This window comes from Mchenga conophoros, linkage group LG23, assembly GCF_057382185.1.
Source record: "Mchenga conophoros isolate Kocher_MC1m ecotype Shallow Benthic linkage group LG23, M_conophoros_male_GT1.1, whole genome shotgun sequence".
Classification (NCBI taxonomy): Eukaryota; Metazoa; Chordata; class Actinopteri; order Cichliformes; family Cichlidae; genus Mchenga; species Mchenga conophoros.
This window is the reverse complement of record NC_140547.1, coordinates 52,546,328-52,684,730: the sequence shown is the minus strand read 5'-3', so window position 1 is coordinate 52,684,730 and position 138,403 is coordinate 52,546,328. Positions and strand designations below refer to the sequence as shown.

Genomic DNA, 138,403 nt, shown 5'->3' with positions numbered 1-138,403 from the left:
AAACATGAATGCAAAACAAAGGCAAAAGGAAGCTATCGCTGACAATAAACTAAACTGGGTACAACTAAACACCAAGAACATGAAACCTGAAACCTAAGGTCATGAACATGGATGAGAAACTAGGAGGGAGAACAGATGTTCCGGCAAGGAACAACGGAGAACTCACATAACACATACACACGAGGGTGATTATCACAAGGGGAGATCTGGCCTGGGTCAGAGCTGATCTACGATGACCCTTTCCACAGTCTTCACTTAGGGCGATCGTGGCTCAAGAGTTGGCAGTTCGCCTTGTAATCGGAAGGTTGCCGGTTCGAGCCCAGCTCCGACAGTCTCGGTCGTTGTGTCCTTGGGCAAGACACTTCACCCGTTGCCTACTGGTGGTGGTCAGAGGGCCCGGTGGTGTCCGGCAGCCTCGCCTCTGTCAGTGCGCCCCAGGGCAGCTGTGGATACAATCACCAGTGTGTGAATGGGTGGATGACTGAATGTAGTGTAGAGCGCTTTGGGGTCCTTAGGGACTAAGTAAAAGTGCTATACAGTTACAGGCCATCTACGATGTAGGAAGTCAGTGCAATAGGTCTGTAATCGTGGAAGCCACTGGAACAAAGCACCTTTGGTACAGGAATGAGGCATGACGTCTTCCACGGCATTGGGACAGTTTATGATCAGACCTACCAGGTGTGGGGTTAACAGAGCGAGGAACATAGACAGTCACCAAGACCACATGGGTAAATTCATTGGGCAAATAATACAGTTCAATATCTTTGATAGAGATGTGAGCAGGTTTACACCACTGGCTGTTAACAAGAACGGCAAGCTGCACTCCTTTCACTCGTTGAGCTCTCTTTCATCAAGTTTTCTGAGCAGGTTTGTTTATACCTCGTCATTTCAACTGCTGTAGCAAAATAATTTTTTTACAGCAGTTGAACAATGGTGGGGTCGCTGTAGCTCAGGTGGTATAGCAGGTCACCTACTAATCAGAAGGTTGATGGTTCTGCTCAGAGTCTGCGTGCAAAATATCCTTGGACAAGATATTAATCCCAAGCTGCTCTCCGATGCATCCATCAAAGTATGAATGTGTGTGAATATCAGATAGAAAGAACATAGAAAAGAGTGCTTGTGCCAGTTGGTGAATGTAAAGTACTTTTAGTGCTCAGAGTAAAAAAGCACCATAAAGGCACCAGTCCATTTATCATTGACCAAATATGAGATAAACCATTTCTAATATCAGCATGGAACAGTGAACGGGATATACCTCTGTGTTATGGTGCAGTAGCATACACTCCACCTCCTAATTCAATTCAGTTTTATTTACAAAGCACCAAATCACAACACGTGCCTAAAGGGCCTCAGTGGATCTTACCGCCTGGATCACCTCAGATGTCTGGGGCTCAGACTAGGATAGCAAAGAAACCTATTTGAAAATTGTTGACTTACTTCCTTGTGTTCTTACACACACACACACACACACACACACACACACACACACACACACACACACACACACACTGCACCTGCTAAGTGAACTTGTACACAACCTATTGAACTTTTATTCTGCCTGGCATTCTTGAGTCTGTTCTGCAAAACCTTAACAAAGAGTTTAATAGTGTAATTAGAGGCTTGTGAAGAGCAGAACACTGTGCAGTCAGCATAAAAATAAACATTTGCTCTGAAATCTCGACCAAGATTGTTAGTATGGAAAATAAACAGAAGTGGTCCTAGAAGTGGTTTCAAAGCCTAAAGTTCATTCTGCACAACAGATCATTTTGAAAGCACCCAACAGCTTTTGTTTTTTGACAACACTACTCAGACAAGTCTTTGTTTAAATATTGTGTGATCCAGCCTTTGGCCACTTACGTAGTGTTGCAGAGCATACATAAAACCGCTGATCGCTTACAAGCCTGCTGTGTCTATTTTTGTTGTTTTTATTTTTGGAGCCTCACTGAAGGTCACTACATGTTGTGAGTTGATAGGATATCTTAAAGTCCAAGGTTAGGGTGGCCGTCAGGAGCTAATCTATCCTAATAGTAGGCTACATAACTAACTTTGAAAAGTATAAAACAAATTGGATGGATGTCACCTCCTCATACTTTGTCAAGAAAATAAAATGCTTGCACAACAACTGGTTAAGGTCCAACAATAAGCTATTGTTATTATTATTATTCCTATTATTATTATGGGGCTACTTTCCTTTATAAATAAGTCTGTTGCCACTAATACCAAATAATGAAGTTCTCTTCTGAGAGTGATAATAGCAAAGATAAGGCGGGGCCAAGTGGAGCACAAGACTGTAGAGATGACAATCAGGGTGCCATGTTTTATTCGTACAGCACATTTTACACAGCCCTACATTACTACAGAAGGTAAATGATCAAATAATAGTTTAGAATTTCTGTGACAATATTAGGTAATGGCATCTATGACCATCTTATCTCATATCTCTGCTGTGACTTTATGACTTTTTTGTGCTATTCAGTACAGATGAATCTGATGGTGATAGGAGGGGGAAATAGTAAGGGACACAGACTGTGAGCAGTGAAACAAAAGCAGCCCAGCAGAAGATCCCTGAGCAACAGACAGATGTTAGTTATACTGAGGAGACTATGGAACTTGTCAACAATAGAAGTTACAGGGAAGTGAGAAGTGTTATTTCATTTATCTCACAAATAAAGTGGGCTTTATAAAACTCCCACACTGAAAGTTGGCTCACTGTAGCTCTGTTTTCACTTGCCACTTTCCAGGACATTAACCAGAACTAATAATCTGGTCATGGGGCTGTAAATTTTTGAAATAAGAGTCAATCCAAAATAATAATAATAATAATTAATTAAAAGGTTCAAATTAGGCAAGAAGAATCATGAAATAAAATAATTAGCTTTCAAAATAAAGATATTTAAAGATCAGGATATGCCAGATTAAAGTTAGCAGCTTTATGCACCTCTGACACTTTCACTGGATTAGAAATAAACTAATGATTTATCACAGAATGATCAGTAGGCAGCATGGATAATTCTTATGAATAGTATTAAAAGCTTTAAAGGAAACTGGTGCAATGTAACGCTTGTTAAAAAAACAACACTATCTGGTTCATGAGAAATTTCTTGATGCATTGGGTAAATTTTATGCCCGTTTTATGTTAAGCAAAGGATTTAATAGCCTACCAAAATAATTAAAAAAAGAGAATGATAATTTTCTTAACATTGTTTGACGTTTTGGTAAAGAAAATATCAGCTGACATGAGCCTTGCTCTCCTTTGGCCCATGCTGTATTATCTTCATTGCATCACTTGCATGCAGTCAGGAGTGAACTATGTCAAAGGTCAATCAAGGGTCTCTGTTAGTACATGACTTAATAATTGATCAACAAATTGATTTACTCTGCTTTACAGAAACCTGGTTGCAGCAGGATGATTATGTTAGTTTAAATGAATCAACACCCCCGAGTCATTCTAACTACCAGAAACCTCGAAGCACAGGCCGAGGGGGAGGTGTGGCAGCAATTTTTCACACCAGCCTATTAATCAACCAAAGACCCAGACAGACTTTTAATTCATTTGAAAGCCTGATGCTTCGCCTTGTCCACCCCAGCTGTAAAACTCAGAAACCAGTCTGAGTCACGTGGTGAGGTATTGGGAATGGCTGCGTCGTAGAAAAGCTCTGAACCCCAGCCGATATTATAATGAAAATTAAATTCTGAAACAACTCCTACTATGATACCACTCGACGTTGGGGAGCACTCTAACTAAACTGGAAAAGATTTAAAGTAAATTTGGGATGAAATATGGCATCCAGTCAAAAAAAGTGTATTGTGCAGTTGTGCCTACCAACTGTCGCCATTGGAGAAGCTAGCTCTGCCAGACCTGTTAACCAAGAAGAAGGTTGGAAGAAGCGATATAGAAGCCCTGTTTGCTGAGATTGCTAAGATCGGAGTGACGCTGAACGGGGTTGCAGCTGATGTGACGTTGATTAAAACTGACACTACAGAACTTAAAAATTCTGTAGCTGCTATCCAAACGAGGCGAACAGAAGCTGAAAGTCGTATCTCAGAGGAACAGGTGGCTGTCTTGGCTAAAGATAATGCCAAGCCAATTAACAAAGTTGATCAACTATGTGCCCAGATTGATGATCAAGAAAACAGGGCTCGTCGAAAGAACCTTAGACTGGTCGGATTAAAAGAAGGAAGAGAGGCCGGGCGCGATCTATCTGATTATGTACAGAAGATACTCTCAGATGGTTTGGGACTGACTGGAGGTGAATATGAGATCGAATGATGGGTGGAGGTGAAACTGAAACGCCTGACTGAGCTTGGGGTGATCACACCAGTGGAGCATAGTGACTGGGCTATGCCTGTGGTCCCTGTCAACAAGAAGGATGGCTCCGTGAGACTCTGTGGCGATTTCAAGGTCACTCTCAATTCACAGCTCTGTGCGGATAAGTACCCACTTCCACGCATCGAGGACCTGTTTGCTTCTCTAGCAGGGGGTCAGCATTCAGTAAGCTGGACTTAGCAAATGCCTATCTACAGATGGAGGTAGAAGAGCAGTCTAAGAAGCTGCTGACTGTTTCGACTCACCCTTACCCTTTTTACCCTTTTTAATTTTTCATATTTATTTCCTATCTTATTCATAGCCTTTTCCTTTTTTTTTCTTTAGGTCACGAGCAGTTGTCTAAGCATTTCACTGCATATCGTACTGTGTATGACTGTGTACGTGACAAATAAAATTTGAATTTGAATTTGACTCAAAAAGGGCTGTTCTGTTTCAATCATTTACCTTTTGGAGTGGCGTCGTCACCTGCGTTGTTTCAGAAGGCTATGGATCAAGCGCTTCTCAGCCTGCCATACACCCATTGTTATCTGGATGACATCCTCGTCAGTGGTCCTGACAAACAGACAACCCTTGAGGCAGTTTTGAGCAGGCTGGAGGAGTATGGCCTGCGTCTCAAACAGAAGTGCCTGTTTTTCCAAGAATCAGTGGAATACCTGGGCCACATAATTGATGCGGCAGGGTTACACAAATCACCAGAAAAGGTGCGTGCCGTTATGGAAGCTCCAGCACCAGCTGATGTCAGCCAGTTACGTTCTTTTCTGGGAATGCTCAACTATTTTGGACCTTTCATACCTGATTTAGCTACAGTCCTGAAGCCGCTGAATGAGCTGCTCAGTAAAGAGAAGAAATGGACATCAGCCTGTGAGTCAGCTTTCCAGAAAGCTAAAGAACATCTGGCCTCACCAGAAATACTCACCCACTACAATCCTGAACTGCCTCTCTGCTTGGCGTGTGATGCTTCACCATATGTAGTTGGAGCCGTGCTCTCACATGTCATGTCTGATGGCCAAGAACGGCTAATTGCTTATGCTTCACGGACTCTCAGCAAAGCAGAATGAAACTATGCTCAGATCGAGTGGGAGGGGTTTGCGATAATTTTTGGAGTGTGCAAGTTTCACCAGTATCTCCACTGTCACGGTCCTCAGTCTGTGGACTCAGTGTTTTTCTGTTTGTATTAGTTATCCTTGATTTCATGATGTGTTTTGATTCTCTTGGTTTTGATTTCTGTCTCTAGTAGTCCTAGCTCCTTAGTTCTGTTAGGACAAGGACAAGTGGATGCACGGTGTCGTACTGGAAAAGACTGGGCCAGTGTCATACAAGGTGAATGTGAGAGCACAAGGAGTGTGGAAACATCATGTGGATCAGATGCTGACACGACCTGAGCCAGTATCTCAGCAGGTTGCAGTGGATCCTCCGACAAGCTCTCAAATGTCACCAGCCCAGAGTGATAGTGACACCATGCTTCACCCTTGTACATCCCCGCAGGAAGAGACTGTTGAACAAGTTCTGGGGACCAGAATACCTCCAGAAACACCCCAGTCTGTTAAACCACCACCGTCTGACTGTACACAGGTTACAGAGGAGACCTTACCCAGTGAGAGTCACTAAGCCGCCCACTCGTTATCGTGATGGGTGAGTATATTGAAGTAGTTCTGTGAGAATGTTGGGTTCAGAGACATTATTCTCAATTTAATACAGGAAGCAACATTAGTTCCAGTTTTCATGAATGTTGTAAAAACCAAAAAAAGAAGAAGAAAGAATAAGAAAAATAAAGAAAAAAAAGTAACCCTTTAGTTAAGGGAAATGTTTCTGTGCGCGGTGCCACAGTCGCATAGCTTAGTGGGGAGGAGATGTTACCAAAATATATGGTGTGCTATACAAGCTATCACCAGTAGTGGGCACCACCCCCCGTTATATGTGTGTGTGTAATTTCTGTGTTATGTTAATAAAGAGATGAAGTCGAAATATAAACAAGCTACCGTGTGTATCAGTCTGACTATAAGCCCTAATTAGTGTGCCGACACCATAGGAGGGAATACAACAGAAACAGATTTAAATTACTCTTTGTAAGGATTTTTTGTTCTCTGAAGATTTTCTCGGGGTCTGCGATTACGTCAAATCGAAATGATAGATGACACTATTGTGCAACAACACTCAGTAAAATGTCCAAAAAATTAGATTGAGATGTCAGGTCAGCAGATTGGTGGCCGAAGGGAGCTTGTTGTGATCGATGAGTCACTTTGGTCCCAAACGAAAGGTAAATTTTTGTGACTGTAATTTTATATTACATCCATACATTTATCAACCTTTCATAGTATATTTTAGTCATTTGTGTTCTTTTTCTTTGTTTCTGCATCAGTAGGGGAGAGGAAGAAAATAACATCGAGGGAAAACAAGACCTATCTTGCAACTTTTGGAGAAAAGATCTTGAAGACATCTTGTTCCTGTGATTACCCTTCATGTCCGGATTGGTTCCTCAGTGATAAGTGATGAATGGCGGGCCTATCGTGTACTCCCAAATTTAGGGTATGAACACCATACTGTTAACCACAGCAGGTGGCATGTTGACCATCGTACAGGTGCCCACACCCAACATCTGGAGAGAGCCTAGAGGCCTTACAAAGAGCAAATCTGGAGACTCAGGGGTAACAGATAGACTACTGTCAGATCACCTCACAGTTATTGAGTGGAACGAGTGGCTCACAAAAAAGCACAATAATGGTACATTGGTGAGACTGACATTTCCAAAAAATACAGATAATTATAAAAGTTAATGTTGCTACTGCTATTTTTTTCACCTTTTTGAAAATGTTATTTGAACACTTCATGTAAAGAGCTACAGGTCATATAGTTTGCATTCAGCCATGTTCTGTATTACTTCAAATATTGGCTGATAGTTTATTACACTGTTTTCATTTTTGTATTTGTGTGTCCAATCTGTAAGCATTGTTCTGATGTTTTTGTGACTGGCATCTTTAAAATACAGTGTTTTCTGGATCCACCCTGTGTGTTGTCATTTATTTTTTTGTTACAATATATTTTAGAAACTTTCACATCTATAAATAGGCTGTAAGGTATATATGGTCCCCACTTTAGATGAGCTCACTCAAAATACTTTACTAACAAGTAGCCAATGGTTTGTAACTTCCTAAAGTTTATTAAGGTATTTATGAGTATTTATAGATAATCTATCGAAAAAGAAGTTGGTCGATAGTGAGTTACAGCTTTGGCAGCCTTTAAGTGACAGTTATAAATAAATTGTAAGACATCTGTTAAGATATAGCAACTGACTGATGTAACCCTGATATCCAGTATTTATAAAAAGTCTAGTATGAAACTAGTTTGTGTGGTACATGTAGAGTTTTTAGTGTTATATAGGGTGTGTTAACCATCTACTTACCTTTTACCAATGATTTTGTATACCACTGAACATCCTGAAATGACTGGTTTGTAACTGATGCAAAGTAGTATTTATAAATGATTAATCAATGATTTTTAGAACATGAAAACATGATTAATAAAAAGTGTTGTACATTAGCTTAATCATCATGAATAAAGTGTTAATAGCAGTGCTTGTAAACTATTAACTGATTATGAGAAATACTTTGTAGATACTGTAGAGATAATTAAGTAACCATTAACTACTGCTTAACAGATGATTAACTAATGCTTAACAGATGATTAACTAATGCTTAATAGTGTGCACTTATTATAAAGTGTTACCTGTTGGGGCTTTATAAGAAAGCCAGAACATCTTACTACTCATCACTGATTGACGGCTGACAAAAAGTCAGAGCTCTGTTGAGCCAACCATTCCTTCAACGTTAACTAGTAATGACTTCATGAAGTTCTTCACAAATAAAATTCTTATCATTAGAGAAAAAATTACTCAAAATCATCTCTTTTTCTCCAATTGATCTTTCTGAGTTAACTTCAATAATTACTTCCTCCAAACCATCAACGTGTCTTTTAGACCCCATTCCTACAAAACTGCTCAAAGAAGTCCTGCCATTAATTAATGCTTCGATCTTAAATATGATCAACCTATCTCTAATGATCGGCTATGTACCACAGGCCTTCAAGCTGGCTGTAGTTAAACCTTTACTCAAAAAGCATCTCTAGACCCAGCAGTCTTAGCTAATTATAGGCCAATCTCCAACCTTCCTTTCAGATCAAACATCCTTGAAAGAGGCAAACAGCTAACAGATCATCTGTCACAGATTATTAGGTAGAAGACTCACTCGCAGGACTCTGAAGTTTTAGAGAGAAGGTAAGGGTTTATTTACAATGTGGCACCAAGTGAGGATATATACATATATACAGTGAGACAGATAACACGGGGCTCCAGGGAGTGGAGGGGTGTCAGAAGTGGAGGGAAGGTCCAAGGCAGGTGCACACACGCTCCTCTTCAAATCAGAATCAGAATCGCGTTTGTTGGCCATGTATATGCACAGACACATACAAGGAATTTGGTTCCTTGGCACAGCAATGTAAATCTCAACAATGTAATCAACACAATTCACCCACACACACACACACACACACACACACACACACACACACACACACATGTGGATATATACAGTTACAAATGCATACACGTACATACACAAACATACACAAGCTGTGTAAACCAACCACAAATAACCAATCTAAATCTTATATACAGAAAATACAGGATGACAGAAATGAAATGAAGTGAAATGAATACCACAGAATGTACATAAGGTCAGTTTCAGTCTGGCAGTGGGAGCAGTGTGACAGTTCAGCAGTATAGGAGGGAGATGGCGAGGGTCCTGTGTCGGGTGGTCCTGGTCTGCAGGCTTCTATACCTCAACTTCCTGCCGGTATGCAGACTCATCACCATCCTGAATGAGTCCAATGACGGTGGTGTCGTCTGCAAACTTTAGGAGTTTAACAGCCGAGTTCTTGGAGGTGCAGTCGTTAGTGTAGAGTTAGTGTACCATGGTTTGTTGTTGTTGTATGTGCAAAAGGTCTTTGTTGGCACACACACGTCTTCACAAAAACTGATGTATGATGTCACAGTGTCCGTGAGCTCATCCAGGATCTCAGATGCAGCTTCAAAAACAGTCCAATCAGTGCAGTCAAAACAGTCCTGCAGTTCCTGCTTTGCTGCGTTGGTCCACTTCTTCACAGTTTTGACTTCAGTTCGCGTTGGCCTGAGGAGGGATGTAAACACCGACCAACTCAATCCACAACTCACTCAGATAGTCCACTCCAAAATGCTCATGCTCACTCACACATCCACAGGAATCCAGACAGCAGGGAAGACGGGCAGGGAATCTAGAAGGCCTGTACACAGGAAAACAACGTTAGGAGGAAACTCTAGGAAATCACAAGGAATGCTCAAAAGGCTAGGCTACACTGGACTAGGTAGTGTGACGATCCAGCGAGGAAGCAGCCTCTCTTACCATCTTAAGTAGTCTGCCAGCATCAGTGTGAATGAGCCATAGGTGTGTTTTCAAGGTCCAGTTCTGCCCAGGTGGGAGAGGCGAAGACCAAAACACACACCACGACCTCTCCAGGTCTTGAGAACCATGACAGTATCTTATTTGAAGAGTTTCTATGTGCAGAAATCTGTGCCATCAGAAACTGAATTTGAATAAGTTAAATTTGAATTTGAATTGCTCAGATTGAATCTGAATTGTAACTTGAATAAATGCTTTTACAAACTGAATATGAATTAGCCTAATTTGAAATTCAATTTATTGGTTTGAAAATGATCATCACTGAATTGAAATTGAATTTTATATTTTGAAAATGAATTCATTTACTTTGAAACCGTATTTTATCCTTTAAAAATTTAGCTCTCGAATAATTTCAGATTCACTTCTCACCGTTCAGTTTCAGTTCCAAAATTCAGTTTTTTGGGACTTACATCCGGTTCCGGTTCAAGTGTAATCAAGGGCAGATTAATAGAACTACATTTTACTGGCGGACTGACGGGAATCTACAGCGTCTTGAGCTGAATTAAGACTTCAGAAGTCATTCGTCATGTCGAATGACCAGCGGATGAACTCTCAGGTTGGTAATAAATGTATTACATGTATAAGAACAAGCGTCATGTTAACAAATGATAGCCGTACGGTAACTTTTATGCTTATTGTAGCTGTTAGCTAAAAACGCTAATTCAGCTTTGACAAACAAACATGATCGACTGTTTCTAGAATTCCAAAAAAAGAAAAAAGTTACGCTGAAACCAAGCACACCATTGTTTTTCTTGTGACATTACCAATAAGTTTGATGTGTCACATGGCCCTCTTCCTATTGAAAAAACAAAAGTTGTATCCAAGATGGCCGACTTCTAAATGGTCACCATGGTCACCACCCATCTTGAGGAGTTTGCCCCCTCACATATACTAATGTGCCACAAACAGGACTTTAATATCACCAACCATTCCCATGTTATTACGGTGTATCCATATAAATGGCCCACCCTGTAGAGCATTCAGATAATAAGGAGATTCATTTATGTTTTATAATTTAGAGATTTCTGTTAGTCATTATTATACCTCAGATTCATCGACCAACAAGTCTGAGGTAGAAATTCTTTTAAATGAAAAGTCCCTCTGTGGATGTTGACTTGGGTACTAAGTTGGAGTGGGACCGCTCAAACACAGAAATAACATCAGCGATCAGAGACATGCATAATGGAAAATTGCTGCTTTCAGGCAGAATTTTTCAAAATATTTCCAGGTCTACTCTCCTTTGTTGCTGTCTGTGTTTGTAAAATCCCTCACTGCAAAAATGATTCCCCCGTCTGTTATTTCTCCGTTGCCTAAAAAGGATACGGACCCTCTTGAATGCCCCGTTTCTCTTCTGACACAGATGTCAAAATCCTTGCAAAGGTGTTGGCACGTCATCTAGAAACGGTGGCTCCGGAAATGATCTTAAGTACGTATTTAAGTTTGAGCAATTGAGCCACTTGCAATAGACAGAGCAGAAGGAAGCATGCAGATCACATGTTGTTTTATATCAGACCCTTGTTTGAGCGCCCCTAAATTGTTGATTATTGTTTTGAAATTTGGAGAAATATTGGGTCATAAAGTTAATATTCAGAAAAGTGAGTGAATGCCCATCTCTGCATACGAGGCACATATTGTATCTAACCTTTTCAAGATTAGCCATGGAAAATGAAAATATGTAGGTACAAGGGTAGCTTTATAAGGCCAATTATCAGCATCTGCTGTCAAGGCTAAAGCAAGATTTGGACCACTGGAATAGAATTTAAGTCTGAGCTCATTTTATTGAGCTTTACTTATTACTGTTTAATGCCCAGCATCAAATTGTATAAGTCACATGTTTGTAGTGAATGTCCCCTGAACACTAATTGTTCATGAGCTGAGAAACACAGGCCTACATCTCGATTTTTCAAAAAGCATATTCAAATATTAATAACAATCATCTGAAATAAAAGGGTTGAGGTGTGTGTTGTGCAGACTCTTTATTGTAATTGCACAGTCATACCTAGTGAAATGAATGGAATCGTCCCCTGTCCATAGTCGTCACTGCTTTCCTTACTAATGCATTAAACGAGTTATTAACAGCTTTTTCAAACGTCGGTACATCACACATTTTGACCAAGGGTGGTTAGCAAGAGGAAACTCATGTGTTTCAATTGGTTTACTTGCTAATGCTATGACTGCTGTCTGGTATGACAGAGAGAGAGAGATCGCTTTTGTTTTGGTACGTTTTAATTAATGTCGGTTTTTGATGATGGAACACCACTTCCCTGATGTATATACACAACCAGAAAATACCATGGCACAGTTTTAACCTATAGCTACCCTTGAAATTGAGCTGAAGTGGAGCTGACCATGTGGTACCTAATGCACTCAATGGCAGTGCAAGTGTAGCAGTTCAGGGTTTTTGGCTAAAAAGGCTTTTTTCCTAGAGCTTTGTTTGTGGTTTTTCCCTGAATGGTGTACCCCTCCCTTCCCCCCTACTCAGGTGACACTCCTGTCTCCTTTGGTGTCAGTGCACAGCTGGCTCCACTCAGCAAAAAGGAAAAGCTGGGGAGAAGCACTGCCCAGCCCCAGTGAGTCTTCTCTGGCAGTTTTAAGTGTCTCTTTATGATGAAAAGTATTTATTTATATAGTTTTACATTTTGTAATTATGATGTTTTTCTACAGTTTTGCTTCTTTCCGCCTGAGGATTTACTGTCAACTTTCCTTTGGTGATGGCTTTGATGAACCTAATAGCTTAGCTGTCTCTGCTTCATAACGTTTTAATAAAATCTTCTTTCCCCTTTATTTTGTTTGCTTTTTCAATCCACAGCCCGGATTCATTTTTGATAAATCGTGGTTTAGATTGAAAAAACAAACAAACAAACAAAGCTTTTTCAGTATTGTTAAGATCTTTTGTTGGGGACGTTCTCCGCCAATATAAATGTTGTCATCAGTGGTTGAGTGACAGGCGTTTTTTGTTTTCTTTTGTTTTTTGTGACACTGCAATTATTCTGTGAGACACAACACTAATATACTAGATCACACCTGTCATCTTTCAAGGCATTGACATAAAAGAAAGAAAATACGAGTCGACTTTTCGTGACTGTCGTGACTTGTAGGGTCTACCTTACAATATAAAGTAACTTCAGGCGATTGTTGTTGTTATTTAGTGCTGCGGTGAAATAAAGTGAATGGTTTGGGCTGACTGCATTTACATACAACTAAAGCCTCAGGGAGCACGTTTTAAAATCAGCCATTAAGCAGTAGCAATAAGTCCAACAGTAAGATGATGTTCCACTGAATATATTGCTCTCATTTCTAGTGCAGACCAATGAGCACATCAGAAGCCCATGTGCATCAGTTTTCTCCTCAGTATTAGTGTCTGTGACCACTAAATAAAATCATCTTTGTTTTATACTTTTGTTGTCCATAAACACAAGAAGTAGCAGAAAAATAAAAGCCATACAGTTTCAGTGTGTCCCTGAATGTTTACATGCTTTATGATGATTTGTGAATGTTAAATGACTTTATGGGTAACAATCAACTTTATGTCCATTGGATTCACTGTTTTCCTTCTGTTAACAACCTGCTCCTCCCGATCTAGGTCAGCTCTCATGTTCTGATCTCTGTGCTCCATTTCATTGAAATCAGCACTGGAATAAATTATGTGTGCAGTTTTATATGTGTGTTGCCATGGCTACAGTTTGACGTTGGCATTTTAGTGCCAGTGGGAGGGGCTAGTGCTTGTCTCCATCCTAGATGCTTGCTTAAAATGGAGGAAAGAAAATTGCATTAAAATATCACAATGCCATTTACGCGTGTAAGAAAAATGACATGTTTGTAACATCTTTGTTTTCCTTTGTCTCTGATTTCTTTTTCGTCATTGCAGCTTATAAGTACCCCTGTTTTTCTCAGCTGAGTAATGCAGGATTTTGCAGGATTTTGCAGGATTTTGCAGGATTTTGCACAACTAGTTTGGATCAGTGGTTTTCCATTGTTCAATAAGAAATGACATTATGATTGCATCAGTGAAACAGGTTTTTAGTCAGACAACGTTTGCAAATGTTCTTTGACTAATGTTCTTCTCCCTGTGTGTGTGTGTGTGCCTGTTTAGACATCTTTGTGGGGACCACAAAAAATTGGAAGTTTACTATACCTATGGGGATCAAAATCCAGGTCCCCACAAGTCTGAAGGCATTTTTGAGACTCAAAATTTGGTTTTAGTGTCAGGCTGACAGTTGGGTTATGGTAAGGGTTACGCATACAGTTCTGATGGTTAGGGTAAAGGTAAGCGACTAGGAAAAGCATTATGTCAATGAGATGTCCCCACAAGGATATGAATACACACCTGTGTGTGTGTGTGTGTGTTTTGTAGTCTGGAGGAACACTTGAAAAAAACAAACACACCTCACACACAAACTGACGGATTCCACTTTTCTCTCTTTTTCCTTCTCATGACAAGCTTCACCTCAGACAGTACACATAATACAAGCTTTTCCACACCAAATGTTTATTTGCATTACAGTTCTGTATCAGCACAAATTCTTTTCCACATATATTACAGTACATTAAAAAAAAATAATGCCAACTGTGTTTTTTGCCAGATGTTACTCGACTGCTTTGAAAATGATATGGCTGTTTAAATAGAGTTGTACATGAAAAAGTAGTAAGAGAAATTACACACAGCCATAAAGCATTGTGCAGACAAAGGTTTTCCCATCACCACTAGAAACCAAGGTAACCAAAGTACTGTACATACATGTTCAGTGTGCCATTACATTATGAAGTGCTTTCATTTTCAGGACCACATACTTACCTGGTACCAGTTACAAAAGGAAATACATTTCTATAGGTTCAAAGGATTTCAAAAACCAAAAAGGCAAAAGTAGGTCACTGTAGCAGTGCAAGAACGCAAAACGTTTACACGTAAAAACATCCAGATTAACAGATGGAAGTAGCACGTAATAGAGAACATGATGAGACTAGCCAACCCTGGTGACAGTCTGTCCTTCAGTCTCTCTCCTTACTGTAAAAAGCTGGGTGCTTGATTGTCTCTTGAATCTCAGGCAAAGAGGTGAAGTGAAAAATCAGAGAGAATCAACTACCTGACGCAGCACGATCTTTAAAAAAGAAGATGTTTCTGTATCTGGTTTAAGCTTACTGGGAGAAAAACGTCATTACTGGAAACACAGCGTGACTCGTGGTCAGTTCCATCGTCCCTTTAAGAGTCATTATGTTAACAGTGTTTTTGGGAACACGGTTCTAGTTTAGCTGCAGACATAGAGAATATAAACGATGGACATGACGTCAACATCTCAGCTTCCTGGCTGTAAATACTTTTATGATGACATCATCATGGGTTCCAGGTGACAGTGAAAAACACAAGAAATTCAGCTGGTAAATTATGTTCAGAGACTCACAGGACTGTGAGCATCACAGTCAGATACACCCCTCACCCATCATGTCCAGTTTCATCACTCAGTTCAAGCTCTTCACAAACTGGTGACTAACATCAGTGTTTCCACATCCATCTTTTATACTGTTTGCAGATTGAAAGCATGTACAGTACATATACAGATGGTTACCAGCACAAAGGAAACATCATACTAAGAATTTGCACCTGCGTGTTTCCTTTGCTTTGGCGTCTATATTACATGCTCAGCTAAAAACGTAACACTGGCTGTCTTAATGAAGGTATGTATTTATTCATTTATCTATTTTTATTACATTAAAAAACAAATGTATTTGTTGATCTTCAAAATGATAGAATGTCTGCTGTCACTTAACTGATGCCACAGAGTAGAAGTTTTATAGCATTAATTTAACAAAGATAGGACAACAATTCACAATGCCTATATAGATTACATAGGTACATGCTCTGTACATTAGGAGCTAAATACAGTTAATATATTTTAACATTAAGATCATGTCTCTTTGGAATGATTCAGTATGTGAGTACGTTGTGTATTTACAGCAATGCACTGTTTTATTGTAGTCACCTTTTACTACGTTTATATTATATAGTACATTTATATGTTATTTGTATGTATATATGTAGATCTCTGAAATGTGTGAAATTAAACAAAGTATTACATTAAGTTGTTTAGCCTTCAGGTAGTTGTAGTTACATTGTACAGGATTCTTCGTGAAGTGTAAAACAGAGAATATGATCTTTAACTGTCATGGCACAATTTTTCTGTCTTGTTTGGAAAAAAAATGCTTTTGGTGAATTTTTCTAATTCAGAGGAAAGAAACAGTCACCACACAAAAACTCATTAGTCATGAAGTTAAACTTAAACATGAGACAGGCCACACGGGGCTACTACCTGAGTCTTTCTTTGGCTATTTATTGGCTAATGGCTGATAAACTAAAATCATTACAAAGCATTTGACTGCAGATCAGATAAGATGGAGAGCGAAGGTGAAAGTACAGACAGCACAAACTGTAAACACACACAAAGTTCCTTTTATCCTCACTGTGGTTGCTTGAAAAAGACTGTAATGTTGTTAAATTACAGACTTTGATATTACACATGTTGTTGTGCTTTTAGCCCATGAAGTATGAGAGAGAGGACCTCATTTCTTTATATGGGGTAAACTGCTTTCACAAATGCAACTCTGAACTGTCCTCAACACTAAATCAGAGAAGCTGATTGGTTCATATATATATATATATATATATATATATATATATATATATATATATATATATATATATATATATATATATATATATATATATATATATATATATATATATATATATATATATATATATATATATATATTGCAGTCACCTGGATGGAGAAATACCTGACAGGAGAGAATAGGAGATGGCATAAACAGGGTAAATATGATTAAAGACAAATGTCTGAGTTGTATTTATGGCCACAACAAAAGCATTTAACTAAATAAGGTCAATGTTTGGCACTATTATAGCCTAATTGTGTCATTTAGGTTGTCATAAAGGATGCTCAGTGAAGCAGTCAGGCTTTCAGTATAACTCCACTGTAGATATGTCAGATAACCACCCGCAGTCCTTTATGCCAGTACTTTCTGCAGGTGAGCTGTCCTTGCCAACTATTTGAATATTAATCTTTTCCCCTGTTCTCTCTCCCTACTCCGTTTCTGTGTCAGAACTCTTATGTTTTCATAACATATAAAATACAGACTCTATGCAGTCCAGTGAAAATCAAAGTACAAAGAGGGTAAGTAGCAGCCAGGTGCTGCTATTCAAATGGACGTGATAATCCGATCAACAGCAAGTGTGAGTACGTCTGTAAAAGCAAACATTTAGGCAGTTTGGAGGTCCGGATCATTCAGCTGTGTGTTAGCACAATGCCACACTGTTACCAGGAGAGCACGTACCAGCAAATTCACCCCCATCAGACCGTGCGATACTCTAAGAAACTGCAAAAAAACCCTATCTCTAAGGGAGAGGCCAGCCACCCTTCGGAGGAAGCTCATTTCCGCCACATGTATCCGCGACCTCGTTCTTTCGGTCACTACCCACAGCTCGTGGCCATAGGTGAGGGTAGGGACGTAGATGGACCGGTAAATTGAGAGCTTCGCTTTAAAACTCAGCTCCCTCTTCACCACGACGGACCGGTGCAGCGTCCGCATCACTGCGGCCGCAGCACCAATCCGTCTGTCGATCTCCGGCTCCCTTCTCCCATCACTCGTGAACAAGGCCCCGAGATACTTGAACTCCTCCACTTGGGGCAGGAACTCGTCCCCCACCCAGGGATGAGTAATGACAGAACAATTAGAAAAATACTGAACAAGTATGGTTTGTTTGCCAGTTTTTCCCAGGAGAAAGCCTCCCGTCTCACAGAAAGAACAGCACAGGTTTGCAAACCAGCAAACTTGGAACAATGCATAAATGTTTGGTCATAATGCACATGTCTACCACACTGGTGCTAAACGTAGCTCTACAAGCTATTGAATCATCGTGGGTGTACTTGGGTTTTCATACAGCTGCATAGATTTATGACTGCTCGTTGTATTGCCAATTTGCTGAAGAGTGGATTGAAAAGAAACACCCCCCACACCCCTCATGAAGCTCCAAACATGGCGATAGAGTTCTGCACGTGATCTACTAACAATATGATCATTCATAAACACAAAAGCAGCCGAGTCACTCACCATAAAGTGAAGCACAAACAACGAATAACAAACAAATAAAAAACGACACAGCTGATGAAGAAATGGGTAATACAACTGCCAATGAAATAATACTCTTCAAGAGCAGGTTTTCTGCTAGTGTTTCGCTACGGGAACAGCATGCCCGTTCAGAGAGGCACCTGAAGGAAATCATAAGGATATTTGATATAAGGGGGAGTCCTTTTGTTAGAAATTGCTGGGGATTGTGTGGCCTGTGTGTTATACCTAACCTGTACAATGCATAGAAAAACACAACGTATTTATTTACTGTCACATCCTGCCCCCCCCGTGCCTGGAGAAGGTGATGATAGACACAAAGCAAGTCTGAAGACAGTTTGTTAAAGATTTGATATGTTATATCTTTAAAATCATGTTCATGAACACAGAAAGTTGTGCTTTGATTTATGAAAGCAAAAACGTACACTCTGAAAAGCAGAAGACTGTGTAAAATAAACCCAATTCAATTTCTTATTCTTTCTTCATGCTTTTGTATAGTGCTAGTTAACAACAACAGTTGTCTCAAAGCGCTGTACAACAATAGTCCACCAATTAAAAAATCTGTCATGAGCATGCACGTGGCAAAAGTAGGAAGGAAAACCTCCATTTTAACAGGAAGAGGCCACTGGCAGAAACAAGGCCAGGGAGAAGGAACCATGTACTGGAGGATTGGAGAGGAGAGGAGAGAGACAAATGCATCAGAAGTGAGTGGAGAAGAAATGCCTAGTGTGTCATGGGAGGCCTGAAACTAAAGCCATTCTTGAGGGATGGTGGATGATCTCCGGAGCCAATCTTAGCTGGTTCCACAGGAAAGCGGCCTGAAAACTGAAGGCTCTGCCTCCCATTTTACTTTTAGAAACTTTAGAAGCTACAAGTTAATCATCAGTCTGAGAGCAAAGTGCTCTCTGGGGATAATATATCTGCTTCTTCTTGGTTCTGTACTGAGAAAGCACGGCATTGCTTTCCACTTTTAGGCTGATGACTGTCAGATCTATGTCCCTCTAAAGAAAAAACGCAGATACTTCAGACACATCTAAGCCCTGCAGAACACCGGCCCTTGAGGCCTGGAGTTTCCCACCCCTGCTGTACATGGACTCTACACCATAACACTTACCAGCATGTTTTACTGGCAGAACCTGATATCAACCATACACAGCAGAGATTTACTGGATACAAAAGATAATAAAAGTATCAACCACTTGTACAAGAAGGAGCAAAGCAAGGGCAACCGTTAACTTATAAAAGGCAAATGTACACTTTAGCTTCCTGTATGGTGGCAAAGCAAAATTGTTGTGACCTAACGTTTACATTCCAAAAGCTCCGCTGCACCTTGATTCAAAGTGATAGCACTTTTTACTGCATATCAAATGATCTCCAGTTTGCAAACACTAGCTTTCTGGTCTTTTATTTTCAGATAGTTGATAGAGGTCTTTGGGATATCATTATGTGTACTGTGGGTGCTCCTGTTGACTGATGTTCACTGAGTTTTCTCAACCAGAACTTACTGGTTGATGACTATATAGCAATTTTTGGTGCTATTGAATGCCTTCCGTGGTGACCATGCTGAGGCTACGATGGGCATTTGGCATGCAGACTGGAGCAGACTGGGATCAAACCTCTTTACTACGTGTGGAGTTTGATATAAGAAAGCAGAGTCCCTCTTTGTCCCTGGGTCGATTAATGCTTTGTCATGATTTTCTTTTTATATCCCCATATGAGCCATTTTTCTAGTTTCCCTTTATCACCACTAGGGGGTTGTATTTCATTTTATGTACTGGTTATGGTTATTTAAGGTGAAGGGCAGTGTTGGGAGGGTTACTTTTAAAATGTATCCCACTACAGATTACAGAATACATGGCCCAAAATGTATTTTGTAACATATTCCGATAAGTTACTCAATGAGAGTAACGTATTCTGAATACTTTGGATTACTTACAGTAATCTAATGTCAGTTGGTCTAATGTCTGACAGGTTCCTGAGCTATGCTAAGCTGGGACAGCCACATTATAAAAAGACACAAGTCCTTCTGAGCCAACAAGGATTTCATGCAGCTGCCTGAGCAGTCACTTGATTTCTCAGATGGGATAATGACATTTGAATTAGGCCGAGTCTTACAAAACCTAAACCTTGTGTGAAATTCTGACCCAAATTCCCTCTTCATTTTTGAAAACTCACTATCAAACACCTTTATGACTCACAAGTAAAACTCACTGTGAAATATCACAAACACATAAGTGTTACTACATTAAATAGAGTTAAAATGTATCCTAATAATATGGTGATAAATGACAGAGGTAACATCCTTACTTGTGATGAATTGTTGTGCTTCAGCCTGTGTTTCTTATTTTGTCTCCAGCATGAGAATTAGGGTTGGGAGACCAGGACTAAATCAGGGAATGAGTCCCTCTGTTCTCCTCCTATCATGCCCTACTTTTCTCCCACAAGCTCAGGATTGCTTTCTCTAATACTCTTTTCCCCATTTCTACCAGTCTCTCATTTTCATTTCCTCATATCCATGTCATATGTCTTTTCTCTCTCCTCTCTCAACCTGTACTCCTTTTTATCTCTCCTGTTATTTCAGCCATCTGCACATTGCACTGCCTTCTAAACATGGCTCTTGTTTTACCTCTGTGTGTGTGAATGTGTGAATGTGTGAATGACTGAATGTAGTGTAAAATGCCACACTACACTGAGTAAAGCGCTATACAAATGCAGGCCGTTTACCATTCACCTCTCAGTCGACCTGCTAACTGGCAAGATTTTTAGAAATTCACAAATAGTTCTGTGAAGTGTTAATTCTAAAGAAGCTGTATGTGATGACTCGTAGACACAAGACAAATCTGCAAAACTGCAGGTCAATGTGAAGCAAACAGGCGCAGTAACTGCTCGCTCTTGCTCCATAATATGGAAAATCATTAGGGGCTCTCACAGAACAAATCCTCAATCTGAGCAAACTAACTGAAATAAAGTGAATAAAATGGGGGGTAAACAGACTTAGGGATACAAAGTTGTGCAAAGTTGTTAGTGCAGTTTATTGCAAGGAGCACTTGATCATCTGTGCACTTTCTGTGTGGATTTTTTCCACCAAGTTTCTTGTCTAAGGACATGACCAGGTAAAGTGGTGATTCTAACCTGGCCATGGGTGTGGATACAAGTACATGTACACCGGAGAGGACTAATGTCAATTAGTCTTCTGACTCTGTCTTCTGACTGGCAGCCAAGGTGCAGCAGCGAGAGTACTGACAGGGACTAGAAAGAAAGAGTGAAGTTCTCTTTATTGGCTCCATGATAAATCCAGAGCACTTCGCTCTCAGACTGTTGACTAACTTGTTGTTCCTTGGATAAAGGAAGTATGGGAGGCAGAGCCTTCAGTTTTCAGGCCCCTCTTCTGTGGAACCAGCTTCCAGTTTGGATTCAGGAGACAGACACTATCTCTACTTTCAAGATTAGGCTTCAAACTTTCCTTTTTGCTAAAGCATATAGTTAGGGCTGGACCAGGTGACCCTGAATCCTCCCTTAGTTATGCTGCAATAGGTGTAGGCAGCTGGGGATTCCCATGATGCTCTGGGAGTTTCTACTTCACTCACCCGTATCATTCACTATGTGTTTACTCTGTCACTCTGTATTTAATCATCCGTTATTATTACTCTGTCTCTCTTTCACAGCACGCCACTTTCACATAGCCCCAGCTGGCAGATGGCCGTCCCTTCCTGAGCCTGAGGTTTATTCCTGTTTATTCCAGGAAGTTTTTCCTTCTCGCTGTTGCAAAGTGCTCGGTCATAGGGGGTCATGTGATTGTCTAGATTTCTCTGTATCATCATAGAGTTTACTTTACCTTCCAGTATAAAGCACCTTGAGGTGATTGTTGCTGTCATTTGGTGCTATATAAATAAAGCTGCATTGAATTGCATCATTGTTTAGTGTTAAATTATCAGTGTGAGTCTGGAAGCTATTTCTGGACTCCAGTAGTTTTACTGTATCTGAAAGACGTCTGGTGTTTTGGTGCATCTTAGTTTAAGCAGGTTGGGTATGTTAAGTAAAACTCTGTTTTATGCTATATGAACAAACTGTTGTTGCTAATCTCCTGTAGCCTCCATTTGAAAGGCACCGTCCAATGAATCTCTGGTATTCATTTGTTTAATCAGTCTTGGTTACTGGCAATAATAACAGTATTTCTTCTTACCTATTCTTCCTTCCCATTCTTCTTTTCTCCGTCCATCTGATATTTTGTGTTGTTGTGACTGTTGCTGTGTAACATCCCAGACTGATAGCAGAGTTAATAACACAGCCAGTAGCCAACTGCTCATGCCATGTCAGGGACTCAGAACTGACAGTAGGTTGAGCTCAAACTCTAGAGAATAGAGTCTAGTTTAACATTGCTTTCTTAGATATGTTAATGGTAAATGTATAGCGCTTTACTAGTCCCTAAGGACCCCAAAGCGCTTTACATATCCAGTCACACACTGGTGATGGCAGCTACATTGTAGCCACAGCCACCCTGGGGCGCACTGACAGAGGCGAGGCTGCCGGACACTGGCGCCACCGGGCCCTCTGACCACCACCAGTAGGCAACGGGTGAAGTGTCTTGCCCAAGGACACAACGACCGAGACTGTCCAAGCTGGGGCTCGAACCGGCAACCTTCCGATTACAAGGCGAACTGCCAACTCTTGAGCCACGATCGCCCCTTGTGTTAGTACATCAAGAGATCCACCAGTCTATTTATACATCTAGCTATACATACATACATACATACATACATACGTACATACATACATACATACATACATACATACATACGTACATACATACATACATACATACATACGTACATACATACATACATACATACATACATATGTACATACACACAGCACAGATCAGGCAAAGCCACTTTCTCGGCCACATTCTCACGCATCACCACGCAGATCCAATCACTGACCTCTCCTTTTATAGCATCTACATCTTCATTTGAAATTAATTTCTGTGTTAGTGAAACCAAATTTCTACTCACAGTGCAATTTTGGGTAGCTTGACAGGTAAAAGAATAAAAGAATCTCTGGTTTACACTCACGTGTTGCTTGGACTGTATGAATAGGGAGCACTCATTCATTTGTAGAATAAATACATTTACTAATCTGCTCCAAGTTTCTGGTCTCTTCAGAAGGCACCCATCACCCAGTTCTGCTATTCTTCATTCAGTTCCTTCATTTTTCTTTCGCACAACTTCTTGCAATGATTTACAGCTTTGCCTTCCATCCTATCTCAAATATTCTCCTTCTATCTTATCTTGTTCCTATATTTTTATATTGGCATAGCAACAGGTTCTTGAAAGTCTTTTTAAATGTGGCATTGCACAGTGCATAACAAGCTGGGTTGATAGTAGAGTTGACATAACACAGCCAGTAGCCAATTGCCCACACTGTATCAGGGACACAGGACTGGCAGAAGGTTGAGATCAACACCATCACATTATACGGTGTCCATGTTATGATGAAAGCCAGCAGGATGGCAAAGATAGTCTTGGTTACCTATGAAGAATGGAAGAAAGGAGAGATGAAGAATAAATAAGCCGGAACATGTAGACACAAAGTCCAAAGATAGATAATCTGTGAACTCTGTCAGCTCTTTGTTTCTCACACACTGCAGTGAGATGACAGTCACATAACTCACAGACGAGCTGACCATGTTAAGTATGCATAATGTGTATTATGTAAAAAACGACAGTGCCAAACCTTTTAGTATGAGCTACGTTAAAAACATGTCCAAACGTGCTAAATTGCCCTGCACCTCAATTAATATTTGCACACACAGGAAAACAGCCGCTCACTGTTAGCTTTAGATAAAACATATCTGCTCTCTGTGTCTCGGGTAATCTCAAGGGTGAGACAGCATTAAAGCGACTTAAAGCTGAGATCCCAAAAGGTTGATTCTGTTCATCTGGACGTAGCGTTTCCAGTGAAAACGCTACGTCCAGATGAACAGAATCAACCTTTTGGGATTTCCTTACCTGGATGATTGAGCGTGCACCAGGACATTAAAGCTGAGATAATAGTGACATCTGCTTAACAACTCTTCCTATGACTGTTAGAACCACTGACTTACATACGCTGGGTTTTAGCTTGAAACAAAGTGAGTGAGGGTCTTCCTGTCATATTTTATTTATTCTCCAAGACTTCTGTTCTTTGCTTGTGCAGAGGCTGAGTCCGATAATCAAATCTAAATAACGAGTTCCTCTATTATTTCCATTATATGTCTTAAACTTATGTCGTGTATTAACCTACTTTCTTTTCTCTGGCAGCCATCTGTCTTTTCCTTCTCACTTGGCTTCTAGCAATGCTTGCAAATTTTCTTGCCACAGTTCGAGGACGGCTGATTGGGATTGAATGCCTCTCAGCTCCATCTACAGGTGGAACGATCTCTAAAGCTGTGATGCATTCATCCCCAGACTGCTTTGTCACAATCTTTAACTTGGACCACCTTGAAGAGGGATTGATCTTGTGGATGGCAGAATTGGTTGTTGTCGGTACTGGAGTGGGGTTTGCTAGCACCTGTAACAAAACAGAGTACTGTTAGGACATTTCACAGCAAGTTTGACCTGTGACTTGCACAGTATCCTGTCTTCCTCCCCTTAACCCCAACCAGTTGAGGCAAATGGCTTCCCCTCCCTGAACCTGCCTTTGGTGGAGATTTCTTTCTGTTAAAAGGGAGTTATTCAATATTTAAATGTTGATTGTATTATGTAAGGTTCCCCGGCAGCTGCAGCCCAACAATGATAATAGTCCAGCGTCACCTGATAGATGCCAAAAAAAAAGCTACATCAAAAAGTAAAGTTTTAAGCCTAATTTAAAAATGAACTGTTTCACCCATATTCATAAGGAAAGCAATATAATAACAACCACAACTTGAAGCAAAAGTTCACAGTCCTGGCAAAATCTGAGGAAAAAAGAAATCCACGCAACAAAAAATACTCCACTCCGGGTTTTCCAATGAATCCTATGACTTTTCATGACATGGTGTCAGAAGTAGTCAGTAGGGATAGGAATCGGTAAGAATTTAGCGATTCCCATGCCATTATCAATATAACTTGATTTGATTCCTTGTCGATTCTTATTGGCTCCACTTTGAGAGTCACCACCATGTCTAAGCAGCATATCATGACATTACATTCATGCAAAGTAATTTCATGCGTGTGGTCTAATGCGTGTGCATTTTAGAGGTATTTCCCCCCTTTTTTGTGTTCAGTGTTGGGGTCATTATTTAAAAGTAAAGTAAAAACGTTATTACCCGTATTACACAGAACACTTTTCCTAAAAGTAACGCAGTATTTTATTGCATACTGTCTTTGAATGTCTTTGAACAAAGACATTCATTACTCATTATGTTACCTTCATGTTACTCTGCAAAATGATCTGAAAAGCACTGTCTCATAATGGCCATTTAACAATATAAAGCTACAGTCCCACACACCAACACAAATCCCTATCCCAGTGAGGACACATGTCATCTTTGTCTTAGTATTTAGGTATGAAAACAAAGCTGACAACACAAAGCAAAGATGAAAACCAGCACAAGCAATCATTGCCGTGATTCTACTGTAGAAACATGAACAGGTAGAAATAGAAGCTGCAGCCTGACTGATCATCAGTTTGTTACAGGCTGGCTTCACCACAAATGATGGCTCACTTTATCACTATATACAGTAAGAGCAATGTCAGCATTTACTGAGCTTTAACACCACTCTGGGGTTCTTGGCTACCTTAGCGTTAGCATGCAGTTTTGCAAAAGGCGAAGTTGTGTTAACATTATAACGCAGTTGTTTCTGTCCTGGAGCAGTCGTCACTTTGCCATCTCACTCTCCATCCCTTTGTGCATTAATGATAAAAGTAATGTCCATGTCTATGGTGAAGAATGCACCATTATTTTTACTTCCGACACACGAACTGAAATCAGCTGATCTTAGTGAGAGGGCAAGAACCGATAAGCGGGATCAGTAGACAGGCAGACTAACCATTCCAAGGAACTGGACTACTAGGAACCTATTCTTGATTCCATCCCTAGCAGTCGATCATCACGTCTCAGAAATGTAGCAGGAGAGGGAGGAAGTCTGTAGAGTTGCAGAATGTGGCATGGTGGAATAACTGAGAGAATCTCCCACTAAACATCGGGTTGGCGTTTTTGTCATTTTAATAATTGCATGCTTTGGTGTTTTTGTTTTGTGTGAGATGTGGGCCACACCCATGTAGGAGTGGTGATTCTACTTTAGAGCAGCTGCAAGCTATTTGGAGTTGAGTACAGGGAGCCGTTGAATGGTAATGATTTGAGACCTTCTCTATAAAGGAGAGAGAAAACAGGAAGGAGGAGTTGTTTTTTTGTAGGACACAGTTGCAGCAGGGAAGCCAGTTGACACTGAAGACTCCAGTATGAGAAGTGCACATTTTAAAGGAAAATAGTTTTAACCTTTTTAAATAGCAAATGGGGTGATATGATATAGTACCATATCACCCTATTAGAGCACTTCACTCTCACACTGCAGGCCTACTTGTTGATCCCAGAGTATTTAACCCTTTAAGTCCTACCATAGAACCAAGTCCGCCAGAGCTTACTTTATATTTTTACATGCTGTGGAGCCATTTTTGGGAGGATTTCAAGTTGCTATACATCAATACAACTGTTATAGCCCAAATTTTAACAATATGTATGCATTAAGTCCATAGTAATTACATAAATTGCAAAAAATTGCAATAAACTACAAAAAAAATTGAAAATCATTTTTGTTTTTTGTTTTTTACATATATTTCTACTTAGAGATATTTAAAAGGTTTGTCCCTCAAAACTTTAAATACAAAAAAGTTGCAAAAAATAGTTTCCAACCACAGGAAATTTATTTTGAGCTGGAGCCTATCCCAGCTGTCATAGGGCGAGAGGCGGGGTACACCCTGGACAGGTCGCCAGTCTGTCGCAGGGCCAACACACAGGGACAGACAACCATTCACACTCACACCTAGTGACAATTTGGATTATCCAATTAACCTATCCCCACAAGCTGCATGTCTTTGGACGGTGGGAGGAAGCCGGAGTACCCGGAGGGAACCCACGCAAACACGGAGAGAACATGCAAACTCCACACAGAAAGACCCCGGCCTGATGTTGGAATTGAACTCAGGACCTTCTTGCTATGCGGCAACAGTGCTAACCACCGTGCCACCGTGCTGCCTCCACTGTTCAAGCCATCATTCAGAAATGGAAGGAGTATGGCACAACTGTAAACCTACCAAGACAAGGCCGTCCACCTAAACTCACAGGCCGAACAAGGAGAGCGCTGATCAGAAATGCAGCCAAGAGGCCCATGGTGACTCTGGACGAGCTGCAGAGATCTACAGCTCAGGTGGGGGAATCTGTCCACAGGACAACTATTAGTCGTGCACTGCACAAAGTTGTCCTTTATGGAAGAGTGGCAAGAAGAAAGCCATTGTTAACAGAAAACCATAAGAAGTCCCGTTTGCAGTTTGCCACAAGCCATGTGGGGAACACAGCAAACATGTGGAAGAAGCTGCTCTGGTCAGATGAGACCAAAATGCAAAACGCTATGTGTGGAAAACTAACACTGCACATCACTCTGAACACACCATCCCCACTGTCAGATATGGTGGTGGCAGCATCATGCTCTGGGGGGGCTTCTCTTCAGCAGGGACAGGGAAGCTGGTCAGAGTTGATGGGAAGATGGATGGAACCAAATACAGGGCAATCTTGGAAGAAAACCTCTTGGAGTCTGCAAAAGACTTGAGACTGGGGCGGAGCTTCACCTTCCAGCAGGACAACGACCCTAAAATTGAGCTTAGACCTGATGCAGAACCCTACAGCATAACCACACCACGTTGTATTCCTTTTCCTATTCTACCACAAGTGGAGAAGGAAATTAAAAGGATGATGGCACTCGACATTATTGAGGAGGTAACCGAAGCCACAGACTGGTGTGCCCCAATGGTGCCAGTTATTGAGAAGAAAAGAAAGCCAAGGATATGTGTGGACCTCATGAAACTCAATAAAGAAGTAAAAAGAGAGAGATTCATTTTGCCCAATCTGGAGGATTTTGCACCAAATAAAACATACGGCACCACTATATTTTCAATCTAAGGAGCTTCGAAAGAAAAGCATCTGTAATTCTTGAAGACGTTTCACCTCTCATCCGAGAAGCTTCTTCAGTTCTAAGAGTAAATAATTAATAATTGAGTGCTCAAAGAAAGTCAGGGATCAGTGATCACTTTGTCTGTTCAAGAGATTCTCTGCGAATGTGGGAGGCCATCCAAACCATAAGAATTATAAGGCCCCACCACGTTTGTGTGTTACCGACACCGCTCTGCCAGACGCACCTAACACATTCAATGCCAAGTTTGAGACCCAAAACAACGAGCCGGCACTGAAAACCTCCACCTCACCAGACATATGTTTATATTTTAAATATAACGAGGGTTTTTATAGACAAAAACATGGATGCAAAACATGGGCTCCCCGGTGTCACCTTTTGTAGACCAAAAGGTGACACCGGGGAGCCAAATGTGGTGGCGTGTGGCTTGGGCGCAGCTGCAAGGGAGGCTGAGACACACCGGAGCTCCATCAGCTCATCACACCTCCCCTGTTTAAAAGAGTGTACCGGGACCTAAGGTGAGCTGATAGTGAGTCTGGTAGCTCGGGTTGGTTCCTGGCCGACACCGCCGTTGGGCCCACCCGTGTCCTTCGACTGCATGGGGGAGGGAGGCAACCCCCACGCCTCCCTTCCCATGAAGGTCAGCCTGGTCAGCACTAGGCCAGCCCGAGTTCGGGGGCAGCATAACGGAGGTGCCCTTCCTACCCGAGTTGGAGGTCGCCGTGCTGTCTGGTCCAGCGGTGTCCATGCCAGAGGCAGGTGCGCCATCTGGACCTGGCTTGTCTTCGCTGCAGGTCAGCGTGCTGGCTGGACCTGCCACGCCCATACTAGAGGTCGCAATGCAGCCTGGTGCAGTGGCATCTTCGCTGGAGGTCAGTGCGGCATCTGGTCCTGCACGCTGGCCACCTGTCAAGCCACCCGTGAGCCACGGGTCATGTCCACGCCTGCTGATGCGCTGCTGCGCCGCTGCTGCCTGCCATGCGGTTGGGCTCCAGATCAGCTCCGTCACCGCCGCTGGGCACGCAGTCAGCCACTGAACACGTGGTCAGCCGATCGACCCACCTCGGCACTGCGGCTGCTGGACACGCGGTAAGCCACTGGATCCAACTCACCCCTGCTGCTAATCCATAGGCCAGGGACGCTGATGGCCATCGCCGATTTCCTTCCCACTGTCGCCATATGATTGTTGGGTTTTTCTCTGCATCTACTGTACAATATAAAGCGCCTTGAGGTGACTTTTGTTGTGATTTGGCGCTATATAAATAAAAGTGAATTGAATTGAATTTCTGGACTTTTCTGAATGCATTGAAGAGAATGGAAATCTCTACATTGAAGTTTACCAGAAGCCCACACACCAGGACCAATACCTATTCTTTGCCTCCCACAAGATGCATGGAGAGAAGGTCAGACACCAACTAAGGAGGATCAGAAGGACAAATGAAACAATACTGTCATCCCCTATGTAGCAGGTTTGTTAGAGAAACTCAGGAGAGTCTTCTCCAAGCATGACATCCCAGTGAACTTCAGACCCAGCCACACACTGAGACAAAAACCTCTACACTGGAGAAGCCAAACAGCCACTTCATAAACGCAAGGCACAACACAGAAGAGCCACCTCGACGGGACAAGACTCAGCAGTCCATCTGCATCTAATGGTCAAAGGTCACTCTTTCGAGGATGCCAATGTTCACATTTTGGACAGAGAAGACAGATGGTTTGGAAGGGAGTGAAAGAAGCCATCTATCTTTTGGCTCTCAGCGAAGGCGGTCGCACTTTTCTCCTCTCCTGCCCTTAGCTTCCCTGCTTAGCTTCTTATGTCCTTGTCTTGTCTTGTGTTTTTACTTTTCCCTGGAACATTCTCTCACAGTCTGTTCTCTAAAACCTAAAAGTGGAATTATGGATTGGATCAACTGGTCCCTAAATGCAATTGACACCCCTTAACGAGAGGTTTGGGCTTGGGTGAGCCTGAGTGCTGAAGATATCTACCTATTCGGAACCATGGTAACAGGGTTCTGGCTGATCGGAGCTGGCTTGGCCCTGACTTATCAAAGAATTAAGGAAGCGGAACCGGCTGTTCAAACCCCCACAAGGCTGCCCGCTGGGATTGGAACGATGGGAGAGGCGTGAGTTTCTCAAAATGGGCTCATTGAGTGCAGCACGGATAAGATCTTGGAGAGGCTACGGCTGCTGTGAATACTCAGAATAAGATCTCTGACTGCAGACTGGATACATCTCGGAAGGGCTCGCTCGGAATAACATCTCTGGGCGCAAATTGGATGACATCTCGGGGAGGCACACTGCTGTGTGTTCTCAGAAATTGGCTCCTTGAGCACAAGAAATGACAACATCACAGAACGCAAGTATGGCGAAGCTCGCGGCTCTCCAACGGGAGATTGAGAGACCAGTGTTGGACTGTAGAACTGCTTTGAAATTCATATGAGTTGTTCGCACTAAAGTAAAAAAATACCATCACTTATGCAGATACCCCTTTGGCGCCATCAGCCTACCTTTCTGACATGTCTCCCCAATGTGATGTTTGTGTAAAGTTGGTCAGAAGGTTTCTTTGTAAGTGCGCATGCACCATTAGCGTGCTGCCTGCTGTAACCCTAATTTCCTTCGGGATTAATAAAGTATTCTGAAGGAAATTCTAATTCTGATTCTATTTCCACTGTAAACGACCATCTTTGAACAGAGGGAATAGCTTATGACACCAACTGTCTGCCATCTATAATCCAGTTTTGAGATCCCAGACGCCTTAATGCCCACTCACACCCTGGACTATTTGCCCTCGTTAAATCGCATGAAACCCCGAAACCCTGGCTGATTGTGACCTACACCTGTTTTCGCACCTTGTCTCGTGTGATTATGTAGAGGATCATTAAGGGGTCCATGTTCTCTTAGGGACCCTCCCAATAGGACTTCAATCTGGGACTCTCCAACAATTACTCTTAGAAATGAAGAAGCTTCTCAGGTGGGAGGTGAAACGTCTTCAAGGAAACTCAAAGAAGTCCAGACGCTTTTCTTTCCAAGCTCCTTAGACTACGATGACCTGGATGACTGAGAATCTTCGCAGACATATATTTTCAATCCTTGATGCCTCCAGTGGGTTTTGGCAAATACTGCTCAATGTTAAGAGCAGGAAGCTAACGCCATTCATCACGCTAGTGAGTCGCTTCTGCTTTTAAAGATTGCCCTTTGTGATAACGTCTCCTCCAGAAATATTCCAACGGCAGATTAGCACCCTTCTCAAGGGTTATGCCGGTACTGTGGTGGTAATGAATGACATCTTAGTGTTTGGAAAGGAAAAAGCAGAACATGATCACAACCGTAAGGCAGTGCTGCAGACCATCAGGCATTCTGGGCTGAAATTAATCCAAGATAACTCCAAGATTGGAAAATCTAAGATCAAATGTTAAAGACACGTCATTGTGAAAGATGGTATCAAAACTCATCCAGAAAAACTGTGTCACTGAAATGCCCAGCCCCTCAAATGTCTCTGAGCTTCGTCAGATGATATGAATGATAAACTGTCCGGGAAAATTCCTCCCAGACTTCTTCACCGCCATGCACCAAAGCTACAATTTGCTCAAATCTGTCGATGTGTGGACATGGGGGGAATTGCAGAAACAAGGATTCACAGACATGAAAGCCATGTCAACTACAACACTGGCATTAGCACATTATGACGCTAGCAGACCAACAACAGCAAGCACTGATGAGAGCAGCTCTGGTTTCACAACAAAAGGAAGTACTTCTTCAGATACACAAGGATCACTAAGGCTTCACTAAGTGCCACAGAAAAGCTAATATGACTGTGTGGTGGCCAGAGATTGGACGAGAGATCACAAAGATGGTGGAGCAATGTGAGTTCTGCCTGAGAAATAACCCCACTCAGAGAAAAGAACCACTAATCATTAATATTATTATAATCACTACACCAAATAGCTGCTGATATATGTCAACTGGACAGTAAACACAACCTTGTAGTTGTGGATTATTACTCGCGCGACATCTTGATTGTACACCTCCATTACAAGCCAGCAAGTGATTGCCTGCTTGAAAAGCCTGTGTGCCATTGTCTGTGATGAGCTCAAACGCTATCCCCCACCTCACATATTATCTCAGCAAAAACTGTTCAGTAAGACGTACAACACTGGTCACACAACTTCCAGTCCCCATTATATGCAAGCTAATGGTGCAACAGAGAGAGGCATTGCTATGGGGAGGAGGATTCTTCGGCAGCAGGACCCCAACTGGCTCTCATACGCTACCGTGCCACGCCCATCACAGCAATTGGCCTAAGTCCTGCATAACTAATGAGTGGCTGACACATAAGGACAACAGTTCTCGTTCTAGCTCAGCAGCTGCAACCTCATTATATTCATTACACTAAGGTACAACAAAAGGATCTACAGGCGAAATGAAATTATTGTATCTTCTACAACAGATGTCATTCTACACCTCACTTGTCAGAGCTGCGCCCTGGTCAACTTGTGAAACTGGATGGTTAGAAGGGTTAAAAGACACCTGCAAAAAACATTGCCAAAGCTCCATAGCCTGGATCATACTTTGTACCGAGGGTTTGCTCACTTGCAGAAACTGAAGACAGGAGGTTCCACTGTCTCTCTATCAGACTCCAGAGTTTCGGGCCTGTTTGGTGTTTCACCCGACACCCTGCCCGCAAGGATCCTGTATTGGAGGCCCTGCCAACCAGCTGTGAGAGAACCTTGGACAGAGAAATCAGCTTGCTATGGGGAAACAGCTTTACCCTTTAGGTGTGTGGAAGTATGCTTTATTTAGAGTTAATGGGGAAATTGTGGTCAATTTTGATTTGTTTGGTATTCATGCTTGGATAATTGGAAAAATATATGTGTACTGTTGATCACATTTTGACCACATGTTAATTTGTGGCCCCTGTTCCAGGCTTGGCACACAGTCTGGAAGACTGAGGAGACAAACTGAGTCCCACGACTGGACAAGATGTATTTAGGCAGGCACCAGCAAGTGAAGATTTCTCTCACTAGAATCTGGGAAATCACTTCAGGCATCTCAGGAAGTGGAAGTGCTGCTGGACCTTCTTGGTGATGGAGGTGGTGTTGGTGGTCCAGGTGAGGTCGTTTGAGATGTGAACTCCCAAGAACTTGATGCTGTTAACAGTATTTAACCACTTTTCTGAGAATACGCGCTTCTTTTGGGATACGGACTCCTTCTGACATTTCTTTGGAGGTGGAGGAACACCAAAGTAATTGCTTAAAGGAGCTTCTTCGACATCTTTAAGAGTTCTAAAAAAATGTCCTCCTCCAGAAAATCTTATGTACGCAAACGCGTGTTGCACCTTCTTATCGCGCGTCTTTTATTTTGAAAGCGCATGCGCACCTGCAGACCACTTATGTGCACCCCTGTGTATAGAGTTTGCAGGATGCAAAGCGACCTTCAATAACAACTACTTCCACTGCTAATAAGAAATGACATCATTCGACCTGTGGCTTTGAATAAAAAAATTAAATAACAAAATTGCCGCGCTGAGTAGAGAATTTCTTGCCTTCTTAATGAGGTTGGGACCATCAGTTGTGCAGAAGTCAGGTTGGCGCACGGCTGACAGACCTATTAGACAACTGTTAGAATTCATATTATGACAAGAACCAATCAGCTAAGTAAAGAGAAACAACAGCCCATCAATACTTTAAGAACTGAAGGTCAGTCAGTCCAGAAAATTGCAAAACTTTGAATGTGTCCCCGAGTGCAGGAGGAGGTGTGAGGGTGTGGGGGTGCTTTGGTGGTGACACTGTTGGGGAGTTATTTAAAACTGAAGACACACTGAACCAGCATGGCTTTCACAGCATCCTGCAGTGACATGCATCCCATCTGGTTTGCGTTTAGTTGGACCATCATTTATTTTTTCAAACAGCACAATGACCCCAAACACACCTCCAGGCTGTGTGAGGGCTATTTGACCAAGAAGGAGAGTGATGGAGTGCTGCACCAGATAGCCTGGCCTCCACAGTCACCTGACCTAAACCCAATGGAGATGGTTTGGGATGAGATGGACCGCAGAGTGATGGCAAAAGGGCCAACAAATGCTCAGCATCTCTGGGAACTCCTTCAAGACTGTTGGAAAAACATTTCAGCAAGAATGCCAAGAGTTAAGAAAGCAGTAATGAAAGCAGAGGGTGGATATTTTGAAGATTCTGAAATTTAAAAAACAAAACAAAACACGTTTTATTTCACAATGTTTGTTCACTACATAATTCTATATGTGTCCATTCATAATTTTGATGCCTTCAATGAGAATCTACAATGTAAACATTCATTAAAATAAAAATAAATGAGAAGGTGTGTACAAAACCTTTGACTGGTCTTGTACACAAAATATAATAATCAATAATCAAGTGTTATTGATGAACACATTTCCTAGTGTGTTTCAGATTGTCCATAAAAACACTTGATGTCCAAGAACAGAACAGATGTCAACATGTCCTATTTAAATAAATATAAATATAAAGTATCAAGAGTAATGTGTTCATAGTGTCATTTTCACTTAGCCTCCATCTCACCCTTCTGCTAGCATACTCTTGCCCATTTCCTTATGGTTGACTCCATGTACTTAACCTACATCACTACTTCTGCTCCACTGTTATACCCCCCGCTCCTTCACACACATGTATTCTGTCTTTCATTCCTCAATATACCTGCTGTGAATCCGTTCCAGTTCTTTCTAGCCAACCGCCTACACTGCATGACAACTGCCTAAATGCAATGCAGGCAACTGGCTTGAATGTGGCCCCAGAAAGTACCGGGTTTTTCTGAAAATTCACCATGAAATAACCCAGTAAAATGACTTACGCTGTACTTAAATTTACTTACAGTCGAATTATTTAATTGTTTCCTGTAAAAAAAGAAAAAACATGAAATTGCACATAGTTACAGAGTACATGTGCCTTAGTCACAGCTCTTACAGTGAAACATTTCACTGTTTTGCAGGTGCTGCAGGTGACTCCATAATATGACCGGCACCCCAGAAAGCACAGGGTACTTACAGTGGAATTGTTTCACTGTTTGCTGCAAAAACCTGACTTGTTGCTCACAATTACAGACATACTTGCGCCTTGTTGCCCTTACATTGCATGTAATTAAAGGGTACTTGCACCCTGGAAAATACAGGGTGTTTACAGTGTCATTGTTTCCTTGTTTCCTTCCTCATGGGACAATCTATGTATTTTTAAAAATTATTGAGTGACCTCCTAAGTTTACATTGATTAAAATTACCATGAAGAATTGGCGGCGCCTGGTGCGATGCATTAAAAACTTTGCATCGTCTCCAGTATGGTCCGAGTGGCAGCTTCCACATTGGTCCTTGGCCCTGGGCCATTTACACAACAGTAACAATGCACTGTGAAAATTCTCTTAGTAAGTGAAGCAAACGCAGGGAGACAGGTAAAACATCAGGAGAGAACAGGGATTTCTTCATCACTTTGTTACTCAACTAATTCTCATTACTATAAAGGCAGAGACCCCTGCCGAGGGCAGAGGTTCTCCAAAACCACTGATTTCCAAGTCAGAGTGTAAGTCCCGCTGCTGGAGCCAAGTCTCCTCAGAGGGATGAGGCAGGCATTTCTGTACTCAACAATGCCACCTTTATTATGTAAAGTCTCTGTTGCACTTCTCATCTGCCCCTCTGATTTAGTTCTCCAGCACTTGTTAACCATGGAAAAAGTATGTCAAAGGATTTTGCTGAGTAAGGGTCCCTGAGCTGCATGTTGCTGACATCAGGATCCTGAAGGAACAAAAGGGACTCTCGACTGTATCGAAGAATAGTCGAGAGTCCAGATGTCCAACACTGACAGATAAACATCAGGGTGAGGAAAATTAAAAACTAAAATGAGCCATAGTGACTCAACATCGACAGTCGTGAAACAAATGATTAACAAACATACACACTGCTGCTGCTGTATGTCTCCATTGTCCAGTGCCACGTAGTAACCCTCGGCTTGGCTCTAAACATTTAGAGTGAGCACTGAAGAGTCAGAGGACACAGCCAAAGTTTGGTACCATGAGCACAGCTTTTTGCAACCAACCTGCACCAACTGTGCACTTGTTTTGACATCTTCTTCTGGTTTTCCAAATAAATGAAGACTTATCCTGGCAACTATCAAGAAATTAATTACTTATAATATTAAAATGTATTAAAGACATTGCACCACTCATGTTCTCATTCTGTGTAAACTGCCCTTTAATGCAGCAGTCACAATGACTATGTTACTAAAATATTATCAGGATATCTTCCAACGGTTCTGACACATCGTTCAACTGCACAGACTTTTTCCACCATTAAAGGAGGACAATTGTCTGTCATAGTATAATACAATGACATAATATCATACAGTGGGTAAAGTAAGTATTGAAGTATTGAACACATAACCAATTAGTAAATACATTTCTAAAGGTGTTATTGGCATCAATTTCTCACCAGATGTTGGTAACAACCGATCCAATCTATACATGCAAAGAAATCAAACCATGTCCCAAAGTTAATTTATGTGTAATACTGAGAAATGACACACGGGGAAATGTATTGAGCACATGAAGAAAAGAAGGCACAAAAAGGATGAAAAGTCATTAAACCAGGTGGAATCTGTCAATAATTAGAAAGTAATCCTGCCACTTATTGCAAATTAAGATTAGCTGTCAGTGATGGCCTATAAAAATGTGTCTCATTACAAAGGTGTCAGAAAAGAAAAATTTCACGATGCTCACAAATTTCAGAAGCTCTTTCAAGACATTTGCAAGTTTATTAATAACATTTTAACCCCAAAGGGACCCGACATGACTCCGTGGGTGTTTTTGCCTTTTTTTATTTCGGCACAATCAGTTTTTACTGTAGCACAACGGTGCTCTCCTCTCTCTGGCCTGGCTGCTACTGAAATAGAGAAGGCTGTGACAAACCAGCCCCCTGATACCACACCCTGAACCTGCTGCTCCCTCCTCCACCAACCACACCCCACCACAAACATATTTATGGCATTGGTTACAGAAGAATTTCTAAAGTACCATTTCTAAGGTACTACTGAAGGTACCAGTGAGTACTACTGGGGCCATAATCCTGAAGTGTGAAGAACATTTCATCAAAAACTGGACACAGAGTTTTGGACAGAGGAGTAAAAAGAATTATCAGAAAACTTGTCCAAGAGCCAAGTACCACTTGTGGAGAGCTATGGAAAGACCTGGAATCAGCAGGTACAATTGTTTCAGAGAAAACAATAAGCAGCCATGGCCTTTATGCATGCCAAACACGCAACACTTCATTGCTGGAAAAATCTCTGGCTTCATCCAAGCCTCCATCTTCATCTCCAGTCCGCACCTGGGTCCATATGTCTCGATATACGGTCTGCCTACACAGACTGTGACAGACAGGACTTATACTAACTCATAATAAAATGGATAATCAAACACACGGTGAATGAAAAGGGGTGAGAGAGGGAGAAATGCTCAGTGCATCATGGGAAGTCTATTGCAGCATAACTGAGGGTCACCAGATCCAGCCCTAACTATATGCTTTATCAAAATGTTTTAAGCCTAATCTTAAAAGTAGAGAGGTTGTCTGTCTCCAGACTTCAAGCTGGTAGCTGCTTCCACAGAAGAACATCCTGTTGGAGCAGCAGGAATGGAGTCTAACAGACACACTGATGGTTTGGAGGAAGTAATTACTGAAGTTATCTCAAAAAGATCAATTGGAGAAAACGTCTCTAGATGAATATCAATGGTACTGAAAGTATTGGACATAATGGTCATGTCATGGTCCCCGTGTCTCTCCGGCTGGCTCACGTTGGGCTACGGTGTTGTTTTTGTGTTTCTCCGTCCCTCTCGCTCTCTCCCTCTCTTTCCCTCATTGTCCTCAGTCTGCCTGGACGGAGCTAATTACTGGGCTCCTGCTTTTGGCCTACGCACCTGCGTTGATGGTCCGCACCTGCCACTGATTAGTTCCTGTTTTCCCAGGCCAGCTATTTAAGGTTGTGTCTCAGAGCAGCTCATCGCTGGAACGTTGAACGCCCGGTGTTCATAAAGCCCCAGCTAGTCTACAAGTTGTCTTTGTAATTGCTTGCTTCTGTGTAGGTTCCCTGGACCTGTTCCCTGGACCTGTTCCTGTTTCCTGCCCTGGATCCCCGTGTGGCTGTATGACTAGAGTGTGAGAGCAGAAAGGCGTGAGTGGCAGAAGAGGAGTGAGTGCAGACTGAGGAGAGTGTCACGGAGGACAGAGTGGACGAGCTATCACTGAAGATTCGTGTGTTTGGATTTCCTTCCCCCCCTGGAACCCTGGACCCCCGCCTGTCACTTGTAAAATTATTATTCAAGAGACAGGCAAATTTATTATAATGTTGCAAGATTATAATAAATTTGTGAAGTAATTCATGAAGTCATTACTTCCTGTCATCAAGGTTAAAGTTCTTCTTCCATACGAGACTCACTCATCCATGTCTTTATAGGCCTTGCTTTGTGTTTTGGTGTGCAGTCATGTTGGAACAGGATGGGGTCATTACTAAACTGCTCCCACAAAATTGGTTAACAATTCCTTTCACTAGAACTAAGAGGCCGAGTCCAAGTACTTAGAAACGGTGCTTGCTGTCAGACAAGTTCTCCGGTCAACTGCCAAACCCAGACTCGTCCACTGGACAGAGAAGCATGATTCATCACTCCAGAGAACACGTCTCCACTGCTCTAGAGTCCAGTGGTGGCGTACTTTACACAGCTGCACTCAATGCTTTGCAGTGTGCCTGGTGACGTAAGGCTTAGATGCAACTGCTTGGTCATGAAAACCCATCCACGAAGCTCTGCGCACCAGGGGTCGACAACTTTCTGTTGATGAGTGCCATGTAAAATTTCCTCAGAAGTCAATGTGCCATATCAACCACTGCATTAACAATAAATGTGATAATGCTGAACAGTTTCACACTATAATGAACAACTTAACAGCAAAGGAACTGTACAACAGAAAATGCAAATGCTATTTAAGGTCTCATCACAACAATGTTAAGAAAAAATAAACTGGGGCAATGTGACCTGTTTGTTAATACAGAGACACATGTTAATGTGATCCTGGTCTCCCACTCAGAGACACAGGTCTCCCGCTCAGAGACACAGGTCTCCCGCTCAGAGACACAGGTCTCCCGCTCAGAGACACAGGTCTTCCAGTGTCCAGCATTCAGAGGCTGCCTGAGGACTCATGTGAGAGAAAACCTGCTCACACAGACATGTAGAGCCAAATACTGTCAATAAGGCCTCTGCAATGTTCTGAAGACAGTTAAACCTGTCAGGTAGTGATGTCCAGCAGGTGCAGCTCCATGAACACGCACAGCTGTGGATTCCAGCTGTGTTGGTAGTTCATTCGGATGTATCCGTGTATCTCCGTGGTGCTGATGCTGCGCTGAGCCGACAGCTCCTGAAGCTTTTGAAGAGTCGGGATGTGGAAATTTCAACATCGCTTGAAAAAACTGCCAGCCAGCAACGTCCCTCTCACTGGTAGGCTAAGTGATTTTTAGCCAGTTACAAGTTGAATCTGGTAGTTGGGGTTGTTGGCTAAGAGACCGTCATTATGCGAGCTAATTTGCGATGTGCACTGGTGGCTTGGCCTTAGATACTTGCTTTTTAATGCACCCTCTCAAATTAATTCACTGCGTGTTGTGCCATCAGTTAACCCTTCACGTGCCAGTTGTGTCATGAGTGCCCAGGGTTGCCGACCCCTACTCTACGCACTGTTCTTGAGATAATCTGAATCTGACTCTGCAGAAAACTGCCAACCTCTATGCACTATGCACCTGAGCATCCGCTCTCTGATTTTACATGGCCTACAACTTCTTCCCAACTTGCTGTTCTTCTCAGTGCCTTCAACTTTGTTATAATGGGGGTGGCTGTAGCTCAGGTAGTAGAGCAAGTCACCTACTAACTGGAAGGTGTCAGGATTTGTGTGCGGATGCGAAGAAGTGACCCAAACGCAGGACTCGTGGATAGTGATGAACAGAAGATGGTTTATTATAAAGAGTGGATGAACAGAAGATGAACGAACACTGACTGGCTGGATAACTGAGAGCACACACGGGAACGATGACATCAATGACACGAGGTGAACAGAAGGAAACTGAAGACTTAAATACTCTGAGTGATGACGATGACGATTGGAGACCGGTGAGTACACAGCTGAAAAAAGCGCTTGTGCGAATGGGTGTGAATGGGTGAATGAGGCGCTTTGAGTGCTCAGAGTAGAAAAGCGCTTTATAAGAACCAGTCCCTTTACCATAATACCACTAAAAGTCAACTGTGGAATATTTAGTAGTGAGGAAATTTCATGACCAAGCACAGGTGGCATCCCATAATGGTACCATGCTGGAATTCACCGAGCTCCTGAGGGCAACACTTTCTTTCACAAACGTTTATAAAAGCAGTTTGAGAGTAGGCTCTGATTGGAACAGCTGAATTCAATGATTTGGATAAGTCAGTGAATACTGTTGGCAATGTTAGCTATGTGCAAAGCTGTTCAGTCTTTTCACTTAAATTCTCTATGGAAATACGTATTTAAATAAAAGCAGTTGTATACATTTTAGACACAGACCTCAGATGTTATTTGGTTGTTGGAATTGTCCTTTGGTTCTCTGGGGGGAATAAAAGCTGTGGAGGAATCATTGGAGCTCTCTTTTTCTTCCTAGATAGATCAGACAGATAAACATAGTAGCCATGAAGTTTTCAACTGCTCACATGTTGTAGCCATAAGCACTCACTTCAAAGAATTAGTAGATGGTACCTGTGTGAGTCTTGGCTGTGCCAGAGGCTGAGGCTCAGCAGCTTTTGATTCATCCACTTTTCCATTCTTCACAGCATCCAGTGCAGTGGTGGTGGAGTCCAAACTGAGTTTTGGAGTTGAGTGGGGACTGGCATGAGGACTGGTCTCATTGTTGTTGTTCTGCTTCAACAGGTGACTATTCATTAGGCAGGGAGTTCTAGGAAAATGACACGTACAGTAACTGTTGTATTAAACAGAAATTTAAGAATGAATTGGTTCAAAATCTATATAAATGTGATAAACGTGTCTGGCTGGATACATAGATAAGTTTGACATAAATGTCTACCACTTTGTCTACATTATAAAATCCAGAATGCTTCATTATAGATTTATTTATTGTTAATACCCTCGGTTTATTTTCCATGTTCTAGATACCATCAAATTTTAGTTAAGAGCAGCTATATATATAAAAAATCCAACGATACTAGCAACCTGCAAAATTTACTTTAAAAAAACTTTCTCCATCTTGTGGCTTGCATTTTTGTTGCTCGTCTTAAAGTAATTTGCAAGATATGCGAATGAAATAATTGGATTCCTTTGATGTCTTACTTCATTCCCTTCTTTTCTTTCTTCTCCGGTTTGTGTTTGGAGACCCTGCTCCTTGAGGCCAGGGAGATATGGATGTATAACACTGTCATGATGATGACAGGGAGATAAAATGCTGCTATTGCTGTTCCAAATGTCACAGCAGGATTAGAAAGGAACTGCAGGAAGGAAAGAAAGGAAAAATGTTACATAAAGCAAGTATGGTCAATATTTTTACTACATTTACAGATACAATATACATCATGTACCAGAACTTTGATTATTGTTGTATTTGTAAACTCACAGAATTAGTTATAGCATTTCTCCATTAAAGTTAATCACAGGTAAACATTTAAGAGCTGAGGGAAAAACCACGTTACTGTAACAATAAGAATCCTAGCTGAGGTTGACTGGGGTAGACTGAAAACAGATAACACTGTTTATAAACTCCAGACCAACATCATTATACGTTATGGAAGCTACCTCTGCCAGCTGGGGGTATTTTTACTCCCTCTTGACTACTTCCAGGTATCTGAGCTTTTATTACTGATTCCCGATTACTGAAAGGGAACTTCATGAGCAGGCCTTTTGTGGTTTGCATTATTAATGACAAATAGATGAAAATCTGTGAGGCCTCACATTTTAAACTAACAATTAGTAAGGATTTTATTCAGAATAATGAAAGACCATTCAATAATAACCTTTACAAAACCTTGCAGTCATTCATTACACATGAAGTTACTGATGGTTACAGCTTCCAAAGACAAGTAGGAATCTGACTTTAAGGAACTGAATTTATCTTTCCAGGATCTTACTGGTTTCTCTAATTGCTGTAGTCAAAGGAGCTTGCAAAGAAAAGCGTCTGGACTTCTTTAAGTTGCTTGAAGACGTTTCACCTCTCATCCGAGACGCTTCTTCAGTTCTAAGGTCAAATGGTGGAGAGTCCCAGATATAAACCTAGTGGGAGTTTCCCCCCACAGAGGGACAAAAGGACCCCTGATGATCCTCTAATCGCCTGAGCCAAGGTGGGAAACTGGGTGTGGGTCCCAATCAGCCAGAGTTTCGGGTGAGCTCATTGTGAAACCTGGCCCCACCTTATCATGTGATGTCCTGAGGTCAGATGGCCCAGGATGTGAGTGGGCGTTAAGGCGTCTGGGAAGGATCTCAAAACTGGATTATAGATGGCAGAGACACCAACTCTCTGCTTTTCTTTGCAAGCTCCTTTGACTACAATGACCTGGATGACTGAGAACCTTCACAGACATTCTGAACAAATGCAAATTCCAAGATACATTCAAACAACATGTATACAACACTGGTCAAAAGGTTTAGAACCCCCCAGTGTTTCCAGTTATTTATTGCATTTCGAGTCACTCGAGTCCAGTGAATAGCTTGAAATGGTATAAAGATAACTGAAGTGCAAGAGGTTTTAAAAAAAAGGTAAGGTTACACAGAATTAGACAAAAAGGCCTTTTTAGGGAACTCAAAATGTATTTAAAGCTGTTCTGCAGCAATGGAGGTTGATCGAGTCTTGAAAGCTGGTGCTACTAATTCCAACTTTTCTGGATTGAGCAGCAGGATTTTTGTATTGTTTAGACATTTTTTTAAACAATACGATCAGGCTTTCAAACCAAAGAACTCATTACCAGCTGTTATACTATACAGATCTGTATTTTAGTGGGTTGTTAGCCACTTTCAGTTTGTTCAGTGAGATAATGTTATTGTTCTAGTTTATCAGTTTGCATCTTAACCTTTTTATTACCAAAAACTAGAAAAGCTATCAAGACTGCCGAAATCACTGACATCTCTGGCAGTCACAGCTGAATCAAGAGTAGGCTAACAGCACACAGTGGACAGCAGGACACTTCTACTAATAACAAAATTAAGTTAATTATAATGATTCAATGGAGCCTTTCTGTTCGAGTAAACTTAAACTTACTCGAACAGAAAGAGTGAAAAACAAAGTCGATTTCTCAGTAACTTTGTAGACTCTGTGTTTGTTTACATTGCACTTCCTCATTCCCTGCTGTATCTGATCAATAGGATTTTATACACAACACTGTACATAGATTTTGTTGTACCTGAATATAACACTCTCCAGGTGGAACCGTTCTCTGTCCAACGATGAACTGCCAGAACAAGATGGCAGGAGCCCATAAGATGAATGACAGGATCCAAGCCGCTGCAATCATTAATCCTGCCATCTTAGTTGTCCTTCTTGTGGGATACGTAAGGGGTTTGGTCACACAGAAATATCGATCGAAGCTGATAATTAACAGATTCATCACAGAGGCGTTTGACACAACATAATCTAAAGCTAGCCACAAGTCACAGACCACCGGCCCAAGTGGCCAGTAGCCAACAATAATGTAGACTGTATACAAATTCATACTGAAAACACCGATGATCAAGTCAGCGCATGCTAATGAAAACAGGAAATAGTTATTGACAGTTTGTAGGTGACGGTTCACTTTGATGGAGAGCATGACTAAAATATTTCCTGTAACAGTCACAAAGCTCAACGATCCTGTAACCATAGCAATAAAAAACATCTCCAAAGCTTTGTATGGACTTCCTGTTCCCACTCCACTCTCAACAGCAGAACAAGATGTTGAATCATTGGTGGATATGTTGCAGGATGTGTTGGAGAACAGGTCAGTCGTTTGGTTGAGCAATGAGCCTAAAAGAAGAGAAAAACAAGAGGATCGATTGAGAGAAATACGCACTGTGCTGCTGTAAGGTAACAACAACAAAAGTTGATTTTTTTAAATGTGGGAGACGGATTTAAACACCCACAGCAGCAGCTGGGTTTGTGACAGATCAAAATAGAGAAAGAAGGCTTTGCTTTCTAAACAGGGACAGTAAGAACATTTAGATGCAAAGAGGAAAAAGTAACAAGGTGATGACATCAGGGTAGACAGCTACATATAAAAACATTTACAGCTGTTTGAATTTAAAGAACTTAGTTGTAAACTTATTAGCTTCTCAATCTCATTATCCAGTATGTTCTGTCACACACACACACACACACACACACACACACACACACACACACACACACACACACATCTGTATCTTGTGTATTTTTTTAATGTTGACGACCCTTTGTGTTTTTGTTCTTATTGCATCGCTTTTATTTTTGCAGCCTTTGTTTTTTCTTTCCCCTGCTGGTCACCGTTGTCATTGCTGTGTTTCACATGTTTTGAGTAATTACTTGGACCGTTTCTCCCATTCTTCTTTACAAGCTCCATCAGGTTGGATGGGGAGTGTTGGTGAACAACCCTTTTCTAATCTCTCCAGAGATAATACATTGAGTTCACATCTGTGCTCTGGCTGGGCCACTGAATGTCCTTTGTTATCTTGGCTGTGTGATTAGGGTCGTTGTCCTGTTGGAACATGAACCTTCTCCCCAGTTCATGGTCCAGAATGCTCTTGAGTAGGTTATTATCAAGGATGTCTCTGTTCATCTTTCCCTCAACCCTGGCTAGTCATTCGCCACGTCATTGTAGGGATGGGCACCACTGTCAATAAGCACACCAGCCCACCCAACCAGCTTCATTGTCAAATATGCCTAACATCTCATCTCGCTCATGTCTGCACTTCCTCTGTGTCCTAAGCAAGAATAACCTGGACCAGAGGCTGCTGTCCTTCTATCGCTCCTCAGTGGAGAGCATGCTCTCCTACTGCCAGGGTGCTTGGTACGCATGGGTGACTACTGAGACAGGAAAGCTCCACAGAGGGTAATTAACACTGCCCAAAAAATCATTGTCTGCCCTCGGGTCAATCAGACTCACAAACAGCTTCTTTCCCTGGGCCATTCAGATTGTTAACAAACACTAACCTGCCACACACACCCCCCCCCCCCCCCCCCCCCCGCCTCCCCAATCTGACCCATGATCTGAGTAACCGCCGTTACTCGGGCCACACACACTGACTCTATTCGGACCAAGTCTTTTTTTCTTTGCACTACTTTCACACACTTTGCAACCTGTTCTCTAATGTGTGTCCGTTCATCATGTGCCTTTCTTTTATTTTCGTATACATTCCTCTTGTTTTGTATATATTTCTCTTGGCTGTTATTTATTCCTGTCTACTATTTATATTTTATTCCAGCACAGTTGGTGTGGAGCAACCTCAATGTCATTGAACATGTACAATGACAATAAAGGGCTATTCTATTCTATTCTATTTTGCTAAGTGGCATTTTATACCTGAAATTAGTTAAAGGTTTTCAGAATGACTTTTTTGTCTACTCTTTAGACATTAAACATTGTGTCCCACAGAAAGAAAGCAACACTGAAAGTTCTGCCCAGCTTTGTCCAGGAAGATAAAACACACAGTTATTCATGAAGGGTTTGATCCATCCAGCCACAATTCTTTAAAAGAAAAATCATTTATATGGGTTTGGGTTGCAGGGACAGCAGCAGTCTTAGGAACTTATCTGGGTGAACATCGAGATGTTCCCAAGCCCCCCCAGAGATATCATCTCTTCCCTAGTCTGCCCCTGGACCTCCTTCCATTTGGACACCTAGGAGGTGCATTATCCAGAGGTATCCGAGTCAGATCATGGAACCACCTCAACCGCCTCCTTTCAATGTGGAGGAACAGCAGTTCTACTCCAAGTCCTTCTCGAATGACCGAACTCCTCAACCTATCTCTAAGAAAGTGCCCAGCCACTCATATCATGCCTGCGACCCGATTCTACCCAGAGCTCATGAAGTAAGGGTAGGAATGTAGACTGACCAGTAAATCGACAGCTTCACTTTTATGCTCAGCTCTCTCTTCTGCAAGTTCCCACCTCATGAAGCCAACAGAACCACATCATCTGTAAAAAGCAAAGATGAAATCCTGGGAGACCCTCCACCACTTGGCTACCACAACAGATTGGCACAGCATATGCATCAGTGCAAGTGCCACCCCAATCCACCTGTCAATCTGTGTCTCCCTTGTGAACAAGACTCTTGAACACCTCCACTTAGGGCAGTACTTATACCTGACCCGGAGTGGGCACGCCACCCTTTACCGGCTGAGAGCCACCATTTTGCTACACCCAGCAATTCTGTCCTTAAAAATTATGAACTAAATTGGTGACAAAGGGCGGCCATAGTGGGTTCAAAACCACCGGAAACGATGGGTGCTGACTTAATGCCGACAATACCAACCAAGTTTCTGCTACCGTTGTGCAGGAACTGAATGGCCCGTATCAAAATACTTGACAACCTATACTCCCGAAGCACCACCCACAGGAATCCCCCAGGGACCCGGTTCTTCTCCACAAAACTACAAAAAACTGTTTGAGCAACCCCCACCCACCCTGAGCCAATCCCTCAACATGTTTGTACTCACTGCTGATATTGACGTCATATTAAATAATGTTTTGCTTTTTAAAGTAGTTTGAGAACAATTTGAGAGCCACTGCACCAATCCTGATTCTGAATGCACTGATGAGGTGGTCAGCTGTATCAGATGCTGCAGTCAGGTCTAAAAAGAGTACTAACAACAACACTACTACACTGCACTTATTAAAATGTCATTCATACCTCTCAGTAGAGCAGTTTCTGTACAGTGCTTCCCCCCTACAGTCAGAATGAAATTATAAAGTAAGTTGTTGCCTTTCGTGTTAATAGACTTTTTTTGTATATAGCACTTTTCTACTCAAGCATCTCACTTTTACACAAGTACCCAGTTTTCCTTCTGTGCCTAAGTGCTTTCTATCTAACATTCACACTGCGATTGGATGCAACTTAGGTTTCAGTATCTTGCTCAAGGATAATTTGGCATGACCAAGACACGCTGACTACACTGGATTAAGCATTTATGCAAAATTACGAACACTATAATAGTTTTATTTGATTTTGGCGAGAAATCAAGTCAAGCTGATCTAGAAAGTCTTACAAATCAGATAATCTCAGTACGACTTCAAATTTCCCAGTGTGAATCCTATTGGCAAATCTCATATAGGGTATGCGATTTAAGCTGTTTCAGCCTGCATACAGATGCTGCTCCCTCAGTAGGCTGTTTTTGCCAACCAACCTCCTTTCATGCTAATCATGCTGTTTCTGACTTAATTTTTTTCTGCTATCATGGATGCAGACTGTGTTCTGTGAGGGAGTCTGCTATCCTATCCCCGCATTAAGCTTTCCATGTATGCCTGCAGAAAGGGAGGGGGAAGGTCTCTGAGGCAAGCTGACAAAGGGAACACACAGCTCAGACGCTACAGTCAAATAATGTGTGTGGACAGAGCAGATTGTTGTTTGGTGAGTTCATGTTCAATTTGGCATTGTTGTTTAAAAGAAATAATATATTAACATGTGTATTAGTTGTATGTTAGTAATCTAGCTAACAAATTAACAGTACAGAGTGAAGCTAGATGACTAGAAATCTAAGAAGCCAACATGTGTGTGAGTTCTGAGGGACCACTTCAGCTCTGCGCTCCTCACGGGGAGAACATTGACAGCATGATCTCATCACAGACTACATTTCACTTCTGTGTGGACAACACTGTGCCCCTCTTGAAGGTAGAGTGTTTCTCCAATAACAAGCCCTGGATAAGCCCTGAAATTAATGCACTCCACAAGGAAAATAAGAGAGCTTTTAGATCAGGAAATAAGGAGGAGGAACTGAGAAGGAAGAAAACACCTACAGGAAGACGACGGAGGACCAACTGCTGCAGAATAACATCAGTGGGATTTGGAAGAGGCAGGAAATAATTTTAGGTCACAAAGCAGCCAAACGCAGTATGTGAGAACACAGGGCTGTGTCTCTGACGGGCTGGTCTGCTGTACTGGGGCCCTGCAGGAACGGTGCTGGGACCCTCTACACTGCAGACTTCTCCATCAGGCTGCTATCTACAAACGTTTTCCGATGACCCTGTCATAGTTGGCTTCATCACAGGTGAGGACGATCAGAGTACTGATGGTAGATTCAGGACTTTGTGAACTGGTGCCAGCTGAACCATCTCCTGATCATCACGGGGAACCCACCACATTGAGATAGTAGACTCTTAGAAGTACCCGGGTGTTCACCTGAGCAATAAAGTGACTGGAGTCACAACATGGATGCTCGTTACAAGAAGGGTCAGAGCAGACTCTACCTGCTGATGAGACATCTTTTGGAGAGTTGGGATGTGCTCCTAAAGACCTTTTTTGACTCTGTGGTGGCGTCAGCCATCGTTTATGGCATTGTCTGTTGGAACAGCAGATTATCTACAGCTGAGGGGAAGCGGTTGGATAAGCTCATCAAAAAGGCCAGCTTTGCTCTAGGATGCCCCCTCGACCCAGTGCAGGTGGTAGAAGACAGAAGAACTATATTTGAAGAAGAAAAATAATATCTCTCTTGGACAATGTCTCCCATGGGATTCATGAAGCTGCAGCAGACCTGCAGAGCTCCTCCAGTGACAGACTGCTGAACTAGATGCACAAAGAGGCATGATCATATAGCAGCTGTTAGACTTTATAACCATCACTGCTTCCAACACACACAAAAGGTTGTTTACATCCCACATTGTAAATATATGATCCTATTTATTTTGATATTTGTACATATAGTGCCGCAGAGCTGTGCACCTTTCTCCTCTTTTTTACACGTCTGCTCCTAATCTTATTGTACATGTGTATAGTGACAATAAAAGGCATTCTATTCTATTCTATTCTATTCTATCCCTGCTCTTATTTGCAGTTTTTCAATTTTCTTTAAATAGTCTGTCTTTGTTGTTTTTAAGCACAAATATACAACACTTTTTGTACATCTTTTTTTTAAAGTATCCTACTCAGATGCACATTTCTTTGAGTCTGAGCGTGGTATTTTTAATACTGTACAGTATCTTTCTTGCTTTTTTCCCTTATGTTGTAAGTTTGCCCTGTACAGTCTCTTATTTCTTGTTTTTTATTTTAAAATCTTCACTTTTGTGTGAACCTGCATGCTTGATAGGCCTGTCACTTTGCTGCTGGAACATGTGAATTTCACCAAAAAGGATATTTCTATTGTGTTCTATGCACACAAAAGAACAAAATAATCTTGAAATGTGCACAACAGGCTGATGAGAGGTATTACGACGGATTTCATCACTACCATCTCACACACTCATATATACATAAACAGCATTCCTGCAACGAGGCTCCAGACAGAAAGCTGCTGCGACTCTTGAACACAGGCGCACACATATGCATTCCACTAGTAGCAACTATCAGAATTCCTTTTGTATCAATGCTGAAATATTCATCTAAAGGAATTTATATTAAATTATACAAGCACAGCTGTTCACTGGTTTTATTCCTTATGTGCCTACAGCAGCTGCTGTATTTGACAGGAAATCTAAATATATATTCCATAACACTGCGTAACATTGTTTCAGGCTGACTTTTTAAAAATTGTTATGGACAGTCTATGTACAGCTGTACAGAGTACAAGCTTTGATCATTCAAACAAGGACAACACTGTCAAATAATATGGATAACTTTTCTTATTTTAATTGAACATGCAACTTAAAAGTTGCATCTTTCAATGGCAATGACGCCTACAGTGTGGTGACCTTCTGAATCCAAGTACTTCCATGGCTGGTATACCATTTAATGTCTTCTCTATGTTTCATGTAAATGTGCTTTCATGTGGTTCTACATATAACGACTTTTGCAGGCGTCTCACGTAAATGCTATTAGTATACATGAAACAAACAGGGGTAAAAGACAACCAGAATAGTGTCCCAACACCTTCAATTATTGGAGACAGTTTAAATTAATTTTGTGAGCAGGACCACACATCATACGTTCCCCTTCTAGTTCTTTGTCTGTAGATATTCTCTTGCATTTGAAACTGTTTGTTCTCCTATCGACAACTAATCCTAGAAGAATCCTACTTACCCTTTTAATATGCTCACTATTGTCCCTCAGACCATCTGGCGAAGAACTCCATAGCCTATTTTCATCTCTTTCATGCTGTACATGAAACCTAACAAAACCTCTGACCAACATGCCCAGGATGCAGCAGAGCGGCAGAACACCACTCCTGACACATTCTCACTGCCTGAGAACATCTTGTTGCATTGTTTGGCCTTGTTTCTCCTGATGCGACGCCACTGACATGTTATAACTTGTCATAAGACAAGGCTGCATAGTGGTTGGAGAGGCTATACCCTGGTGGAAAAGCAACACCATTCAAAGCACTCTTGAGCAAACTGGCAACCCTCTATCTCTCTCCTCGTTTTCTTCTTTACAAAATACATCAACAGACATTCCCAGCACCGGAAGGCCAATTTCTTTCTCTTCAGTCCCTTCTTTATAGAATTCCTCAACTAATATTCACCCCAGCTCAGGATACTTCACAACCCAAAAACTGCACATCCACTCTCACCTGCTTAGCTCCAGCTGCTCCTCCAAAACCCTAAACTACTGAGCCCACACTATCTCTAGTCAGGGTGCCTGTCGGGATGACTGTTGTTGTGATTTGGTGCTGTATAAATAAAATTGAATTGAATTCATTGACTTTGGATGTTGCTACTTTCAGTTCTGTTCTTTCTGTAGATGTGTCCATCCCCGCCAAATTGATCACACAATCCAACTCGCCCTCAGTAACTACCTATCCCGTTTCAGGCTTCAGTGCCCACGGGGAAACTCATTTGTGTAAATCTCCTCCTCCAAAATTTACTCTGCCTTTTTGCACCAAACAATAGCTGCTCCCTCTTTTTGGACACCTCTGCAGTGCTCTGCCCATAATTCCTCAAGGCTATTCTTTAATTTCTCACTGATTCCAACTGATTCCAAATAGCTTTTCCCAGTAAAAATCTGGCTTTGACAACATCTCCTTGAGGTAACTGTTGTTTGGATTTGGCAGAATATAAATAAAATTTAATTGAAATAAACTGAGAATCTCACCAGCTTGAATGACATCACCTTCCATGATGATCAGCTGTCAAAAGCTGATAGTCTGAGCCCTAATGCTGCACCTTCTGCTGGTTTTAAGTGTTATCAGGGTAAATGGCCTTTATTTATATAGCGCTTTACTAGTTCCTAAGGACCCCAAAGCGCTTTACATATCCAGTCATCCACCCATTCACGCACACATTCACACACTGGTGATGGCAGCTACATTGTAGCCACAGCCACCCTGGGGCGCACTGACAGAGGCGAGGCTGCCGGACACTGGCGCCACCGGGCCCTCTGACCACCACCAGTAGGCAACGGGTGAAGTGTCTTGCCCATGGACACAACGACCGAGACTGTCCAAGCCGGGGCTCGAACCGGCAACCTTCCGATTACAAGGCGAACTCCCAACTCTTGAGCCACAATCGCCCCTAATAGGCGATATACAGAAGCCTTTTCCTCTAATAGGCTTCTGTATATATTTTGTGCTCCATTTTCGCCTCCCAAGACAAAACTGTCTCCCATCACCTTTGTTCATTTACAAAATCTAACCAGCTGCCTCACCTCACAAAGAAGGTCAAACTAACCAGCCAGGCAGCTCCATTTCCATATTCTATTTTAAGATAAACTCGTCCCTATGTCCTTACAAGGCTCCGTCCATTATCCTCATCCTCAAAGATTCCAGCAAACAGATCCTTTGTTCATCACAAAGTCTGGGCACGTCACTGCCAGATTTTTGTTCTTCTCACTCTTTCATCAAGTTTTCTCGCTGCCTGGAAATTCTCATGATCTCTTCTGTGGCCCTTCCTTCTGCACTGATGCCACCCAGATCTCATGAAGGCATCCTGATCAAGGTCATGGGACATATGGGTCATCACAAGCCTATCAGTTATATATTTGCAACAATCTTCAAGACCTTTGTAACGCGCAATCATCACTGCTTCTAAGGAATGCCTTTTTTGATTTGGATTTTGTTTGAGGTTAGCGCTGTGCAGGGTATACCCCAACTCTCATCACATGACAGCTGGAACAGCCTCTACCCTTACCACAGAATTAGATAAGTAAGTGAAATGAATTTTAGATAGAAAGTTGGTGTTAGAAATATGTTCATTTGTGTACAAAGTCACAAAGCCTAGCCTATTTTTATCAGACTTGACTGAATCTTCTGTATATGTAGATTTTTATGTTCCCTTAAAATTTGAAATGAAAATACATAATGTTTTAAAATATTTGTACAAATAAGCTCATTTTAATATGGCTGCTATGGCTGTTGAGTAATGAGAATGTTTTATAGGAGGGTTCAGATTTCAAGCCAATAGCCCATCAAGTGAGGGATTTACCAAGGAGATGCTCTGTCCCCATAGGCCTGAACCCCCTCAGTGAAATCATTGACAAGACTGGCTATGGATACAGAGTATTGAATGGAGCAACCTTTAACCACCAATACAAGGATGACATCAAGGTGCATGCCAGGAGTGAACGTGACATTGGTTCACTGATCCACACCACAAGGATATACAGCAACGGCATCTGAACGTCATTCAGACTGAAGAAGTGTAGTCAGATAGTAACAAAGAGAGGGAGGGTAGTCAGAACTGAGGGCATCACACTACCGGAAGGCAACATTGCAGACATCAAAGACAACTACAAGTACCTGGGCAACAGGCAAATGGAAACCACAAAGAGGCCGCTTGGAAAACTGAAACCACCAAGTACCTGCAGAGGGTAGGCAAGTCCTGAGGAGTCCGCTGACTGGTAAGAACACCTGGACCACACGGTGATCAGACACCTTGATGATAATAAGCTGACTAAAGGAGGAGATAGAAGCCACTGACATCAAGACAAGGACGCTCCTTACCATGCATGGAGGGTTTCACCTCAAGTCCAGCAACCTGAGGCTGTACACTAAGTGAAAGGAAGGAGGACGGGGACTAATGAGTGTCAGAATCACTGTCCAGGATGAGACGATGAACATCCATGAGTACATCAGGAAGATGGCCACAACTAACCACGTGAAGAAAGAACCCCGAGAAAGAAGAGCAAGAGGAGGAGCCATCATGGAAGGACAGGCTCCTGCACAGTATGTACCACCAGTAGACAGGAAGTGGCTGACATACAGAAATCCTACCAGTGGCTGGACAAAGCTGGACCCAAACACAGCACAGAGGCACTAATCATGGCAGCACAGGAACAAGCTCAAGACTCATTGAGGCTGGGGTCTATCACACCAGGCAAGACCCCAGGTGCAGGCTGTGTAAACATGCCCCTGAGACAATCCAGCACATAACAGCAGGGTGCAAGATGCTAGCAGGCAGGGCATACATGGAACGCCATAACCAAGTGGACGGCATAGTGTACAGGAACATCTGTGCCAAATATAGCCTGGAAGTCCCGACGTCAAAATGGGAGGCGCCCCTTGATAATGACCGAGCTAAGATCCTGTGGGACTTCCAGATACAGACGGGTAAACAGGAACATCATCTAAGACAGGGACTCTAATCTCAGGTGTGATTTCTGAGGCTGGTGACTCGGATTAATTTATCCTCAGTAGCAAAGGTGACTCTTGGTCTTCTTTTTCGCCATGTCTCAGTGTCAAATTTGCATCTTTGTGAATGTCTCGTTTCCTGCTTTACTTTGGGGTGGGGTGGCTGTAGCTCAGGAGGTAGAGCAGGTCACCTACTGATTGGAAGGTTGGTGGTTCGATCCCTGTCTGCATGCCAATACCATTGGGCAACCCCAACTAACCCCAAGTTGCTCTCCGATACAGTGTGAGTGTGTATGAATGTTAGATTGGGTGAATGAATTAGTTGTAGTGCTCTGAGTGCTCAGATAGAGTAGAAAAGCTCTATATAAGAACCAGTCCAATTACTTTGACAGTCGTGTTTTCAGTTTTCCTTCTTTCCCGTCTTCTTATGTCAGATTAGTCCCAGTTGTGTTTCCTTCCTGTTTCCCATTTCCTCGTGTTGTTTTTCTTAGTCTGTTGTCATTATATATCCCATGTGCTATTATGTGCTCTGTGTTTCTTGTGTCCCTGGTAACGTCTAGATCCCTGTTTTCTAGTCTCTTATTTCTCAGTTTTCCGGTTTCCAGTCTAGGTTTAGTTTCCTGTTTTGGTTTTGTTTGTTTTCTGCTAATAAAGTTTTTGAGTTTACGTCTCTGTATACGAGTCCTGCATTTGGGTCCTTTATCCTGCCTGCCACAGCACTAAACATGACAATAATAAATAGCATCCCTTGGAAATGTTGCACTGTTTTTCTCTCCTATAAACTTTGTAATAAATTGCTTTACTCTCTCGTCCTCAGCAGTTGTACTGTCATCAGTTTCAAAAGAAACATGAGGCCGCCTTCATAATCCATCCGCCTTTCTGGGGGTCAGCAAACCCAAGCACTGGTGTAGATGTCAACTTCTCAATGAGGGTCTTGAAAGCTTCCTCACATGAGGGAGTCCATTTCTCATTAAAAGGGCGGTTCAGGTTGCTGTTTGATGGTGATTTGTGGTATTTCAGCTTCCTGGCAGGAACATAACCAGCTGTCAAATCATTCAATGGCCTTGCAATTTTAGAATAATCTTTGACAAACCTGCGATAATAACCGGTGAAGCCTAAAAATGACTTCAGTTCTGACAGGTTTGTGGGTCTGGGCCATGTAGTGAGTGCAGAGATTTTATCAGGATCTGTCTCCACTCCCTTTTCTGAGATAATGTGTCCTAAATACCTCACTGACCTTTCGAAAAAGTGACATTTTTCAGGTGAAAATGTGAGACCAAATTCTTTCAGTCTGTTTAGAACTCTCAGGGGCCTTTCTTCGTGTTCCTCCAAAGTATTGGAGAATACTATAAGATCATCAAGAAAGACCAGTACTTCCTTGAGGTTCATGGAGCCCATGCATTTCTCCATAACTCTTTGAAAAGTGCTTGGAGCATTTGTGACTCCTTGGGGCATCCTGTTGAATTCCCAAAACCCAGTGGGTGTGACGAAAGCTGTCTTGTGCTTATTCTCTTCTTCAACCTCGACCTGGTAATATCCAGACTTTAAATCCATAACAGAAAACCATTTGGATCCTGACAGATCTGTAAATGCCTCCTCTATATTGGGCAAGGCATAAGCATCTTTGATTGTCTGGTTGTTCAACTTTCTGTAATCCACACATTGGCGGATCTGCCCATTTTTCTTTTTCACAACTACAATTGGTGAAGCAAATGGGCTCTCGGACTCTGTAATAATGTTGCTGTCGCACAGCTGCTCCAAATGAAGGCGGACAGCTTCATAATCAAAGGGATGAATGGGCCGTGGCCTTTGTTTGAAGAGTGTTGGATCAGAGAGCCGATCCTGTCTTTCCACTCGTTTGACAGGGGTGAGTCACCAAAATCGAACTGAATTTTGTCATTTTGTGGGTGGTGTAACACTGAGCATGTTTCTGCTCTGAACTTCCAGTTCGATTCCTACATTCAGACCTTGCAGGAGAAACTGAGAGTGGGACAGATATCTCTGTCAAAGGTCAGTGAGCTGGCAGAATGATATTGTGAGTTGTCTCATTTTTTTAGGAGAATGGGAACTTTAAAGGATGTGGGCCGTGACTTTGACATTACATAGCTGGAAAATACCTGCCAGAGAAGCATGCATGCAGATTTCTAATGAGAGGGGCATAAGTACAGTGCTCAGGAATGGTCATTTGCTTATTGAAGTCCTCATACAAGATGTTGAGGGCATTTGTACCAGTGAGGACTGGAATCTCTGAATTTGCTCTAATATCTGGGACAATTAGGGCTAGAACAGTTACAACTTTATCCTCCCAGTGAAACTCTGTGGGAAAGTGATGTCAACTTCCCCAAGATAAGGGACAATTTGGCCTGCAGCACCTTAAACCTCTAACAGATCATCTAATGGCAAAAGAAGATGAGAAGGTAAGTGGGTCAACTGAAATGATTTAGAAATTGTGGTAACCTGAGACCCTGAGTCGATGAGGCAACTATGTGGTAGTTCCCCAATCTTAACCTCTGCAAGAGACCTTGATCTGACTAGTCCATTTGGAAGGTGATTCGGAATGGATTCAACATGTTGTCGTTTACTTTGACATCTCTGTTCTGACTTGGGACTCTTTTGAATGTTCTTGGTTCCCGTATATCCCATTACAGGAAACTGCTCCAGTTTAAAGCTTGACCTTGGGGTGGCTGTAGCTCAGGTGGCAGAGCAGGTCAGCCACTAATCAGGAGGTCGGTGGTTCGATCCTAGGCTGCCTCCTGGCTGCATGCCAAATATCATTGGGCAAGATACTAACCCCATGTTTGCCTACTGGTGGTGGTCAGAAGGCCCGGTGGCGCCAGTGTCCGGCAGCCTCGCCTCCGTCAGTACGCCCCAGGGTGGCTGTGGTTACAATGTAGCTGCCATCACCAGTGTGAATGTGTGGATGACTGAATGTAGTGTAAAGCGCTTTGCGGACTAAGTAAAGCGCTATACAAATGCAGGCCATTTGACCTTGCTGCTGGGCTTTCCATTCTTCCTGTCTGGCTTTTTAGTTCTTTGAACTTTTGATCAGCCACAGCCTTGTTTATAGCATTTTTGCAGTTCCTGGCTATGTGACCGTCTTCACCTAAAACAGAACCAAGCCATAGGCTCAGCTCTCACTGGGGTTTGTGGTAGAACTTGGAGTCTCAACCACAGGTGCGGGTGGCTCTTGTGTTTTTTCCATTGCTATAACTTGTCGCTTTCTTTGCTGTTTAGGTGGTTTTGTTGTCAGTTCCAGCTGCAGTTCTGCAACCTGCTTCTTTAGACTCTCAGTTTTAGAGATATAGGCCTGCAATACACTTGCACTTGAGTCAGTGTGATGTGGGAAGTCAGGAACAGAATGCATGTGCACAATAGGTTTTGTCTTACTAGACACAAAATGACGTTGCATCCTGTCCAGTTTAGAAGCCCTTCTGTCTTCCTCAGTCCTCAGCTCTAGCAGAATCTCTGCAAACTCAGGTGTGGTCTTTTTTTTTAGTTCCAGTTGCAGGACCAAGTTATGGCCCCAACAACCCCGTTTGAACTGCTTTAGCAAATGTCGACTTGCATCTGCTTGAATCACACCCTTCCTGCCTACAGCAGTGTTAAGGAGAGCTTGCAGCCTCTGTAGATAATCAGATGCTTTCTCGTCTGGATTTTGATTTGTGTTCAGGAACCTGGCAAATATCTCCTCACCATCCTCCATAAGACCACATGCAGAATCTAGCAGCTTGACATATTCTCGTGGATGTGCTAAATAACCAAGTTGCTTCACAACATCTGATGCTGGGGGAAGAAGACTCTCTAGTATTTTCCTCCGCTGAATGTCAACTGGAGTGCCATCACTGAACATTAGTTCAACATGCAAACACCATGTTTCGAAATCCACTTCTCCTGGGGGTTTTGGCACCCAGCCTGAGAATAAACGTAACCATTTGGATTGGCTATCTGTAGTGACAGAGTAATTTCTGATTACATGTTCCACTACTGTATGCTGTATCTCTGGTGGGTTAGTTACTTCATCTGTCACCACTGGAAGACTGGTTGGAGTAGTCTTTGGTTTAACAAATCTACAAGACTGAGATTTAGCTGAATGGGTGACTGGCTGGGATGTAAGGGGCCGTCTGTGGTCGTACTTCAGCTTTGCTGTCTTTATCAAGGGTGTAGTACTGTGGTCAGAATAACCGTCAACGTCAGTTTCATCACTTGAGTCAGTCAAAACAGGGTCTGACTCTGGAGTATGATGCAGTTCTGACCTTTCAATGCGACTAGCCTGCCAGTTTACATTCTTGTTGGTCACATTTTCAATCACAAGGGGAAATTCTGACTCGTTATCACCCATCGTAATATCTGACTCAAACTCAGCAATAACAGTTTCCCCACACTCTGTTTATGCATTTGGGACCCTCAGATTCCTTGTTACCACCCCATACTTCTCCAAGGAAGCAATAATATCAGTATCAGAATCTAGACTAGTAACTCCAGTAATACTGATGGACCGTTTAACATCCACCCCGTAGTTCTATACCAAATCCATCTTATTTCAATGTTGTCTTAATTGAAAGCTTATCACAATAATCACACAATCCCAAATTTAACTAAAGTGTGCAGAATCCTGTAATTTCAATATTAGCTGTACCTTTTCGTGGCTGGCTCACCACAAAAAGGTACTATGTAACACACGATACTTTACCACTACAGAATGTAGAGAAAGTTAGGATCTTAGGCTTATGTTCTCTAGGAATCGGCTAAGGAGCGAATGACACACAGCTAAAAGAACAGTCAACATTTATTCAAAACAAAACCATAAACAGTCATTCAACAGTTCACAACAGTTCCAGTAGTCCATATTTGTCAGTCCGTGTATTCAGTTTCATAGTCCAGACTTCAGAGTTCAGGATTCTTTTTAGTCTTTTCAGTTCAGGTGTGTGAAGTGTGTGTGTAGGGTGTTAATGTTAGTGGTACTACCCTGGTAGTGTATTGTTTTGAGATCTCATAAGCTTATCTGTCAAGAAGTAACACAATTGTCACTTCTTGGCAGGCTGGAAACCTTCCTGCATCACAGCTGGGGATCCTGAATCCTGGTTCGCAGCAGGTGAATTTACTGGCCTCGCTCTCACAATTTTAGACTCCAACAAAAAAACAACCGGAAATGAACAGAAACCACAAAAACAGAGGTACATCGGCATCAACAAAAAGTGTCCGCGTTTCCCAACAAGCGGAAAAGTAAAATCCAATTTCGTGTCTTCACTCATAACCTTTTTTAAACAAGGATTAAAGAAAAACTCTCGGTGAGTAGCTCCGACCAGCATACGTAGCCTTAGTGTTGTTCTCCTTCTCTACATCAACTCAAGTTCACAAGCACTAAACAATCTCATAGTGCCACCTACTGACATTCTTTGGGAACAGCAGTTCATTTTCATGAGGCAAATTTTAGGTGGGTTGCAAACACAAACTGTTAAAATCCTTGAAGTGCAGGCTGATGAGTAGAGGCAGCGATCAGTGGTTTAAATAATTTAAAATCCTTACTCTTATCCATCCTTCTTGAAAAAAAAATCAGAAAACAGTTTTATTAACGGCAGTTTAATGTCCACCTGGTCCTCACTCAGTTTTTAATGCAAATGTGCTATCGTTTTTTTCATCAGATTTTGGGCTTAGTTCAGATAAAATAATTACTGTAGCTGATAAATCCCACAACCGCTTCCGTCAACATGTTGATGTCATCAGAGCTGCGCCGAAACATGTCCCAGTCTGTGTCATCCAGTGTATCTTGCAGCGCGGCCACTGAGTGGTCCATCCAGCGTGCGACTTCCCTCCTGATTGGTGCTTGCTGCTTTAACCTTACTTTGTAAGCAGGCATAATCCACCCAACCAGAAGCTGTGGGTGGATAGAAACATCCACGACACTCTGAGATCGCACACCGCCGCCTACAATGAAGGGCTCCGGTAATATGGACCAATACAAGGCTGCATCTTACAACGTGCGCAGCGCGGTCAGAAAGGCAAAGTGGAGCTACGGGGAAAACTGGAGTCACAGCTACAACAATGCGACTCTAGGAGCCTGTGGAAGGGACTGTGGACAATAATGGACTACAAACCAGCTTCTTCAGTGATGAATGCAGACGCTTCACTGGCTGTTGAGCTTAACATGTTTTATGCTAGCTTAGACGCTGCAGCAATTAAAACAAGAAATGGCTCAGCGAAGACAACACCTTCATCCTCACAGAGCATGCCATGAGGAAAGCTTTCAGGAGGGTGAACACGAGGAAGGCACCAGGACCAGATGCAATCCTTGGTCGGGTCCTGAGAGCCTGTGCTGACCAGCTAGCACCGGTGTTCATGGAGATCTTCAACCTCTCCCTGGCCCAAGCTGTGGTTCCCACGTGCTTCAAAGAGTTCAACAACAGCCCGCTTGCCACAATGATTACCGCCCAGTAGCACTGACTTCAATTGTGATGAAGTGATTTGAAAGACTGTGAAGAGATCACATCATTTCTTCACTTCCTGCCACCATCGACTCACTTCAGTTTGGACTAATCGATCCACAGACGACGCCATAGCTCACCTGCTCCACACATCCCTGAGTCACCTGGACACTGGCAGAGGGAATTGTGTTAGGATGCTGTTCGTGGACTACAGTTCAGCATTCAACACAATAATTCCCTCTAAGCTTTTCACCAAGTTGAAGGATCTAGGACTCAGCTCATCACTGTGTCAGTGGATCCTCAACTTCCTCACAGACAGACTCCAATCAGTGAGGGTGAGGAAGTCTCCCCCTCCATCTCACTCAGCACTGGAGTGCCCCAGGGCTGTGTTTTAAGCCCCCTGCTGTACTCACTGTACACTAGAGCAGGGCGATATGACCAAAAATATTCATCACGATATACATTTGAAAATTTGCGATAACGATATAACTGACGATATAATTGACACGAGACAAAATACTTTACAACTCCACAACTTTATTAGTGCAAAAAAAAAACCCCATCAATGTATTTTCACTTAAACAAGCAGCTGTTTTTTATGTGCATTAAAGTTATATACAAAGTTATATAAAAATTTAACAGTGCAAATGCAAACTCCTCGCTGACAGTTTAACCACAAGGCGTTTCCAGTGGAAACTGGCCGACATATCCTCAGCATAACCATGTATAATATCCACTAAACTTAAAAAGAGGTTATACACACACAACACGGTAACATTATGTTGAAGCACAGTACGTATTATTGCATGAGGCTCCTGACTACGATAGCTGTAATGCTCCGACAATCCATCAAGCGGTGCGGCTTCGTAGCTTAGCAAAGTCGTACTGAAACATTTGACAGATTTTCGAGCGCCGTGTACATAAAATCGTTTCGAGGTCAGTAAACACAACCAGAGTTCATACATAAGGCACACGGGATTATAAGGGGCTCTGTCGACTTTCAGAGAAATCAAAGGATTGATTTTAAGTGCGCCGTATTTTCCAAACAACACGGTAATAACGACGGCCCGCTAGCATGCTCTGCCAAAAATAGTGCTTTGTTGTGTATCTAACGGACGAAAGCTAAACCAGTTCCACACCACTGAAGTTGCAGCATTTTTACAAACCAGTTCTGGTTCATCTGTTTCATTCAACGATCCACTTTCGCCTTTCTCATTCTCCGTCACCGCCATGCTTTTTCTGCCATGTGCATATGAAAACAAAGACACTGTGCGCGCGTTTTACCCATATTCTATTTTACCCATAACGTTGCCCAACATTATAGCGGTGTTACCATGAACGGTTTGATATGGCCCAGCCCTACTGGCAGTGTTGCCAACTCCTCAGTAAGGAAAATCGCTATTGGATGTCCCAAAAGTCGCTAAATGACGTCATTGCCTGATTTGCATAATTGATCATGCTAATCTAATTGTAACCTACGTTGTTGGAGAGAGAAATAACATCGTGGAAGAGACATAAAGTGAGTAAAAAAATGTCCTAAATGCATTTAGAGTTTATTTAGAACTACAAATTAAATTTATTTTAGCAATTATTGTTTTTTTAATGTCACAATTCCAACCCTGCTCCTTTACCCAGGCTCGGACCGGCAAAAGTGACCCGAAATAGGCACTCTGGTGGAGTTACTTTGTGTGTGTGTGTGTGTTTATAAGTAGTTTTAAACCTTGTGATCCACAAAACAGCATAAGAGTAAAAGAGTAAAAGAAGAACTGACTGCGTTGCAGCACCCGCTGCTTGTTGAGAGTAAAAGCGATACGCGCTTTCACGTCTTTTTCAGGGTCTGAAAACTCGCTAAATATAGCGACAAAGTCGCTAAGTTGGCAACACTGCCTACTGGACACTTATGACTGTGTAGCCACATCGGACACCGCCTCCATTGTCAAGTTTGCTGACGACACTGGGAAGGGCTTGCGCTCCCTTAAGGCCAAAACAGAGCAAATGAGGAGGAGCTTCTTCCCCCAGGCTATTGGGGCCCTGAACCAGGTGTAGGACTGGACTCTTTCACACACATCACATCACCACACGCACTCTGGTTTTTCTTTTTGCACACTTCTTATGATTTCTAATTTCTTTTTATTAATAATTTCTTACGTAAACTGTTATTTGAACATTTTTTACTGTAAATTTCTAAGTTAAAATCTGTAAATTTTTGTAGTAATCTGTAAATCTTTAAATCCTACCGTCAATTCTTACTGTCATTTAATGGTCGGGCATTGCACAGCAATCAGCATTTCACCTCATGTCACACTCTGTATGGTTGTGTGTGTGACAAATAAAATTTGAATTTGAATGTGATTTTGAAAAAGAGGTTTTTGATCTCAACGGGACATTCCTGGTTAAATAAAGGTTAAATAAATAAATAAAAAATTTAACATTCATCTAGAATAACGACTGAAATGCTGAAAACAATTAGACTCAACTGGCTTTTGTTAAAATGGAAAGGAGGCGACTCCTTGGATTAATCATACGCTAGGTCTTGTTTTGACATGTGGCATAAGACACTGAGCATTTAACAGTATTTCACAAAAACCTTCTTTTGTCTAATCATTTCTTAATAACATTTAGACTACACAGAACTGGATAATTGATGTCATTACAGTAGATGTCTTTCTGAAAGGGCGCTAAGTTTAAGGAAATAATTCATCTACTGTTGTCATGTGCCAAAACAATGCCGAGCAGCCACTTAAACTTTACGCACACAGAGGTGTACTATCTTGTTAATAATGTTGCATAGTCACTACAAACAAAGCTGGACGCTGTGGCTGTACTGTGGCAAATCACAGATGGTTGACTCCCTGGTATAATTCAAACACATGTGCCTTTAAAGCAGATATAGTCTCCAAAGTGCTAATTAAACAAACATGTAGGACAGCCTTTTTTCACATGTGTAATATTGGTAAAGTGACACTGAACGAATGCATTTATTACACCTTGGAGTACTCTAATTCATTGTTATCAGGATGCTCTCACATTTCCTTTAAAAGCCTTCAGTTGATCCAAATGCTGCAGCGAGAGTACTGACAGGGACAATAAAGAAAGATTTGTGTGTCATCATTAATAACTGCTAAACTCGGCCCCTCTCCCAGAGTGTGTTTTTGCTTTTAAAAGACATTTCAAAAAACAAAAAAATCGTTATACATGCTATATTTCTCAACAGTAGTTCCATCCAAATATGACCTAGTGTGTGGAGGCTGGGGGAAACACATGTAAAACCACCTATCTGCTACAGAGGTGTCATAGTGTCTGGGTCTTTGACTCGTGGTTTTGAGTTTTTGTTATGGACTCATGAGCCTTTCTTCTTGATATATGAAGTTATTTAAGTTATAGTTTCATATTGTTTAGTCTTGAGCTTAGTATTTCATAGTGCCTCTGAGTTATGTTATCTGCATTTCTAGTTTATGGTTTCTTGTGTGATTATGTTAGTTCTTTTTCATTGTGTTTTGTCATCAGCATCAGGTCCTTGCTTTGTTCTGTCAAGTTCATCCTGACCTGTTACGTCCCATTTTACTGTGATGGTCCCCCATCCCATCATCTGTGTTCCCTTGTGTTTCCAATCTCCAAACTTAACTCAATTATTGTCTCACACCAAAGAGCTGATTCTGTTCTAACACTTTATCATTGATCGATGGCACTGATTAATAGCCATTGATCAGTGCCATTCACAGAGTTGGGGAATGACTGCAATCACAATGTTGTGAAAATGCTACATGCAGATGAACCGAAACATTTTGTGGTTTACTTACCTGGATGATTGATCATGCATCAAGACAATTACTGTCTCAAATTTCCCTGCTTTTTGCTACTTTCTCCCACTTGCTGTATGTCTCATGTGTTTCTTGGGAGTTTTTGTGCATTCCTAGTTTTTGCCTGGTCAGAGTTATTTTGTATTATGTATTTTCTTTACTTCACTGTAACAATAGAGCTACTTTTTAGTTTATCCTTTGTTCCTGAGTCCTGCATTTGGGTCTTACTCTGCCTCCACTACTGTCCCTGAGAAGAAGAAAGCTTTAAGAAATCTAAATGGATCAGATTATTATGGACAAACCAATGAATTATTCATTTAATTTAATGCCTTAAAAATAACAATTTAATTGAGCTTCGCACTGAACTAATATTGTATAAATCAGCAATTTAAAAATAAAATAAGTTCACATTGAATTTAATTCTGTCTAGTGAATCTTTATTTGTTTAGTCATAAAAACTCATTTTGTTGTTTTGACATCAATCAAACATAAAACTAAAGTTCTTATCTTAACTTCTGTTTGTTTCCCAGAATCTGTTGTTGGACTGACTCCAGACTCCAGTACAAGAACCAACAAGGATTTCTGCAATCACATTCAACTCTCCATCACTTGACTGAAAGCATTCTACTGATGTAGTAAAACTCAAGTACAGAACTAAAGTACATTTACTTGAGTGATGTCATTATGTCAGATTTTGAGGTACGTGTATAATAATTTCCTGCTTTTTTAAAAATAGGCCACTACATAACGTACTAAACTAAACATAAATATAACCCACTAAACACTGGATGTTGGACAGATGCTCAGATTATGTCTATATTGGCTCCTTTGGTCCATGACCAATTCTGGACATCGATGTCCACACTAGGTCCACAATTTGAATGTCCAACATTGACCAAACTTGGACATCCATGTGATGTGCAACATTTGAACATTGAACTGGGTAATTTTGTGGATGTCATGTGGACGTCTATGACAGGTGTAGGAAATTTACATGAATTATAAATGTAATATTGTTTTATTTAAAAATATCAAACATTTTTATTTATTAAAATTTGTTGTATGTATGTATTTAGTAAGTTTAAAAGACCATTTGCATGATATATATAGTTTATTTTTACAATTATCCTGTTTAATTGTGAAGAGCTCATGATAAAAAAAAAAGAAAAAAAAACTGGAGATTTAATATATCACTACTTAAAGATGAAGACTTTATTAAATATTTTAAAAAAGAGTGGACTTCATATTTGGACTATAATGACACTCCCGAAACATCAGCTTCTGTTCTATGGGAAGCAGGGAAAGCTGTGATGAGAGGTAAAATAATTTCTTTCTCATCACATAAAAAGAAAAAAGAAAACAAAAATATTCAGGAATTAGAAAAAAACATCAAATCACTAGAAGAAGCCTACGCGTCCCACCAAGATCAGGAAACATTGAACAAAATACGCAAAACAAAACTAGAATTAAATGAGATAATTGATAAAAAAACAAAATTCTTAGTACAAAGACTACGCCTACAAAATTATGAACATGGTAATAAATCCGGTCAATTTCTAGCAAACCAGCTAAAAATAAATAAAGAAAAAACAACTATATGTGCTGTTCAAGATTCATCTGGGAACACATTATATGAACCGATACAAATAAACAACATTTTCAGGGATTTCTATAAAACGTTGTATTCACCACAAATAAACCATCTAAAAAAGAAATTGATCAGTTTTTGGACAACATAACTCTTCCAAAATTATTGGACACTCAAGCAATGGCACTGGATTCACCACTGACACCAGGTGAACTCCAGGAAGCCCTGATAAGTATGCACAATAATAAGGCTCCAGGTCCAGACGGCTTTTCTGCAGAATTCTACAAAGAATTCTGGTCGATTCTAGCACCAGTTTTCTACAGAACGTTGTTGGAAATTAAAGAAAAGGGCAGACTTCCATCAAATATGAATTCTGCAAACATTAATCTCCTGCTAAAACCAGGCAAAGACCCTGTATATCCCTCAAGCTATCGTCCAATATCCCTTATAAATGTAGACCTTAAAATAATCTGCAAAGCTCTCTCAAAGAGACTGGAGAAAATAACCCCCCTCTTAATTCATCCTGACCAAACTGGTTTCATAAAAGGCAGGCACTCATCAACAAATACACGTAGATTACTTAATTTGATAGACTACTCATACAGTAAAAACCTAGAAACTACAATATTCTCTTTAGACGCAGAAAAAGCATTTGACAGAGTTAACTGGAAATTTCTATTTGCAACTTTACACAAATTTGGTTTTGGATCCTCTTTCATAAACTGGTTAAAAATATTATATAATTCCCCAACAGCTTGTGTTAGAACAAATGACCAGACATCCTCCAGCTTCTGTCTCTTGAGGGGCACCAGGCAGGGATGCCCACTCTCCCCTTCACTGTTTGCAATTTTTATTGAACCACTAGCAGCAGCAATTAGACAGAATTCAGTAATTAAGGGCATAAAATGCAAGAACGTGGAACATAAAATCAGCCTTTATGCGGATGATGTGTTACTCTTTCTCCAAAATTCACAAACCAATATCTCTGGGGTGATTGAATTGATAAACTCTTTTGCAAGAATATCAGATTACTCAATTAACTGGTCAAAATCTACAGTCCTACCGATTAATTGCTCCTTCCATAATTCCTCTTCTACACCACTGCAATCGGGAAATATAAAATATTTAGGTATTAATGTTTCTCCCAAGCTTGCAGATCTAACTAAATTAAACCATATCCCACTTTTAAAGAAGGTAGAAGATGATCTGGCTAGATGGAAATGTCTACCCATATCACTCATGGGAAGGGTTGCCGCTATAAAAATGATGGTCTTACCAAAAATAAATTATTTATTCTCAATGATCCCAACTAAACCGCCACAAGATTGGTTCAGATCTCTAGATTCATGTATGTCCAAATTCCTTTGGAAAAATAAACCCCCACGTATAAGCTTAAAAACACTACAAAAGACCAAGGATAAAGGAGGACTAGAACTGCCTAACTTTCAGCACTACTTCTTAGCCAACAGGCTTCAGTTTATCTCAGGATGGCTAAAACACACCCTCTTAGATGAACCTTGGCTAGATGTAGAACAAGCACTTTGGAATAATCTAGAGATCTCAGACCTACCATTTATCAGCTCAAACATCCAACGACATGAATGCTTTAAAAGCATCAACATCAGCTCTTCTCTGACAGCATGGTGGGAGTTTCTAAAATTGACGGCGTCTTCATTAATCCCATGCAAACGTACACCTATCTGGAACAACCCTGACATATTACAAAACAATAATATGATAAACTTTTCAGATTGGAGTGGTAAAGGAATCAAATATTTAGAACATATACTAGAAGGAACAGAATTTATTTCATTTGACGGACTAGTTACACAATATGGGATCAACAAGAAAAGATTTTTAGAATATCAACAAATTAAATCCATAGTAAAAAAGAAATTTAAACCGGGTCAAGTTGAACTACAAACACCACCAAGTGTGGTTCAATTTCTTACTCTTAAACCCCCCAAATTACTATCCAAAATATACAGAATGCTTTCTAAAACAGATGAATCAATATCACTTCCTATTGCAAAATGGGAAGCGGATTTATCAGTTAACTTAGACCTAAACTTCTGGTCTCAGACTTGCTTAAAAACCTTTCATCTAATTAGAAATCCCAGTCTTCAATTAATTCAATACAAAATATTACATAGAGTGCACTATACAGGTCATCGGATGTTCAAGATGGGCTTTACGTCTACCAACAACTGCTCACACTGCCAAACCAATTCACCGGACAATTATATCCACGCTCTTTGGTTCTGTCCACCAGTTCAGAAGTTTTGGCGCGAGATATGTGAAGACTTATCGAAGTGTCTGAAATGTAACATTCCAACTTCCCCCTTAGTGTGTTTGTTGGGCAGCTTAGATAATGTCACTTCAGAAAAGAATATGGCCCATATGGTTTTCACTGCCCTATGCATAGCCAAGAAAACAGTCCTCATGAACTGGAAAAATAAAAATAATCTTAATTCTAACCAATATAGAAATTATCTATTAGATTACATTAGTCTTGATACAGCCTCTGCCACCACATCAGATCAATTGCTCTGGGCTCCTTTGATCAGCTCCATCACCTAGTGGGGGTGGGGGGTCATAGTTTGGTCCCGCCTTCACTGTTGTGATTGGTGTGGGGGTAGGGACAGGCTTAGGGCGTCGGGGGGTTCCCCGGAGGCATCTTCCTTGGGGGGCTCAACTCGGGGTAGCGGTCATGTCCGGTTAGGGGCTCTGTTGGCTCTCAGGTGACTGTTTCCTCGCGGCTGCGGGGAGGGTCTGTACTGACGGACGTGGGTTACTGACCTGGTAGCCTGGCTGCCCCTGGGTGGGTCCGGGATGGGCGTGAGGTTCTGGGGGCGCTCCGTCTCTGGGCTGGGGCCCGGGCCGGGCCTTGGGGGCTTGGCTCCTGGTTGGTGTGTTGCCGGGGTTGTGGGCGGGTGGGTGCATGGGGGCCCACCCCTGGAGCAGGGTGCCGCCGGTGCATCGAGCCACCTGGGGGGCTCTTCAACTGGTGGGGGAGATTGTCACATCTTACAGGAGCTTTCCTCTCCTCAGGAGCTCCCTCTGCAGGAGGAGGAGATATAGGAGAGGTGGAGGAAGATCTCAGCCTGGGTGTTTATTGTCTTATGTAGTCTGGAAGATGAGTGGATGGTGGGGTGGGTGCAGTTTTCTCTGTGGTGGGGTTGGGTGGACTGTCCCGGGCTCTGTGGGGCCGGGGGGCGCTGCTGCACTGGGCCCCGGTCTGGATGGGCCTGGGCCCCCTTTCCCTGGCGGGTCACGGAGTATGGGGGTGCCTACTGGGGTCAGCGGGGGAGCTGGCCCCAGGGAGGGGTCACCTGCCCCTCCCTTCCTTCCCTCCCCATCTCCAGCTGCCTCCCTCTTCCAGCTCCACCACAACCACCCACACATGCAGGGCCTTGGAGTAGGGGTATGTCACCAGGGTGCAGAGGAGGCTACCCCCCCCCTCTGTCCCCTTCTGGCTGCCTCTGCCTCAATTTTATCCCACAACTTAGACATTCACATTATTCACACTCTCATTACACATACATATAGGATCTTGGGGGTGGGCACGATACACGGAATCCAAAGTACCATCAGGGTGTACACCCCACCCCTGGCATCATAGCCCACCTCTCAATGTTAAATACACGTAGACATTGAGGGCTAGCAGGAGGGACCATGCGCTTACCTGCTGCTCTCTGGCAGGTAGCTCCAAGCCCTCCTGGGTTTTAAATGCACCTTAGAACACACATGCATCAACACTACAATGAGCGGGTGGAGGGAGGTTTGGAGTCTTCTCTCACCCCCATTCTCTGCGACCTGCTGGAGCGGGGGGGCTAGGAGGAGGAGTTGGCCGTCCGACTGCGGTCTGGAGTGTGGAGCCTTCCTGCTGCTGCGGAGTCGGGGCGGTCTGCCTCCCCCCACCGCAGGGAAAAGGGTAACACCACCTGGGTCTGGGTGCAGTTCCCCCTCCAGGTGAAAGGGTACCTAGACCCGGTTTGTAGAGTACGCTTGGGGAGTGTGATCGTGTGTACAGCGTCTCTTTATGTCTGTCTCCACGTTGGTTGAGTGTGGAGTAAGTGCATATGAGAGCATGAGGGTGGGAATGGATGTTTGTATCTGTGTGTGCCTGTATGTCTGTGTCTATATGTCAGGTTGGGTGTCAGGCGCCACCTCTCTGGGGACATCTCAGGCCCTCCAAGATATGGAGGCCTATCTCCCCCCACCACCACTTCCCCTGCCAGTGGCGGACTCCCTCAGACATCGGTGCGTTGGTGGTTCTTTGTGTCCGGGGGTGGGCGTCCAGGTACACACCGGCTCACTCCTTGGCGGCCGCTTATCGGGGCCTGGAGCCTGGGGCTCGCTCGGGCCACTTCGGAGGTGGGGTGCCCCCGGCCTCTCGGCCTGGGGCTCGGTCACTCAGGCACGGCTGGCTGCCGGCGGAGCTCACGGGCGCGTCACTGCAACCCCCCCTGGCTTCTGCTCCGCGGCTGCTGAGTGAGCCCTCATCTGGGACTCTCCTCAGCTCTTTCCGGGACAGTGGCGCAGCTGCCCCTCTGCTGGTCTTCCTTGGTCTCTTGTGTTCTGGGGGCCTCTGGATGTCTGGAGTTTTGATCTCCTCCATACCTGCTTCATGCCCTGGAGGACGGGGCTGTGGCCCCCCCACACCCTCTAGCAGATCATTACATGAAGGAACCATTTAAAAACAAGCGCGTCCATGCTCACAGGTGTACACACGGGTGATCACACCCACAAACTACACCCTTTTCGGCTCCTACCTCAAAGCACACTGTGTTCTGTTGATCTTATGTGCTGCACAATAATGTTTAATATTTAGTATTTACTGTCATATTCCCATATATCATTGTGATGCTGTTTATTCTATTACTCTTGTTCTCTTCTGCTTGCTTTCTTTTTTCTTTCTCAGCAGGTGATCCAGGTGATTGATAGATGCATTTTTTTTTCTCTGCCCGTTCTGTTGGTTTTTGTCTTTTGCCCTTCTCCCCCGTCCCTCTTCTCAGCTCTTTCTCTTTCCCTCTTTCTTTCTCCCCTTCTTTCCCCCAGTCAAGTCTGTCCCGTATTCAGTAAGTGAAAATAAAATAAACAATAAAAGGTGAATCAAATGGACCATTACGGCAAGGCTGGGATGGTCAATTTGGTAAAGTAAATCCGTTGGGCATCTTTCTTTGCCTTTAGACAACAATTCTGATGCAAAAGAGCCAAACGGGACAGGCCAAAAAAAAAAAAAAAAAGAAGAGCTCATGATTGTAAGACGAAGTGAATATGGCTATGATCAGTAGCTGGACTGAGAGAAGTTGCGACGGAGGGTACGCAATTATGGGCAAGCGTGTATGTATGAACTGCATTATATGCTTGCAAGTCTGTGCCGACACACACATTTGTAAACTGCCTGTGAGAAGCTGGGGACATGCTCAAAAATCCACCGTGCAGCTGTTCACTATTATTTTTGCATCAAGACATCTTGGAGATGTCCGCTGACTACTCTGCACTCCTTCACACATGGAGGACGTGCTATCGGCTCCAGATCATTTGATTTACCCAGTCTCAGATGATTACTGGAGAATCATACAGTTATAAAGGTGTAAACTACAGTAAGGCAAGGCAAGGCAAGTTTATTTGTATAGCACAATTCAACAACAAGGTGATTCAAAGTGCTTTACAGAGACATTAGAAACAAGAACAAATAAAAAGCATGATTTAAAATTGATTAAAACAAGCAAATAAACTAACTAATTAACTAACAAACAAACAAACAAACAACAGTATATAAAATCAAAACAGATAAAATCAGAACAGTAGATAAAATCAGTAGTTAAATGTAAGTTTTGAAATTTAAGCTTAAAAGTGTGGATTTGGTGCTTTATTCAAATGCAGCTGAGAACAGGTGAGTCTTCAACCTGGATTTAAATAAACTGAGTGTTTCAGCTGATCTGAGGCTTTCTGGGAGTTTGTTCCAGATATAAGGAGCATAAAAGCTGAATGCAGCTTCTCCGTGTCTGGTTCTGACTCTGGGAACTGATAAAAGACCGGATCCAGATGACCTGAGGGATCTGGATGGTTCATACTGGGTCAGGAGGTCATTGATGTATTTTGGTCCTAAACCATTCAGAGCTTTATAGGCCAGCATCAGAACTTTAAAGTCTATCCTCTGACGGACAGGCAGCCAGTGTAAGGACCTCAGAGCTGGACTGATGTGGTCCACTTTTTTGGTCTTAGTGAGGACTCGAGCAGCAGAGTTCTGAATGAGCTGTAGTTGTCTGACTGATTTTTTTAGGTAGACCTGTAAAGATGCTGTTACAGTAATCAAGCCTACTAAAGATGAATGCATGGACTAGTTTTTCCAGGTCCTGTTGAGACATCAGATCTTTTATCCTTGATATATTCTTGAGGTGATAGTAAGCTGACTTTGTTATTGTCTTAATGTGTTTTTCTAAGTTTAGGTCTGCATCCATCACTACACCCAAATTTCTCGCCTGGTTTGTGGTTTTTAGATGTATAGATTGAAGTTCTCTGGTGACCTGTAATCGTTTTTCTTTGGCGCCAAAGACTATTACCTCAGTTTTGTTTTTGTTTAGCTGGAGAAAATTGTGGCACAACCAGTCATTAATTTCCTCAATGCATTTACCAAGAGCCTGCACAGGGCCTCGGTCTCCTGGTGACATTGTGATATATATTTGTGTGTCATCTGCATAGCTGTGATAGTTTATTTTGTTGTTGTTTATAATCTGTGCCAGTGGGAGCATGTAGATGTTAAACAGAAGGGGTCCCAAGATGGAACCTTGGGGAACTCCACATGTGATACTTGTCTGCTCAGATGTGAAGTTACCTATTGATACAAAGTATTTCCTGTTTTCTACGTATGTTTTGAACCAGTTTAGTACAGTTCCTGAAAGACCTGCCCAGTTCTCCAGTCGTTTGAGTAATATGTTGTGGTCAACTGTATCAAATGCTGCACTGAGATCCAGTAAAACTAGGACTGACATTTTTCCACTGTCTGTATTCAGACATATGTCATTAAACACTTTGGTCAGAGCGGTTTCAGTGCTGTGGTTCTGTCTAAAACCTGACTGGAAGGCATCGTAGCAATTATTCTGTTTTAAGAAGTAATTGAGCTGTTGAGAAACTGCTTTTTCAATGATCTTACTTAAAAACGGGAGATTTGAGATCGGCCTGTAGTTGTTCATTTGTGTCTTGTCAAGATTGTCCTTTTTCAGTATAGGTTTGATTACAGCAGTTTTTAGTGATTCTGGAAACACACCTGATAATAAAGAAAAGTTGATGATCTGTAACAGGTCTGACTCTAAAGTCTTTGAGACCTTTTTGAAAAAACTTGTTGGCAGGACATCTAAACAGCAGGAGGAGGAGTTCAGTTGACCTAAGATGTCCTCCAGGTCTTTGCTGTTAATAGGTTGAAACTGTTTCATGGTGTTTAAACAGTTTTTTGGTGGACACAGTACATATCCTGGATCTGCTGTTGATGTACCAATTGCTTGTCCTGGATTGTTGATTACCTGACAGGAAGACCACAATATGTACGTCTCCCACAGTGTGTGTCTGACAAGGTGATCAGCAACACAGGGGCACCACAGGGGACTGTCCTCTCCCCCTTCCTCTTCACCCTCTACACCACAGACTTCAGCCACTGCACAGAGACCTGCCATCTTCAGAAGTTTTCTGATGACTCTGCGGTGGTTGGATGCATCAGCAGGGATGATGAGACAGAGTACCGGGCTGTGGTCGACTCCTTTGTCACGTGGTGTGAGCAGAATCATCTGCAGCTCAACGTGGCAAAGACCAAGGAACTGATCGTGGACTTCAGGAAGACCAGGAAACACTTGACCCCTGTTTCAATCCAGGGGGTCAGTGTTGACATTGTGGAGGACTATAAATACCTTGGAGTACACATTGACAATAAACTGGACTGGGCTAAAAACACCACAGCACTTTACAGGAAGGGCCAGAGTCGTCTCTATTTTTTGAGGCGACTGAGGTCCTTCAACATCTGCCAGAAAATGCTGAGGATTTTCTATGAGTCTGTTGTGGCCAGTGCGATCCTCTATGCTGTTGCATGCTGGGGGAGCAGGCTGAGGGTCGCAGATGCCAACAGACTTAATAAACTGATCCGTAAGGCCAGCAATGTTGTGGGGATGGAGCTGGACTCCCTCAAGGTGGTGTCGGAGAGGCGGATGCTGTCCAAGATAAAGACAATGTTGGATAACACCTCCCACCCACTCCATGACATGTTGGTCAGTCACAGGAGCTCGTTCAGTGAGAGACTGAGATTACCGAAAAGCACCACTGAACGACACAGGAAATCATTCCTGCCTGTGGCCATCTCCCTGTACAACGCATCCACTTAACACACTGTTTGCTGCTACAGCTACACATGTTTCTTTTCCAACTATTTATTTATAAGTGACTTATGTATGTATGTATGTATATATATATGTATATATTGTACTATTCTTAGTTAGCGTATTGTCTGTCTTGTCTTAATGTTGGTTTAAAATGGAGCACTGTAACAAAAAATAATTTCCCCCAGGGATCAATAAAGTATTCTGATTCTGATTCTGATTGTCTAATTTTTTGGATTTTTTCAGTGAAGAATTTGGCAAAGTCATTGCAGGCCATGGTCGAATGAAGTTCAGCTGCCACTGACACAGGGGGGTTTGTTAGCCTGTCAACTGTAGAAAATAAGACCCGAGCATTATGGCTGTTTTTAGTGATGATGTCAGAGAAGTAGGACCTCCTTGCATTCCTCAGTTGTAAATTATAATTGTGAAGTTTCTCTTTTTAAATGTCATAATGAACCTGGAGGTACAGAAAAATTAACTGGTAACCTATAGAAAACATGTCCACCCTCTGGAAACTTGGGACTACAGAGCCCATAGAAGCAGTATAAAAACGACGTCTAAAATACTAAAGACATTTGGACAAGTCAACACTAATCACTCAGTGGATGTTACAGAACAACCCCTTCAGTGGACCAAAACTGGACATCAGAAAATGACATATAAAAGACATCACTCTGACGTCACTTTACACAGCTGTTACTTTTAGGAATATTTGACACATGCTTTTAAAATCCCACATACACTATGGGTCAGAAGTTTTAGAACACCCCATTTTTTTCCAGTTTTTTATTGAAAATTATGCAGTTTAATATCTCGTCGCACTCTGAAATGAAAGCACAGTACAAATAAGCAATTGGAGTTAAAAAAGAAATCATGGAATCGATTTATAGACCAAAATGTATTCTAACCTTTGACTCATCAGTAGCCACCTTGGGCAGATATAACAGTTGAACACACACTATTCTACAATAGAAATCAAATATTCTCCCATGTCTGTTGCAGAAGTTCCCATAAATGTGGACCTTGTAGGTTGCCTTGCTCTTCTGACAGTTCATCCGATGGGATTTAAGTCTGGAGGCTGTGCTGGACTCCATGTTTTCAAGCTCACCATCTTGTTCTTTTTCCTGAGGTAGTTCTGGCACAGCTTGGACTGATGTTTTGGGTCATTATCTTGCTGTAGGTTCTGCATGGTGCTGCAGAATGCTGTGGTAGCCACTTTGGTTCAGGGTGCCTCTTACTCTGTACAAGGGTGGATCCAGGGTCGGTGACTATCACACAAGCTGTTAACTCTCAGAAACCTGTCCTCTGATTCAGTTGCAGCTTTGGGTCTGCCAGACCCAAAGTTATAAACCTTTGACTGGTAGTGTATCTTGAAGATGAAACCAGTCCTATCTATCCAAGTAAAAATTGTGCATAGTCAAGAATACATTTTAGATATGCATTGTTAACAGCTCTGCAAGACCGTATTTGTTTTTTCTCTCTCTCAACTTTTTTTAATTCAAGTTTATTTATTTAACATGCTTTTAACATGATTTTGGATTCAGAGAAATTGGACAGACTGCTCTGAAGCTTTATGTGATTCACAAACATGTAAAGCCTGATGATGAGAAAGTTCGATAATGAGGGTGTGGAACTGGTACCTCAGAAGGATTTCCCTTAGATGTGCCCATGCTTTTTGGACTGATTCACACTTAATCCACAGGAAATGCAAACTTCCATTCAAGCTCTTTTAGAAAGTGTCTATGTACCGTAATAGCAACAAAGGACTAAAAATGTAATAAAAATGCTTCATGATCTCACAAATACATGACTGAACAATTTAGCTAGCCATCTTTTGGGCTGTTGACAGTTGTCTTTTGATGACTTCATTAGAAGTCATCAAAATGGTGTATCTTAAAAAGGTAAACAAGCACTTGGACTGCTTTTGTCATTTGTTTATTATTGTGTTTATTTAGTTTGGGACATTTCATGCTGCTTGTCATCATTCTAATGTAATGAAAATACCTCTCTAACAACACGGTTCCTTGTGTCTAATTTGTTGTTCATCTAAATGAGAGAAAAAAAATATAATTCCAGTTTATTCTCAAACAGCTATTCAAAGTGCTGCAGAACTGTACTGGTTAATATGCCTGTCATCTCCTTACTAGAGACTGGCGGCGCGACCAAATGGTGCCAGTTTTCTGTTTTGATGCTCAGAATGATGTGTTAGTGATGAAGTCCACCCCCATTACAACGACCAGGTTCTATCATGAGTCGCTGTGTGGCAGGCAGGAGTTGGACCCAAAATGCAGGCACTCAGGCATGAGGTCTAAACACAAAGAACTCAGCTTTATTTGCTGTCAGGGGAAAGTCATAAAAAAGCAAACTAAACTAAACTAAACTAAACTAAACTGGAAACTCATAAACTAAATTCACAGTGAGACACAGGGAGATCCATACAGCATGAGGGACGACGCGACACTGACTCAGAGAAACACAGGGTTTAAATACACTGGGAAGTAACGAGGGGAATGAGACACAGAAGGAGAGCACAGCTGGGAGAAATCAGAACTGACGAGACAAGGAAGCGTAAACTGAACACACTGAGATAAGACAGAGACCTTCAAAGTAAAACAGGAAACACATAACACAGACTGAACAAAGACACAGACTCACAGGCAGGCACTACAACAGAGGGAACAGAGACGTGGGACCAGGGCAGACACAGACTGGACACGGGGATATAGCGGACAGGGGAGACAACAACTAAGGATTACACAGAGACAAACCATAAGACACAACTCTAACAAAGAAACCAAAGAATAGAAATGATAAATAATATATAAACTCAAAACCCTGGGTCAACAACCCAGGCATCCTAACAGGTTCTGCGTCTGACCTCTGCTGATGTGAGGAAAACTCTTTGCAGAGTTAACCCACGGAAAGCTGGTGGTCCAGATAACATCCCTGGAAGAGTGCTCAGAGAATCTGCAGACCAGCTGACAGATGTCCTCACTGACATCTTCAACCTCTCCCTGAGCACTGCTGTCGTCCCAACGTGCCTCAAGGCCACCACCATTGTTTCTGTGCCAAAGAAGTCCCCAGTGTCCTGCCTCAATGACTACCGTCCCGTTGCACTCACACCCATCATGATGAAGCTTCAAGAGGCTCATCATGAGGCACATTAAGACCCTGCTGCCACCCACACTGGACCCACTGCAGTTCGCCTATCACCCCAACCAGTCAACAGACGACGCCATCGCCACCACCTTACATCTCGCCCTTCAGTTCTTCAGACTTCAGTTCAGCATTCAACACAATCATTCCTCAGCACCCGATTGGAAAACTCAGCCCGCTGGGCCTGAACACTTCACTCTGCAGCTGGATCCTGGACTTTCTGACGGAGAGACCTCAGACAGTCCGGATCGGTAACAGCATCTCCAACACCACCACACTGAGCACTGGAGCCCCTCAGGGCTGTGTGCTCAGCCCACTGCTGTTCACTCTGCTGACTCACGACTGCGCACCAATGCACAATTTGATCCACATCATCAAGTTCGCCGATGACACAACTGTGGTTTGTCTCATCAGCAAGAATGATGAGTCAGCATACGGAGAGGAGGTGCAACAGCTAATGGCCAACAACCTGTCTCTGAACGTGGACAAAACAAAAGAGATGATTGTTGACTTCAGGAGAGCACAGAGAGATCATTGCCCACTTAACATCAATGGATCCTCTTTGGAGGTCGTCAAGAGCACCAAATTGCTTGGTGTCTACCTCTCCTGGTCCCTGAACACCAGCTCCATAACCAAGAAGGCTCAGCAGCATCTCTACTTCCTGCTGAAGCTGAGGAAAGCCCAGCTGCCATCATCTATTCTTACGACCTTCTACAGAGAGACTATCGAGAGCGTCTTCAGCAGCTGCATCACTGTCTGGTATGGTAACTGCACCCTATCAGATCGCAATACCCTACAAAGGATAGTGAGAAAAGCTGAGAAGACCGTTGAGGCTCCTCTCCCCTCCATCACGGACACTTACAGCATCGGCTCCATCCGCAAAGCCACCAGCATTGTTAAAGACCCCACACACCCCTCGTACACACTCTTCACCCTGCTGCCTTCTGGAGAGAGGTACCAGAGCATCCGGGCCTCACGGCCAGACTGTGGAACAGTTTCTTCCCCCAAGCTGTCAGGTTCCTGAACACTCAGTGACTGGACTGACACACACACACACACACACACACACACACACACACACACACACACACACACACACACACACGCACACCTTCATACACGTCACTACCAAGCACTTATCACAATCACAATACTCAGTATTTTGCACATTGCACTGTCTTGTGTCTGTATCATCCTGTTCTGTCTAGTGTTGCACTGTCTTGTCTTGTATATTTTTTCAATTTTTTGCACTTTACGTAGTCCTGTGTTTGTCCGTTATATGTCATATGTAGCGCCAGGGTCTCACAGCAACGCTGTCTCATTTCACTCTGTACTGCATCACTGTACAAGGTTAAAATGACAATAAAAGCCACTTGACTCGACTTGTTTATAGTTTCAATTAAACAGAATTGAGGGAGAGAGCTGGGGGCAGCTGTCTGTCAGGAGCAGAGATGGGCAGTAACGCGTTACTTGTAACACGTTACTGTAATCCGATTACTCGTTACCTGAAAAAAGTAAAGTAAGGGATTACTATTGCAAAAACGGTAATTAGATTACCGTTACTCTCCCGTAGGAACGCTGCATTACTGCGTTACTAAAACCGTGATTTTTTGCGAGAATGTCTCATGACAGTGACGTAAGCGAGTGCGCCGTTCGTGACAACAGCTGTGTGCAGATCAACAATGGATCATATATCGAGTGCAGAGAGAGTATGAGCGTGCAGCGTTTAAAGCGTGGAAGTACTGACCTTACTTTGAGTTTGATTCCATAAAAAGTGACAAAAACATTAGTGTCCGCTGTGCGTGGGAAGAAAACTTCTTTTTACAGCGAAAAACCCCTAAACTTCCAACAAGCACCGAGTAGCTACGACGTAATGGGAAACTCACAGAGAAACTCGCGGATTCTTCCACTGACTGCTGCAGCACACCTGCACCAGGGTAAACCTCCGCCTACCGCAGTCCTGCTTTACAGGTGAAAATAGAGCAACAGGACCGCTGAGTCTGACTTTATTTATTTTCTGCTGTGTTTTACTTGCATCTATTTGAAAGACTGAGTGTAAACACACACACAAAAAAATTATTTTATGAGCTGGAATGTGCAGAAAATAAGTTTAAATAGGTTTAAACAAATTTCTTCCAGTCAGAGAATGTTGCAGATAATTAAATTTTTGCTTGATGCATAAATAAAACTAATAAAACAAGTTTTAAAAAGAGACTTTTCCATTTGATTACATTTTGTATGATGGATTATGCAGAAAAAGTAGAATTGGGCTGAAAGATCTATCGCTTTAACACCTCTTCAGGTTGTAAATCGTGTTTTTAAAAAGTAACTAAGTAATTAATTACTTTTGAAAATAAGTAATCAGTAAAGTAACTGGATTACTTTTTTGGGGAAGTAATCAGTAATTAGTTACTGATTACTTTTTTCAAGTAACTTGACCAACACTGGTCAGGAGTGGCTAGTGTCATCATAATATCTTGAAAACTGTTTGTACATTAATTAAACTGCTGCTGTACATTAATGTTAGTTTATCAAACTAACATTAATGTCATGCAGCTCATGCAGTGTAGAAAAGCGGTATCTGAGAACCAGTCCACAGATGATCGTGGCTCATTTCCTTTCCCGTTCCCGTGGGCAGACTTGGCTGGGGAATGGAGGTTAGTGGTGGCGTGTGGTCAGCGACCCCCCAGAGGAGAGGTGGTGCAGTGGGTTCAGGGAGCGGTGCCAGGGAGGCTGGCAGGGCAGCTGGGAGCAATTTACTAATCACACCCTCCCTATTTTAATAGGACTGGAGAGGGGAGCTAACTGGAGACAAGGCAGCTGGAAAGCTGCGGGAGCTCACGAGTAGATGTCACCATTGTAAATAAATGACCACTGCATGTTATCTAATGCAGCATTTCTAAACAGCTATGATAACATTTCATAAGCCAAAACATGACTGTGTTTATTGGAAAATCAGCAGATCAAACATGATGCTCAGAGCATTGTCGTTTATTTCTCCTTCTTTTTTTCTTAATTACATTTAGTCACATCTGATGCTGTTTTTACTTTTTTAAAAACCACATTGACCAATACTCATGTCGTGGTTACAATATCTGACACTAGATGAATTTATTAGCATTACAAAGGTTTAGCTGGTTATGATGACTAGAAGAATGAAGAGAAACCTTCCTGTAAGTATTGTTCTTCCATTTAAACCATAATTTGCCACGGCAATCATACCAGAATAAAATTAATGCTTTTAAAATCTTTATTTTGTGATCAACATCAGTACTCTCAATCCCAAGTTGTAATGGAACATAATGGAATGAGTGTTGTTTGATTTTGTCAAATACAAAGGGCACAGACACACTCCTACTGAAACTGGTGTTATCTGCATCCCATCCAGGATGTAGATACGGTCTGATCCAGTTCTGGTTACTGAGAAAAAGGCTCTTTGTTCTGTCTCTATCAGTGCATTAATTGCCTCTCCTACATAATTATGTACTACACATTATTTTACACCAACTGATGTTCAGACGTCTCCAATCTGGAAAACATTTAATCTTATTAGAATGTGTTTGTCTTTGTAGAAGACATGTCAGGTAACAAAGAGGCTTAGTAAACAAAAAACAGTAAAAAAGATTCATGGCATTATCACTTCCTGCCATATCATTACTGTTTCAATGAGCTGCCATACTATGTGTAAAGTACTGTACATTACACAACATCAACACATATTACATATTAACAAATAGTTTTAAATTTAAACAGAAAAAGAAGGCAAGATTAAGCAGCTATTACATATTAGTAAATCTGAAGCACTGTTCTGGGCCCCTTGCACACATCCTCATCGGCTTGATGCCAAAACCCTGTCCTCTAATTCCACTATCACTCATTTTGATAGCAGCTTACTGGGAATGTACCAGTAATAATATCTGCAGTTAAAAAAACACTCATTCAGACACAAATGCACAGCCTGATGCAACATTGTATAATCAAAAGCCTGTAAAAAGTAGGCCATTACAAAACAGAAGTGGTGTAGCTGCTGTTCACAATCTGACAAAATAAATAAATAAATAAATAGTTCCAGTACTTATTTATCATAAATACTTGAAGTAATATCAGTAATGTCATGCAGTGACAGTAGGGTTAGTGTGGAAACTCTAAATTGCCCACAGGTGTGAATGTGAGTGCGAATGCGTGTCTGTGTCTGTGTGTTGGCCCTGTGACCGACTGGCGGCCTGTCCAGGGTGTACGCTGCCTCTCGCCCTACGACAGCTGTAATAGGCTCATGCCCCCCGCGACCCTGAGAAGGATAAGCGGAAGAGGATGGATGGAATTGTAAATTACTTCTTGGCCTATAATCTGTCAAACAGATCTTCTCGAGCTCCTCTCTCAGCCCTCGGTATTTCTCTGGCTTCTTGTGTTCATTTCCTTGATGTTGGTATAGCCACATCTATCACTACGGCCGTCTTCTTCTGCTTGTCCATCACCAGTTTGTCTCTTTGTATCTGGAAGTCCCCCAGGATCTTAGCTCAGGTCTGTCTCCAGGTTTGTCCAGTCACTGGTAGGATTCTTGATGTCAGCCATTTCTTCTATCTGATGGTGGTCCTGTGCAGGAGCCTGTTCCTCCCAATAGTTCCTCTCTTTGTTCCTCTTCTTTCTCGGGTTTCTGCTGCCAGATGTATTGACTAAGCACATGATCAGTTGTCCATCTGGCTCATGAATGCTTGTTGTCTTATCCTGGACAGTGGATCTGACACTCACTGGTCCTCGACCTCCTTCCTTTCACTTGGCGTACAATCTCAGGATGCTGGACTTACCCTCCATAAATGCTATATATATATCTCTATGTGACTTTTGTTTTTACACCGAGAAACATTGTAAATGACTTTTTGACAGGCAATGGCTTTTTGGCACACTAGCAGGAGGAGGAAAATAGCAGAGTGGTCTACAGCTTTTGAGAAGTGGAGATACGGAAATTACTTTTATTATATCACAAAAGGACAAGAGCATGATGGTAGGGTGGAAACTGTGTCCATGACAGAAACTTCAGCGTGCTACTTATACAGCTTCTGCACAGATAGCTTTGTGGTAGCAAAGCTAAGAACCCAGAGTGATATATGAAAGCTGAGTGCATGCCAACCCAAGCCCAGCAGCCATACTCAACAGGTATTAAGGCAGCAATGAGCAGTCAAGCTTGCAGTGTTGTAAGAATCACCGTGGTGTTGGTCTATTAGTCTATTTGGGCTGGTTTTCAGTTTTGGTTTGTGTTGCTGAGTTTGTGTTCATATGTAAAACCTAAAAGAAATATTGTCCTTGTGTAGGGATTTGTTTCAGTGTGCGCGACTGTAAACCAACGTTTATACTGTTAATTGGTAATTTTGTCATATTATGAAACAATGAAAAAGTAATTTAATAAATAGAGTAATAAATTCCTTTCTTTGGCAAGTAGTACATAATGAACTGCATCACTTTTAAGAAAAGTCACAAGTAATATGTACTTTTGAATTTTGTGAACATTTTCCTGAAAAGAAGCTCATTGGAAATCCTCCTCAAGTGACTGATTTAAGAATAACAACTGAGAACAGGGTATGGACTCATCAGATGGCTATTACTCCACCAGTAGTGTAGTTTAACAGTCTAATGCCAATGTGATCACAGGATATCACACTAATTTTGTTCCTCTTTACAGTACTGATGCTTTGTGGTCAGCAAGACCAAGAGCCAAAGGCTTTCAGGTTTACAAATGTGTCAACTTTCTAGAAACCCTTGAACATTTTGTCAAGAAAGAGGAAGAAAAAGAGAGAGAAATGTTCTACTGTTCTGTTACATTTTCAGTCTTAATTGGTTTAATCACATGCTCTAAATGGAGGCAAGATCCTGCTACACTTGGACACCACTCAGAACCACTCTAAATCTGTGAGAGGATGACTGATTTTTGATGTGTATGTACATTTTCTCCTCTTGGATTAGAGAAATTTAAGCAAAACTCAAGAGATAGTAACAGGAAAGCAAAGAGAAGGAACTGAATGCAGAGGACCCAGCCGTGCAGATTGCTACATTCTGTTTTTAAATGCAACTATAAGCATTTAGGTTGCTTGCTACACAAGCAGGAAAGGAATTTGAAATCTAGGGACCAAACAAAGGAAACACAGGTATGATTGTTGTATAATGCCGGGATAAAGTTTGTACCTGGGCCGTTTAATTTTGATGTCTATCTCAACATCAATGGGACTCAAAATGAGCAGGTAAGGAGGGTGTGTGCAGACAGGTGAATGGAAAACAATGGAAAACTGAGGACATCTGGTGGGTGGACAAGGTGAGACAAGATGTACGGGGCAAAATAAAAGACAAAAGCAGGTCTCATGACTGAGAGAGTAGAAATTCTGCAAGTATTTTCTACATGTAATTTGCTAAAATTTGCTAAAATATTTATACATTCACAAAAATACATCTTTTTTGACTGTGTCTTGATGCATGCTCAGTCATCCAGGTATGTAATTTCCAAAAATATTGATTCTGTTCATCTGGATGTAGCATTTTCAGTGGGAGAAAGTCCATTGTTCATTCAGTGGGCTGTTTGTCATTGTGCAAATGTACTGTTTGTAAAGTTGAGGAAACCTGCAGTCAGCTGAGACTGAAGAAGTCAGTTGGATGAGTGTTGATGTGCCATCTCCTCCAGGATGGCACATCAACACATGCCACTGGCCCAAGGTTGCTGTGTCTCCCAGTAACGTCTCAAGAGCATCGAAGAGATTGTAGGAGAGCTAGACAGCAATGGAAAATCATTAACCATCTAACATATTCAGTATGACTGGTTTGGTCAGTGATGGTCTGGGGAGGCACATCCATGGAGGGACGTACAAAACTATAGGCTAGGCAACGGCACCCTGACTAGGGGAACCCAGGACAAGCTGCACCAGCATGGGGTCTCACAGTATGTCCAAGATGCATAATAATACCTGGAGGATGAAGGAATTGATACCACTGACCGGCCCCCCACACTAGCCTCACCTAAATCCAATAGAACAGCTTTGGGACATGTTTCAGTCCATCTGACCCCCCCCCCCAGCTTACAACTCAGATGATCCAGGAGCTCAATGATGCCCTGGTCCAGATCTGGGAGACCCCCAGTACACAACTGCACAACTGATTGTCTCATTAGGAGAATGCCCCGACTGGGCATGCATACAAGTACGTTGCAAACTACTGAGTAGTTGGTATGAATGTCTAAATGTAGCATTTTGAATTGCTGCGAGGAAATTCAAAATGAATGAGCTTGCCTCATCATTCTTCACTTCATTATTTGGGGTGTCGTTGAATTCAGTCCTCTCTAGGCTGATAATTTTCATTTCTGTCAATCAATGTGGCCTCTTCTTACTTCTGTTTGTGTTGAATTCCCTCCTAAAGTATTTTATTATATTCATTAAACTGACTATGAGTTGCTGTAAGCTGTTTAGACTGGTTAAGTGGTATAATTCTGCATATTGCTGCATTTCATCATAAAAATAATAATATATCCTTTACATATAATTACATTTATTGTTATTCATGTGGTGCGTTATAATTCTATTCAGTGCCATATCCCCTACAGTAGGTTCATTTCCCCACACTCGCTTCCAGCTCTGGTAGATAACGCTGGTAAACTAATTTAATAGAAGTAGAGTGATTTCAGCTTTTATGAATGATAAATCTTCCCACATTCCAATTTTTAGAGAGCTTCTCACATAAACATTAGCAATGATCTAGTAGGCCTAGAAGCATCTTTTCTCAGTTAGTTTGTATTGTTTAGTCAAAGGATAAGTATCACTGCTCACCGACCAGTTTTAGGAGATGAGATCAATCTTTTATACCCAAGAATAAATTTGGAAGTACATGCTATGACATTTTAGACAATATGATCTTCATAAAAAAACCCAATATATTGAAATAAATACACAAATGAAAAGAACAACAAAACAAGGGATCGAGTTAAAGTAAAAATCACTGCTCGGGGTAATTAAATATCAAAATTGTGTAATATGTAAAGAAAGCTTTGATGCTGATTCACTACAGGAGGAGAAAAGTGCCTCGGACACATTTATTAAGATCGTGTACAGCATAAGCTTATCTAGCTTCTCATGTGGAATTACAGATCTTAGATTACTGGTATATTTCTTCCCATAAACTCGATTCTGTTCATCTGGACGTGGCGTCTTCAGCGGGAGAAACGTTTCATCATCCAGGTGACTTCTTCGGTCTCAGCTGACTGCAGCAATTGTCCTTCTTCTCTCCTGGATCACCTGGACCTTTCTTCCCAGCTTTGACAAACATTCAGCTTAGATAACCACATTTACTCAGGGCCTGTTTGATGGGATTTTCTGGCTGCTGTGTCTGTGGGGATGGTGTTCGCTCTGTGCTGTAGCGTCCTGATGACACCCATCAGCTGCTCCAGTCGAGGATGAGAGTCAAACCTTAATTACTGATCCATACGCGTCGGCTAACAGTACACATCAACTTTTAAATGCCCCCATCACTGATGGAAATCTCATGGAAATGTGGGGTTGCTGTTGTGGTTCTATTTCAAAGGCCTGTATTTTCAGATCATTTATTACATTACATTACTATAAAGGGTGTTTTCACACTAACGTTTAGTTCTTCAAAAGTACATTTTACTGCTTTCATTTATCACAAATTGTGTTTTCTTTTACCTGATTATACAGGATACTAAATCTGAGTTGTTTCTATTTCTTTAGCTTCTCACAGTTGCCTCAAGGCCTCAGCTTTATTTGCTAAAGAAATGTCATTTTAGCTTGATTACTAAGGCAGTTAGTAATCAGACTTCTTCTGTCACTGCTGTGTGTGGCTAAGAACCCCCAACGTCAGGCAGGGCATTGCCACAAAGCATGCTCATATTTCAGGTAATTTCCCAAAAGCACACATTACACTTATTGTCTCACATAAGTTTTGTTTGGGGGTTTTGGTTTTTTTTTTTTTATTTCAACATATTTTATTATGTAACATGTATTTACATAATACATGTTACATAATATATGTGAAAAGTGTTGCCCCTTCCTGATTTCCTAGTGTTTTCCATATTTATCAAATCTACATGTTTCAGATCATCAAACATGTTTTAATATTAGACAGAGATCATCTAAGTAAATACAAAATGCATTTTTAAGTTTAAGCATTTCAGTTTCACTAAACACACTCAGGCCTGACTACTGGCAGACCTGTTGAATCAAGAAATCCCTTAAATAGAACCAGTCTGACAAAATGAAGCAGTGAGAGCCCCACTGGCTCTCTCACTGAACCACGGTGAGAGCCATTATCCACAAATGGCGAAAACATGGAACAGTGGTGAACCTTCCCAGGAGCGACCAGCCAACCAAAAATAACTCTACGAGTAGGGCTGCTCAATTAATCGAATTTTAATCACGATTACGATCTGGGCTTTCAACGATCATTAAAAATGACTGAGCCGATTATTAGCCCCTCCCTCATTTATCAGTGACACCTTAAAGGCCGGTCTGTGAAAATATTGTCCATGGCGCAAAAAAGGTTGAGACCGCTGATTAAGAGGACCCGAGGGAAGCTCGGAAAGCTAAGCAGAAGTTATTTAGAGAGTGACTGCCGTTGGTTGAAAAGAGGTAAGAAAAAAAAAAAAAAAAACTTCAGTGGTGTTGCACACTATGTTATATTATTTTTTAAAGTCATTATTCAATACATTGTATCCCTTTAAAGCCGGTCAGAGCAGCACACTGTTTTGTGTAACTATTTTTAAATCCCTGTAGAACCTGAACCGTGTAAGCTAGCGCAATATTTTGTTTTGCATATGAAACTTACATCTGATGCCATCAGCTTCTCCTCGGTCACGGTTTCCTTCCACATAAATTGCATAAAAAGCTCTTGCAGGAACAAAAACATAATATTCCAGAAACACGCTTTGCCGATCCGATCAGCTGTTCGTAACACTTCGCACATTGAAACAGACTCACCGCTAACTATCACATGTCCGCCATTTCCTGCCCGAAACCGGAAGTGATGTCATTTTCGCGGAAAATGTCGGGGTTTTTTTTACTTGTAGGCCTTAAAAGCCTATACTGGTCATGTTTGACTTTTCTGAATAGTTGCTGGGATGCTTAGAACTCGAATTGCACTGCTGGAAATAGTTTATTTTGATGCACCTGCTGTTTTCTTTGCAAATTTGCATCATAGGATTGTTTTTGTTTTTCCTGCAGTATATAAAAATTGGTGTATCTCCAAAATAAAACTATGAAGACACTTAAAATAAATTTCCTGTTGTTGTAAACTATTTTTTGCAACTTTTTTGTATTTAAAGTTTTGAGGGATAAGCCTCTTAAATTTCTCCAAGTAGAAATATATGTTAAAAAACCAAAAACGATTTTCAATTTTTTTGTAGTTTATTGCACTTTTTTGCAATTAATGTAGTTACTATGGACTTAATGCATACATATTATTAAAATATGGGCTATAACAGTTGTATAGCAACTTGAAATGCTCCCACAAATGGCACTACAACATGTAAAAATATAATATAAGCTCTGGCGGACTTGGTTCTATGGTAGGTCTTAAAGGGTTAAATAAATATTGTCAAATAATCGAGATCTCAATTTCAGTGAAAATAATCGTGATAATCATTTTTGCCATAATCGAGCAGCCCTATCTACGAGCACAACGATGACTTATGGAGGTCACAAAAGAACCCAAGAACAACATTAAAGAACTGCAGGCTTCACATGTCTCAGTAAAGGTCAGAATTCACGATTCAACAATAAGAGAGAGACGGGGTAAAATGGCTACTATGGAACAGCTTAAAGAGAAAACCATTGCTGACCAAAAAGGACACAAAGGTCTCACATTTGCAAAAAAACCATCTCGATGATCCCCAAGACTTTTGAGGAAATATTCTATAGACTGGTGAGACAAAAGCTGAACTTTCTGGAAGGTTGAGTCCCATTACATCTGGCATAACTCTAACAGCATTTCAGCAACATTAAAAGATGGTGGTTGTAGTGTGATGGCCGGGGGCTGTTTTGCCACGTCAGGACCTGGAAGAGTTTTTGTGGTAAAGGGAAACATGAATTCTGCTGCCTCCCAAAACATCCTGAAGGAGGATGTTCAGCCATCAGTTGAAATGCATTTGGGTTCTGCAGCAGGACAATGATCTACACCAACACCACCACCTCTGAATGTCTTGATGCATGGTCGATCATCCAGGTGAGGAAATCACAAAAAGTAGCGTTTCAGTGGGAGAAACATTTTGTTACTCAGTGACTTGGTTGGGGAAACCTGCAGTCAGCTGAGACTGATGAAGAGACGAAATGTTTCTCCCACTGAAAACGCTACGTCCACATGAACAGAATCAACGTTTTGGGGTCCACCTGTTGGAGTTTCCTAGTCCTGACCTGAATCTGACTTATCCCTCCACCGTGTTGTAAAGAACTCATTGCCGGTTACATCACTGTGGCTGTTGCTGCTAAGGGTGGCCCAACTACTTATTAGGTTTAGGGGGCAATCACTTTTTCACACAGGGCCATGTGGGTTGTTTTCCCCCTGATCATAAACACCTTAGAAACTGCATTTTGTGTTTACTTGTGTCATCTTTGTCTAATATTTACATTTGTTTGTTGGTCTGAAATATATAAATATATTTCAAAATATACAAATAAATAGGAAATCAGGAAGGGTGCAAACAATAAACACAGTGGTGTGAAAAGACCACACTGTATTTATTTGTTCAGTTTTTGTTTTGCACGCATGCTTGTCAATATGTAGCAGTACTCAGCTTTACCTAAGGAGGTAAGACTTTGTGTTTTCTACGGTGTATCTGAAGATGTTGTGAATTGTAACACTGGTAACGTTTTCCCTCACTGCATAATAACCTATCAGAATAACAAAGGTCTTTTCACACTAATTCATATAACTACAAACGCATAAAAACAAAAGCTTTCTTTGTTAATTGCTTAAGCAGTAGACACATCAAAGCAATAAACATTCTGTACCACTGCTGAAAAACACAAAGATTTTTCTCCAGTTTACGCACACTGTCTCTGCTTACATAGAACCTTAAGTAGGTCATAAAAGCACTTTATTTTACACAAAATGTTTGCAGTCACCAGCAACCTGGGCTTTAGTATCTTGCTCAAGGGCAACTGGCACTAGGAGATGCCAGGAAGCAAACAGCCAACCCTGCAATTAACAGATAACCTGCTTCTGTTATATGAGCCACAGCCACCTTTGTGCATGGCTACATGTACACACACAGACATATTCTAGTTAGTTTTATCTACATGTCAAATACAATGTACATGCATATAAGCAGAACAAAGACTCCCCCCTCTGTACAGTGTAAATAGGACAGATCGGGAAAGAGAGAAGACATGAGAAGCAAAAAGAAGGAGAAGATCAGATAACTTACTGATGGGGGGGAAGTTGATGGGATAAACAGGAATAAATGGTGAGGAGAGGGGTTGTTACATCGACCCCCTGATGTTTTTATCAGGAACTAAAAGCTGTCAATTGTCTTATTATATTTATATTGGAACTCTTTTTGCATTTGAAATGCTGTTCTGTACATATAATATAATATATAGCAGCATAAGCACTCAGGAAAGAGTGCTTATGGATATGAACCTGATAACAGCATTTCATTAAATCTAACCTCCCCCCCCAAGGATGTTCATGTGAATATTAAATCACTTACCTGCTGATCAAAGCATATTTTATTAGTTGAGTGGGCATATTACTGATAATAGAAAAATATGAAAGCATAAATACAGCTCTTATTTATTTACTGCAGTTCAGTCGCACAGTGTGTCCATCCTTAACAGTGTGTGTATGTTAGTCGTGGAATTTTGCGATGTTATATTAATTATTAAAATGTTTTCATTTTTGTTCCTTCATAAATCAAAAAAACATACTTGTCATTGCACATTAATTCACTGACTTGTATTTCTGATACGTATTTTCTTTACATTTACCAAAGGACTGTGTTATTGTTATATGCCTTACCATATAAAGCGCCCTGTTGTCATTTGGCGCTGTATAAATAAAACTGAGAATAATTTAGCGGGTCTGGCTGTTCAAACAAGGCTGCTGTCGGCTTTTTCGTATCTGTATAAAATCCATTTAAATTACGCCCAAGACGTCCTTAAACTCACTTCACCCACCTTTTCAGGAAGGCATAAACCGCTGTGACAATATTTCTTTACAAGTCAATGGACTGCACAACTGATGACATTTATATGGAAGACCTGTATAGTTTTTGTCCTGTAAGTCATTTAACATCACACGCAAGTGAACATACTCAAAGCTTATTGGCAAAGCAGAAAAATATTCCCAAAAACCACTCACCATTGATGTTCCAGAGAGGCTGAAGCCCTCCAACTCCGTTACTGTCGTTACTCATGATTCATGGCGCTGAACCGACAACAGCCAAGACGAGACTTTTCTCTCCCTCCTTTTCTCTTTTTGCTCTCGTCCACGTTGTTTTTCTTTCTCCAAGTTTTCTACCCACTGTCACCCTTGCGTAGATGATGTTATCCTCCGCTCCGCTTTTCCGTCAAGCACACTCACAGTTCACATTATGTTCCTCCTGCTTGTGTGGTGTTTTCTCTTTAACCAGTTTTCATAGTGTAGTTTCCCTCCCTGGATGCGTTTTCTAATAATAATAATAATAATAATAATAATAATAATAATAATAATAATAACGGCGACAAAAATAAATTAACAGCTGTTATAGACTTAACACCTATCCATGTCCCAGGCTTCGCTCATTGATCGCAAATCCAAAACGTGCCCGCTCAGCTTCAGCCACAGGGTTCTCGTTCTCGCGCGCACCGCACGTTCGTTCTCTCACAGCCTGTAAAGAAGGAGCGCGAGAGAGGAAGAGAGACGAGGAAGGACTTGTGATGTCATGTCCTTCAGCCAATCCCGGTAAATAACTTGGCATTGAACGTTGACTCACAGTGCTGTTGTACCAAAATGTTAGTTTAGGGATGCTAATAAGTCACTCCTGAGAATTAGCAGGTTGATATTCTCTAGTCTATGTGAAATACTTTAATTTAAAAACATGAAGTTCAGCTCAATGCATCTTTTTTTTACTAAATTTGTGGTTAAGTTTGCAAAAGCTGGAGATGGGAAAGCAGAGAAAGGAGAGCTGTGATAAGAGCAGAGAGGAGTGGGGAAATGCATTTTCGTGCATTCAGCAAACTAAAGAGTTTAGAAATGAGGCTGTTTATAACCAGCAAGTAAAAACCAAATGCTATGTTATCAGTTTTCTTCCACAAGGAGTGAAAATCATTTGCAAGAAATACTGCTTCGAGCCATAAACTACCATAAACCCTTCACTATATCAACCAGCTGTCTTTGTTTCACTCATCTGAAATGAAATAGGTCCTACCCTTCAAAGGAGCCCAGCTGATGTTAAGCTGTCACTGTCAGCACAGTAAGTAGCTTTAAATGTGACAGAAAAAAGAAACACACATAACCTACTGGTGTTGAAATAAATGAATCACTAAAATATTAGACAACAAAAGAACATGTGCCCCAAAAGTGGCCTCTTTCTCTGCTCCATCACCTTTTTCTGAGCAGTTCTGAGCATCTCAGCTGAACGACTGAGGTGGGCTGCTAATCACAAGGAGAGTGGAAATAAGAGAAATAATGACGACCAAGCTTTACAGCTTGATGAACTAGCAACTCGTGGAAATGACAATGTTACAAGTGAAATACTTCAGCACTCTGGTAAGCCAAGTTAGCACATTAGAGCATATTCTATTAATAAAATGGTAATTTTAGATCCCTTCCAGCTACAGGATATTAATGTTTTAAAGACAGACACTGCAAATGATGACACACCTTCCACGAACCAGCAAATGCTGGAGAAAGCACTGAGATGATGTCGTTAAGAGGTTAGACTGAGAGGCTGATGTCTCAAAATGCAGAGGGCAGTTATGTGATAAAGGGAAAAATACAGAGAAACAAAAACAAAACAACACTGCTCATGCTGTGCAGCACCCACAGCCTAAAGTTAATTATTGCACGTTCCAAAATTACAGAGCAGCGTTTGAGTCTCTTTGCGGTGCTTATTTAAGTCTTATATATAAATATATACACTGCCAGTCAAAGGTTTGGACACACCTTCTCATTTAATGGTTTTTCTTTATTTTCATGACTGTTTACACAGCAGGCATCAAAGGCATCAAAACCATGAATGAACACATATAGAATTCTGTGGTAAACAAAAAAGTGTGAAGTTCCTCAAAACATGTTTTATATTTTACATTCTTCAAAATAGCCACCCTTTGGCATTCTCTCCATGAACTTCATCCCACATACCAGATCACACAATGTGCTTACACATGGCCCACATACCGGAAAGAATGATGGCCCTTTGGTAGCCCAGATCTGGTTTGCCAGAGATGGCCCACACATGGACCAGTTGCATTCACACTGGTGGTGCTGTGCTGGCCCAGAACAGTTTCAACACTGGCCACAGATGTCAGCCTAATGTGTACCTTAATCAAGCCATGTAATAACGAAATGTGCCGGAACATAATAGTGCAACAACAGCATGACAGAACCCTGTTCACACAGTGAATGGACTGCTTCTTATGTAGCACTTTTCTACTCTCCCAGGTTACTCAAAGTTCTCTATACAACATGCCACATAGACAAACTTTCTCTAAGCTGAGTGCTTCCTAACTACATTCATACTCTTGACATGCAGACTGGAGGAGCCAGGAATCGAACCACTAACCTTCCGATCATTTGGTGACCTGCTCTACCTCCTGAGCTACAGCCACCCACTGGCAAAGACGAGTAAACCCTTACTAGGGTTTGGATAAAATGTATGTTTCCATATTTAAGTCACAACTCAAAACACATCTGTTTAAACTGGTTTATTCGCTTTAGTGCTGATTTTATCTGTTGTCAAGCTCTGTTTCACAATTTTAACTTGTTTTATGTATTTTATGACTGTTGTTCCTTTTATTAATGTTGTTCTTTGTAAGGTGACCTTGGGTTTCTGAAAGGCGCCCTCAAATAAAATGCATTATTATTATTATCATTATTATTATCATTACACCCACAAACCTGTCAAACCTGCATTTGAAACGTTGGCTACCATAGCAGTATAGTATTGCAACATGTCATTTGGGTCTAACTAAAATAGGAAAATAGGAACTTAAATAGTGCCTCATTGCCAGACCTGGCCCACATCTGGTTGACATGCACCCTGCCATGACACCAGTCAGTCAGAAGTGCCAGCTTGACGTTGGATCCGGTTTAGACCTGTTTTCTATGAGCCTGGGCCACATACACCAAACCACAATCAGGCCAGATGTAGCATGCTATCACATAAGCAGTGCCATCTACGCCAGGCCTGGCCCATGTCTGGATGACAAACCACTTACCATGCCAGAAGTCAGCCAGCAGTGCCGGCGTGACACCAGATCCAGGCCAGACCCGTCAGCTATGTGGGATGAGGTCGTCACCTGAAATGTTTCTCCAACAGTCTTGAAGGAGTTCCCAAAGATGCTGAGCACTTGTTGGCCCTTTTGCCTGCACTAGTCCGTCTCATCCCAAACCATTGGGTCAGGTGACTGTGGAAGCTAGGCCATCTGGCGCAGCACTCCATCACTCTCCTGGTGTTGAAAATTAAATGATGATCCAACTACACACAAACCAGATGGGATGGCATGTTGCTGCAGGATGCTGTGGTAGCCGTGCTGGTTCAGTGTGCGTTCAAGTTTGAAATCACATCTCCTCCTCCATGCTTCATGGTGGGAACCATGCATGTAGAGACCATGCGTTGACCCTTTTCTGCGTCGCACGAAGACACTGCAGGTGGAACCAGAGATCTCAAATTTGGACTCACAGACCAAAGCACGGATTTCCATTGGTCTAATGGTCATTCCTTTGTTTCTTGGCCCAAAAAATCTCTTCTGCTGGTTGCTTTTCCTTTGTCCTGGTTTCTTAACAGCTCTTTGACCATAAAGGCCTGATTCACACAGTCTCATCTGTCTCCACTGAGCGAGCACACCTGTGATGTTAAAAGTATTTCATCATGATTCTCACTGAGCCAAGGGTTTGCTACATAATTCCATATATCTTGTTTCATATATCTTATTCTTTCATATATTAAATGTCTTCAGTTTGTATCTACAATGTGGAAGGTCGTAAAAAATGAAGAAGAACCATTAAATCAGAAGATGTGTCCAAACTTTTGACTGGTAGTGTAAATAATTATATGATCAACAATGAGATGAGAGACTTTTTGTCATGGCTGGGGCAGCAGACGTGTGGTGGAGTTAAATGAGGACCCAAGATGCAGGAAACGGCTAGATGCAGGTGAGTGTTTGTTTACAAAGGGTGAAATATAAACAGAAACAAGGGTGGCGAGGACTGCACAAAGACACGAACCTAACCTGGGAAAAACTAATGAACCTGGAACACGAGATGAGAACAGACAGACACGGAGTAATACCAACTAACACAGAGTAATGCAGACGACGCGACAAGGAACACAGGCAGACACACACTATAAATACACACGAGGTAATGAGGGGAATGACACACAGGAGGGGAGCACAGCTGAACCACAAGACGAGACACAAACCTTCAAAGTAAAACAGGAAACACACAGACTGTTTTACAATACAAACTTGGGGACACGAACAGAACAGAGGAAAGACACAGGTAGGGCTGGTAAAACACTAAACACCAGATTCAACCCTAAGAACTAATACAAAATCAGAATTAGCACAAAACACAAGATGAAACCAAAAGGAAACACAAAACGCTGCGACCATGACACTTTTAGATGACAATGAAACCATTTCTGCAGTAAGAGGCCTAAAAAAGGAGATAAGATCATGAAAATCCCTTCTAACTGTGGTCATTCAGTACAACATGTGTCTGCCCAGATCCCAGAAGTGGGAATTAATGAGGTATAGCATGACTCTGAATTTCATCCAGAAAAAACCCAAAACTCCATCTTTCATCAGCCCAAAGGGATGATCGAGATATAAGACTTGGAGATGACACTTCCCTTTCTGCCACATAAATCTGAAAAGCAAATCACCAATTTCAGTATGAGTCTAAAAATGCAGACTTTCCCCTGGTGGTAACATACACTGAACAGTTCAAGAGAGATATTCTCCTCCCTCTTGTGAACTCAGTACAGACATTAGGGAATGCTCAGTTTGATGGAGTAATTTCACACACTGTTGGGGATTAAATATGGAAGTGGGGACATGAAGCAGGCTCTCCGAAACCACTTAAAGATGGGCACAATATTTGGTGATGTGGATATTAAGGAGCATTTGACCAAAGTACAGTACTGTGTCTGTGAAGGAAACCACTGGTCTGTATGGTCTTAGTTTTTTCTACAGCAGCAATTTAGCTGAACTGTATCCCAACCTCAGCTCTGACGTGTGACTCAAAGCAAAAGCTCAGAAATGCATCTGAGGTCAGGAGCATCTATCACCTCTTGCCCAGATTTATTAGATATTCTTGATATTCAAACACACGAGGGTGCAGTAATGATAATATTAAGTTTAAGTTATTAGTAAAATATTTATTTTACTCAGCATGTGTAACCTGCCTAATTTCTTTCCCTCAGCATTTTGACATGTCCCATTCTTCTTTCGGGTAGTCAGTGAACTGTCCATGGTGCTGAAGTTTATAGGCAATGACTCTTTCACTTACTTTAAATTTCAAAACACGGACAAACCACCAGAACACAAAAGTAGGAAAATGACGAGGCGTCCCCTCATTCTATTCCAAAAACAGCATTGTTTTAGTCAAGGCAGTTGGTGTCATTTGTTTGTTATGCTTAAAGCTGTTACCAGCTTGAATCCTTTCCCTTTTTTATTGGGGTGGGGTGCATATTACCTCTTTAAACAGTCCCCCAAACGCTTAAGGTCAGTACTGGTTATGGCAGTAGTAGTCTCTAATGGTGCACCAACAGCCACGACCCAGATCACAGAGGAACCTCAGATTTGGGGAGTTTAGTCAGCAAGTGTCCTGTGAACAATAATGCAGCTCTCAGTTATAGCTGTATCCAGTCGTCTATATGGATATAGACATATTGGATACTGCTGTACACAGTTAGAAGATGTGTGCTTGCTGGTAGTAAGAATAGAATAGAATAGAATAGAATAATCCTTTAATTGTCCCACAAGGGGAAATTTGGTTGTAACAGCAGCCAGAAAGACACAAATACAAACAACCAGGACACAGAACAGAAACATACACAATTTTTCTTACATATTTACATCAAGGAGAATGGTTACTATAAACAGAGTACTGTACAGTTATTAAATTAAATTAAATTAACTACAGATAAGAGGCAAACTCAGGTTGTAGTGATTAAATTATTGCAGTTACAGCGCAGACGTAAACATGTATGTTTGCTGGGAGCAGTTCTGATTGTGCAGTCTGACAGCTGCAGGGAGGAAGGACCTGCAGAAACGCTCCTTCATGCATCGAGGATGCAGCAGTCTGTCACTGAAGCAGCTCTGCAGTTCAGCAGCATTTACATGCATGGGGTGGGAGACTCTGTCCATCAGAGATGTTATTTTGGCCACAGTCCTTCTGTCTCCCACCACCTGCACTGGGTCCAGGGTGCATCCCAGAACAGAGCTGGACTTCCTGATGAGTTTATCCAACCTCTTCGTCTCAGCTGCTGATAAACTGCTGCTCCAACATACCACACTGTAAAAAATGACAGATGCCACCACAGAGTCATAGAAGGTCTTTAAAAGCGCTCCCTGGACTCCAAATGACCTCAGCCGCCTCAGCAGGTGGAGTCTGCTCTGACCCTTCCTGTAAAGAGCATCAGTGTTGTGGCTCCAGTCCAGTTTATTATTCAGGTGAACACCCAGGTACCTATAAGAGTCCACTATCTCAATGTCCACTCCCTGGATGTTCACCGCTGTCAGTGTGGTGGGTCTGCATCTCCAGAAGTCCACCACCAACTCCTTGGTTTTCCCGGCGTTTATCAGCAGGTGGTTCTGCTGACACCAGTCTACAAAGTCCAGAGTCCACCGTCTGTACTCGGAGTCGTCCTCACCTGTGATGAGGCGACTATGGCAGAGTCGTCAGAGAACTTCTGTAGGTGGCAGCGTGGGGAGTTGATGGAGAAGTCTGCAGTGTAGAGGGTGAAGAGGAACGGTGCCAGCACAGTTCCCTGTGGGGAGGGAGAGGTGATGAGCTGTATGCCTCCTTGGTGTTGGCATACAATAAGTCCAATGTTTTATTGTCTCTGGTGTAGCAGGTAACATACTGGGTGAAGGTGGGGAGAGTGGAGGACAGGGAGATGTGATTAAATTATGTGTATAATGATGTTCTCATTTGGGCTGCAGGTACCTGTGATAACATTACACATCAACTATTTTTTTGATCAATGCATAACCAATATATATCAAAAAATAAACTGTTTTTTCACACATTTTCTGTATATGAATTTTACTTAAATCTTTCGTTTAAGAGGATGACGTGAATACATGAGAAAGAGATGGCATGTCATGAGAAATGTACCACTACACACCAAAGACAAGAAGGCAATCACTTAAACATCAACCAACATGCTCTGGTTGGACATATATGTATGCATTTGCATGTATGTATTTCTCTTTGTCAGTTTAACAGTTTCTGTTGTGCCCGTCACTGCTCCCTGTCTGTTTTCTTACCTGCTTCTTCCTGACCTTGTACTTTCTCCTCACGTTCCCTCTTTCCTCGCTCCCTTTGCACTGACAATCATACACAAATAGATTGTATGCAATGAGATGAAAAATTACATTAATATGAAAAAAATTCTGTTAAGATCACTAACAAAAAGTCCTCTCAGTGTACTTTCAACCAAAAGGCAAATAACCAAACCACATGAACATCTAATAAAAGATATAAACATTGATACACTGATCCAACATTATTCTTGATTGACGGATCATTTGATCTTACACTTTTACCTGATGTGGCTCCTTTTTTTGAAAAAACGTCCTTATATCCATTATGAACCTGGCTGTCTCTCTGTACACAAACACACACGCACACAACAGTTATAAGGTTAATGGGCATTCAGTCAGTTAGCATCCATTTCAAACAGGACAGTGGTAACAACAGCAGGCTGCGGACAATCTAAAGTTTTAGATTTTAAATAGGCTGTATACATTTCAATGGGAGCAACAGGACGGGTCAAATGTCGCTGAATTTACTACAGAGTAGGACGGATTGTAGGGCAGCAAACATCGTCGGAAAACACGTTTTCAACACTGCAGGTTACCTGGTGTAATGCTTTTCAGCTAAAAAGAAACATGGTCTGACTCCTACCTAACTGTAGAAAGAGTAACTGAAGGTTAAATGCAGCTAACATGCCCTGTTTTAAGCCAGGCACTTACACCTCTGCACCGCTGCGTCTCAGCCACCATCGCTCTGGCAGCCAGAGCGCTAGAGTCAGAGTAGGGGAGAGCTGGAACAAACCATTTTGGGAGGGGGGGTTATCTATACTTTTGTTGTTAAAATATTACGCCTCAAACAAGTACAGTACTGTATGCTTTTTATATTTTTAGTAGTGTGTCACACAAACAGCAAATATTCTCAAAAAAGTAAGAAATCTTTGGGGGTGCTTTGATTAATTTCGCACAATTACACTGTGCTATCAAGTTGCTTGACCATTACACAACTTAAATTTAGTCCCAACTTATCACATATGATTAGGTGGTGTATTTGTGAATCAATACAAGTTTGTGACATGTTCTTTTAAACGACTCAACCTAATAAATTAACAAGACACTGTGCTACATCGAGAAATATAGAAACCAGGTAACCAGGTACTGCTCAACAGTAGCCGGGGGTGGAGCTTAGCAAATGCGTCAGATGCGTTCTGTTCAAATGAATGTTGTCATAGCATTTATGGAAAAAACACATTTTGAAAAATGCTGGCAGAGCTGGTACATGCACTTTGGATTACAGAGGAGAAAAAGAGAGGAGAGGAAAGAAAAAGAGATTATTTTTTAAGGTAAGGACCGCTCGACAAGTGACATTTGCTAAAGTGGAATTATTAAGGGGACATGCAGTGTCCACGTTTATGTTAAACTTTTCTAAACACAGTGTGGAGGGACCTGTACATGTGTTGGTCTTCTAATGCTGGGCAGACACTGTGCGATTTTTTCAGCTCCTGCTCAAACTGTACGGTTGACTCGCAGGGGTCATAGGTCACGATGCAGGGTCTCACACTATACCGCCCGATGCTCTGATGCGACCTGAGTGCTCACACTGTGCGTCCATAAAATGAAGGTTATAACAGACAATCTGTCGCTCGCTCTCTCTGTCTTTCACTCACACAGACACACCACCACCATCAACTTTGCTAAATTGCTAATGAAAAACATTGATCAGCTGTGATTGAGCAGCAGTGTAGATCCAACTATTTTCACGGTTGTTGTGGTCGTGATCATTTTGTGAGGCCACATCGAAAAGGCTCGGATGAGCTTTCCAAAGTTCTACAAGTTGTTCCTCCATCGCTTGTGTCCAGATCACACGCTGCACTGCTGCTCCGTCTTTTTCGCTGACATTTGTGTTTGCGCGTGCGCAGTGTGACAAACTGCGGTGGGTCGCTCACGACCAAGCGATTGATGATCGGGAGCTGGTCGTGAGGGGTTAATCGCGTCTCGTTACCCCACGTATACTATACGATGCATGACGCACGATGAAGGCCAAAATCGGGCCGATCGCCAAAACGGTCGCACGACTCAAAAATCGGCTCAAAATGGGCCAAAAATCGCACAGTGTGAGCCCAGCATAAGGCAGCGGTCCCCAAACCACGGACCGGTTTATGCCCGACAATATTTTCACGGACTGGCTGTTCTAAGGCAGGGGTCCCCAACCCCCGGGCCTCGGACCGGTAGCGGTCCGTGAGTCGTTTGGTACCGGGCCGCGAGAGTTGAGGCTCAGGTGTGAAATGTCTGGTTTTCAGGGTTTTTATCGGTTTTAAGCGTTATTTTGTTATCGTTTTTATTGTTAACTCGGTTTTCCTGGGTCTTTTCACATGTGTTATGAATAAATCTTCTTTTTTTCGATACTGATACTAGTTTTATTTTGTTGTATTTATCTGAGACACTGGTCCGTGAAAATATAGTCGGGCATAAACCGGTCCGTGGTGCAAAAAAGGTTGGAGACCGCTGTTCAAAGGTACCTTCTTGCTGCATAAATGCTTTAAAGAGTAGAATTTGATATTCGCTGCATGCATGTACATGGGTGCTCACATTTTGTAATTTCTTTAGTGTGATATAACCAAGCAAGTACTATCTTACAGCCTGTTCTTAGACAAATCATGTTTGTGTTCATTTTCCTGCCTACCGCTAGACTCTGAGTAACTGCTAAAATCTAAGAGGAATGAAAATGTTTGTATCTTAGGATCTGTTATCTTTTGTTTGGCTACAGAAACTGTGTGTGTGTGTGTGTGTGTGTGTGTGTGTGTGTGTGTGTGTGTGTGTGTGTGTGTGTGTGCTTCTCTTTCCTAAAAAAAAAAGTGAGATTTGTGCCATAAATCAGGTCGATTATTTTAATTAGAATGTGTTTTGTTCAAATGAATGTTGTCATATTATTAATAGATTGAAACCTTTTGAAGAGTGCAGTAAGGACCGCTCAGCAGGTGACATTTGCTAAAGTGGAAATGTTAAGGGGACATGCAGTGTCCACGTTAATGTTGAACTTTTCTAAACTCAGTGTGGAGGGGACCGGAGTGTTTTTGTGGCGTGGGTGTGGTGTGATCCTGTGCGCGTGCAAGAGTAGCTCGGAGTGACATAATCTGGTGCGCGTGCGAGAGGTGGCCCGGATTGAGTGGTGGCTGGGTGTGGCCCCCTCTCGTGCGCGTGTAGGAGGGGCTTGGAAGGGTGTAATCTTGTTGCGAGTGCAAGAGGTTGTCCAGTGTGACACTCTCTTGCGCACGTGCAGGAGTGTGAGGTTCAACGCTGGAACGTTGAGCCTCCTCCCCCCCACTTCCGGACCAGGTTATGGATCGTTCCTCAGTGGGTTTGTGAGAGGTGGCCCAGATTGAGTGGTGGCTGGTTGTGGCGTAATCTTGTGCATGTGCAAGAGGTGTGTAGGAGTAGCTCAGAGTGTGAGGTTCATCTGTAGAACGTTGAACCTCCTGAATCCCTCCTCCCGGACCAGGTTATGGACCTTTCCTAAGTGCATGTGTGAGAGGTGGCCCGGATTGAGTGGTGGCTGGGTGTGGCCCCCTCTCGCACACGTGCAGGAGGAGCTCGGAGTGGTGTAATCTGGTGCGCATGCGAGAGGTGGCACGGATTGAGTGGTGGCTGGGTGTGGCCAACTCTTGTGTGCGTGCAGGAGGAGGTTGGAGTGTTCAATGTTCCAGCGTTGAACCTCCTGAATACCCCCTCCCGACCAGGTTATGGACCTTTCCTCAGTGCACGTGCGAGAGATGCCCCAGATTGAGTGGTGGCTGGGTGTGGCCAACTCTCGTGTGCGTGCAGGAGGAGCTCCGAGTGGTGTAATCTGGTGCGTGTTTGAGAGGTGGACTGGATTGCGTGGTGGCGTGGGCGTTGCGCACTCTTGCAGGAAGGGCACAGAGTGGGTAATCTTGTGCAGGAGTAGCTCAGAGTGACATAATCTGGTGCGCGTGCGAGAGGTGGCCCGGATTGAGTGGTGGCTGGGTGTGGCCCCCTCTCGTGCGCGTGTAGGAGGGGCTTGGAAGGGTGTAATCTTGTTGCGAGTGCAAGAGGTTGTCCAGTGTGACACTCTCTTGCGCACGTGCAGGAGTGTGAGGTTCAACGCTGGAACGTTGAGCCTCCTCCCCCCCACTTCCGTACCAGGTTATGGATCGTTCCTCAGTGGGTTTGTGAGATGAGCCCAGATTGAGTGGTGGCTGGTTGTGGCGCCATCTTGCAGGACGAGCTCCGAGTGGCGTAATCTTGTGCATGTGCAAGAGGTGTGCAGGAGTAGCTCAGAGTGTGAGGTTCATCTGTAGAACGTTGAACTCCTGAATCCCTCCTCCCGGACCAGGTTATGGACCTTTCCTAAGTGCATGTGTGAGAGGTGGCCCGGATTGAGTGGTGGCTGGGTGTGGCCCCCTCTCGCACACGTGCAGGAGGAGCTCGGAGTGGTGTAATCTGGTGCGCATGCGAGAGGTGGCACGGATTGAGTGGTGGCTGGGTGTGGCCAACTCTTGTGTGCGTGCAGGAGGAGGTTGGAGTGTTCAATGTTCCAGCGTTGAACCTCCTGAATACCCCCTCCCGACCAGGTTATGGACCTTTCCTCAGTGCACGTGCGAGAGATGCCCCAGATTGAGTGGTGGCTGGGTGTGGCCCCCTCTCGTGCGCGTGTAGGAGGGGCTTGGAAGGGTGTAATCTTGTTGCGAGTGCAAGAGGTTGTCCAGTGTGACACTCTCTTGCGCACGTGCAGGAGTGTGAGGTTCAACGCTGGAACGTTGAGCCTCCTCCCCCCCACTTCCGGACCAGGTTATGGATCGTTCCTCAGTGGGTTTGTGAGATGAGCCCAGATTGAGTGGTGGCTGGTTGTGGCGCCATCTTGCAGGACGAGCTCCGAGTGGCGTAATCTTGTGCATGTGCAAGAGGTGTGCAGGAGTAGCTCAGAGTGTGAGGTTCATCTGTAGAACGTTGAACCTCCTGAATCCCTCCTCCCGGACCAGGTTATGGACCTTTCCTAAGTGCATGTGTGAGAGGTGGCCCGGATTGAGTGGTGGCTGGGTGTGGCCCCCTCTCGCACACGTGCAGGAGGAGCTCGGAGTGGTGTAATCTGGTGCGCATGCGAGAGGTGGCACGGATTGAGTGGTGGCTGGGTGTGGCCAACTCTTGTGTGCGTGCAGGAGGAGGTTGGAGTGTTCAATGTTCCAGCGTTGAACCTCCTGAATACCCCCTCCCGACCAGGTTATGGACCTTTCCTCAGTGCACGTGCGAGAGATGCCCCAGATTGAGTGGTGGCTGGGTGTGGCCAACTCTCGTGTGCGTGCAGGAGGAGCTCCGAGTGGTGTAATCTGGTGCGTGTTTGAGAGGTGGACTGGATTGTGTGGTGGCGTGGGCGTTGCGCACTCTTGCAGGAAGGGCTCAGAGCGGGTAATCTTGTGCGCCCAGATTTTATGTGGGAGCAGCGCCCTTTCGCACATTAGCGAGAGGGCGCTGCTCCCACGCGTTTTTCCTGTCCCTGCAGGAGCAACAGGAACTGAAGGAGGAGCAGGAGCGGCTGGAGATGCGACAGGAGTAGCAGGACCTGCCGGACGAGCATGAGCAGCATTCTTCACCTGATGGAAGAGACAGGAGCAGCAGCCATCATTAATAAATGCAACATCATATCAAAATAATAAAATCAATCAGTGTCATTCATAAAGCTGAAGTTGTGTCACTTCAGTCTTCAGCACTTCCTCAAAACATGAAGAAATCCTTTCTCCTTACAAATATCTCTGCCTCACATGATTCTTTGATTAAAACTCATTGTTTAAGTTTATTGGTAAATATTGACACTGATACACACTGTGAATGTGTATGCCAGTGTTGGTGGTCATCTCAAGTTCACTGTACAGATAAATATATATATACGTATACATAAATATATGTAAATACGTATAAAGTATGCATTTTTAATGTGCCGTGCTCAGTTATGTTGCAGCGCTGACTCTACAATGTGGAAGGTCGTAAAAAATGAAGAAGAACCATTCAATCAGAAGATGTGTCCAAACTTTTGACTGGTAGTGTAAATAATTATATGATCAACAATGAGATGAGAGACTTTTTGTCATGGCTGGGGCAGCAGACGTGTGGTGGAGTTAAATGAGGACCCAAGATGCAGGAAACGGCTAGATGCAGGTGAGTGTTTGTTTACAAAGGGTGAAATATAAACAGAAACAAGGGTGGCGAGGACTGCACAAAGACACGAACCTAACCTGGGAAAAACTAATGAACCTGGAACACGAGATGAGAACAGACAGACACGGAGTAATACCAACTAACACAGAGTAATGCAGACGACGCGACAAGGAACACAGGCAGACACACACTATAAATACACACGAGGTAATGAGGGGAATGACACACAGGAGGGGAGCACAGCTGAACCACAAGACCTTCAAAGTAAAACAGGAAACACACAGACTGTTTTACAATACAAACTTGGGGACACGAACAGAACAGAGGAAAGACACAGGTAGGGCTGGTAAAACACTAAACACCAGATTCAACCCTAAGAACTAATACAAAATCAGAATTAGCACAAAACACAAGATGAAACCAAAAGGAAACACAAAACGCTGCGACCATGACACTTTTAGATGACAATGAAACCATTTCTGCAGTAAGAGGCCTAAAAAAGGAGATAAGATCATGAAAATCCCTTCTAACTGTGGTCATTCAGTACAACATGTGTCTGCCCAGATCCCAGAAGTGGGAATTAATGAGGTATAGCATGACTCTGAATTTCATCCAGAAAAAACCCAAAACTCCATCTTTCATCAGCCCAAAGGGATGATCGAGATATAAGACTTGGAGATGACACTTCCCTTTCTGCCACATAAATCTGAAAAGCAAATCACCAATTTCAGTATGAGTCTAAAAATGCAGACTTTCCCCTGGTGGTAACATACACTGAACAGTTCAAGAGAGATATTCTCCTCCCTCTTGTGAACTCAGTACAGACATTAGGGAATGCTCAGTTTGATGGAGTAATTTCACACACTGTTGGGGATTAAATATGGAAGTGGGGACATGAAGCAGGCTCTCCGAAACCACTTAAAGATGGGCACAATATTTGGTGATGTGGATATTAAGGAGCATTTGACCAAAGTACAGTACTGTGTCTGTGAAGGAAACCACTGGTCTGTATGGTCTTAGTTTTTTCTACAGCAGCAATTTAGCTGAACTGTATCCCAACCTCAGCTCTGACGTGTGACTCAAAGCAAAAGCTCAGAAATGCATCTGAGGTCAGGAGCATCTATCACCTCTTGCCCAGATTTATTAGATATTCTTGATATTCAAACACACGAGGGTGCAGTAATGATAATATTAAGTTTAAGTTATTAGTAAAATATTTATTTTACTCAGCATGTGTAACCTGCCTAATTTCTTTCCCTCAGCATTTTGACATGTCCCATTCTTCTTTCGGGTAGTCAGTGAACTGTCCATGGTGCTGAAGTTTATAGGCAATGACTCTTTCACTTACTTTAAATTTCAAAACACGGACAAACCACCAGAACACAAAAGTAGGAAAATGACGAGGCGTCCCCTCATTCTATTCCAAAAACAGCATTGTTTTAGTCAAGGCAGTTGGTGTCATTTGTTTGTTATGCTTAAAGCTGTTACCAGCTTGAATCCTTTCCCTTTTTTATTGGGGTGGGGTGCATATTACCTCTTTAAACAGTCCCCCAAACGCTTAAGGTCAGTACTGGTTATGGCAGTAGTAGTCTCTAATGGTGCACCAACAGCCACGACCCAGATCACAGAGGAACCTCAGATTTGGGGAGTTTAGTCAGCAAGTGTCCTGTGAACAATAATGCAGCTCTCAGTTATAGCTGTATCCAGTCGTCTATATGGATATAGACATATTGGATACTGCTGTACACAGTTAGAAGATGTGTGCTTGCTGGTAGTAGGAATAGAATAGAATAGAATAGAATAATCCTTTAATTGTCCCACAAGGGGAAATTTGGTTGTAACAGCAGCCAGAAAGACACAAATACAAACAACCAGGACACAGAACAGAAACATACACAATTTTTCTTACATATTTACATCAAGGAGAATGGTTACTATAAACAGAGTACTGTACAGTTATTAAATTAAATAAAATTAACTACAGATAAGAGGCAAACTCAGGTTGTAGTGATTAAATTATTGCAGTTACAGCGCAGACGTAAACATGTACAGTGGGGCAAAAAAGTATTTAGTCAGCCACCGATTGTGCAAGTTCCCCCACCTAAAATGATGACAGAGGTCAGTAATTTGCACCAGAGGTACACTTCAACTGTGAGAGACAGAATGTGAAAAAAAAATCCATGAATCCACATGGTAGGATTTGTAAAGAATTTATTGGTAAATCAGGGTGGAAAATAAGTATTTGGTCAATAACAAAAATACAACTCAATACTTTGTAACATAACCTTTGTTGGCAATAACAGAGGTCAAACGTTTACTATAGGTCTTTACCAGGTTTGCACACACAGTAGCTGCTATTTTGGCCCATTCCTCCATGCAGATCTTCTCGAGAGCAGTGATGTTTTGGGGCTGTCGCCGAGCAACACGGACTTTCAACTCCCGCCACAGATTTTCTATGGGGTTGAGGTCTGGAGACTGGCTAGGCCACTCCAGGACTTTCAAATGCTTCTTACGGAGCCACTCCTTTGTTGCCCGGGCGGTGTGTTTTGGATCATTGTCATGTTGGAAGACCCAGCCTCGTTTCATCTTCAAAGTTCTCACTGATGGAAGGAGGTTTTGGCTCAAAATCTCACGATACATGGCCCCATTTATTCTGTCCTTAACACGGATCAGTCGTCCTGTCCCCTTGGCAGAAAAACAGCCCCATAGCATGATGTTTCCACCCCCATGCTTCACAGTAGGTATGGTGTTCTTGGGATGCAACTCAGTATTCTTCTTCCTCCAAACACGACGAGTTGAGTTTATACCAAAAAGTTCTACTTTGGTTTCATCTGACCACATGACATTCTCCCAATCCTCTGCTGTATCATCCATGTGCTCTCTGGCAAACTTCAGACGGGCCTGGACATGCACTGGCTTCAGCAGCGGAACACGTCTGGCACTGCGGGATTTGATTCCCTGCCGTTGTAGTGTGTTACTGATGGTGACCTTTGTTACTTTGGTCCCAGCTCTCTGCAGGTCATTCACCAGGTCCCCCCGTGTGGTTCTGGGATCTTTGCTCACCGTTCTCACGATCATTTTGACCCCACGGGATGAGATCTTGCGTGGAGCCCCAGATCGAGGGAGATTATCAGTGGTCTTGTATGTCTTCCATTTTCTGATGATTGCTCCCACAGTTGATTTTTTCACACCAAGCTGCTTGCCTATTGTAGATTCACTCTTCCCAGTCTGGTGCAGGTCTACAATACTTTTCCTGGTGTCCTTCGAAAGCTCTTTGGTCTTGGCCATGGCGGAGTTTGGAGTCTGACTGTTTGAGGCTGTGGACAGGTGTCTTTTATACAGATGATGAGTTCAAACAGGTGCCATTCATACAGGTAACGAGTGGGGGACAGAAAAGCTTCTTACAGAAGACGTTACAGGTCTGTGAGAGCCAGAGATTTTCCTTGTTTGAGGTGACCAAATACTTATTTTCCACCCTGATTTACGAATACATTCTTTACAAATCCTACCATGTGAATTCATGGATTTTTCTTTCACATTCTGTCTCTCACAGTTGAAGTGTACCTCTGGTGCAAATTACTGACCTCTGTCATCATTTTAAGTGGGGGAACTTGCACAATCGCTGGCTGACTAAATACTTTTTTGCCCCACTGTATGTTTGCTGGGAGCAGTTCTGGTTGTACAGTCTGACAGCTGCAGGGAGGAAGGACCTGCAGAAACGCTCCTTCATGCATCGAGGATGCAGCAGTCTGTCACTGAAGCAGCTCTGCAGTTCAGCAGCATTTACATGCATGGGGTGGGAGACTCTGTCCATCAGAGATGTTATTTTGGCCACAGTCCTTCTGTCTCCCACCACCTGCACTGGGTCCAGGGTGCATCCCAGAACAGAGCTGGGCTTCCTGATGAGTTTATCCAACCTCTTCGTCTCAGCTGCTGATAAACTGCTGCTCCAACATACCACACTGTAAAAAATGACAGATGCCACCACAGAGTCATAGAAGGTCTTTAAAAGCGCTCCCTGGACTCCAAATGACCTCAGCCGCCTCAGCAGGTGGAGTCTGCTCTGACCCTTCCTGTAAAGAGCATCAGTGTTGTGGCTCCAGTCCAGTTTATTATTCAGGTGAACACCCAGGTACCTATAAGAGTCCACTATCTCAATGTCCACTCCCTGGATGTTCACCGCTGTCAGTGTGGTGGGTCTGCGTCTCCGGAAGTCCACCACCAACTCCTTGGTTTTCCCGGCGTTTATCAGCAGGTGGTTCTGCTGACACCAGTCCACAAAGTCCAGAGTCCACCGTCTGTACTCGGAGTCGTCCTCACCTGTGACGAGGCGACTATGGCAGAGTCGTCAGAGAACTTCTGTAGGTGGCAGCGTGGGGAGTTGATGGAGAAGTCTGCAGTGTAGAGGGTGAAGAGGAACGGTGCCAGCACAGTTCCCTGTGGGGAGGGAGAGGTGATGAGCTGTATGCCTCCTTGGTGTTGGCATACAATAAGTCCAATGTTTTATTGTCTCTGGTGTAGCAGGTAACATACTGGGTGAAGGTGGGGAGAGTGGAGGACAGGGAGATGTGATTAAATTATGTGTATAATGATGTTCTCATTTGGGCTGCAGGTACCTGTGATAACATTACACATCAACTATTTTTTTGATCAATGCATAACCAATATATATCAAAAAATAAACTGTTTTTTCACACATTTTCTGTATATGAATTTTACTTAAATCTTTAGTTTAAGAGGATGACGTGAATACATGAGAAAGAGATGGCATGTCATGAGAAATGTACCACTACACACCAAAGACAAGAAGGCAATCACTTAAACATCAACCAACATGCTCTGGTTGGACATATATGTATGCATTTGCATGTATGTATTTCTCTTTGTCAGTTTAACAGTTTCTGTTGTGCCCGTCACTGCTCCCTGTCTGTTTTCTTACCTGCTTCTTCCTGACCTTGTACTTTCTCCTCACGTTCCCTCTTTCCTCGCTCCCTTTGCACTGACAATCATACACAAATAGATTGTATGCAATGAGATGAAAAATTACATTAATATGAAAAAAATTCTGTTAAGATCACTAACAAAAAGTCCTCTCAGTGTACTTTCAACCAAAAGGCAAATAACCAAACCACATGAACATCTAATAAAAGATATAAACATTGATACACTGATCCAACATTATTCTTGATTGACGGATCATTTGATCTTACACTTTTACCTGATGTGGCTCCTTTTTTTGAAAAAACGTCCTTATATCCATTATGAACCTGGCTGTCTCTCTGTACACAAACACACACGCACACAACAGTTATAAGGTTAATGGGCATTCAGTCAGTTAGCATCCATTTCAAACAGGACAGTGGTAACAACAGCAGGCTGCGGACAATCTAAAGTTTTAGATTTTAAATAGGCTGTATACATTTCAATGGGAGCAACAGGACGGGTCAAATGTCGCTGAATTTACTACAGAGTAGGACGGATTGTAGGGCAGCAAACATCGTCGGAAAACACGTTTTCAACACTGCAGGTTACCTGGTGTAATGCTTTTCAGCTAAAAAGAAACATGGTCTGACTCCTACCTAACTGTAGAAAGAGTAACTGAAGGTTAAATGCAGCTAACATGCCCTGTTTTAAGCCAGGCACTTACACCTCTGCACCGCTGCGTCTCAGCCACCATCGCTCTGGCAGCCAGAGCGCTAGAGTCAGAGTAGGGGAGAGCTGGAACAAACCATTTTGGGAGGGGGGGTTATCTATGTTCCGTTATTTGAGGTTATGGATGTTATTTGACTGGAGGCATAACTCACAGACACACGAGACGCGCCATTACTCCATGAGTGTCCTTTATTATTTTCCATCCCCCCCTACAACAACAACCCAGCAGAAACGTTCCTACCACTTAACATTTACCTGATACTACATCCCCCCTACTAAATAGGATGTGATGCTGGAATATAACCAAGAAAACAGATTAGACCCGCACGCTTTAAAGTCTACTATTACTATGTCCTTGTGCTTTATCTGGTAACAGCTTGTTTACTGAACTCGCTTGGTTTCAAACCAGACTACTCAGAATGTCCAAAAATAAACTCTCAAAGTATACAACTCTGAACACTAAGCATAAGTGCACATTTCTGAACTATTCAGTGCAGCTACAAACAACATGTTTAAACAGTGCAACCATTTGCTTTATTTCTCATTGTCTCTATGAGGGATGGGGTAGACTACCCAGCCCTCAGCCTGAGTGTGGGGATTATTCTGCCCCAGTGCTCACTCAGTTCCAAGCCCTATGAGCAAACATAGTCTTTTAGGTATGCTGGAGGCCTCCTAGACCTGGGTTGGATTTGGCTCCCAGCTTCAGGAGTCTGCTGGCTAGCCTTCTGTGAGATAGTGTCTGGAACCGACACAATCTGTGCAGCTGGAACAGAGTTCTCAGGTGAAGCCTCTGGTGGATCGCCAGAAATCTCTGGTGCCCCAGGTGTCCATGTAAGATGGTAACGGTTTCTTCTCAGCGTGCCCTTTGCTGTCTCGATGATGTAGGACCTCGGTGAGCCTGCCATGGACACGACTGTCCCTCTAGTATCCATGTCTGAGACCCACACTTTGTCTCCAGGATTGAGCTGTAGCATATCATGTGCTCTGTGTCTGCGGTTGTAGTTTTGTCTTTGCTTTTGTCTGTACGATTGTTCTATAGCTTTGAGCTTGTCTGTGTCCGTACCTCTTGGATGTAGCTGTGATGGGATGACAGGAATAGTTGTCCTTATCCGTCTACCCATGAGAAGCTCCGTTGGGCTGTAGCCATTTGCCAATGGAGTGGCCCGGTATGCCATAAGGGCGAGATAGGGATCGCCAGACTTTTTAAGAAGACTTTTGATGGTCCTGACTGCCCTCTCGGCCTCCCCATTGCTCTGAGGGAAGTGGGGACTGGATGTCTCATGGCTAAAACCCCATTCTTGTGCAAATCTTTTGAAGGAATCAGACGAAAACTGAGGTCCATTATCAGAGCGAACCCGCTCTGGTATGCCATGACGTGCAAAGATTGATTTACAGTGCTCGATCACTGCCTCTGATGTTGTAGATGTCAGTTTGGCAACTTCGAAGAATCTGGAAAAGTAATCCACAATGACCAGGTACTGTTTATTCTCTATCTGGAACAGATCAGTTCCCACCATGGCCCACGGTCTTTGTGGGAACTCGGTAGGTAGCATGGTTTCTTTGTGGTTAGTCCGCTCACGGCAGCAAGTGTCACAGGTCCCAATCACTTTTATCAGCTCACTGCTCAGGCCTGGCCACCAAACAGATTGTTTAGCTCTCTCTCTGCATTTCGTTATTCCTAGGTGTCCCTCATGTAGTTTAGACAGAATGTCTGCTCTGAGCGATGTGGGAATCACTATTCTGCTCCCATAAAGAAGCAAACCATTGTGGACTGTGAGGTCACCTGAAAATGGCAGATAAGGCTGGAAAACCCTTCCGATGGAGTACTTATCTGGCCATCCTTCCACACAGAACTTCTTCAGCTGGCTTAGAATGCTGTCATTGTCCTGATGTGTCTGGATTTCTCTGAGTCGTGGCTCTGTGGCTGGCAGGCTTGCTATGACGGACTCCACATACAAGTTGATTTCTTCCTCCGGCAAACCCTCAGTTGTGTCACATACAGGAGCTCTGGACAGTACATCTGCTGTTGCAATGTCTCTACCAGGAACATGAGATATGGTATAAGAGAACCTCATCAATCGCATGTGTAGACGTTGTATACGAGGTGGAAGCTCGTCCAGGCCCTTGGAGCCAAGCAACGAGACCAGAGGTTTGTGGTCTGTTTCAATGTGGAATGTTTTCCCAATTAGGAACTCTGCAAACCTCTCACAGGCCCATGTTGAAGCGAGGGCCTCCTTCTCAATTTGAGCATATCGCTGCTCTGTCGCGCTGAGAGCTTTTGAAGCGTATGCTACTGGTTTCCACCCTAGATCGGCGTGCCGCTGGAGAAGCACTGCTCCCAAGCCATACGAAGATGAATCAGCTGATACGCACGTTTCAGCATTTGGATCATACAGAGCAAGCCCTGGGGGTGTTGTCAGTTCTTTTTTGATGCCGTCGAAAGCCTGCTGCTGCTGTGGCCCCCATGACCACAGGTTGGACTTCTTCAGTAGATCTCTTAGGGGGCGCGTTTTTTCCGCCAGGTGAGGAAGAAACTTTCCTAGGTGATTCACCATGCCCAGGAAGCGTCTCACCTCACTTATGTTGCTGGGCTCATCCATGGAACTCACGGCATGCGTCTTGTCAGGATCTGCGCTAACCCCCGATGCCTCAATGACCTGCCCCAGGAACTTTATCCTGTTCTTGGAGAACTCACACTTGTCGTTCAATGTTACTCCAGCCTCCTGCAGTCGAACCAGTGCTTTTCGAAGTCTCTCATCATGCTCTGCTTGTGACGTCCCCCAGATGAGCACATCATCCATCTGGCAGAGGACTCCTTCTAAACCCTCAAGAATGCGTGCCATCCGTTTCTGGAAGTGTTCTGGGGCTGATGAGATTCCAAAGCACAGACGATTGTAACAATACCGACCAAAAGGTGTAATAAAGGTCGTGAGCAAAGAAGAGTCCCTGGATAAGGGAATCTGCCAAAATCCTGCATTGGCATCCAGCTTTGAAAACACTTTTGCTCCTGCAAGCTGTCCTAGTGTGTGTTCTACTGAAGGGAGTGGATGCTTCTCTCTCATGACATATTTGTTTAGTTCAGTGAGATCGCTGCATATTCTCACTTTGCCTGTGCGCTTAGGAACCACCACCATAGGCGCGCACCAATCAGTGGGCTCCTCCACCTTGGAAATGACACCCTGCTGCTCCATCCTGTTCAGCTCTTCTTTAACCTTTGGTAAGAGTGGAAGAGAGATTCGCCTAGGGGTCGAGAGGGAAAACGGCTGTGCCTCTGGTTTCAGAACAATATTGTACTCCCCCTCCATTTTGCCTAAGCCGTTGAAAAGCTTGGGGAATTCTTGTTTGACAGCGTCAATAGAGTCTAAGCTAATATGATTAACTCTAGCAACCAGCTGTAGTGCCACTGCAGCATGCCCGCTCAGCAGCGGTGTGCATAAACCCTTTATGACATAAATGTCTTCTTTGGTTTTGTGGTTGTTCTTGCTGAGAGTGGCTGTGAACATGCCTTTTACCTTCAGACGTGTTCCTCCTGGGCCCTGCAGAACCCTTTTGGGCTTATCCAATCTCCCCAACTGATGCTGTGTGTAGAAAGTCTCTGGGACTGCTGTGACATCCGCTCCGGTGTCGATTTTAAAGAATGTGTTGCATTTGTCCACATGTATCTCTGTTACCCATGGACTCTCTTTGGTGTCCGCAGAGAGGGAACCCAAGAAAGCGACCTCATCATCTGTATCGCTGTTCTCTGAAACTGTTGCAGCATTGACTTCACACAGTTTTTTGTTTCTGCACATCCTGGCAAAATGTCCTTTTTTCTTACAGTAATTACATGCGGCTTCCCTCGCAGGGCATTGTTGAAGATTGTGACCTTTTATGTCTCCACATCTTCTGCATTGTGTCTTTTTTTCTTTCTGTGTTTTGGCGGTTTGTTTATGTAGCGGTGTCAGCTGCTTGGGACGTGCCCCTTCTTGCCGTTTAGCATGGACGCGGTTCAGTTGTGAGTTGGTAATATCCATTTTAAAGTTAGTGCTTAGCATCTCTTGTTGCTTCTTTACAAGCTCACTTTGTCGGGCTCTGTTAAGCGCTTTCTCTAGCGTTAGTTCTGGATCCATTTGTAGCTGTTCTGACAATCGTTTGTCTTTCAGACCCACGACAAATCTGTCTCGCACCATTTCGTCATGCAAAGTCCCGTATCCACAATGTTCTGCCAGACAATGCAGTGCAGTATGGAAGTTGTCAACTGACTCACCCGTCTCTTGTTGGCGCTGGTTAAACTTCGCTCGCTCAAATATGATGTTTCTTCGGGCTACGAAGTGAGCATCCAACCTCCTTTTAACGGTCTCATAATCGCTCGCCTCTTCGGGAGTCAGGTGCAGGGATACCAATATGTCCTCTGCCTCCTCGCCCATAGTGTAGATAAGGGCGTTCACTTGATTTTCGTCCGCTTGCGTCTCCAATCCAGACGCGATGCGAAATCTGTCAAAACGCTTTATCCATTTGGTCCAGTCGTCGGACCTAAAAGTGAACTTCTCCGGCGGGGTGACTTGAAACTGACTCATGACGCCACGTCTCTTTTCGCGCAGCTCCTCTATGGCCGACCTTTAACCTGGCACCGACGCCGAAACCTTTCACTTATGCCCAACTAACGTTTCCAATCCCACTTCTGACACCATGTTCCGTTATTTGAGGTTATGGATGTTATTTGACTGGAGGCATAACTCACAGACACACGAGACGCGCCATTACTCCATGAGTGTCCTTTATTATTTTCCATCCCCCCCTACAACAACAACCCAGCAGAAACGTTCCTACCACTTAACATTTACCTGATACTACAATCTATACTTTTGTTGTTAAAATATTACGCCTCAAACAAGTACAGTACTGTATGCTTTTTATATTTTTAGTAGTGTGTCACACAAACAGCAAATATTCTCAAAAAAGTAAGAAATCTTTGGGGGTGCTTTGATTAATTTCGCACAATTACACTGTGCTATCAAGTTGCTTGACCATTACACAACTTAAATTTAGTCCCAACTTATCACATATGATTAGGTGGTGTATTTGTGAATCAATACAAGTTTGTGACATGTTCTTTTAAACGACTCAACCTAATAAATTAACAAGACACTGTGCTACATCGAGAAATATAGAAACCAGGTAACCAGGTACTGCTCAACAGTAGCCGGGGGTGGAGCTTAGCAAATGCGTCAGATGCGTTCTGTTCAAATGAATGTTGTCATAGCATTTATGGAAAAAACACATTTTGAAAAATGCTGGCAGAGCTGGTACATGCACTTTGGATTACAGAGGAGAAAAAGAGAGGAGAGGAAAGAAAAAGAGATTATTTTTTAAGGTAAGGACCGCTCGACAAGTGACATTTGCTAAAGTGGAATTATTAAGGGGACATGCAGTGTCCACGTTTATGTTCAACTTTTCTAAACACAGTGTGGAGGGACCTGTACATGTGTTGGTCTTCTAATGCTGGGCAGACACTGTGCGATTTTTTCAGCTCCTGCTCAAACTGTACGGTTGACTCGCAGGGGTCATAGGTCACGATGCAGGTCTCACACTATACCGCCCGATGCTCTGATGCGACCTGAGTGCTCACACTGTGCCTCCATAACATGAAGGTTATAACAGACAATCTGTCGCTCGCTCTCTCTGTCTTTCACTCACACAGACACACCACCACCATCAACTTTGCTAAATTGCTAATGAAAAACATTGATCAGCTGTGATTGAGCAGCAGTGTAGATCCAACTATTTTCACGGTTGTTGTGGTCGTGATCATTTTGTGAGGCCACATCGAAAAGGCTCGGATGAGCTTTCCAAAGTTCTACAAGTTGTTCCTCCATCGCTTGTGTCCAGATCACACGCTGCACTGCTGTGCTGCTCCGTCTTTTTCGCTGACATTTGTGTTTGCGCGTGCGCAGTGTGACAAACTGCGGTGACACCCTCACGACGGTCGCGAGGGTCGCTCACGACCAAGCGATTGATGATCGGGAGCTGGTCGTGAGGGGTTAATCGCGTCTCGTTACCCCACGTATACTATACGATGCATGACGCACGATGAAGGCCAAAATCGGGCCGATCGCCAAAACGGTCGCACGACTCAAAAATCGGCTCAAAATGGGCCAAAAATCGCACAGTGTAAGCCCAGCATAAGGCAGCGGTCCCCAAACCACGGACCGGTTTATGCCCGACAATATTTTCACGGACTGGCTGTTCTAAGGCAGGGGTCCCCAACCCCCGGGCCTCGGACCGGTAGCGGTCCGTGAGTCGTTTGGTACCGGGCCGCGAGAGTTGAGGCTCAGGTGTGAAATGTCTGGTTTTCAGGGTTTTTATCGGTTTTAAGCGTTATTTTGTTATCGTTTTTATTGTTAACTCGGTTTTCCTGGGTCTTTTCACATGTGTTATGAATAAATCTTCTTTTTTTCGATACTGATACTAGTTTTATTTTGTTGTATTTATCTGAGACACTGGTCCGTGAAAATATTGTCGGGCATAAACCGGTCCGTGGTGCAAAAAAGGTTGGAGACCGCTGTTCAAAGGTACCTTCTTGCTGCATAAATGCTTTAAAGAGTAGAATTTGATATTCGCTGCATGCATGTACATGGGTGCTCACATTTTGTAATTTCTTTAGTGTGATATAACCAAGCAAGTACTATCTTACAGCCTGTTCTTAGACAAATCATGTTTGTGTTCATTTTCCTGCCTACCGCTAGACTCTGAGTAACTGCTAAAATCTAAGAGGAATGAAAATGTTTGTATCTTAGGATCTGTTATCTTTTGTTTGGCTACAGAAACTATGTGTGTGTGTGTGTGTGTGTGCTTCTCTTTCCTAAAAAAAAAAGTGAGATTTGTGCCATAAATCAGGTCGATTATTTTAATTAGAATGTGTTTTGTTCAAATGAATGTTGTCATATTATTAATAGATTGAAAACTTTTGAAGAGTGCAGTAAGGACCGCTCAGCAGGTGACATTTGCTAAAGTGGAAATGTTAAGGGGACATGCAGTGTCCACGTTAATGTTGAACTTTTCTAAACTCAGTGTGGAGGGGACCGGAGTGTTTTTGTGGCGTGGGTGTGGTGTGATCCTGTGCGCGTGCAGGAGTAGCTCGGAGTGACATAATCTGGTGCGCGTGCGAGAGGTGGCCCGGATTGAGTGGTGGCTGGGTGTGGCCCCCTCTCGTGCGCGTGTAGGAGGGGCTTGGAAGGGTGTAATCTTGTTGCGAGTGCAAGAGTTTGTCCAGTGTGACACTCTCTTGCGCACGTGCAGGAGTGTGAGGTTCAACGCTGGAACGTTGAGCCTCCTCCCCCCCACTTCCGGACCAGGTTATGGATCGTTCCTCAGTGGGTTTGTGAGAGGTGGCCCAGATTGAGTGGTGGCTGGTTGTGGCGTAATCTTGTGCATGTGCAAGAGGTGTGTAGGAGTAGCTCAGAGTGTGAGGTTCATCTGTAGAACGTTGAACCTCCTGAATCCCTCCTCCCGGACCAGGTTATGGACCTTTCCTAAGTGCATGTGTGAGAGGTGGCCCGGATTGAGTGGTGGCTGGGTGTGGCCCCCTCTCGCACACGTGCAGGAGGAGCTCGGAGTGGTGTAATCTGGTGCGCATGCGAGAGGTGGCACGGATTGAGTGGTGGCTGGGTGTGGCCAACTCTTGTGTGCGTGCAGGAGGAGGTTGGAGTGTTCAATGTTCCAGCGTTGAACCTCCTGAATACCCCCTCCCGACCAGGTTATGGACCTTTCCTCAGTGCACGTGCGAGAGATGCCCCAGATTGAGTGGTGGCTGGGTGTGGCCAACTCTCGTGTGCGTGCAGGAGGAGCTCCGAGTGGTGTAATCTGGTGCGTGTTTGAGAGGTGGACTGGATTGCGTGGTGGCGTGGGCGTTGCGCACTCTTGCAGGAAGGGCACAGAGTGGGTAATCTTGTGCAGGAGTAGCTCAGAGTGACATAATCTGGTGCGCGTGCGAGAGGTGGCCCGGATTGAGTGGTGGCTGGGTGTGGCCCCCTCTCGTGCGCGTGTAGGAGGGGCTTGGAAGGGTGTAATCTTGTTGCGAGTGCAAGAGGTTGTCCAGTGTGACACTCTCTTGCGCACGTGCAGGAGTGTGAGGTTCAACGCTGGAACGTTGAGCCTCCTCCCCCCCACTTCCGGACCAGGTTATGGATCGTTCCTCAGTGGGTTTGTGAGATGAGCCCAGATTGAGTGGTGGCTGGTTGTGGCGCCATCTTGCAGGACGAGCTCCGAGTGGCGTAATCTTGTGCATGTGCAAGAGGTGTGCAGGAGTAGCTCAGAGTGTGAGGTTCATCTGTAGAACGTTGAACCTCCTGAATCCCTCCTCCCGGACCAGGTTATGGACCTTTCCTAAGTGCATGTGTGAGAGGTGGCCCGGATTGAGTGGTGGCTGGGTGTGGCCCCCTCTCGCACACGTGCAGGAGGAGCTCGGAGTGGTGTAATCTGGTGCGCATGCGAGAGGTGGCACGGATTGAGTGGTGGCTGGGTGTGGCCAACTCTTGTGTGCGTGCAGGAGGAGGTTGGAGTGTTCAATGTTCCAGCGTTGAACCTCCTGAATACCCCCTCCCGACCAGGTTATGGACCTTTCCTCAGTGCACGTGCGAGAGATGCCCCAGATTGAGTGGTGGCTGGGTGTGGCCAACTCTCGTGTGCGTGCAGGAGGAGCTCCGAGTGGTGTAATCTGGTGCGTGTTTGAGAGGTGGACTGGATTGTGTGGTGGCGTGGGCGTTGCGCACTCTTGCAGGAAGGGCTCAGAGCGGGTAATCTTGTGCGCCCAGATTTTATGTGGGAGCAGCGCCCTTTCGCACATTAGCGAGAGGGCGCTGCTCCCACGCGTTTTTCCTGTCCCTGCAGGAGCAACAGGAACTGAAGGAGGAGCAGGAGCGGCTGGAGATGCGACAGGAGTAGCAGGACCTGCCGGACGAGCATGAGCAGCATTCTTCACCTGATGGAAGAGACAGGAGCAGCAGCCATCATTAATAAATGCAACATCATATCAAAATAATAAAATCAATCAGTGTCATTCATAAAGTTGAAGTTGTGTCACTTCAGTCTTCAGCACTTCCTCAAAACATGAAGAAATCCTTTCTCCTTACAAATATCTCTGCCTCACATGATTCTTTGATTAAAACTCATTGTTTAAGTTTATTGGTAAATATTGACACTGATACACACTGTGAATGTGTATGCCAGTGTTGGTGGTCATCTCAAGTTCACTGTACAGATAAATATATATATACGTATACATAAATATATGTAAATACGTATAAAGTATGCATTTTTAATGTGCCGTGCTCAGTTATGTTGCAGCGCTGACTCTACAATGTGGAAGGTCGTAAAAAATGAAGAAGAACCATTAAATCAGAAGATGTGTCCAAACTTTTGACTGGTAGTGTAAATAATTATATGATCAACAATGAGATGAGAGACTTTTTGTCATGGCTGGGGCAGCAGACGTGTGGTGGAGTTAAATGAGGACCCAAGATGCAGGAAACGGCTAGATGCAGGTGAGTGTTTGTTTACAAAGGGTGAAATATAAACAGAAACAAGGGTGGCGAGGACTGCACAAAGACACGAACCTAACCTGGGAAAAACTAATGAACCTGGAACACGAGATGAGAACAGACAGACACGGAGTAATACCAACTAACACAGAGTAATGCAGACGACGCGACAAGGAACACAGGCAGACACACACTATAAATACACACGAGGTAATGAGGGGAATGACACACAGGAGGGGAGCACAGCTGAACCACAAGACCTTCAAAGTAAAACAGGAAACACACAGACTGTTTTACAATACAAACTTGGGGACACGAACAGAACAGAGGAAAGACACAGGTAGGGCTGGTAAAACACTAAACACCAGATTCAACCCTAAGAACTAATACAAAATCAGAATTAGCACAAAACACAAGATGAAACCAAAAGGAAACACAAAACGCTGCGACCATGACACTTTTAGATGACAATGAAACCATTTCTGCAGTAAGAGGCCTAAAAAAGGAGATAAGATCATGAAAATCCCTTCTAACTGTGGTCATTCAGTACAACATGTGTCTGCCCAGATCCCAGAAGTGGGAATTAATGAGGTATAGCATGACTCTGAATTTCATCCAGAAAAAACCCAAAACTCCATCTTTCATCAGCCCAAAGGGATGATCGAGATATAAGACTTGGAGATGACACTTCCCTTTCTGCCACATAAATCTGAAAAGCAAATCACCAATTTCAGTATGAGTCTAAAAATGCAGACTTTCCCCTGGTGGTAACATACACTGAACAGTTCAAGAGAGATATTCTCCTCCCTCTTGTGAACTCAGTACAGACATTAGGGAATGCTCAGTTTGATGGAGTAATTTCACACACTGTTGGGGATTAAATATGGAAGTGGGGACATGAAGCAGGCTCTCCGAAACCACTTAAAGATGGGCACAATATTTGGTGATGTGGATATTAAGGAGCATTTGACCAAAGTACAGTACTGTGTCTGTGAAGGAAACCACTGGTCTGTATGGTCTTAGTTTTTTCTACAGCAGCAATTTAGCTGAACTGTATCCCAACCTCAGCTCTGACGTGTGACTCAAAGCAAAAGCTCAGAAATGCATCTGAGGTCAGGAGCATCTATCACCTCTTGCCCAGATTTATTAGATATTCTTGATATTCAAACACACGAGGGTGCAGTAATGATAATATTAAGTTTAAGTTATTAGTAAAATATTTATTTTACTCAGCATGTGTAACCTGCCTAATTTCTTTCCCTCAGCATTTTGACATGTCCCATTCTTCTTTCGGGTAGTCAGTGAACTGTCCATGGTGCTGAAGTTTATAGGCAATGACTCTTTCACTTACTTTAAATTTCAAAACACGGACAAACCACCAGAACACAAAAGTAGGAAAATGACGAGGCGTCCCCTCATTCTATTCCAAAAACAGCATTGTTTTAGTCAAGGCAGTTGGTGTCATTTGTTTGTTATGCTTAAAGCTGTTACCAGCTTGAATCCTTTCCCTTTTTTATTGGGGTGGGGTGCATATTACCTCTTTAAACAGTCCCCCAAACGCTTAAGGTCAGTACTGGTTATGGCAGTAGTAGTCTCTAATGGTGCACCAACAGCCACGACCCAGATCACAGAGGAACCTCAGATTTGGGGAGTTTAGTCAGCAAGTGTCCTGTGAACAATAATGCAGCTCTCAGTTATAGCTGTATCCAGTCGTCTATATGGATATAGACATATTGGATACTGCTGTACACAGTTAGAAGATGTGTGCTTGCTGGTAGTAAGAATAGAATAGAATAGAATAGAATAATCCTTTAATTGTCCCACAAGGGGAAATTTGGTTGTAACAGCAGCCAGAAAGACACAAATACAAACAACCAGGACACAGAACAGAAACATACACAATTTTTCTTACATATTTACATCAAGGAGAATGGTTACTATAAACAGAGTACTGTACAGTTATTAAATTAAATTAAATTAACTACAGATAAGAGGCAAACTCAGGTTGTAGTGATTAAATTATTGCAGTTACAGCGCAGACGTAAACATGTACAGTGGGGCAAAAAAGTATTTAGTCAGCCACCGATTGTGCAAGTTCCCCCACCTAAAATGATGACAGAGGTCAGTAATTTGCACCAGAGGTACACTTCAACTGTGAGAGACAGAATGTGAAAAAAAATCCATGAATCCACATGGTAGGATTTGTAAAGAATTTATTGGTAAATCAGGGTGGAAAATAAGTATTTGGTCAATAACAAAAATACAACTCAATACTTTGTAACATAACCTTTGTTGGCAATAACAGAGGTCAAACGTTTACTATAGGTCTTTACCAGGTTTGCACACACAGTAGCTGCTATTTTGGCCCATTCCTCCATGCAGATCTTCTCGAGAGCAGTGATGTTTTGGGGCTGTCGCCGAGCAACACGGACTTTCAACTCCCGCCACAGATTTTCTATGGGGTTGAGGTCTGGAGACTGGCTAGGCCACTCCAGGACTTTCAAATGCTTCTTACGGAGCCACTCCTTTGTTGCCCGGGCGGTGTGTTTTGGATCATGTTGGAAGACCCAGCCTCGTTTCATCTTCAAAGTTCTCACTGATGGAAGGAGGTTTTGGCTCAAAATCTGACGATACATGGCCCCATTCATTCTGTCCTTAACACGGATCAGTCGTCCTGTCCCCTTGGCAGAAAAACAGCCCCATAGCATGATGTTTCCACCCCCATGCTTCACAGTAGGTATGGTGTTCTTGGGATGCAACTCAGTATTCTTCTTCCTCCAAACACGACGAGTTGAGTTTATACCAAAAAGTTCTACTTTGGTTTCATCTGACCACATGACATTCTCCCAATCCTCTGCTGTATCATCCATGTGCTCTCTGGCAAACTTCAGACGGGCCTGGACATGCACTGGCTTCAGCAGCGGAACACGTCTGGCACTGCGGGATTTGATTCCCTGCCGTTGTAGTGTGTTACTGATGGTGACCTTTGTTACTTTGGTCCCAGCTCTCTGCAGGTCATTCACCAGGTCCCCCCGTGTGGTTCTGGGATCTTTGCTCACCGTTCTCATGATCATTTTGACCCCACGGGATGAGATCTTGCGTGGAGCCCCAGATCGAGGGAGATTATCAGTGGTCTTGTATGTCTTCCATTTTCTGATGATTGCTCCCACAGTTGATTTTTTCACACCAAGCTGCTTGCCTATTGTAGATTCACTCTTCCCAGTCTGGTGCAGGTCTACAATACTTTTCCTGGTGTCCTTCGAAAGCTCTTTGGTCTTGGCCATGGCGGAGTTTGGAGTCTGACTGTTTGAGGCTGTGGACAGGTGTCTTTTATACAGATGATGAGTTCAAACAGGTGCCATTCATACAGGTAACGAGTGGGGGACAGAAAAGCTTCTTACAGAAGACGTTACAGGTCTGTGAGAGCCAGAGATTTTCCTTGTTTGAGGTGACCAAATACTTATTTGCCACCCTGATTTACCAATAAATTCTTTACAAATCCTACCATGTGAATTCATGGATTTTTCTTTCACATTCTGTCTCTCACAGTTGAAGTGTACCTCTGGTGCAAATTACTGACCTCTGTCATCATTTTAAGTGGGGGAACTTGCACAATCGGTGGCTGACTAAATACTTTTTTGCCCCACTGTATGTTTGCTGGGAGCAGTTCTGGTTGTACAGTCTGACAGCTGCAGGGAGGAAGGACCTGCAGAAACGCTCCTTCATGCATCGAGGATGCAGCAGTCTGTCACTGAAGCAGCTCTGCAGTTCAGCAGCATTTACATGCATGGGGTGGGAGACTCTGTCCATCAGAGATGTTATTTTGGCCACAGTCCTTCTGTCTCCCACCACCTGCACTGGGTCCAGGGTGCATCCCAGAACAGAGCTGGGCTTCCTGATGAGTTTATCCAACCTCTTCGTCTCAGCTGCTGATAAACTGCTGCTCCAACATACCACACTGTAAAAAATGACAGATGCCACCACAGAGTCATAGAAGGTCTTTAAAAGCGCTCCCTGGACTCCAAATGACCTCAGCCGCCTCAGCAGGTGGAGTCTGCTCTGACCCTTCCTGTAAAGAGCATCAGTGTTGTGGCTCCAGTCCAGTTTATTATTCAGGTGAACACCCAGGTACCTATAAGAGTCCACTATCTCAATGTCCACTCCCTGGATGTTCACCGCTGTCAGTGTGGTGGGTCTGCGTCTCCGGAAGTCCACCACCAACTCCTTGGTTTTCCCGGCGTTTATCAGCAGGTGGTTCTGCTGACACCAGTCTACAAAGTCCAGAGTCCACCGTCTGTACTCGGAGTCGTCCTCACCTGTGATGAGGCGACTATGGCAGAGTCGTCAGAGAACTTCTGTAGGTGGCAGCGTGGGGAGTTGATGGAGAAGTCTGCAGTGTAGAGGGTGAAGAGGAACGGTGCCAGCACAGTTCCCTGTGGGGAGGGAGAGGTGATGAGCTGTATGCCTCCTTGGTGTTGGCATACAATAAGTCCAATGTTTTATTGTCTCTGGTGTAGCAGGTAACATACTGGGTGAAGGTGGGGAGAGTGGAGGACAGGGAGATGTGATTAAATTATGTGTATAATGATGTTCTCATTTGGGCTGCAGGTACCTGTGATAACATTACACATCAACTATTTTTTTGATCAATGCATAACCAATATATATCAAAAAATAAACTGTTTTTTCACACATTTTCTGTATATGAATTTTACTTAAATCTTTAGTTTAAGAGGATGACGTGAATACATGAGAAAGAGATGGCATGTCATGAGAAATGTACCACTACACACCAAAGACAAGAAGGCAATCACTTAAACATCAACCAACATGCTCTGGTTGGACATATATGTATGCATTTGCATGTATGTATTTCTCTTTGTCAGTTTAACAGTTTCTGTTGTGCCCGTCACTGCTCCCTGTCTGTTTTCTTACCTGCTTCTTCCTGACCTTGTACTTTCTCCTCACGTTCCCTCTTTCCTCGCTCCCTTTGCACTGACAATCATACACAAATAGATTGTATGCAATGAGATGAAAAATTACATTAATATGAAAAAAATTCTGTTAAGATCACTAACAAAAAGTCCTCTCAGTGTACTTTCAACCAAAAGGCAAATAACCAAACCACATGAACATCTAATAAAAGATATAAACATTGATACACTGATCCAACATTATTCTTGATTGACGGATCATTTGATCTTACACTTTTACCTGATGTGGCTCCTTTTTTTGAAAAAACGTCCTTATATCCATTATGAACCTGGCTGTCTCTCTGTACACAAACACACACGCACACAACAGTTATAAGGTTAATGGGCATTCAGTCAGTTAGCATCCATTTCAAACAGGACAGTGGTAACAACAGCAGGCTGCGGACAATCTAAAGTTTTAGATTTTAAATAGGCTGTATACATTTCAATGGGAGCAACAGGACGGGTCAAATGTCGCTGAATTTACTACAGAGTAGGACGGATTGTAGGGCAGCAAACATCGTCGGAAAACACGTTTTCAACACTGCAGGTTACCTGGTGTAATGCTTTTCAGCTAAAAAGAAACATGGTCTGACTCCTACCTAACTGTAGAAAGAGTAACTGAAGGTTAAATGCAGCTAACATGCCCTGTTTTAAGCCAGGCACTTACACCTCTGCACCGCTGCGTCTCAGCCACCATCGCTCTGGCAGCCAGAGCGCTAGAGTCAGAGTAGGGGAGAGCTGGAACAAACCATTTTGGGAGGGGGGGTTATCTATACTTTTGTTGTTAAAATATTACGCCTCAAACAAGTACAGTACTGTATGCTTTTTATATTTTTAGTAGTGTGTCACACAAACAGCAAATATTCTCAAAAAAGTAAGAAATCTTTGGGGGTGCTTTGATTAATTTCGCACAATTACACTGTGCTATCAAGTTGCTTGACCATTACACAACTTAAATTTAGTCCCAACTTATCACATATGATTAGGTGGTGTATTTGTGAATCAATACAAGTTTGTGACATGTTCTTTTAAACGACTCAACCTAATAAATTAACAAGACACTGTGCTACATCGAGAAATATAGAAACCAGGTAACCAGGTACTGCTCAACAGTAGCCGGGGGTGGAGCTTAGCAAATGCGTCAGATGCGTTCTGTTCAAATGAATGTTGTCATAGCATTTATGGAAAAAACACATTTTGAAAAATGCTGGCAGAGCTGGTACATGCACTTTGGATTACAGAGGAGAAAAAGAGAGGAGAGGAAAGAAAAAGAGATTATTTTTTAAGGTAAGGACCGCTCGACAAGTGACATTTGCTAAAGTGGAATTATTAAGGGGACATGCAGTGTCCACGTTTATGTTAAACTTTTCTAAACACAGTGTGGAGGGACCTGTACATGTGTTGGTCTTCTAATGCTGGGCAGACACTGTGCGATTTTTTCAGCTCCTGCTCAAACTGTACGGTTGACTCGCAGGGGTCATAGGTCACGATGCAGGGTCTCACACTATACCGCCCGATGCTCTGATGCGACCTGAGTGCTCACACTGTGCGTCCATAAAATGAAGGTTATAACAGACAATCTGTCGCTCGCTCTCTCTGTCTTTCACTCACACAGACACACCACCACCATCAACTTTGCTAAATTGCTAATGAAAAACATTGATCAGCTGTGATTGAGCAGCAGTGTAGATCCAACTATTTTCACGGTTGTTGTGGTCGTGATCATTTTGTGAGGCCACATCGAAAAGGCTCGGATGAGCTTTCCAAAGTTCTACAAGTTGTTCCTCCATCGCTTGTGTCCAGATCACACGCTGCACTGCTGCTCCGTCTTTTTCGCTGACATTTGTGTTTGCGCGTGCGCAGTGTGACAAACTGCGGTGACACCCTCACGACGGTCGCGAGGGTCGCTCACGACCAAGCGATTGATGATCGGGAGCTGGTCGTGAGGGGTTAATCGCGTCTCGTTACCCCACGTATACTATACGATGCATGACGCACGATGAAGGCCAAAATCGGGCCGATCGCCAAAACGGTCGCACGACTCAAAAATCGGCTCAAAATGGGCCAAAAATCGCACAGTGTAAGCCCAGCATAAGGCAGCGGTCCCCAAACCACGGACCGGTTTATGCCCGACAATATTTTCACGGACTGGCTGTTCTAAGGCAGGGGTCCCCAACCCCCGGGCCTCGGACCGGTAGCGGTCCGTGAGTCGTTTGGTACCGGGCCGCGAGAGTTGAGGCTCAGGTGTGAAATGTCTGGTTTTCAGGGTTTTTATCGGTTTTAAACGTTATTTTGTTATCGTTTTTATTGTTAACTCGGTTTTCCTGGGTCTTTTCACATGTGTTATGAATAAATCTTCTTTTTTTCGATACTGATACTAGTTTTATTTTGTTGTATTTATCTGAGACACTGGTCCGTGAAAATATTGTCGGGCATAAACCGGTCCGTGGTGCAAAAAAGGTTGGAGACCGCTGTTCAAAGGTACCTTCTTGCTGCATAAATGCTTTAAAGAGTAGAATTTGATATTCGCTGCATGCATGTACATGGGTGCTCACATTTTGTAATTTCTTTAGTGTGATATAACCAAGCAAGTACTATCTTACAGCCTGTTCTTAGACAAATCATGTTTGTGTTCATTTTCCTGCCTACCGCTAGACTCTGAGTAACTGCTAAAATCTAAGAGGAATGAAAATGTTTGTATCTTAGGATCTGTTATCTTTTGTTTGGCTACAGAAACTATGTGTGTGTGTGTGTGTGTGTGTGTGTGTGCTTCTCTTTCCTAAAAAAAAAAGTGAGATTTGTGCCATAAATCAGGTCGATTATTTTAATTAGAATGTGTTTTGTTCAAATGAATGTTGTCATATTATTAATAGATTGAAACCTTTTGAAGAGTGCAGTAAGGACCGCTCAGCAGGTGACATTTGCTAAAGTGGAAATGTTAAGGGGACATGCAGTGTCCACGTTAATGTTGAACTTTTCTAAACTCAGTGTGGAGGGGACCGGAGTGTTTTTGTGGCGTGGGTGTGGTGTGATCCTGTGCGCGTGCAGGAGTAGCTCAGAGTGACATAATCTGGTGCGTGTTTGAGAGGTGGACTGGATTGCGTGGTGGCGTGGGCGTTGCGCACTCTTGCAGGAAGGGCACAGAGTGGGTAATCTTGTGCAGGAGTAGCTCGGAGTGACATAATCTGGTGCGCGTGCGAGAGGTGGCCCGGATTGAGTGGTGGCTGGGTGTGGCCAACTCTCGTGCGCGTGTAGGAGGGGCTTGGAAGGGTGTAATCTTGTTGCGAGTGCAAGAGTTTGTCCAGTGTGACACTCTCTTGCGCACGTGCAGGAGTGTGAGGTTCAACGCTGGAACGTTGAGCCTCCTCCCCCCCACTTCCGGACCAGGTTATGGATCGTTCCTCAGTGGGTTTGTGAGAGGTGGCCCAGATTGAGTGGTGGCTGGTTGTGGCGCCATCTTGCAGGACGAGCTCCGAGTGGCGTAATCTTGTGCATGTGCAAGAGGTGTGCAGGAGTAGCTCAGAGTGTGAGGTTCATCTGTAGAACGTTGAACCTCCTGAATCCCTCCTCCCGGACCAGGTTATGGACCTTTCCTAAGTGCATGTGTGAGAGGTGGCCCGGATTGAGTGGTGGCTGGGTGTGGCCCCCTCTCGCACACGTGCAGGAGGAGCTCGGAGTGGTGTAATCTGGTGCGCATGCGAGAGGTGGCACGGATTGAGTGGTGGCTGGGTGTGGCCAACTCTTGTGTGCGTGCAGGAGGAGGTTGGAGTGTTCAATGTTCCAGCGTTGAACCTCCTGAATACCCCCTCCCGACCAGGTTATGGACCTTTCCTCAGTGCACGTGCGAGAGATGCCCCAGATTGAGTGGTGGCTGGGTGTGGCCAACTCTCGTGTGCGTGCAGGAGGAGCTCCGAGTGGTGTAATCTGGTGCGTGTTTGAGAGGTGGACTGGATTGTGTGGTGGCGTGGGCGTTGCGCACTCTTGCAGGAAGGGCTCAGAGCGGGTAATCTTGTGCGCCCAGATTTTATGTGGGAGCAGCGCCCTTTCGCACATTAGCGAGAGGGCGCTGCTCCCACGCGTTTTTCCTGTCCCTGCAGGAGCAACAGGAACTGAAGGAGGAGCAGGAGCGGCTGGAGATGCGACAGGAGTAGCAGGACCTGCCGGACGAGCATGAGCAGCATTCTTCACCTGATGGAAGAGACAGGAGCAGCAGCCATCATTAATAAATGCAACATCATATCAAAATAATAAAATCAATCAGTGTCATTCATAAAGTTGAAGTTGTGTCACTTCAGTCTTCAGCACTTCCTCAAAACATGAAGAAATCCTTTCTCCTTACAAATATCTCTGCCTCACATGATTCTTTGATTAAAACTCATTGTTTAAGTTTATTGGTAAATATTGACACTGATACACACTGTGAATGTGTATGCCAGTGTTGGTGGTCATCTCAAGTTCACTGTACAGATAAATATATATATACGTATACATAAATATATGTAAATACGTATAAAGTATGCATTTTTAATGTGCCGTGCTCAGTTATGTTGCAGCGCTGACTCTACAATGTGGAAGGTCGTAAAAAATGAAGAAGAACCATTAAATCAGAAGATGTGTCCAAACTTTTGACTGGTAGTGTAAATAATTATATGATCAACAATGAGATGAGAGACTTTTTGTCATGGCTGGGGCAGCAGACGTGTGGTGGAGTTAAATGAGGACCCAAGATGCAGGAAACGGCTAGATGCAGGTGAGTGTTTGTTTACAAAGGGTGAAATATAAACAGAAACAAGGGTGGCGAGGACTGCACAAAGACACGAACCTAACCTGGGAAAAACTAATGAACCTGGAACACGAGATGAGAACAGACAGACACGGAGTAATACCAACTAACACAGAGTAATGCAGACGACGCGACAAGGAACACAGGCAGACACACACTATAAATACACACGAGGTAATGAGGGGAATGACACACAGGAGGGGAGCACAGCTGAACCACAAGACCTTCAAAGTAAAACAGGAAACACACAGACTGTTTTACAATACAAACTTGGGGACACGAACAGAACAGAGGAAAGACACAGGTAGGGCTGGTAAAACACTAAACACCAGATTCAACCCTAAGAACTAATACAAAATCAGAATTAGCACAAAACACAAGATGAAACCAAAAGGAAACACAAAACGCTGCGACCATGACACTTTTAGATGACAATGAAACCATTTCTGCAGTAAGAGGCCTAAAAAAGGAGATAAGATCATGAAAATCCCTTCTAACTGTGGTCATTCAGTACAACATGTGTCTGCCCAGATCCCAGAAGTGGGAATTAATGAGGTATAGCATGACTCTGAATTTCATCCAGAAAAAACCCAAAACTCCATCTTTCATCAGCCCAAAGGGATGATCGAGATATAAGACTTGGAGATGACACTTCCCTTTCTGCCACATAAATCTGAAAAGCAAATCACCAATTTCAGTATGAGTCTAAAAATGCAGACTTTCCCCTGGTGGTAACATACACTGAACAGTTCAAGAGAGATATTCTCCTCCCTCTTGTGAACTCAGTACAGACATTAGGGAATGCTCAGTTTGATGGAGTAATTTCACACACTGTTGGGGATTAAATATGGAAGTGGGGACATGAAGCAGGCTCTCCGAAACCACTTAAAGATGGGCACAATATTTGGTGATGTGGATATTAAGGAGCATTTGACCAAAGTACAGTACTGTGTCTGTGAAGGAAACCACTGGTCTGTATGGTCTTAGTTTTTTCTACAGCAGCAATTTAGCTGAACTGTATCCCAACCTCAGCTCTGACGTGTGACTCAAAGCAAAAGCTCAGAAATGCATCTGAGGTCAGGAGCATCTATCACCTCTTGCCCAGATTTATTAGATATTCTTGATATTCAAACACACGAGGGTGCAGTAATGATAATATTAAGTTTAAGTTATTAGTAAAATATTTATTTTACTCAGCATGTGTAACCTGCCTAATTTCTTTCCCTCAGCATTTTGACATGTCCCATTCTTCTTTCGGGTAGTCAGTGAACTGTCCATGGTGCTGAAGTTTATAGGCAATGACTCTTTCACTTACTTTAAATTTCAAAACACGGACAAACCACCAGAACACAAAAGTAGGAAAATGACGAGGCGTCCCCTCATTCTATTCCAAAAACAGCATTGTTTTAGTCAAGGCAGTTGGTGTCATTTGTTTGTTATGCTTAAAGCTGTTACCAGCTTGAATCCTTTCCCTTTTTTATTGGGGTGGGGTGCATATTACCTCTTTAAACAGTCCCCCAAACGCTTAAGGTCAGTACTGGTTATGGCAGTAGTAGTCTCTAATGGTGCACCAACAGCCACGACCCAGATCACAGAGGAACCTCAGATTTGGGGAGTTTAGTCAGCAAGTGTCCTGTGAACAATAATGCAGCTCTCAGTTATAGCTGTATCCAGTCGTCTATATGGATATAGACATATTGGATACTGCTGTACACAGTTAGAAGATGTGTGCTTGCTGGTAGTAGGAATAGAATAGAATAGAATAGAATAATCCTTTAATTGTCCCACAAGGGGAAATTTGGTTGTAACAGCAGCCAGAAAGACACAAATACAAACAACCAGGACACAGAACAGAAACATACACAATTTTTCTTACATATTTACATCAAGGAGAATGGTTACTATAAACAGAGTACTGTACAGTTATTAAATTAAATAAAATTAACTACAGATAAGAGGCAAACTCAGGTTGTAGTGATTAAATTATTGCAGTTACAGCGCAGACGTAAACATGTACAGTGGGGCAAAAAAGTATTTAGTCAGCCACCGATTGTGCAAGTTCCTCCACCTAAAATGATGACAGAGGTCAGTAATTTGCACCAGAGGTACACTTCAACTGTGAGAGACAGAATGTGAAAAAAAAAATCCATGAATCCACATGGTAGGATTTGTAAAGAATTTATTGGTAAATCAGGGTGGAAAATAAGTATTTGGTCAATAACAAAAATACAACTCAATACTTTGTAACATAACCTTTGTTGGCAATAACAGAGGTCAAACGTTTACTATAGGTCTTTACCAGGTTTGCACACACAGTAGCTGGTATTTTGGCCCATTCCTCCATGCAGATCTTCTCGAGAGCAGTGATGTTTTGGGGCTGTCGCCGAGCAACACGGACTTTCAACTCCCGCCACAGATTTTCTATGGGGTTGAGGTCTGGAGACTGGCTAGGCCACTCCAGGACTTTCAAATGCTTCTTACGGAGCCACTCCTTTGTTGCCCGGGCGGTGTGTTTTGGATCATGTTGGAAGACCCAGCCTCGTTTCATCTTCAAAGTTCTCACTGATGGAAGGAGGTTTTGGCTCAAAATCTGACGATACATGGCCCCATTCATTCTGTCCTTAACACGGATCAGTCGTCCTGTCCCCTTGGCAGAAAAACAGCCCCATAGCATGATGTTTCCACCCCCATGCTTCACAGTAGGTATGGTGTTCTTGGGATGCAACTCAGTATTCTTCTTCCTCCAAACACGACGAGTTGAGTTTATACCAAAAAGTTCTACTTTGGTTTCATCTGACCACATGACATTCTCCCAATCCTCTGCTGTATCATCCATGTGCTCTCTGGCAAACTTCAGACGGGCCTGGACATGCACTGGCTTCAGCAGCGGAACACGTCTGGCACTGCGGGATTTGATTCCCTGCCGTTGTAGTGTGTTACTGATGGTGACCTTTGTTACTTTGGTCCCAGCTCTCTGCAGGTCATTCACCAGGTCCCCCCGTGTGGTTCTGGGATCTTTGCTCACCGTTCTCATGATCATTTTGACCCCACGGGATGAGATCTTGCGTGGAGCCCCAGATCGAGGGAGATTATCAGTGGTCTTGTATGTCTTCCATTTTCTGATGATTGCTCCCACAGTTGATTTTTTCACACCAAGCTGCTTGCCTATTGTAGATTCACTCTTCCCAGTCTGGTGCAGGTCTACAATACTTTTCCTGGTGTCCTTCGAAAGCTCTTTGGTCTTGGCCATGGCGGAGTTTGGAGTCTGACTGTTTGAGGCTGTGGACAGGTGTCTTTTATACAGATGATGAGTTCAAACAGGTGCCATTCATACAGGTAACGAGTGGGGGACAGAAAAGCTTCTTACAGAAGACGTTACAGGTCTGTGAGAGCCAGAGATTTTCCATGTTTGAGGTGACCAAATACTTATTTTCCACCCTGATTTACGAATAAATTCTTTACAAATCCTACCATGTGGATTCATGGATTTTTCTTTCACATTCTCTCTCTCACAGTTGAAGTGTACCTCTGGTGCAAATTACTGACCTCTGTCATCATTTTAAGTGGGGGAACTTGCACAATCGGTGGCTGACTAAATACTTTTTTGCCCCACTGTATGTTTGCTGGGAGCAGTTCTGATTGTGCAGTCTGACAGCTGCAGGGAGGAAGGACCTGCAGAAACGCTCCTTCATGCATCGAGGATGCAGCAGTCTGTCACTGAAGCAGCTCTGCAGTTCAGCAGCATTTACATGCATGGGGTGGGAGACTCTGTCCATCAGAGATGTTATTTTGGCCACAGTCCTTCTGTCTCCCACCACCTGCACTGGGTCCAGGGTGCATCCCAGAACAGAGCTGGCCTTCCTGATGAGTTTATCCAACCTCTTCGTCTCAGCTGCTGATAAACTGCTGCTCCAACATACCACACTGTAAAAAATGACAGATGCCACCACAGAGTCATAGAAGGTCTTTAAAAGCGCTCCCTGGACTCCAAATGACCTCAGCCGCCTCAGCAGGTGGAGTCTGCTCTGACCCTTCCTGTAAAGAGCATCAGTGTTGTGGCTCCAGTCCAGTTTATTATTCAGGTGAACACCCAGGTACCTATAAGAGTCCACTATCTCAATGTCCACTCCCTGGATGTTCACCGCTGTCAGTGTGGTGGGTCTGCGTCTCCGGAAGTCCACCACCAACTCCTTGGTTTTCCCGGCGTTTATCAGCAGGTGGTTCTGCTGACACCAGTCTACAAAGTCCAGAGTCCACCGTCTGTACTCGGAGTCGTCCTCACCTGTGACGAGGCGACTATGGCAGAGTCGTCAGAGAACTTCTGTAGGTGGCAGCGTGGGGAGTTGATGGAGAAGTCTGCAGTGTAGAGGGTGAAGAGGAACGGTGCCAGCACAGTTCCCTGTGGGGAGGGAGAGGTGATGAGCTGTATGCCTCCTTGGTGTTGGCATACAATAAGTCCAATGTTTTATTGTCTCTGGTGTAGCAGGTAACATACTGGGTGAAGGTGGGGAGAGTGGAGGACAGGGAGATGTGATTAAATTATGTGTATAATGATGTTCTCATTTGGGCTGCAGGTACCTGTGATAACATTACACATCAACTATTTTTTTGATCAATGCATAACCAATATATATCAAAAAATAAACTGTTTTTTCACACATTTTCTGTATATGAATTTTACTTAAATCTTTAGTTTAAGAGGATGACGTGAATACATGAGAAAGAGATGGCATGTCATGAGAAATGTACCACTACACACCAAAGACAAGAAGGCAATCACTTAAACATCAACCAACATGCTCTGGTTGGACATATATGTATGCATTTGCATGTATGTATTTCTCTTTGTCAGTTTAACAGTTTCTGTTGTGCCCGTCACTGCTCCCTGTCTGTTTTCTTACCTGCTTCTTCCTGACCTTGTACTTTCTCCTCACGTTCCCTCTTTCCTCACTCCCTTTGCACTGACAATCATACACAAATAGATTGTATGCAATGAGATGAAAAATTACATTAATATGAAAAAAATTCTGTTAAGATCACTAACAAAAAGTCCTCTCAGTGTACTTTCAACCAAAAGGCAAATAACCAAACCACATGAACATCTAATAAAAGATATAAACATTGATACACTGATCCAACATTATTCTTGATTGACGGATCATTTGATCTTACACTTTTACCTGATGTGGCTCCTTTTTTTGAAAAAACGTCCTTATATCCATTATGAACCTGGCTGTCTCTCTGTACACAAACACACACGCACACAACAGTTATAAGGTTAATGGGCATTCAGTCAGTTAGCATCCATTTCAAACAGGACAGTGGTAACAACAGCAGGCTGCGGACAATCTAAAGTTTTAGATTTTAAATAGGCTGTATACATTTCAATGGGAGCAACAGGACGGGTCAAATGTCGCTGAATTTACTACAGAGTAGGACGGATTGTAGGGCAGCAAACATCGTCGGAAAACACGTTTTCAACACTGCAGGTTACCTGGTGTAATGCTTTTCAGCTAAAAAGAAACATGGTCTGACTCCTACCTAACTGTAGAAAGAGTAACTGAAGGTTAAATGCAGCTAACATGCCCTGTTTTAAGCCAGGCACTTACACCTCTGCACCGCTGCGTCTCAGCCACCATCGCTCTGGCAGCCAGAGCGCTAGAGTCAGAGTAGGGGAGAGCTGGAACAAACCATTTTGGGAGGGGGGGTTATCTATACTTTTGTTGTTAAAATATTACGCCTCAAACAAGTACAGTACTGTATGCTTTTTATATTTTTAGTAGTGTGTCACACAAACAGCAAATATTCTCAAAAAAGTAAGAAATCTTTGGGGGTGCTTTGATTAATTTCGCACAATTACACTGTGCTATCAAGTTGCTTGACCATTACACAACTTAAATTTAGTCCCAACTTATCACATATGATTAGGTGGTGTATTTGTGAATCAATACAAGTTTGTGACATGTTCTTTTAAACGACTCAACCTAATAAATTAACAAGACACTGTGCTACATGGAGAAATATAGAAACCAGGTAACCAGGTACTGCTCAACAGTAGCCGGGGGTGGAGCTTAGCAAATGCGTCAGATGCGTTCTGTTCAAATGAATGTTGTCATAGCATTTATGGAAAAAACACATTTTGAAAAATGCTGGCAGAGCTGGTACATGCACTTTGGATTACAGAGGAGAAAAAGAGAGGAGAGGAAAGAAAAAGAGATTATTTTTTAAGGTAAGGACCGCTCGACAAGTGACATTTGCTAAAGTGGAATTATTAAGGGGACATGCAGTGTCCACGTTTATGTTAAACTTTTCTAAACACAGTGTGGAGGGACCTGTACATGTGTTGGTCTTCTAATGCTGGGCAGACACTGTGCGATTTTTTCAGCTCCTGCTCAAACTGTACGGTTGACTCGCAGGGGTCATAGGTCACGATGCAGGGTCTCACACTATACCGCCCGATGCTCTGATGCGACCTGAGTGCTCACACTGTGCCTCCATAAAATGAAGGTTATAACAGACAATCTGTCGCTCGCTCTCTCTGTCTCTCACTCACACAGACACACCACCACCATCAACTTTGCTAAATTGCTAATGAAAAACATTGATCAGCTGTGATTGAGCAGCAGTGTAGATCCAACTATTTTCACGGTTGTTGTGGTCGTGATCATTTTGTGAGGCCACATCGAAAAGGCTCGGATGAGCTTTCCAAAGTTCTACAAGTTGTTCCTCCATCGCTTGTGTCCAGATCACACGCTGCACTGCTGCTCCGTCTTTTTCGCTGACATTTGTGTTTGCGCGTGCGCAGTGTGACAAACTGCGGTGACACCCTCACGACGGTCGCGAGGGTCGCTCACGACCAAGCGATTGATGATCGGGAGCTGGTCGTGAGGGGTTAATCGCGTCTCGTTACCCCACGTATACTATACGATGCATGACGCACGATGAAGGCCAAAATCGGGCCGATCGCCAAAACGGTCGCACGACTCAAAAATCGGCTCAAAATGGGCCAAAAATCGCACAGTGTGAGCCCAGCATAAGGCAGCGGTCCCCAAACCACGGACCGGTTTATGCCCGACAATATTTTCACGGACTGGCTGTTCTAAGGCAGGGGTCCCCAACCCCCGGGCCTCGGACCGGTAGCGGTCCGTGAGTCGTTTGGTACCGGGCCGCGAGAGTTGAGGCTCAGGTGTGAAATGTCTGGTTTTCAGGGTTTTTATCGGTTTTAAGCGTTATTTTGTTATGGTTTTTATTGTTAACTCGGTTTTCCTGGGTCTTTTCACATGTGTTATGAATAAATCTTCTTTTTTTCGATACTGATACTAGTTTTATTTTGTTGTATTTATCTGAGACACTGGTCCGTGAAAATATTGTCGGGCATAAACCGGTCCGTGGTGCAAAAAAGGTTGGAGACCGCTGTTCAAAGGTACCTTCTTGCTGCATAAATGCTTTAAAGAGTAGAATTTGATATTCGCTGCATGCATGTACATGGGTGCTCACATTTTGTAATTTCTTTAGTGTGATATAACCAAGCAAGTACTATCTTACAGCCTGTTCTTAGACAAATCATGTTTGTGTTCATTTTCCTGCCTACCGCTAGACTCTGAGTAACTGCTAAAATCTAAGAGGAATGAAAATGTTTGTATCTTAGGATCTGTTATCTTTTGTTTGGCTACAGAAACTATGTGTGTGTGTGTGTGTGTGTGTGTGTGTGTGTGTGTGTGTGTGTGTGTGTGTGCTTCTCTTTCCTAAAAAAAAAAGTGAGATTTGTGCCATAAATCAGGTCGATTATTTTAATTAGAATGTGTTTTGTTCAAATGAATGTTGTCATATTATTAATAGATTGAAACCTTTTGAAGAGTGCAGTAAGGACCGCTCAGCAGGTGACATTTGCTAAAGTGGAAATGTTAAGGGGACATGCAGTGTCCACGTTAATGTTGAACTTTTCTAAACTCAGTGTGGAGGGGACCGGAGTGTTTTTGTGGCGTGGGTGTGGTGTGATCCTGTGCGCGTGCAGGAGTAGCTCGGAGTGACATAATCTGGTGCGCGTGCGAGAGGTGGCCCGGATTGAGTGGTGGCTGGGTGTGGCCAACTCTCGTGCGCGTGTAGGAGGGGCTTGGAAGGGTGTAATCTTGTTGCGAGTGCAAGAGTTTGTCCAGTGTGACACTCTCTTGCGCACGTGCAGGAGTGTGAGGTTCAACGCTGGAACGTTGAGCCTCCTCCCCCCCACTTCCGGACCAGGTTATGGATCGTTCCTCAGTGGGTTTGTGAGAGGTGGCCCAGATTGAGTGGTGGCTGGTTGTGGCGCCATCTTGCAGGACGAGCTCCGAGTGGCGTAATCTTGTGCATGTGCAAGAGGTGTGCAGGAGTAGCTCAGAGTGTGAGGTTCATCTGTAGAACGTTGAACCTCCTGAATCCCTCCTCCCGGACCAGGTTATGGACCTTTCCTAAGTGCATGTGTGAGAGGTGGCCCGGATTGAGTGGTGGCTGGGTGTGGCTCCCTCTCGCACACGTGCAGGAGGAGCTCGGAGTGGTGTAATCTGGTGCGCATGCGAGAGGTGGCACGGATTGAGTGGTGGCTGGGTGTGGCCAACTCTTGTGTGCGTGCAGGAGGAGGTTGGAGTGTTCAATGTTCCAGCGTTGAACCTCCTGAATACTCCCTCCCGACCAGGTTATGGACCTTTCCTCAGTGCACGTGCGAGAGATGCCCCAGATTGAGTGGTGGCTGGGTGTGGCCAACTCTCGTGTGCGTGCAGGAGGAGCTCCGAGTGGTGTAATCTGGTGCGTGTTTGAGAGGTGGACTGGATTGCGTGGTGGCGTGGGCGTTGCGCACTCTTGCAGGAAGGGCTCAGAGTGGGTAATCTTGTGCAGGAGTAGCTCAGAGTGACATAATCTGGTGCGCGTGCGAGAGGTGGCCCGGATTGAGTGGTGGCTGGGTGTGGCCCCCTCTCGTGCGCGTGTAGGAGGGGCTTGGAGGGGTGTAATCTTGTTGCGAGTGCAAGAGTTTGTCCAGTGTGACACTCTCTTGCGCACGTGCAGGAGTGTGAGGTTCAACGCTGGAACGTTGAGCCTCCTCCCCCCCACTTCCGGACCAGGTTATGGATCGTTCCTCAGTGGGTTTGTGAGATGAGCCCAGATTGAGTGGTGGCTGGTTGTGGCGCCATCTTGCAGGACGAGCTCCGAGTGGCGTAATCTTGTGCATGTGCAAGAGGTGTGCAGGAGTAGCTCAGAGTGTGAGGTTCATCTGTAGAACGTTGAACCTCCTGAATCCCTCCTCCCGGACCAGGTTATGGACCTTTCCTAAGTGCACGTGTGAGAGGTGGCCCGGATTGAGTGGTGGCTGGGTGTGGCCCCCTCTCGCACACGTGCAGGAGGAGCTCGGAGTGGTGTAATCTGGTGCGCATGCGAGAGGTGGCACGGATTGAGTGGTGGCTGGGTGTGGCCAACTCTTGTGTGCGTGCAGGAGGAGGTTGGAGTGTTCAATGTTCCAGCGTTGAACCTCCTGA

General features: G+C 43.1%; 1 protein-coding gene across 1 annotated transcript; it reads right to left on the bottom strand.

The window, feature by feature from the left end:
- Positions 1-19,710: 19,710 nt before the first annotated feature.
- On the bottom strand, positions 19,711-90,984 carry LOC146548347 (muscarinic acetylcholine receptor M4-like). The gene is made up of 7 exons (XM_085264478.1): positions 90,479-90,984; positions 43,536-44,134; positions 41,479-41,633; positions 40,891-41,086; positions 40,702-40,791; positions 24,238-24,504; positions 19,711-23,484 (listed from the first exon to the last, which is right to left on the bottom strand). Exons 1-7 carry the CDS (start codon positions 90,531-90,533, stop codon positions 23,239-23,241), a joined length of 1,608 nt encoding a protein of 535 aa, XP_085120604.1. The 5' UTR covers positions 90,534-90,984; the 3' UTR covers positions 19,711-23,238.
- Between the last annotated feature and the right edge of the window lie 47,419 nt (positions 90,985-138,403).

Excerpts from the sequence above, each read along its gene's own strand:
- LOC146548347 (XM_085264478.1), bottom strand. The coding sequence starts at position 90,533 with ATGAGTAACGACAGTAACGGAGTTGGAGGGCTTCAGCCTCTCTGGAAC. Across the intron at positions 41,087-41,478 it reads AAAGAAAAGAAGGGAATGAA|AACTCCCTGCCTAATGAATA; the intron begins GTAAGACATCAA and ends TCATTTTCCTAG. Across the intron at positions 40,792-40,890 it reads CACAGCCAAGACTCACACAG|GAAGAAAAAGAGAGCTCCAA; the intron begins GTACCATCTACT and ends TGATCTATCTAG.